We start from the raw sequence: 144,179 nt of genomic DNA, 5'->3' as shown, positions 1-144,179 counted from the left end.
CGGAGATTTGCCATTAGCCCGAACGCAGATCTATAGATGAGAAGTATCGCGCGCAATGAAGGCAGTCAAGTGCGTCGTCGATTCGTGGCAGCGGATATACGTCTTTGCGGGTTATCTTGTTCAAGGCGCGGTAGTCAACACAAAATCTCCAATTGCCATCCTTCTTTTTGACTAAAACAACAGGTGACGCCAATGAACAGGTGACGCCCATGATTCCTTTGTAGAGCATCTTCTCGACTTCTCGTTGTATTACCTGGCGTTCGGACTGGGAAACGCAATATGGTCACCATCTAACAGGACTAGCATCGCCGGTATGTATTTGATGACGCACGACGGACGTTTGACCTAAAGGATGGTCGTCGAAGTCGAAAATATCTCGGTAGGTGGTCAGAGCCTAGTGGAGTTGCGCAACCTTACAGGGCAGAATACCAGGGACAATCATCATCGTGATTTCATCGGTTTGGTGTTTGCTCGGCTGGCTGCAAAAGAAGACGCGCACTCTTCGGGGTCTGATGCCACGATGTTACATGCATCAAGTGGGGAAACATGGCCTAACGAAATGCCTTGCGGGAGAACTTGGTTTGAACTACTAAAGTTGAGAAGCGGAAGCTGAACGTAGTTCTCCACGATAGTCACGATGGTATGTGGCCCAGCAACACTTCGCGCCAAGAGCACATCCACTAATGAAGACATTATGTAGTCACCATCAGTAACAGCTAGAAATATTGTTAAGGCCATAAACGTGGTGGCTTGCTGTGAGATCCGAACGTAATCAACAGCGCACAAGCGGTGTGACGGTGAGGACAGCACAGCCCCAAGTCGAGGCTGTTCAAGTTGGAGAACGCCGGTTGCACAGTCGTTGAGAGCGGCATGAGTGGACAAGAAATCGAATCCAAGAATCAGGTCATTGGGGCACTGCTCAATAACTGCAAAGAGAACAGGTGTGAGGTGATCGGCGATTGTGATGTGTGCTGTGCACATTCCTGTGAAAGCATGACTTCTTCCGTAGGTGACACGAATAATGCTAGAATCAGCCAGTGTGAGAAATTTCGTCAAGCGGCGATGAAGTCGGGCACTCATCACAGAAATATGCGCCCTGGTGTCAATAAGTGCAGAAACAATCAGGCCGTCCACGTCTACGTCGATCAAATTTCGTCGTATCGGCAGTACAAGGAGAGGACCCAGCACCTCAACCAATTTGTTACGGAGATCACAAATACACGGAAGAGAGAAACGAGTGTATTTGACTATTTCCAGATAGTTGTGATACCCCAGGACTTCTAGGATCTCGCACGCCGAATCCGCTTCTTCTTCATCGATGCTTCTACGACGGCGAAGCCAGGCACACTGCCTCGTAACAATATTATGTTTATAGAAGTCGTTATCTTCCATTTACTTGTTCACACTGTGCAGAATGGCACGTTCTGCAAACTTGCGATACATGATGTCAAGGACATTGGCCTCATGTTGTCCAAGATTGGGGATTTCTTACTTAGATCGTGTTGGCCAGTTTCGACTGCTCTGGCACCCTGCCTTCTCTCCATGCTGCATTAGTGATATCCTTCAGGGAGTCAATTGAATCATCATCAAGGTTATGAATGGCCTTTTTTTGATATGCCATCCGGGCCTGGGGCCGACCTACAGTAGAGATCATGCAAGGCTCTTCGGATCTCCTGGATGTTAATGTTGCCTTCAAGATCGGGATCGGGCATGCCGTGGTACTGTCTACATGGTGGTGCTAATATTCGTTTGATTGGGAGGTACTTATGCGCGAGCCACTGGAGAATAGCTGTTGTCCAGAGAGCCCAATCTTTTTATGCAAATTCGAGCGATAACATGCGTTTGACAAGCTTTGGTGGTGTTTTTGCTGAAGAAATGTTTTAACATACTTCGTCTTGCCATCGCGCATCTGACAATCGACGGAGTTGCAGATTTCGTCCCATTGCTGCCTAGATAATGTGCGACAATGTTCTTCGACTGATCCGTTTACCTCAGCTATCTTCTTCCTCAGTCTTCGGTTCAGGCACTGACCCTTCCAGCGGTTCCGTAGTGCTTGTTTGCCTCAAGAAGATGAGCGAGTCGGCTATTCATTCAACCGGAAAAACCGTGGTATTGGTTGAGGAGACGCATTCGATGTCCTCTTTAATATGTTTGACCAACTGCTCCAAGCCTGGTCAGTGGCCATCTTGTTTCCTTTCCTCTCTTAACTTCACAAACTCATCCCAGTCTGTGAAGTTTAATTCTCTCTGCTTCCTACGATCCACGGAGAAGGTAGTGGAAAAATGCAGTGGTCACTTCTGAGGTCTAAAGCAAGGTTCATCCACTGGGCCTTCTTGATGTTTCTTACAAATGTAAGGTCTGGCGCAGAATCTCAGCAACAGGATGTACCAAGCCTTATTGGTAGGCTGGGGTCCATGATTAGGGTGAGATCAAGTTCACTGGCACTTTGTCAAAGTCAATTTCCTTTTCCATTGTTGTACTTGTAGCCCCATGATGGGGGCGTTGAAATCAACTGATATGACGAGCGGACGTTCCCGGGCGATAGTAACAGCTTTCTTGAGAACTGTCTTGAATCATTGTTTTTGTTCCTAGGAACTGCTATATGTGTTTAAAATAAAACCTATGATGGTTGCTGGTACCTGGCACGATCATTACCATGACGTGTTCCAACCGGCCTGCTTCTAACTTGAGGTCGTGGGTTACCTGCGTTGCTTTGTTGCAAACGAAGGTGCAGACTCCCCTCCCTTCGGTATTCCCTATTACAGGCCGGAATCCGGGCAGCATTGCTTGCGGTGAAAGGATTACTTGCAATGTATAATATGAGGCTTTTCTTGGCTGCTCCTGATATACTGCTGTAGAGTTGCCTTCTTTTTAGCGTAAGCTCTACAGTTCCATTGCCAGATACGAAATGCTTCACGTAGTGTTGCCATCATGGTTATTACATGGGCCACGAGAGCCAGATGCTGCACCTGTCGACAGGTTTCGTATCACAAGTATTGGTGGCCGAATGGGAGAGTTTGGTGTACGAAGAGGCACTGCTGTGTTGTGCAGATATGCTTGGACCTTTGTAATGCGCAGTCATATGCTCTTTCAGTGCCGCAACGCTTGATTGAAGCCTGCACATCTGCTCGCAGAGATTGACTACTAACTTGCGGAGCGTGTGAAAGATCGCTTTCATTTTTCGCATGGTCGCTTGGTTGGCTTCAACGTGTTCTGCCATGACCGCCCTCTGTTATGTGTTTCTCGAGTCGCCCACGTTTCAGCCACAGGGACATCAACTGACTGAGGCGTTGACTGTGAATACTGCGTGCTGGTTAGCTTAGTGAGAATATTCTTTATTTCTTTCATTTCAGCTGATAGCCTCTCATTCGATTTCGTAAGCATTGCGTTTTCTTGCTCTAGCTGTGCAATTATATCAAGCTCTGGCAGCTTCATCACTTCTGCCGCGCCGTTGAGCCCTCGCTCAGCCCAGCTGCCTTTCGGTGCAATTCAAGGCGTCTTTCCAGGTTTGGAAGCCGTGATTTAGAACTTAACGCCAGGCTGCTGGCCATTCGGGCGCTGTCCAGGCTGCTCCTGACCCAAATAGCGACCTTGAAAACTCTAGCGCTGTCATGATTTGGAGTGGGCCTTTGGTCCAGAACCTCTTCTGGAACGCAATCTTCCCCTGGAGTGGGGCCGCCTTTCCTATTCCTCTGTAGTCTGGATGCTTTGGGTCCCGTAGGCTGGAATAAGCTACTTGTCGTTGGTGTCTGGGCTCGATGTCACTTATGCGTCACGGTCTTCTGTGGCTGCTTGCGACCTTTCCCAACATCTGCGTCTGACGGCGCATGTCACTAAGAACCTGTTCTTGCACACTTTGTCTGCAGTGGGATGGTGACCATTGCAAGACCTGCATAATGAATTGCACTGGTGCAGCTTATTTGGGTTCTTGATCTCGCAGCTTCCGCAGGTGGATTCGGCTGGGTTCGGGCTGACGTCAGACCGATGTCCCAGCTTTCTACAGACGTAAGAAATGTCGATGTTTTTGCGGTAAATGGCGCACTGCAAAAGTGAAGGACCATGTGTCACGAATCTCGGCACTTTGTGTCCTTCCAGTGCTATGATGTTGGTCCCAGTCTCCGTGACTCTCTTAGCTTGCAGCGCGAGCGGGTTGTTCGCGTTCACAATCTTTCGGTTCACAATGTGCTTAGTATCGTTTACGGAGATCCCGCGAATGACTCTTTTAAAAGTATCGTGGGGGGCCGTGGCGTACGCGCTAACCTCGAAAACTTTGCCTCCAATGTCAATTTGCTTGACCTTAAGGTATCTTGAAGCTCTGTCCTGGACCAGAGTGCTTGTCACCATAATGTGCAGCTGCAAGTGGAAACAGAGGATGTCCTGCATGGCATCCTCCTTTTTCACGCTGGCCGCCAGTACTATTGGATCTGCCACGGTTCCAGCTCCAATTCTCAAGATATTTGATCCTACACGGGGTCGTGGCCAAATTTTGCTAAGTTCTTGGGTAATAGTAACATGCGTTCAACTCGCACAATTGTGTGCTAGGGGTTATGTCTACTACGGCTGGCTTGAGCGCCTCCCCCATCGCCAGCCATTGACGAGTCTTTGGCAGAGGGAGCGCTAACCGCGGCATGCTTATTCCATGAGCGTCTCACTACAGCTTCCTTCTAACCCATGTCTTCCATGCAATCCTCTAGAGTGACGTGCTTTCCACCTAATTGTTATTTCAATCTCAGGTGCAGCTCATAGAACGTGCAGAGCGTTGAGTCACGTTGGCGCTGGGCCGGCGCATCGACTGCAATTGCCTCCTTGGTTAGGCCTAAATCCTCCATTGGCATTTTCATGTAAAAATTTCCGAAAAATGGTTTAAACGTCCACTCACCGGCAAAAGGATAGTATCTACTGATTTATTGAGTAATTAGGCACACGTTGGGACTGAAAACTCGTCTTCAAATTCATGAATTTCACAGGAAAGCATTCTTGAAAGCAGGAGCCTATCTTCGCGCGTCCACACTGGTCAGCACCTCTCGCGCACATCGGCTCAGCTGAATGATGTTCCTGGTATACAGCATGCGTTGTATGCTGATGACGTCAACATCTGGGCTACGCAGGGTGCACTCGGAGATATTGAGGTGAACCTGCAGCAAGCTCTGAGCATAGTCGATCGCTATGCCCGCCAGTGTGGCCTTCAGCGCTTGCCATCGCAATCAGCATTTTCCCACATACGGCGCTCACCTAAGTGCACGGCCGAAATTGAACTCTCACTAGATACAGGCCCATACCTCAACAAAACGAAGTCTGGGTACTGGGGCTCTTCATTAATCGAAACAGACGGTCAGACACCACATTGGCCAAACTCCAGAAGGTAGGCCACCAGGTGGGCCACATGGTCCACCGGGTCTCTAATAAACGCGGGGGGCTACGGTGCAGATATGCTTTGCGGCTGACACATGATTTGTAACCAGAAGAACCTTATACTTTCACCTGCGGAAGCTAGACGAGAATGTACCTGATGCTATCCTTCGGAAAATTGTAAAGTGAGCTCTCGACCTTCCCGTGAACACCTCTAACCAGCGCGTTCTAGACCTGGGCGTGGTGAATACGTTTCCGGAGCTTCTAGAGGATCACCTCACAAATTAATACACTCAACTTTCTCAGTCGGTAGTGGGGCGCCACCTTTTAGCCCACCTACACATACAACTCATTCACATCACGGAAGATCGCGTTCAACTCTCATTCGAGTGAAGAAACGCCCTCCACGTGCGTCCTGTTCTAAACTATTTGACAAATGAAGACCACAATGACCAGCGCCTGGCACGGGCGGAAGCCCTGGCCCGCTACTATGGATCAAAACCCGGGTTATTCTACATGGACACCTCCGGCCCACCACATTGGGGCTGGTACACAGTAGCTGTCGTATGCGAGAACCAAGCAGTTATTGAACTCAGGTTTGAAGCCCGGGACATAATCCATGCGGAAGAAGTCACCATTGCATTGGTCGCTTGTCACGCCAGCTCACAAACCATCATCTCTGACTCTCGAGCAGCCTGTCGAAACATTGTGAACGGCTGTGTCACGTACCTGGCCTACCACCTATTAAACGTACGTACTATCTGAGAGTCTGTGCAACCCGCTGATAGTCTGGGCGCCTGCTCACATGGGACTCGATGGGAATGAGGCAGCCGATGCCACCGCCCGCGCGCTTTCTCATCGGGCACTTCCACTCACCTCTTTGATCAGGACGACCTAGCATTCAATCCGGTGTATTCGTACCACGAAACTTTGGACTATTACGAATTTTATCACAGCATTTATCCACACTCATGCAAATGCTTTTACTTCGACTCTTCACTAACACTATGCTGTGCCCTGCAGTTTTCAGACATCCCGATCCCGTTTTTTCCGGCATCTGCTCACACTGTGAGGAGAAGTCTTCGGACATCTACCACATGGTGTTTACCAGCCCGTGCAACTCTGCTGTACCCCCTATGCCCAATGCTGCCTAGGACGATTGGAAGGCGAGCCTGCTTGGCTGCTTTAATTTTCAGGCCCGAAAGGCCTTGGTTCGATGAGCCCAGGTAGCAGCCGACGCCTATGGCGTCCCGTACTAAGGACCCCGCCCTATTATTTACGAGTGCTGTCCTTTTATGAGGCGGTCACTGCATATCTCTTTTTTGCTGTTGTTACCTACAAGTTTTTGCCACCACCACCACCCACGCCGAAGTAGCACCGCAGCACAAGAAATTTTTGAGGCGGACCGGGAGAAAGAGACTAAAAAAGGAAGTGTCTGTAGTTTACTTCGTCATCATTTTTGTGTCGGGGCTGGCTGTGGCCGTGACGCTGACGAAGAAGAAAAACGTAGGCCGCAGAAGACTGACACCACTGACAGCAGTTACCCACAACTTAGGCGCGCAGTGCCGAGAGAAGAAGCACGTCCGTATCGCACGAGGCTTCTTCACCAACTCATTTATTTACAGATATATACATTTGGTAGAAAACAGTGCCACACAAATCCCCGCATGACATTTGAAACAGAAAGCGAGACTGAACGAAACAGCACGACACAAAAGTAGGGATCTACATGTTAGCTGCATCCTTTCCTCGGTAAGTCATTTTTGTGTATATGCATATAGGGGCGTGTTTACCCTAATTCACCCGCACGATCACACTACTGTTCACGATGAATTGGTTCAGAAAAAAATTATTTCATAGTTTTATGCAGTGCATTCTTATCGCCAGCATTGGCTTTGCGTTCTACTTCACAAGATTATTTCTATAAGTGTTTTATGGATGAGTGTTCTATAATCATAAGAATATTTTTTCACATACACGTATGCATGAGAAGCGATGAAGAATAGATGTTCAACCTATGATGCTGTTGTCGTTTTGGTACCTTCAATACATTCGATTAGGGCTGCAATCAATGTGTGAAATACTGAAGGTGGCATCGACAGTGATGAGTTTTGCTCAGACAGACTCAGAGTCGGCAATAACTAGCTCTTCTCCGTCATTGTATGAGCTGTTTCTAAGCCATTGGTCGAAGGTAGACACCTCGAGGCGTCTACGCCTACTTCATTCTAGGCTGCCATGGTTTGAAGTACAAGGATGGTGGTTAAAGGTGATGAAGTAGGCTATCGAGCTGGCATTACTAGCAATAATTACAGGACATACAAATTAAACCACTACAAAAAAGCCCTTTTCATGTAATGTGGCATGTTGCACATGTGCAAAGGGTTTTTGTTTGTTTTCAGGCAGTAAAGCACATTATTGTCTAGCGCCTGTCAAGTCTTGATGCTTTTGGGTTTATCTGTGTCTAATGTTTGCAGCGAAAGCTGTTATGAAATAACAAGGTTTGCCTGCGACGCTGTAGTTGTCCACCGCCGCCACCGCCTCTGCTGGCGCCGCTGGTGTCCTTAACAACTACTGGGCGAAATAAGAAAAGGAATTCAGTAAATGAAAATACCAAGGACACAGCGGGATTCGAACCCAGGTCCCGGGCATGCCTACCCAGTGTTCTAGCACAGAGACAAGCCTGTGCTTGAAACTTCGTCTTCAACTTGCCTGAGGCAGGCTTGATGTCGGGAAATCAATCGCATCAGTATGATCAATAAAGCCTTTTAGAACAGCAATTGAACAATCATGCATCAGAAAGTGCGAACTGCGTAGCGAGTGCGTCGTAAATTCTTAATCTCATTACAAAAGCTTGTCCTCGATTTCCCCTTAGCTGTGGCGCATATCAACTTCAAGCACAAATTCCTTCCTAGTGTATAGCGGATATCACGCTTATTTTAAGAATGACGGAAGATAGCATAGTGAATGCTGGTCTACTGTACAACAATTATAATTATTATGACTTAGTTGGTTGCCAGCAAACGTGCTTCTAGCAGTTACCTAAACAGTGTTTTAAAAGGCTCTTTAAGGTCACTGTTCAAGCTTTCGGTAAGACTGCTGGGCGTTTCGCGCACACGGGGCGGTTTTGTCCACTATCAAAATGAATTTCAGCCAAGATTCACGTACACTAAATAATACGGTGGCGTTAACAGTGTGTTTTATTGTCTTGAAAAGAATCAGAACATGCATTAGTGCGTTCGTGACTCGCAAAACTGAAGCACCACACACACCAAAGTAAGAATTTAATGCATAAATTATGACGCCTGTGAGGTGAATAAAGGAAATGTTAAAATAAGTGATTTGGCTGAGCACTTCTGAAGTGTTATGGCAATCTACTGGGTAGTTACTAGTGCTGGAGAAACAATGTCTAGTGCGACATTTTATCTTGAGCGGCTTTTGATACAGGCCACTCTGCACATTCTCAACACGAGCGGTTGCAATACTAAAGCAAATTTTGGGTTCGGGTTACTTGGCATTCCATTTGGGGAGTGATTGCGGCGCAAAAAACACGAGGATAACGAGACGAAAGGAGACCAGCACTGATATCCAGCTAAACTTTGTTGAGAACGAAAAGTTTTGAAAAAAAGCGACTGAGCGCGATAAGATAACGTGTGGTAAAAAAAGAGTAACCTAATTTGAGGTCCGGTATGCCGCCAATGTACCACAGGACAGGTATACCCCATGAAAAGTCGATGAACCAATTTTTATCTAGCACACGACCGCGTTTTTCTGCCGTCCACACCAGCGGTGAATGCTCAAATACTTTATTATGGGCGCGGTGGGTCAGGATACTTGAGGGGCCCTCACTGAGCTTTTTGGGGCTACCTTTGGAGACGAGTTTTCAGAGAAACACTTGGTTGTTTCCCGGAAACAACCAAGCACCAGGTCGGTGGGCTATCTTTGGTACGAAACAAAATTTTCAATTACTAAACTCATTGCGAAAAGTGGGTGAGTTCCCGGTCCGCGCTGGGAATTACGCCTAGTAGCTTCCCTATTGGCACTATTGGCAGTGAACGCTCCGAACTATATAGCGACGACTGCGGTTGACTGTCTTCTCCGATCAGCACCCGAACATCTTGGAACCTTCAAGACTACGTTAGAATCTCATCGCAAGCCCCAGCGCAAAACGAAACAGTATAGTGTACTGTCACGGGGTCATGATTTGGAAGAAGACAGCAGCCATTTGACCCAAGATTTGTTTATTTGGCCGAACTTGTGACCGATGAACTGAAAATCAGAATACAGTGATACAGACCACCACTGTAGCGGTGAAAGCACCCACTGCCGTAGATCAACTGATAAGCAGTAAAGCCTGTTGGAATTTGTGCACGTGCCGTGAATGACTGCAGCGTTATCGCTAGCGCCCGCGTAAGTTTAAAAGAACACTGTAATGTTCGCATTGGCCGCGTAATCACTTGGGAATGTTTTACGAGCATGTTCATTATTCTTGGTCATAAGGCGTGGTTTGCGCAAGGCAGAATTTACACTGTAACGAAGTGATGCTGGCCACCTTCGACGACAAAGGCTGTTCACCACCAACGACGCCAGCATATCCAATAACTTTGGAGTCCCAAAGAAAGTGTGGTACCTGGAGCGAAATAAAATGGGGAATCGGTCTTCTCGGTGTGCTTTTTTGACAGCATGTGTCGAGGCAATGCTTTTTTCTCTTGATAGAGCTATTTACTCAGACCATAGATCAATAATGACGCCGAGATGACTAAGGAAGCCTCTACCGATTGACGCAGTCTTGAAGCAATGTTCTAAAATTTCAAAGCTCGATGATATGTCCGGTTATGAAGAGTGACTCTCGCAGAGCAAGGTCCGACTGGCGTTGCCAGGTGGGGTCCAGCTGAGTAGATTCTGGGTCCATTTCAAGTGATCTCTACTTTCTTCAGCTTGGCAGGGACCAGCCGACTAATGACGCTCTAGTCGGCCCTAGTATCCACAATAACAACGCCATTCAAGCCGCCGATGTAGACGTCGACGTTGCTTGTTCGTTTTTTTGCGTTGCGGTTGGCTCGCGGCGTCGCGTCAGTGCTAAACGTCGGCTTGTTCTGGTAATTCCACGTAGCGACATCATGCCTTCTTCCGGCGGCGAAGTTTTGTAATACGGGCGCTGCCCTTCGGCTTGAGGCTTGCTCTTAAAAGGTCCCTGAAATGGTTTTTCCATATTCCATTTTTTATAAGACTACTACTGGAGCCAATCATTGGCACCATAGCTGAACTGGGCAGCCTCCTCACGCAGTCGTGGAGAAGCGCCACAACGCACTGCAGAGGCACCGCTTATAGCTTTCGGCTGAAGCAGCAGTGCTTTGAGAATTCAAAGCGATTGCCGAGCTTCCTCGCGGACAATGTCGGCGATTGAATCCACTTGAGGCGGCGCCGAAAGTAACAGCTTGCACAGCTCCTCCCGCAAATTCGCACGGATGGTCTCGCGCACGTCGTCGGAGTGAGGTGGTTAAACGTCTGCAATTCTCGGGCACGAGCGGTGAATGAATTATCGGGTGCACATCTCAAGCGTCTTTTCTATTGCCAAAGTTTAGAACATGATTTATTCGACACTGATCGGTGGGATCCTCATCAGACCCGTGAAGAGCCTCTGCTCTGCCCTAGCATGAGAAGTAAATTTTAAATGCCAAACGTATCTTAGCGAACTTCGGCGAATTCGAGCCTATCTATCTATCTATCTATCTATCTATCTATCTATCTATCTATCTATCTATCTATCTATCTATCTATCAGTCTATCAGTCTATCTATCTATCTATCTATCTATCTATCTATCTATCTATCTATCTATCTATCTATCTATCTATCTATCTATCTATCTATCTATCTATCTATTTATCTATCTATTTATCTATCTAGCTGTCTATCTACATATCTATCTATCTATCTATCTATCTATCTATTTATCTATCTATCTATCTATCTACCTATCTATCTATCTATCTATCTGTCTTTCTATCTATCTTTCTATCTATCTATCTATCTATCTGTCTATCTACCCATCTATCTATCTAGCCGCCTAGGACTTTTAGCTCTCCTGGCTGTTTTGCCAATAGTATCGATATCAAAATTGACCTGACCTATCTGCAGGACAAGCATAAATGTCTAGTCATAACATGAAACTCATGACATATATGTTATGACTGTCATGATTTACTATTATTGGTCTTGCTGCTCTTGTGGTAGTTTTGTTCAGATGCTGAAAACTCGCATGGTATGACAAGACTGCATCGCAAACACAAACGACAGGCCTTAACATAAAAATCATAACATGCGTGTCATGTAACAACATGACTACATGCAACAATCATGATGCGCTCGCAGCCGTTTCACTGGCTTCGCATATATCAAATTTGGTATTACTGGACGTGAATCGACGACGAAGGTATGTGACTGGTTCAAACTTGATAATCATGAGATGCGTGTCATGTAACAATGTGACAACATGCCACGCTCATGATGCGCTCGAGACCACTTCGATGGCTTTGCAGGTACCAAATTTGGTATTATCTGACATGAGTGAATGGCATAGGTAAATGACGCGTCCAAACATGATAATCATGAAATGCGCATCTTTAACTACATGTCTACATGCCACACTCTTGATGGACCCACGGCCGTTTCGCTAGCTTCACATATGCCAAGTTTGGTATTACGTGAATGGATAATGAATGGATAATAAAGGTATGTGACTGGTGCTAACATGATAGTAATCAGATGCATGCCATGTACAAGCATGACTACATGCCACACACAAAGCGCAAATACACATTGACGCGACCTGGCGGCACGCGTGCGCGCCGTCGTTCGTTTCGTCACGTCACGCCGGCAATTCCATGCCAGGTGCCGATATGTCTGCCATATACTCGCAGGTGCACGCCACGTGGCGTTCCTTTCACGCATGCGCATTTGGGCGTGACTGGCATTCCTCCGTCCCAAAGAGAGGCAGGTGCGAAATGGGACGTGCTGCATTTCGCGCCGGCTGCTGCCAGGCCTCGCCGATGTACGCTGGTCGTGCCGGTCGCGCTTGGCGTCACACTAGAGTTCTGGGCACCTTGCTAGCTTAGCATCGCTGCGCCCACTGTGCGCGTGCGTCAACGTTTCGTAGGAGTATATTGGGCCATTCATGATGCTCTCGCCACTGTTTCGCTAGCTTCACATATGCCAAATTTCGTATTGCGTGACGCGAATGGACGACGAAGGTAAATCACTCGTCCAAACATGACAACCATGATTACTTGACATGTAAGAACATGACAACATACCACGCTCTTGATGCACTCGAAGCCGTTTGGCTAGCTCCGCATATACCAAATTTGGTATCACCTGTTGTGATTAGACGACGAAGGTAAATGACACGCCCAAACAAAATAATGATGATATGTGTGTCATGTGAGACATCACTACATCCTACATCTATAGCGTGCTCGGGACCGTTTGAATAGATCCACATATACCAAATTTGGCAATACGTCACGTGAATGAATGACAAACGTAAATGACACGTCGAAACATGGTGATCATGATAGGTGTGTCATGAAAAACTTGGCTACATGCAACGCTCATACTGTGCTCAATGGCGTTGTTTAGCTCGGCATATAACTAACTTTTGTATTACGTGGTGCCAACAAATGACGAAAAAAAATGACACGTCCAAACATAATAACCATGACATGTAAGTCATGTATGGCATAATTTACCTTCGCCTTGTAACGTAGTGCCGATTTTACTGTGACAATGCAACCTTCCTCGTTCGTGCTTCGCATAACATCGAATCTCACTCTGTGTGGAATCTGCCAGTTTTCTTGTCTTCTGTCATCTCGGGGTTTGCGTGGTGGAAAGGTCTAGTCATCTATTCTGCTAAGGGCGGCAAGTTTACGTTTGGAAGCTGCAAACGGGTTCCATGCAGCACTTCGGCTCTGGCTTTGTGGACGACACTCGTAAATAGAGTGTGGAGCCTGTTGCGGAATCTGTCCTATTTCGTTAGATTTCGCTCTTGGTTCTCAAATGAGGTACGATGGTGTCTTGTAAGCCGAAGTACACATGACAAAGCTTGTTTTCGCTGCACCAAGTATTGAAAGCGGCGACTTGGATGTTTAGTTTCAACCAACTATATGGGTCTCCAAGTTCTGAACAGCGAAAGGTCGGTGGCTACTTCGGTGTCCAGAACACAATAGATGCCGGTGGCTCAGCGGCTGTCTTCGTCGCGGTGGTCGAGGTCAGGGTCTTCAATTTCTGAGTCGGCCCATACTCTGGCGGGAGCCTTTCTTCCACTCGCTGGCTCGCTGCTCAGCGTTGGCGTCTATGCCTCTTTAGGGTGTGGGCTTTATCAGGCTGGAATGGGGCGTTCGCTGCATGAGCCAACAAGCGCCTCCACCATATGCCACGGAGTCGTGACGTTTATGAAAAGAGCAGAGCGTAGCTCCAAGATGAAACTGCTCATGATGTGGCAGTTGTGAAAGGTCTATGAAAAATCAGACTACAGCGATACACACTGGCACCAATAGCAGTAAATAGAGCGTCGACCGTCGATCATCTGACAAGCAGTAAAGAACGTTTGCATTTATACATGTGGCGTCAAATACTCCAATGTTATTGCTTGCGCCCACTATGCTTTAAAAGGAAATGTAATGCTCGGCGTGACCTGCGCTAGGCAGCCTTTACACTGAGAGGGGGCAATAAATAAGCTCGAAAAAGAAATTTGATAATATAATGAAACAAACGTAGCCTCAGTTGATAACAATGGAACCTCGAATGCACAGACATAAAACACGGTGCGCTTTACTACTGACTAAATTACTCAATTAGCGACAATTGTTCGCGGTGCTATCTGAGTACAGTGCAAATACCTTGTCCCTCATTTTACACTTCCGGGCAAAAGTTCCACCGCAGAAACAGCATTCATTTTTAAGCGTTGCTGCAGCTTTCTCAATTGCTAAACCTTGTCACATTATACCACTGCCGGCCGCTTACAGCAGCTTGTGGTTACTTGTAGATCTACGCGGAATCCCTGTCGCGGTCATGATGCTGAAAAACGCGAGTGATCACGTGGTTTCTTTAAAAATGATGCGTGTTATATATAACTTATTTGCAATACCTACTGCTATAAACTGAGAAAACGTTGAGTGCATGCTTGATATATAGACTGAGTAATGACTTCTTCTTTATTTATGTTCCCTATTGTTTCCTAAAAGGTATTTTATACATTTTTAAGGAGGTATATAGATACATATTTACACTATAACGAGCGGGAGAACGATAAGCGTCTTTCAGCCGAAAATTTCAGTGTCTGCGTGGCTATGATTTTTCGTGGTGATGAATTCTAAGTATAATAAACAGTATGTCAAAAGTGTCGGTGAAATCGCAATTACACACACACCTGATGAATGATTGCTCACCCACGGTGTTAGCCGACGAGTTGTTTCCCTTGTTCATGGAATGTATGGTCTAATTGCAGCCTTACCTCGAGCCACGGACCTCGGCAATAAATCCAAGCAAGGAATGGTCGCCTAGCCCAGCTCCTCTGGCCAAGCAGGTTACATGACTGAAATAACCGTGCAAGTGCAGCTTTTCAGTGTTTCCTTATATCTAGGTGCTCTGGACTGTGGTGTTTGAGTTTAGAAAGTAGAGCATGTTGATAGATAAAATAAGAATGTTCTTTAGGGACCTGGTATTCAAGATAAACTGCGCCTAGAAAACGCTCAAAGAGCTCAATCGAAGAGCTGTGGTAACCTTGAAGCAGCGTAAATCAAGGTTGTACACTTGTACTCAAAAAAAAAACTCCACGCTCTGAGCACACAGTAGTATAGAAATGATGTGATGAGGTTCTTCAAAATAGACAAAGATAAAAGAGCACTTTGCTTAGAGAACAGCAACGCTCTTAATAAATGGCGAGTCTGTTTCCTAGTTCCCTCATTTTATAAAAAAAAAACACACCAACATAAGCCATACAACATGCAGTGATTGTGAAATAACGTCTTAAAACAGATGTAGAGAGCTCTGAGCAGACACAAAAAGAAGTCTGGTCTAAACGAAACCAAAACAGATTCACCTGTGAATACTATTTACTGAAGTGTCGGAGACGTCCACGGCGAGAAGACATGAGCATGGGGATGTGGTTGTCGGAGGAATCAAGCGCAGAGCAAGGCAACGCTCAGATGTAGGCACGATGGAGGAGGTTGGTGCCGAATACAGGGCTCACGAAGTCAGGCAGTCTTCTTCTCGCACACGGGGACGAGGTTCCGCAGCCAAGTACTCGGGGCTAGCCACCACCATGACTTGGTGGCAGTGGTATGATCGTGCTGGCTCCATCGACCATTGAAGCTCGAGGTCGATCGAAACAGATCGCTCCCATTCTTTGACTCTGCCGGGCAATCGGGGCAAACCACGATCATGATGCTGGCCAACCACCTTCCTCTTGCTTTCGCCCGCACGAACATGACCTTTCAAGTGAGGTGTGCTCCTCGGGTCGACTACTCATGATCTCTTTGGAGCTTTCTGCGTGGCCGCGTCTACAAGTGATTTGCTCTGCAAACCTCCGTGGTAACTGCTTATTGGGCCAATTCGCTCTTTTGCTGTAGACGTAGCGCCCTAGTGTTTCTGTTCATCGTTGTCGTCTTCGCTAAATTTTCTCTTTGCGCGATACTGCTTGTCTCCCTTTGCCTTCTTTTCCGCCCCTCACCATGTTCGCACTGCTTTGCACCAGCACCACCGACATCGCTTTCTTCTCTTCCCGCCTCACGCAGGAGCATTGCCGATCCTTCATGTGCCCATAACATCACAGATGATAAAAATTGTCTTCAGTTCATAAGAAACGCTATTCTGCACTCGCCCACATATAGATTCTGCAACATTCATGTGTTATAATGGAGTGCCGCCTCCTAATAAACGTAACTGTGTCGCCAGGGCTGTGGCTTCAGTTCCATCCGACTTCAGTCTGGCGATTGCGGAGACGATGCGTGGAAAGCTCGTGTAAAGTGACACGAGTTTTCTCAGCAGCCAAGAACTCTGGGAGTCATCATGGTTGTGAAACCACTGGGGCTTCAACCAGGATCACGTCCGTATAGGACCACGAATTCACGCCTCGCGAAAAATTACCATGGCAAACCAAGGGGATGCTGCCAATTTAGCGCTTGCGCGACTCATACGCGGAATAATCGTCCTCAATTTTTCTTACTTCTTTACTATCTGAATAGCGAGACAATCATGAAGTATTGTAAGCCGCATGATTTCAACGAACTCCGCCAATAGCCAAACAGCTTTCAATGCATCGTCTGTAAGTAGTAAGTGGTTTATGAATAACAATTTCTAACGGATCACCAGAGTGATTTTTTTCTGTACTGCGGGCGTCATCAGTTCTAGCCACAGTTTTGTAGAACACAGCTGATTGACTTTATACTTACGTGTTTTGAGCAAGCTCTTTTTTTAATGTGAAGCATTTTTAGCGAGCTTCTTCGGCAACTTCGAGCGTATCTATCTATCTATCTATCTATCTATCTATCTATCTCTCTATCTATCTATCTATCTATCTATCTATCTATCTATCTATCTATCTATTTATCTATCTATCTATCTATCTATCTATCTATCTATCTATCTGTCTATCTATCTATCGATCTATCTATCCAGCCTCTTACGTTTGGGTGCTCTAGTGATCACCTTATCACCTTGGCGTGAACCAAAATTAGGAAGGAAGGGAAAGATGATTTGACGAATATGACGTGCTTGTCAAGACATGAATAATGTCAGAATCCCGTCACGTACGTCGTCAAACACTTCCTGCCAGACAGTGGCACATACTCACGGGCAGGTATGTGCCATTGGTATGCGGGTATGTGCCACAGGTGGTTTCAGTATCTACCCACGAACGACGAGAACGCACACAGGCTACTTTAACGCATGAGCGTTAAGCAATACTCGGCATCGGTAACATTGACCAAACAAAGGCATAGAATGAATCTTAGAGTTATGAAAAATCTGACTTAAGCAGCGTTGAAGCGCCCCTCCCCGATTAATGCAATAAATAAATTTCAGAGTCCCAACAAGAATCAAACCCAAGCACTCCACGGGGCAGTCACGTATTCTACCACAGAGCTACGCCAGCTCTCAAAACTACATTTCAAATAGACGCTAATATTCGTGAAATGTCAATAGTAGTTTCAGTGCTGCCTACCCAACTTTATAAGCACTGCCTATGTACTCTTTCGATACGGCCGTCACGTCGGGTTAACGTCAATTGTGGTTATTTGCCATGCGCTGAAGTTGATATATGTAGCAGTGTCCAGGGCCAGATCCTCGCAAGCATAAGCGCTTCATATCTGCCTTTGTTGTTGCAAATACGCATGTTTCAGTTAGCATCGTTGCGCAAGTGCAAACAACTCGTTATATAAACATCCGCCATACTTCTCTATATTTCAGTGTGTGCTACGTTTGTACATAAATTTAACGTTCCTTCATGGTGCGTCACTCAATAAAAATAATTGCAACACGGTCACTTTCTATCTGCATGCTTCGCAAACGTCGATTCCCAGGTACGTGGGATCTGCCAAATTTTTTAAACAAAAAAAGCGTCAATTCGATCAATGAGATGCGCTAGTAATCGAAAATCTCCTGTGCAAAAGGGCTGCCCGTGGGACTACTACCTCTGTAGGCTACTGTAGCTAGCAGTTAAATAGCCGAAACTTGAACGCAACGAAGAAGTTTTTGTGTCTTGTTTCTTGCATCCGATATTTTATTACAATGTTTGCCAGCCTAAACACTGATTGTCCTACACATCCTTCATTTTATCTCTTCCTTCTCCTCTCTCTTTTCCTTCTCCCTTGCTAATACTGCACACCCTTTGAGTACAAACATGTGCAATCGGATAAAAAATTATGTGCACAGTCGATCGCGACTTCTTGTTAGTCAGCCGAAGTTCATATTTCCTTCAGAACACACTTGTTTTGACCCCAGTGATTCAACAAAAGTGGACATACATGAATGTGAAGTTGGCGTGAGCGTGCTTTGCGTTTAGCGTAATCATGGCGTCGAATATCCCATTGCTTATGGCAGCTGCCCTAGCAGCGATGCTGAAAAAAGCTACATAAGCAATAACAAAGTGTACTGGACTCAGCTTTTTGCGTCTTATAGGCTGGAGAGATATTGTCGCCGACTCGACGGAATCATCTGTACCGATCGTCGGCGTATGCATGAGGAGTGGTCTGAGCGGCAGCCACCCCGCTATGGCAATAACACGGGGAAAGGAACGAATCCGGCCGCGTACATTTGATCAGGTGGACATGTCCCGCTATTTTTTAAAATGCAAAGTTCTGGCCAGGTCATTTTTGATTACAATGACTGGTGAGACACACTGATTTTGCAAGTTGAGATGTGTTTACTTCTGATTATTACATACAAATCACCACAGACAAGGGGCCGTTGTGAAAAGCATGTCACGGTTTCTGTTTTTCTTTTTGTATCCTATGCGTAGCTATTTTTTAAGCTCGAAAAGGGGAGGATTACGGAGGCACTGCTGTTAAATTTTGCCTGCATTCAGGATTTTCCCACTCCGCACTCCTATATAAACAATCACCGTTGCTAAGCCAGTTTGTTCATCTCGGTGACTCAGCAGGCCATCTCACTCGATGGTATACGACATGCATGCTAGAGACCAAGACTTTGCATTCATTTACAAGAGAGTGACCACCATCATGCGGAAGCCAACTCCCTTGCGCGGCTTGACGAACAGCTGTAGGATGCGCTACAAGATTTCTCAACGCTATCGATTGGTCATCTACCCGCATCCCACCTTCCGGAAAGAGTAGTGGAATAAATACAGAACAAATACCTTTGTTGTAAATTGTTTTGAACCTTCCACGCGAATAACGCGCGCGTCGAAGGACTGAGAACGGCGAGTGGAAAGGGAACCTCAGGAAATAGAACACGCTTTCATAGATAAATACACAAATAAGCGTATCTTTTATTTCGCGCCTTTAAACAGCGAAGTGTGGTTTTCCCACAGATTTTAATGCCGGCGACCCGGGAAGAAAGCCACCAAAGACGCAAACCTTTTATTCCTTGTGTGGGTGATCTTCACTTCGAGCTAGACTGGCATCGACTGAGCAGAGAACAAGTGGGCCTCGTGGCGAACGACGAACACGAAAATCATAAACGAGGTCAACCAGGTGCTCCAGTCCAACCAGCCCGAGCTTTCTAGTCTTCAAATTTTGCATGGCCTCCTACGTGCCAGCAACGTAGCACTTATAGCCTTCAACACCGAGTTTGAAGCCCTGACGGCGGATGACCTGGCGAAAGACAAATTTGAGGTGGCCATGCAATACGATGACGCCAGGAACAGTACTCTGGCGTTTCTCGAGCACCACATTGACGTTCTGAAGACTTCTGTTACTTATAGGGTGAAGCTCCTTAGGGCATTAGTCTGTCCATCCTTTGTTGTTGTCTCCATACGAATGAACGCATGGACGGATGGACAGACAGACTAACAGACGGGCGGACGAATGGATGGACGCGTGGAACAGGTGTGTGCCACAGGGGATGTGAGATGGCGGTGCTCGGAACGTTCACTAGATGGATGCATAGACGGGCGGACAGACAGACTTGAAGACGGACGGACAGATGGATAGGCGCGCAGATGTACGGATGAATGGACGCACGGGTGGTCGCGTGGACGGACGAAAGCAAAAACGAACAGTCGGACAGAAGCACGGACACGCTGACAGACGCTTCGACCCTCTCTTCATCATTCACTCCATGGATATGCTGTGATTTTTTGTTAAAGGAAGCAGTCCTATAAAAGTCCATATCATTATTTGTTCGTGTGTCATCGTTCGGGCGATCCACTTGAACAGTGCACATGATGTGACAACGGTGCCATTTTTAATGGCTTTCCGTCAGTTTCTATCGCGATGTGGCCTACTTAGTCTTGTTTATTGGGACAATGGTCTAGCTGTTGAGAAAAGAAACTAGCCACCGTGCACGCCAATGGTGAAGCCCACCCATGGACATCTTTATTCGGAACAGTGATCTGATTTCACGACAATGATAACGTCGCTCATCGCTTTCTACACAATTTGTAACATCCTCCACGCCTCCACAGTGGCGCCTGACGACAAAGAAAACTGAACGTCCACATAAGTCCCGGATACAAAATGTTTGTCAGTATTAGCAAGAGTTCCACGTCAGTCCTAGCAGTGTCATCCGGGTCTTCTCCTGCAATCGATCTTCCAGCGATGTTTCTTCGGCTTGTGCCACGTCCGTGCTATTGAGGTCGCTGACATCGATGCACCTGTGTTGTCGCTGAGCAGGTTTCCTCGGTTTCTAAATTTCTAATGAAATCTGTTACAAGAAGATCGTAGGTTGCCTTTCTTGGGGGACCTCTTCCATGGCCTTCTCGTCTTGGCTAAATTTACCTTGTGAGCGCCTGCCGTCTTCCTCCGCCTCAGCTTGGGTTGCATTATTTGCTTCTGTGATTCGGTTTTGACTTTTGGCATTGGCAGTGATACAGTTCGCACACTCGCACACTCCACGTTCTTCTCTTCCTCAGTGTCGGCAGTTTTCTCGAAGAGCTACACTCATGAGCTTTACAGAAAGTAGGCTTCTGTTTCCTCACGGCTTTTCCATTTCGTTTTCTATTTTCTCCACTTGGTGCTGTGGCTGTGATTTGATTTCTCCGGTAACATGCAAGCGCTGCATAGAGGAATGCGCCACAGTGGATATTGCCAATATCAGTGATTGCTTATTTTTGGTATCTTCTGCAATGTCTCCTGAATTCGCAAAGGCATCGTGCCATTCAATCGTAGAGGTCTCTTCATCCACACACACCCGGGCAGCCACTCTCTTGTTGAGTTGTCGGGCATTGAAAGTTGACGAGGACTCTGAAGGCATAAAATGGGTCTCTAGAAGTTCGGATTGTTCTTCAATGGCGGTCTTCCGTGCTGTATTCTCTGTAGTAAAAAGGTTGGTTTCTCTTCTTCCAACACATTGTTCTATATATTGTGGGGTTGAGTGATTAACCTTCTGTGGGGCAATAAAGCAATCGATAAAGCTTTGGCTAGACGGTTGCACTGTAGGCGAAGAGAGCACTTCCGTTTGCAACTTTGTTCTGATCCTTTGCTTTATCATCTCCAAGTGAGCCTCCCTACTGAAACGTTGCGTATGAAATCTTACGGAAAATATATGGGCTCCATAACATTTCCTTATGCCACATACGGAAAAAATATGGAGTTCTATGGAAATACACGGAAGTTGTATGGCATCTACGGAAAGCTTCTTATGGAGTATATGGAAGGATATGGAAATTGTATAGCGTATGCGGAAAGCTTTTTATGGAGTATACAGAAAGATAAGGAAAATGTACGGCATATATGGAAAGCTTTTTATGGAGTATATGGAAGGATAAGGAAGTTTTATGGCGTGGATGGAGTGAGCTTTATGGAAAATATGGAAGGATGAGGAAACTTATGGAGCATACGGAGAGTTCATTATGGAAGATATGGGAGGATAAGGAAAGTGTATGGAGTGTACAGAAGCTTCCATAAGGAAAATGCAGAATGTAAGGTCTTTCGGAAATAAACAGATTTTGTAAGGTGCTTACGAAAATGTGCAATAGTGTATGAAAGACTTGTGGATTGTTGCAAAAATGTGGAAACTCTACAGTTGTCACATTTTCTGCAGGAAATCCGAGCTCTATAAAGTTATAAATGAATGCACAGTGACATATATAGTACAAAAGAATAACGCAGGCTAGTCTGTGTTGTCAGTCACCGCTGTTCGTCCTTTTCCAGAATGATTACAACTTCTGCAGATGACCAGGTGCTAAAGTCTGTCACACAGAAAATGTGTCATTCACAAGGAATGACAATAACTGTCATTTTACTTGCATGCTGTCACACGAAAACAAATCAAGCAAGAAAAGCATAACTTCAAGGGCTCGTTTTTTGGTAGAAACAATAATAATGAGAACTAAATTCAATGTGAATGAACTTGTCAGTATTAATGAAACTGTTCTCATTAACATTGGCAAAGAGAAATGTCATTTTAAAATATCGACCATGAGCTTAGCTCTCCTGAGCACCGACAAAAGAAATGAAAATCTATGAAAACTAATTGCATGTAGCCTAAAAATATCTTTTATTGATAGTATATGTGCTCCTACAATATAAATACAGCTATACACAACTTGCCACAGCTTCACGACAGAAACGAGGTAGGCGCAGAGGGAGTGGTCAGAAAAATAATTAAGTATGAGAGCACAACTGATATGTACGGACACATAATGGTGCTTATCATTGATGCACGGATGGTCGTGTATAGAGCTGGGTCGTTTTGAGATTTTCAAAAGCATTGTTGCAGACCACCATGCAGATTGCGCTTCAATTGTAGTGCTACATAAGACACAACTTATGGGCCAGCTTTAATTAATAAGAAGATTATAGGTTAAAGAAATGCTTTAAAATATACTTTATCATGGCTGCACGGACGCATACAAGCTATTTAAAGCGCAATAAAGTGAGGACGCATGAGCTTCTCTTGATGCTTCAGTTCTACATAGATGCTTCAACTGTGCTGCAAAGAAATTTAACCAATGTCTGTGTGTGCAACATTGTCCATTTTAAACTATCTATATGTATATATAAAATTCCTACTGTGAGTTAAGCTACGTAGCACTCCATAACTCTTCCTTTTATTAAGGGCAATTTTTCAAACAATCAACATTATTCATTATCTGTCTCATGACTTCGTGCCCGCAATTCTTGGTTTGGCTCGATCACAATTGTGCAGCCCTTAATTTGGAGGAATCAAAAAACATCAACCAAAATATATTTTGGAACTGCTTCTCGGTGATATTGCCTTCCCTCAACTGCCACTTGAGATGAGTCATATAGCAAGTCTCGCGCATACCTAGGGCCTACCCTTGAAGAAACTGGTCCGGCTGTGAAATGCTCAGTTTTTTCTCAAATAAATTTTTTGGTTTGAGTTTTCTCAGTTCTCGAGACCCTTCACAATCAAGCAGACCCAATGTTCTCCTTAGTCCTTAATTTTGTTATATTATGAAATAAATAAAAAATTAATAATGAAAATAAAAATACTAATAACTGTTGTGCAAAAACACAGTCCCACATACGTACTTCAACGCAATATTGCTTTTATTTTGTTTTAGAACCTAAGGCATTAGAAAAAATAACAGTACAATAAAAACGTTGAAAAAAAATTTAGACTTGGCGGGACTCGAACCTGCATTACTTAGTTGTGCTCGCGTACGTGAACTAAGCGCGTTAACTTGCTAAGCTATTCGCGCTGAACAGTGCACGTGAGTTTAACCTATGTAAATAAATTTGCTTTTTACACGCTATGTGTTGGCATATTTATGTACGATATGCGATCGTATCTATTGTTGTGTGCATATGTTTTGTGATTGTATATACGTCACATGCTTTTCACATGTCTTTCAACTATAGATTGCTGCCCCGCCGCGGATGAAAACAAGTATTTTTACACCCACACACAAGCTTGAGCAGTTGAAGGTTGTTTCCCGGGGCTCTCTTGCGATTGAGTCGGCCACCACAGGAAATTAGAGTGATACGCCATTAATCCCTGCATATACCTGTATTCCACTTAGTAGCTCTATCGCTTGATGACAAACCGAGCGTGGGGCACGACGCTATTGCGCACGACCATGTCTCATGTAGCGCTGACATCAGCTGATTGCGCCGGCCCGCTTGCTTCGATTTGCTTCAGAGCAAAGAAATGTCATACCTTGAAGGTTGCGTACTGCACTATGTCAAAATGTTACTGCTTTGTAGCCATCCTATGATTCATTGAGAATTGATAACTCTGATATCACTACTGTAGAGGTTTGCGTCGGCGACACGCACCGAACGTGAAACCGCACTACGTCTGTCGTAGAAGCAGTAGGAGGCTGTCATCTGCTAGAACAAAAACAAAACAAAGACCTGCGAAAATATTCATAAGTTGTAACTTGCTTTTTGAATAACCGTTTATCACTTTTAAAGTTATTTTGCCGGATAACGTACATTTTTTTTCAGTTTATAGCAGCGACAGATGTTTTTTTTTATTTTCCTCACACAGATATCCAAGCCAAATCCATTCACAGCTAAAGCCACATGTTGTTTGTCTTTGTCTCCGTGGGCATGGCGTTTCGGCGCGTCTCTCATGTGTCGGCGCTGCTACACACGAGAGCACGAAATGTTAAATTTACGCAAGGAAGCGCCATTCCTCGTTCGTGTGATGTGCTAAGATTGCGCCCTATTCCCGCGGTTGTTCGAGTGCGGATCAAGTGCGAGTCGCCCAAGGAATCGGCGGGTTGGGCGGGCGCTCGAAGGACTCCGAGGTGACGGCTGACGCCTGTGGTTGCTTCCCTCAGGACAGTGTGAAAGAAACTAAAGGTAAGGGGGACACTTTTTTATGTAGACCAAGTATGCCACTCAGTGCAAGTGTGTGTTGCTGCACTCGAAAGAGGCGTCGTAAAACAGCAACCTTACGCGCCTTTGCGAGTGCGGTTGCCGATTCGCTTTGACAACGCTGACGCCAGCAGAGCCATGGCGCATCGGAGCGGCCTTACTGGAGCTAATTCGAGACAACTGCGGCAACATGCAAGTGTATGGTGATCGATTTTTTTCATATGTGCAATGTAGTGAGGAAGACGCACACGGCGCTTGCTACGTTGTTGATTAAACGAAGCCTGCAGTGCCATTTGATACAAAGCAGCATTTTGTTTACGTTGGCGGGCGATACAATTTGTAACTTGGCTCGATTCACCTAGCCAACCGCCTAAGTGGGTTGATTAGCATACGTTCACGGTAGAGCGTTATTATGCCCCTAAACAATGGCGTGTGCTTGTTGAAAGATATAATGTGTGTGCCTAGTGTAGAGAGAGAGAGAGAGGTGTTCGTGCAATCTGCATATGTACCTGCAAGACGCTTTTGCTTGTAACTAATAATGTACCGGCCAGCACATACATTGTATGCCTGACTTTGAAGAAAACTTGCATGCACAATGTGAGATTTTGTAATCTGCCAGAGTTGCTTTTTATAAAATAATACACTGCCAGCATGTTCAAAATAAGTTTCGCTGCTGTGTGGCAGGGGTGCGGTTATCACGCTGTTGTGTAGTTGCTGATGCAAGCACCTATAGATTTGATGCGTTATTATTTCTGATCTAACTCCTCAGGTTTTGATGCTTTATTATTTCTGATCTAACTCATCATCAGGCTGTTTCAGCACAAACAAGGCAAAGAGAGAAGGAAGACAGGCAATGACAGGACCAGTGCCGACTTTTGTTTTCAGGAGAATACCCATGTTGGTGTATTTATTGTGACAGCCTTTCTGTGTTGCTTTTTTGCCCAATTTATGCAACAACACAGTTGTCAGCAATATGAGAGAGAACACTGAAATTAGCTTTTAAAGATCATGGTGACTAAATGCCTAGTAATTCACAGCACAAAGTAACATCAGTATGATCAATGTGGACGAGTACAGTCTTGCATCTAAAAAATATATTGTGCAAAATGTTGCCTAAGGAAGAAACCTCTCTATGTTTGCAAATAGTGTGACGTCACGTAGAGCACCGTGCTAGCCATTCCCTCCCTCTGTGAAAGGGCTGGTTGGCAAGGAAGTTGTTTGTGACGTTCCTGATAGACCACTGAGATTATGCGATTCTGAACCTGTAGCCTAATATATACGTAATCTTTTGCGCAGTTACATCGCTGCATCTGACACCTACAACTTATTTGCATATTTACATTGCTCCCTTAGGACCTAACACACAAACTTGTTGTTTGCATTGTCACTTCATGAATATCGAGCGGTAAAGGTACTGAGTATATGTGAAACAAGAATCTCTGCTTATTACATGAAGATATATGAGGCCTTCGATAAAACGAGTTATACCTTTATTAGGCTTGAGTACTCGTCGGGGCGATTCATACATGCAGCTTCAGAAAATGGTATCTTCTAACCCGGTGACCATGCAATTTTTTTCTGCACACAGCGCAAACACCGAGATGTACCCACTCGCAGATGGTCGCGTCATGTGCATATTTACTTTGACTAAAATGTCGAAGTTTTTTCATCGACCGGTCCCTGCCATGAGTGCTAACGTCTTCGCAAACAAGACACATTGTTGTTGACACTGCACACACCACACACAATATTCTCAGTTGAACCGATATTCTCAATACCTTTCAATGCACACTACATGCCGCAATCAACAGTGCACATTTTTGAAGACTATGGCACTGTTCCTCGCACAGGCCACCACGTGTGTTCACTTCTTCAAGATAAACAGACAGCGTGGCAAATATTTTACCACACAGTTTACCACACAGCTAGATGTTTGCTGACACATACTACAGCTAATGTCGACCTTGTAACGTGAAGTGTAAGCTTTGAAAAGTTAAAACTTATCCCAAACACCGCACGACTGTACCAGGCTGAGCCACCAGCGGGAGTGTTTTTCCAGCCACACCTTTTACATGTGCCAGTGACATCATGCTGTGATGTACCTTGGTAGGGGCCTATCGCTGCATACTTTATGTGAATGAGGGTCCTGTTAGCGAAAGCAGGCATTGTTGATTTCGTAACTTGTTCATTCCCAACTGGACCTTCATTCGCACGAGTTGTCTGACTGATATTCAGGCGAACTTTTGTGCAATAAATTATACAGTTGGCAGTATGTGCTTGCTCCATACTGTTGTTACTGGTGTTTCTTGTTGTTACTTTGCACTGCTCATTACTGCTCACCTACAGAAACTAGCCTATCTTGCTGCTGTTTTTGAGAAGATGCAGCTGGCAAGTGCGATAGTGTTCGTAACTCTAAAATCTCAAGCAAAAGTTATCGTTTCATATTTAGTTAGTTGCATTCATATCTGTACATTATAAGAAGTCATTGATTAAACATTAATCCGTGTTCCTTCATATAATGCTCACAACTTTTATATCAAGTTGAATGGTGTTTATAAAAACATGGGTTTTAGCTAAACGTCATGCTCTTTTCTTGAACAGCTGGCAAAACGCTATTGGATGCTTACTTGCCATGAATTGGACTGTGTTTGAAATACATTGCAAATCTTCACCGGACTGCCAGTACACTTCACATTGGGGGAACACTTATTAACCATGGAATGATTAATTAAGAACGGAAAGAAAGAAGCGGCAGGCCGGGATACTTGATATTGGCATCCGTTTTGCTACCCAGCGCATTATCATGCAAACTTCCTATAGAGTGGTTATGAGTCTTGCATGTGTGTCTGTAAACCGAGAACTTTGGGTAGAACTATATTTATCTTACAAATGGTTGCAGGACTGTGGAGGCTGTAGGGCTGCTTAGGAATGGTGGAATCCCTGGACATGTGTTCAACCTTGCTGCATCAGCTCCTTGGTGTTTTCACGGCATCTTTACAGATGTGTTGGGTGAGTAAAGCAAGCAGGTTTCAACACAAGGAAAAGTATAATATGGCAGCACCTCTTGTGCGTGCCTTACATCCCAAGTATATCAAATATTTATCTTGCACCTTGTGGCCTGTAATTTTTAAAGAGACACTTCTTTTTGCTTTATACTTGACTCTTGATGCTTCGACAGCAATGTATTTGTGTTTGACAGCAAGTGTTCTTGAACAAATAACTGATCTCAATAATGACAAAACACCCTTCATACTTGGTCCTTAGCATATGTTAGCACATATCTGTAGCAGATTCAATTATTCATTTTTTGCTGGGATGATAATGGGCAAGTAGCAAAGGCAAGTTCAGATTGGAGTGGTCGGTGACGTCTGTTTAGGCTCTGCCATATTGCTTTGCAACCAGAGTTACTTGTGGCCACATATACAATGAAGCCACATGACGTGCATTCTAAATGAGATTACCATATCACATTTCGCTGCATCTCAATGAGTGCCAAACAAATGCAGATATCATTAGCTTGCCACTATAAAGGGATACTAGACCAACACAAGGTTGAAATTTAGTCGTGGTGTTGCAGCTGTGTATGACTCTACAATGAATGCATAGCCGTGATAATTTGTCTATATGTTGTCACAATAGTAATGTTACACACATTGTACGATACAAAAGAGGTCCTCGCTTATTTCGCTTTTTTTCGCTATGCTTCTTTCTTGTCTCTTCTTGCCATGTGCTCCTCCTCACTGTACAAGGAGCAAGAGTATTGGGCACACCAACATGTATTTTAAAAAAAGTTGTAAGGTGAGCACCGAGAAGCTAAACACTTCCAAATGGCTCAAAGAGGTAAAGGTATTGTTTCTAGCTACTTTTTGGGCACCCATAGCTAGTTGTGCTGCTGCAGTTAAGAAATGAGTTAAATGTTAAAAATTATTTGGAGGTGGTTTGGCACCCATAATTGCAGTTACATACAGAACTAGGTTTCAATGCGTAAGCAAAATCTGTTTATTCTAAATCAATCCTAATGATATCTGAATTCAGGAAATATTCACAGAAAAGCTCAGGAAAAGGCTTAGTGGTTGCCCCTTGAACGTGAAGGAGATACCCTTCTTCTAAAAGGTCGATAGACAGTCTAGTAGTCTCGATATTACATGCACTATAAACTATTCTGGTGTGGTGCTTTTCATGCATGTTATAATGAGAGGGGTTTTTATTAGAACTGTTGTCACTTTGCCCTGCATTGCTTAAATTGTTCACATAGTTATAATACATGAATCACTTTATGCCTTTTGATTTTATGCAATTGGTTTGCTTACCCAGTCGGTTTAACTTGATTTGGATAAAAACATAAATGCTCTAAACTTTTTTTTTATTATACAGCAGGTTTATTTTTAAAATACGCGACCATTGATGTGAACGCAGTTGGTGGCGTACTTGATTAATCCTTCACTATCACCACTCTAACTACACCTGCTACAGTGCATAGTGTGACAAAAGTAATGGTACTTAACATTACGGGCAGCATACACTTTTATGTCTCAAAATGTGTTAAAAAGCCTGGTAAAAATGTGTGTTTTTTTCACTCCAACTAAATATTCTGGTCTACTCAAAAAAGCTCCCGCTCTTTTAAGGTCCTCAAACTATTAGGTGTTCAAAAGAAGTATCAATGCCATATGCTTTCTTTGTCAGCCTACTCACCACTCTAATAATGAGAATTATCCGACAACATTACCCAGTAAAATAAAGGGATGTTATAAAAAGTAATGTCAATTCAATTGTCAAAAAACGTTGCCAAGGTACGTTTTTTTCACTTTTCTTTTCACAATTTTGTTAAAGTTACTTTTAACAACATCCCCTATAGTTTGTTTGGCATCATTTTCTGCTAGTTCTTATTATAATGTGTTCAACAAAGACAACAAACCCTTAAATTTATAGTTCTTTCCTTTACTCATGAATCTGAAACAGTGAATCTCAGTAATCTTAGCGGTGTGTAACTTGTTGTTTTTTTTTTGATTAGTTGTGCATGTGTTCACGTACATGCATTTAGGTGGGAGGGCGAACCATTGCCACCTCCTGTGACTAGCAGATTTTCTGAGAACTGACAGATGCATAATGCTGCCAAAGAAGTATAGGAATATTGGAAGTAATCGTAACGTAATTGCAATCGTAATGTAATTGCCAGTAGCCAAAAAAAAGGTGTCCCACACTCGCCATAATGGTAACAGGCAGCGCTGACTGACTCTTCCATGTATAAATGCACGTATATACCGTACAAAATGGAAGAGGGATAGCTGCTATGGTAGCTCAGTTGATAGAGCATCGGACATGTTATTCGAAGTTCGCAGGCTCGGTCCCTGTACAGGGCAGGTTATTTTTTTTCCTTCTACTTTTCTTTCTTCACAATTACAACACTTCTATTCTTTTTGAAGACTTTCTGGTGTAAAAAAGGTACCTTATAATCTGAAGAGGCAAACAGAATGTGCCAGTGTACGAGTTAGCTCTTGTAGTGGTTACAAGTAAGATATGTTTTAAAGAATAAATCATTCTGCCACTTGCCTGAAGAATGGCTACAGGACATGGCACTGGATGCACTTTGTTATTTTTGAATCAAGCTATCTTGTATTCTATTTTTAAAAATTACATGGGATCACATGACGGTATCACACACTTTAATGCCACAAAGAATATGCAGCGAACAATGTTATAAATGCGAAATTGCATAAGGATAAGGTGAAAACTGCACCCTCAACGAGAATGTACAAGGAGCACAGGGTGCAGGCATTATTCCTTTTGCCCGTGCTTTTCAAGTGCGAGCTGTTTTCACCTCGTTCTGACAAACTAACTAAATTGAGATGTGTTGTTATAGTGCAAGAGGATGCTCCACGGGAAACTAGGTTTGTCTCAAACTCTGTGTGTGTCTTTCAATCTATATGGTGCCCGGTTCAAGAGTTCATGCAGACCAGATCGTGTAAAACAGGACCGTGTAAAATGGACCGTGTAAATAAAATAAAATGGACCATGTAAATAAACCGGATTGTGTAAAATGTCGTTTTCGTGTGCAACTGTAGTTGTGGTTGTGCTGAATGACCTTTCTTTATATACACTACATAACAAACTTGCTTCTTTAGAGTCGAGTGCATCTTCGGATCGATTTTAAATGTTTGCATATGCGAGGCCTTAAGTTTTATAAGAAATTCCTCAGTGTGCCACGAGGAAATGTGTGTTCAGCGAAAATTTGCATATCATTATATACAACTCTTAAAGCCTCGTCTACAACTTTGTGCAAGTTGACCTTGAGCAGAAAACGAGGAGCGGCAGCAGCCCCCAGAAAAGAGCAAGCACCCTCCAAGCTCCCGAAGCTCTCTTCGACAGGAACAGCAAGGTCACTGTGTGGCATTGAAAACCATTGCAAGGAGTGCCTTATCAGTACACTGTGCTGCTCTTTCATCGCAGAAGACGAAGTTGACCACTCCAGAGAAACTTCACGCTGTGTATTGTGAGTGCTTCACTGGTTTTGTTTTTGTCCAGCCAGCAGTTAAGAAATCATGTGTCAGAATCAGCCGGGATGGCTAGAGGGAGTCGGGCAGGCATGTTTGGACATTTGTCTAGCCAAGTAGTGCCAATTTTCGCACTGGTCCTGTTGGAGTTACTGCCACAATCACAGAAGCTACGTCACCTCTCTAAATGTACAGATGTGTCGGGGAAGATTAGCTGCATTAGGTTTTTCTATAACTGATAGCTGCCAACATTCTTCATTACACAGGAGTTTTGTTCCTCACTTATGGGTGTAAAGCCCTCCACAGAAAAAATGCAACACGTCTACTTCCAGAAGGCTCCAAGACCCTACTTGTAGGTTTTTTCGGCTTGTATCATAAGCACCTCGTTTGGGTGTACATGAACATTTTATAAACATGTACAGCGAAAACTTTGGGTGGCCGGTCGTTTTGTCGTTATCATGTTCCTCGCAGTATTCTTAAGCATGTTGTGCATTACGTTGTCAATCTGGTTCATGTGCATAGAAGACATTACGAAGTTTCAGGCTACAGTATAAGAAGCCTCGAAGCAAGCTATCAATAATTTATGAACACAGTTGCTTAATCTCATACATGATACATCACTAAACTTTCGTGCGTATTCATCAATGTAAGCTCGTCTTAGTGTTATCCAAAAAGAAGATGTGAGTCGACAGATGGAAATATTTAGTGGGGTAATCAAGGTGAACAGTGGAAGTGCCTCAGACAGGCTGGCCGATGTTGCGATAGGAGGACCTATTTTCTAGAAGTCACCTTGTCATCTTTGGCGTGTTAGTTTAAATGGGGTCAGTAATGACATCATCTTTTGGTGTAGGCGTGTGTGCCTGTTGGAAATGTTTGTCTGAAAAGAAAAACCTATAATGCAGAAGAGTGCAGCCCTTCCTTCTTTTGAAGTTAGGTTGCGCTGATGCAAAGTGTTCTCCTGTCGGAGGTTGGGGGTAAGGGAAGCAAAAAAAAGATAAATGATAGAAAAGAAGAAAGAAAAGGGGGATGCAAAGTAAAAGTAATGCTACACTGCTCCTACTTTGCATCCCCCCTTTTCTTCTTTTTTTCCCTTGTTTTATTTTTTCACCTTTTTTGTTACATTTGCATTGTCCCATCTAGTGCATGAATCAATGACACATGGCTTTGCTATAGCAAAGATGCCTATGTGGTGTTGGGTTGAACAGTGCATTGTACTTCATTTAGTTAATTACAGACTGATCAGTCTTGCAATAAGTGCTTCCTGTCTATCACCACACATGTTCAAATCAAAAGTTTGTGCTTGGCTCTTGGTATGCTGGTATATAGCTTGTGTCTTGGACTACTCAAAATGAATGTTATTTTGCTGCTGTTTATGGTAATGAATTTATCCAACATGAAAATATCTTGCCTTGCGAACTTTGTCGGACCTGCCTTTCTTTTTCTTTCCTATTCAGGCATTGTATGTGAGGGAGGCAGTAACAGAGAGGTGATAGCTTGAGCTTCGAAAGAATAAATGCTGGCAGTGAAGCAACTACACATCAAACATCCCGGCCATTTTGCCAACCGTCCTAAATGTGTTTTGAAAAAAAAAATATTGTGCTCGTTTACTGTATTGAAAATTGCAAAATGCTAAAATAAATCGCAGAGAACAAAACATTAGGCCACGTTGGTGCCTTCTGGACTTCCCAGGATGTCGTCTGGGTGTTGTTTGTAAAAAGTTAAATGTGTTTCAAAAATACTGCCTCTTCTACACCAAATTCCGTCTAGGTATTAAGTAAAGGTAATTGTGTGTAGTGCATGAAGCTCAGTAATATTAGTGCAATTTTTTGCCACATCAAAAGCAAGGAAGCAGTTCTCTTTATATGGCAAGTTATATGATTACACTTTGTCTTAAAGTAGAAATGAATTTTTGAAGTTTTCTTATGATGGCTGTTTTCTGCATTTGATATACGACAGCTTCCGTTCCGAAGTTCCCCATGGCCCTCAATAGGAGACTTCAAAAATCATTTTCCTCATTTAAACAAAAATTATAATGATAACACTTGCCATATAACAAGAACTGTTTATTTGCTTTCAACTTACACATAAAAGTAATTTTCAATTAAAAAAACACACAGCTCAAGTTGCATCTCAATGTGGACAAAAACGATTATATAGTGATATTTTTAATCTGGACCTAACATTTTTTTTTCGTGAAATATAACTTCTGTGCAGTGAGTATTTCTGGCTCAAATATTCATACAAAGTGCAGTATTGCCATACAAGAAATGCAAACGATAAACAGTTTGGCTGAATTCTTCAAAGCCTATGTAGCGGAAAAATTGCACTAATGTTACTCGGCTTCAAATACTTTAAGAAGCAGCTTTACTTAATATGTAGATCAAATTTGATATGGCAAGAAAAAGCGGTACTTTGAAATTTTTCTCACAAATAACACCCGCACAACATTCTGCGAAATTCTGAAGGTACCCACGTGACCACTACTTTTTTCTCTTCAAAACATTTCTGCAAATAACTATTTTCAGAAGAGTAAACTACCATCATTTTTTAAACTATACATCTGTGATGGTCGCCAGGCAGTATGGTTTGTATGTTTGATGTAGAATAGCCCAGTGCGAAAAACAACAAATGTCTGAGCATCCTTTGACGCTCGGGCAATTTCGAAAGCATTTGTTTGTTAGCAGCAATTCAGTTAAGCCCTTGTCTTTATGCTTAGGCCCAGAAACAAAACACAAGTAACCAAAGTAGTCCTAAGAGTCATGTAGTCTCGCTGTTCCAAGGCTTGTGGAGCCTAATTTAGTGCAAGCTTCACCATTTTTAAAAATTATGATTTAACCAACAGGTTTTGGAGGCACAGTGCATTTTCAGCTAACTTGTTTCACACCAGTTACTTAATAAAAACCGGAAAGTAGAGGAAAAAATACCATTTTAAAGGCATTGTAGGTAATAACAAAAAGGACTGCTTTCTTTTTTGTGTTGTGCTTTGCCTGAACGCTGTGCTTTTTGTGGTATAGTTCATTGTCTAGTGAACATAGGCCTTAAAAACTAACATTAGCCATGTTGAGGTCGATTTCTTGGTTATAGTCATAGTAGCCATATTAAAAATATATGACTTCAAACTTGATTGTTATTTTGAAGATTTTTTCTTGCATATTGATATTTCAGAGTCTTAGTCAATTTTGTTATAAGAAAACGTGATGTCATAATAGGGTCACTTTTTGTAGAGTCGTTCAGTTCTACCTTTCCTTTTACATTCCTAATAGAGCAGTTATTTTCAATATCGGTATTTAAAATTGAATGAGCACGCTGTATGTAGTAAGGTGTAAGCACTTACAGATAGCACATGCACACAACTTTTCTGTTGGCAGTTTATTTCTGTTATTCATGATTTATATGTGTGGTTTCACGTCCGAAAACCACGATATGATTATGAGAGACGCCGTAGTGGAGGGCACTGGAAACTTCGACCACTTGGGGTTCTTTAACGTACACCCAAATCTGAGCACACGTGCCTGCAGCAATTCTGCCTCCATCGGAAATGGAGCCGGTATTGGATACTGCGACCTGCGGGTCAGCAGCCGAATTTCTGGTACTCTTGCTCCCCTATATGTGTGCAGTTCGGTTATAGCTATCTGGCTTGCACAGATTTTTAATGGCACCTGCCTGGTCCTGCTTGCTTTCATGGTGATTTTAACCTTCATAAGTTGCATAGGTTTAACTCTCAAAATTGTTCAAGATGCCAATTTTGTGCACAAACTGTATAGTATAAAGGTAGCAGATGTACATGCACACACTATTAAATGTACATTGAGAGCTTTCACTTGCAGTTTCTAAAGTTTTACTGTGCAGGAAGCATTCAAATCATAATTTCATAAGGGCATATTAATCGATTATCTCTACCATTGAAAATCGTGACAACCTAGTTATTTTCACTGTGATAAGCATGCTGTTTTCTTTGATGTGACAGAACTAATTTATACACTCATTCCTTCTATCATTCACATATGCATAACATGAAGGATTGTGTGTCTTACATTTTCAGTTTCATTCTGTGTGTTATAATTCTTGTGCATGTGAACTCATGTGCTAACATGTGTCTCTGACATTATTTGTGCCAATTATTTTCATTTCCAGGTGCCTATGAAGGACACATAAGTTCTATGGCAGTGACCTTCCAAATTTACAGTGGTGCCGGAGCCTCAAGCAGCATTTCGCCGATCTCTACAAGGCATTCATGAGACACACAGCGCCACACTTTCACAGTGCTATGATTATTATTTATGTTTAAACATTTCGTTCTAAAATTGCTGTTACATTGTGTTTTGTGCCATCATCCTGTAGATGGAGCTCATGAAATTACGGTGTAGTCACGTCATTGGTGTACCATCATCACTGAAATGTCACTATTCACAGCTGGAGCCTACAGACAAATAAAAAAATATATTGATTGTAGCAGGGCTGGTGTGTATAATAATGCTTCTCTATTGATAATAACTTTATTAGTTCTTTAGGTCTTGCATAGAACACTGCATTAATGTGTTGCAATGTAACCACCATTTATGATCGCTAGCATAATAATTTAGTATTTTTGTAATGTATTTTATTTGAAAGGTAAATGTGCTTCCGCATCACGACAATTAGAAAGATGCCGATGATTCAATCCCTCATGAAGTAGCTTCTTAACACATTTGTTTCTTTCAAGCCTTTGTTTACTCATCAAGGCTGTTTGAGATAACAAACATATTTCACCTTCATGCAACATATTAAGAATGAAATATTCATATATATTTCTACACAGTACTTGCTTTTGCAAACAACGTGAATGGCCAATAGCTTTTACTCGAGATCTAGGATGTCCATTTGATCTTTGCAAGATGCAGCAGATAGCTGCATGGTTTCTGCATTATGCTGATTTCCGTAAGCTGCTTATCGGCTAATTTAGCATGATATGGCACTTTCCGTAAGCTGCGGCTGTCCGCATCTTTTCGCACGATATGGCGCTTTCCGTAAGCAGCGAAAGTCCGCATCTTTTCGCATGATATGGCGCTTTCCGTAAGCTGCGGATGTTCGCATCTTTCCGCATGATGCGGCTTTCCGTAGTCCAATAATTGCGTATGTACGGATCCGTATATGCGGAACGTTTCAGTAGGGCTGTCAAGCCTTTACCGCATCTTCAATCTTATATTCAGCTATGAGTTTTGCCAGAATAATCTTATGCACACAAACATCGGCTTCCTCTATTTCGGCTTCTAAGTGGTCGATGTCCACCATGTCTTCTACCTGTTTATCAATTCCTTTGAGAAGCTAGAACTGGTCGGTTAAAACGTTGTGAATATTCCGCAACTCACTTATTTGCGGGCGTTCTAGATGCAGGAGACTTTCGATGCTGGCAATGGCTTCCATGACGGTCTTTCGGACTTGACTACGCCTTTCGATTAGGGCCTCCATGATTCGGCCAAGTGTCGGGAAACGTCGAAAACCACTGGCCGGCCGCGCACCGAGGCGAAGTAGGCACTTCCGTTCTACACATCACAAAGCATTGCATGATGAATCTCCGGGCATTATCGACATGTCACGCTCCACTGTCTGGGTAAAGAACAGGGTTAGGCCTCCCACATAAGCTTCAACCAACGGCGGCTTCACAAAAGTCTTCGAGACTGCCACTGCGGTCGAAATTCGTGAAGGCCGCTTCGTCTCTCCTCCAAAGGTCCTTACTCCCGGGTTTCACGGCACCAAAATGTTGAGGAAAGGAACTGGCCTCCATGCACGCCCATGGTGAAGCCCACCCGTCGACATCTTTATTCCGAACAGTGATCTAGTTCACCGATATCGATAACGTCATTCCTCGTCTTCTACACAATTTGTAACACTAGCACTTTGTGCAGCCAGTCGTGACTTAAGTGATGAACTGAATTTCAAGCGTTCCAGGACCAGGAATTTCACTCGACTAATCACATAACTTGGAAGTTTAAAGCAGAACGTGGTTCGTTGTGGGATGGATTTTGGGAAAAGATGATCTGCACTGTTACAAGCTGTTTACGGAAAATTCTAGAGAAAGGAACTTCGATCGAGCAGTTCGTGACCATCATTGTCGAAGTAGAAAATTTGAATTCTGGGCCGCTAACGTATCTCTCCACTGACGCTACTGATTCAGCTCCACTTGCGCCTCCGCACTTTCTAACCGGTAGGAAATATACTAAACTGCCTAGTGCGAATACTGCTGGAACATCGGAAAGTTGCTCCGCATTTTTAAGCATTGGAAGTACAAGCAGCAAATAGTAAATGATGTTAGGAAGCGTTTATATAAACAAAACCTTTTGTGCCGGAGAACCCTATTGCAAAAAACAGCGTCCCCAGTGCGATCCCAGTACGTTTTTCGGCACTGGTGCACGCTTGTATTCACTGGCACTTCGCTGGCCGCACTGTAAAAACGATGTGTCGCACTGGTAGGGGCGCTGGCTGAATCGCTGTGATGCTGGCGCACATTGCGACGCGCTGAAAGCACTGGAATTTTCACTGGTAAGCGCTGGTGAATACTGGAGCACGCGCACTTTATAGCAGCGCAGCGTGCAAATTATTTTAGTATGTGCCGAGGTACATTTCGGTGTCATGGAATATAAAGCGCTTAAATCAACGGAACAGAGATATGCTACCATAAGAGATACCGAGCATACATAACTTTTGCAGCACACGCACATAACACAGCAAATATATTGCACCTTTTTCGCATATGCCCCCGGGTATACCGGCCATATTCGCATCAGCCGTGTATTGCTGTAACGATTCTAAGTTGCAGTGTTTGTAATCCTTGAGACGTCCCCCGCTACGCCACTGATTACCAAAGAGAGGGAAGACAACTCAACCCCTTGTCTATCCAGTTTTCTTTTGGCTATGTGCCTCAATCACTTCCCACATACAGAGATTCGTGCTGGGGCCGGGAAGTAAGAGACGCTACGATCTGTTCCTGTTTACTGATGCATTTTATTTATTTCCAATTGCAAATGGCGTACGAACATGCTGCCCGCTTGCAACAACCGCTACACAAAATTATAACACATGCCTTAGAGACTCGCGACGTGCGACACAGGATACATAAGGGAAATAACTTTAACAATACAATGGTGCGACGATACAAAGTACACGCATGACGACACACACACGATGAAGTTATCGGTTACCAAAAACCGCAATGTCTCAACACAACACCTCCCTTCCCGCAAAGCCAATCTAAATAAAGTGCATAAAGTCCATCTCATGAAAGGTCCATGTAGTCGCGGGCCTAAGAGCTGGCTGTTCGAGTCGGGGCTCAGCGCTTCTTTCTGGGGTCACTGTCCGATTCGTCAGGGTCTTCATCGTCTTCGTCATCGCCGCCTTCGTCGTGCCTCTAGTGATTTCGATCTTAGCGCTCTTTCGTAACGTTCCATTTACTCGCTTCCTCGTCTCCTATCCCTAACTTTCATTCCTCATCGTACCGTCCCTGCCCCAGTCATCATCTCATCGACTCTCATCGCTATCTCTTCGCACCGTTATCTTCCTTTTCCATTCCGTCTCTCTACCATCAAGATCTCAACGCTCCATCTTTCTGACTCTCTTCGCATCGTCTCGTAGTCCCTTTTCGCAGGACCCAACTCCGCCCCTCCGTGGCACCTAACCAATTGCCTCTGTTGACACGACACATTTCTCTGTCAGTCAGTGTGTGTCATCTTCGACGGCCAGCCCCGCGGCCCACACCAGTGGAAAACCCTCTCCCAAGCATAGCCGAGCAAGTAGCAGTGTACAAACTCAAGCCTCGGAGAGAGAGATGGGCGAGCTGTCCGAAGACACGTGAATTACGGGCGAACATTGGTCCCAATGCAACGACAAAGCGCGTTGTCTGTAATAGCCAACGTCTGGAGTTTGCAGTGTTGTGCCGAAATGTTTTCGGCCAAACCAGTTGCCCCGGTTTCTGGTACCCGATTACCCAATGTCCAGATCGAGTCTCAACACCTCAAGGAAACTCGGTGTCTCCCACGAAGTTCCCCGCAGCTGCCGCTTCTTCGACATTCAACGCCGCGGGTGGCCACCCGCGCAGAACGCAGTAATGAGCCCTGGAGCCACGGAGGCTGACGCAAACTCAGGCTGGGCCCGGCACGGGCGCTGCATCAGGGTCGCATTCACCGAACCAACAAACGGTGCTCTGCTGCTCCCCCATGCTACAAATCTGAAGGGTGCGCGCGGAGCATTGCCACCATACACTATCACACTGTCCGTAGACAACAAGGCCCCACCTGGTCCTAGTGTTTGCGCGGCGGGGGGGGGGGGGGGGCGAGAACAGTCGACAGAATCCTTCCAGCTACTCCACTCCGGAATGAACATTCGTTACCCCGAAGGTTTCTTTTCCTTTTATAATGCGTGGGATTAAGAGATGAACGTAGACATTTTGAAAGGGCTGGGGTTCAGTCCGTGTTTGCGGGGACGTCACAGCCTGCAACACTAATTTTTAGGAACACTAATACTTAGGAACATGCAATTTCCAGTTGGTAATTTGGTACGACTTCGTGAACTGACTCCCTGGCATACGTTCAGCGGATTGCATTAGTATTTCTATGGATGTTTCCTTTTTGTTGGTATTGATATAACTGCATATATCAGTACACTGGCACGCCCGCTGTATAGTACCAGCGAAGACCAGAAAAACTGCTGTAGCTCGGTATCATCACTCGGTAAATGCATTTCTCGCTATGATTGACCTTCCACTTACTTCAGGTACAGTTTAGGTAACAGTCAGAAATGTTGCAAAGCTCGAATGCAGAAACGTCATGCATCGCAACTCACCTGCTTCAAGAGCGGCCTTACCCAGTGCCCCGTTCCAGTGAGGCTTATCGTGCCGCCCGCGTTGATATACATGCTGCCGGCGCTTTTTACAGTTCTAAAGCGCAAGAATGACTGTGAAGTACGGCTTAGACATCCCTGGGCCTAAATCAACCATTTTTCTGCATGTGCGGTGTCCACACAAGGAGCGGCGACAATTCATGTTTCGTGTTTTCAGCAACACAAACTGTCACCGAAAGCCTCCTTCTGAGCGCCGGAGCTGGTACATCTCTGACTCGTATGTAAAAACACGCAATTTTGAGTTGGTAATTTGGTACACCTTAATGAACTAATACACTAGCATACTTTTTCAGTGGATTGCATTAATAATTGCTGCGGCGGTATCTAAGCTGCAGTTATGGAGATAACTGCAAATATGTTCTCTGGCACGCCTGATGTGTACTGCTACATCGTTGCTTGCGCGAAAAAAAAATACTGAATATTAACTCACGTGCGTGGATATCTACCAAACAAGACATGTAAATCATCAGTACTAGTTGACCAGTAGCAAGTGCTAGAAACGACTATCAAAGGAAGAAAAAAGACTCTCTGCCGCAACAGCTCACAATCTGTGGCTGCTCCTCGAGTCAATTTGACATTTTTTAGAGTTAAGAGCTAGATGCTTCAAAAAACTTTGCGCTCTTGCTAATATCTGCACGTCATTCGGTGCCCGGAAGCCGGTCTTCACTGTCGAATCAAGATGCAATTGTTATTTGGAAAGGAATATCGTGTCAGTCTTCACTGTGCGACTTCTAAACGTGACGTTAGCGGCGTGTTTTACCGATAAATAATCTTTTTACAACGCACCATGCGTGTTTTGGCATGGCAAAGTAGGTAGTGTACTCAGTCCGTATTCAAAAGGTGGCGAGTTTGAATCCCGTCAAGAAACGTTTTATTTTTTTCCAGTTTTTATGTTTTAAATGTGAATGCGCGCTGTCTTGCTTATTTATTTATTTATTTATTTATGGCGAATGGGCACTGCTGGTTCAACCACGTGAAGCGATTTTGCACAGAGTACTGGGACGCTGTCGCTCCAGTGTCGCAGTACCTGTGCTGGAAGGTGCTGATACCAGTGTCATACTGGGCCCATAATAAGGCATGGCGCTGGACGCTGGTACCCAGTAGCGCTGGTTTTTGCAATAGTGCGCATTAGAGGAGCACAGCCTAGCAACCAGCTTAAGGTTAACAATGTTGTCATCAATAAGGAAGACAAGGTGCCCAATTTTTTTTGGAAAGTTGGTAGAGTGATTGCTGTGTACTTATAAAGTGATATACACGTAGAGCCTGCAAGATCGTTTTGGCAGGAGGCACGGAAGTTAGGAAGCCAGTACAGCATTTTTGGCTATTGGAGTTGGGCGATTTATATTTGTTGGGCGCGGAGAATGTTGTAACTTGTTTTGAACCTCTCGCGAGTATCGGAAGACTGGGAACGACGAGGAGGAATAGAACGTCAGGAAATAGAACCTGCTCTTATACGTGGATGCTCTGGTTGGCATCTCTTTCATTCGGCGCCTTCAAACGCCGAAACATGGTTTTCCCCCAGTTTTTATTCCTTGAGCAGACTGGTAAAAATGACTTTGCTGTCCAACATTATCTGCTCTGAATAAAGGAGTACGCAGATGGTGGTGCCTTGTTAAAGGTCCATATTTTTCTACCTTCTGACTTTTGCCACCACACATACTCAATGATTTGAAGAATTACACTATTGACGGTCATATAGGTTTCTCCAGACCACGTTTTGCAAGCAAACGGTGAACTTGATTGAGTGCGGTATTGTTTCTTTCAAGCATCACCAGTCAATGCAGTGTGCTTTTCTTGATTTCTCTTGATACACTAATGCTGTCAAGAGATGGTTGTGCCTTGCTCCACATTTTTCTACCTCGTGACTGTGAATTTGCGAAAACACGTCCTCTATGATCTGAAGAATGACGCGTCCGACGGTCACCTAGGTTTCTCCATAACACGTTTTGCAAGCGAACGGTTAACTTGATTCAGTGTGATAGCACTGAATAACTTGATTCAGTTATTCAGTACGAGAGCAATATTATGTGATCGGGTTTTAAACGTAAGTTACTTCTTATTGAGCGAAAGGCATACTGATCTATCTATCTATCTATCTATCTATCTATCTATCTATCTATCTATCTATCTATCTATCTATCTATCTATCTATCTATTTATTTATTTATTTATCTATCTATCTATCCATCTTTCTATCTATCTTTTATCCATCTATTTATCAATCTATTTATCTATATATCTATCTATATTTTTATCTTTCTATCTAGCCACATACTACCTTTAGCTTTTCTGGTCGTTTCAATAATGGTATCAATACCGAAATTGGTACGCAATAACAACACTGTGTCACGACCATTAGCAGCTAGTCATAAAATGAAAGTCATGACGTGTATATCAAGTCCATTCAAGTTTATTACATATTTCACATTCCGTTACATGATTGGGATAGTATACGAGGAGATTCGAAAGCTTGGAAGAAACTGAAGGGTAAGCTTCAATGTCGGCATGAATGGGGTAATAGCAAAAAAAGTACAAAGATAGTGCGAATTTTTTATCATTGACTACTGAGTTCAAATAACAGTAACACTACAAATATTACATCACACTATGGTAAAACTACTGATAAAGTTAGACATGAAAATTATCGATAGCATGAAATAAGGTTAAAACAAAGCAAAATAAAGTACATGACAAAATCAACTAGTTTCACATCGATTGCGTAAGTTGCACAAAGGCTAAAAGTTAATATAAAACGAACACAGAACTGTTGAAAGATAATACCAGTTAATTACACAAATCATGTTATTTCATCATTTCCCGAGAAATATGTCATTAATGTTATGATTTACATTGCATGGTTCTGCTGTTCTTGCGGTGGTTTCATTCACAAGACGTATTCATTAACTGGTATGGTATGACATGACTCCATGGTGAACATACGTGACAAAACCTAACGTGAAATTCTTGACATGCATTTCATGCAAGAAGAAGACTAAATGCCAGGCGCATGCTGCTCTTGTGGCCGCTTCGGTAGCTTCACGTATACCAAACTTTGTATTACTTCATGCGAATGGAAGATGGAGTTAAATAACGCGTCAAATATGATAATAATGATATTCGTGGCATGTAAAACATGACCACACAATATGCTCATATGCCTTCGCGGTCGCTTTGCTTGCTTCACATTAACCAAATCGGTGTTACGGGACTTCAATGGATGACGAAAATATAAGACTGGTGCTAACATGATAATCATGACATGCGTGTCTTTGATTGATTTTATATGTGGGGTTTAACGTCCCAAAACCACCATAAGATTATGAGAGAGGGCGTAGTGGAGAGCTCCAGAAATTTTGACCACCTGGGGTTCTATAACGTGCAGCCAAATGTGAGCACACGGGCCTAACACATTTCCGCCTCTATCGGAAATGCCGCCGCCACAGCTGGGATTCAAACCCGGGACCTGCGGGTCAGCAGCCGAGTACCTTAGCCACTATATCACCGCTGCGGGGCTACATGCGTGTCTTGTAACACATGACTTTATGCTACGCTTATTGAGTGCTCGCTGGAGACAGGAATGGACGACGAAAGTAAACGACACGTCTAAACATGGTAATCATCATATACATGTCACGCGGAACATGTCTACACGCTACGCTCATAGCAGGCTCGCGACCACTTTGCGAGCTCCACAAATACCAAATTTAGTATCGTTTGATGTCATCGAACGTCGAAAGAAAATAATTTCAAACATGATAATCATGACATAGAAGTGATATATGGCATAATTTACGTCCGTCTTGGAACGTTGCGCTAATTCTAAAGTGACATATCAAACTTCCTCATTCATGCTTCGCATATCATCGAATGCCACTGTACGTGGGATGTGCCAATTTTTTTTATTTGTTGCTATAGCAGTTACAGACACCAATGGCGGCAGCGGACCACTTACCTTACCGCCACTGCCCTTGTTACCTGATTACAGCGATCGCCGTAAAAAGCACGAAAATTCCGTCAAGCATCTGCCTAAGACAACGTGATTGCAAAAGCCATCACGTCTGGCTAAATGGCTATCATCGCCGTTATCACTACGAACCAGTTCGGAGCTTGGGCTAGAAAATGGACACGGCGTGTTAAAGCAAGTGTTTCAAGTAAGATAGGTTTTTTTAAGTGGCATTTCTAAGTGTGAAGTTAGACACAGTACGGGTATTTTGGTTTCTAAAAAGAAACACAGTTGAACGAAGAACGAAATGCCACTGGCCTTGCCAGCTGATATCGTTAACACTATGATTAGTATTTCCACAATTTATGTAAAAGATAGCCATAGACTTCAAAATATTTATAAAACAGAGTTTTATTTTTCTGATCAGACTATCTGCTGGCACTCAGGAGTGTAGACAGTGAAAGATGGTTGCAGTCCTGCGAGGCGGTTAAAATGATAGGGGCAGTTTGGGCGAGGTCTTAAATTTATCGAAGAGTTTGTTACTCGAAGATCGTAATATACAACGGCCCCTAGAATGAAAAAAATGCTAATTGCAAGAACTGCAAACAAAACAAATGCCCATCACATCCACGAAAAGTGAGCACCACATTTGTTTACCTCGACTTCTAATGCACTGTTTTATCTAAAACGATATCAATCTACGCTTCGAACTTACGATTTCGGGTAAATAATATCCTTACAGTTGGCACGAGTGTACAAAACATTCACATGAGCTGACAGAAAAAAAGAACGACAATAATTATTCACGTACATCGTGATAATTTAAAGACTTGAGCATACGAAACGCACGACAAATATATGAGGGAAGCTGGGCTGAAGTGCACCTTCAATTTCGAGAACCTGCCTGGAATTATTTAACGTGCACTTAACTGCGGGGCTCAAACGACGGGGTTCAAGCAGTTTTGTGTCCATAAAAAGTACGGCCACCAAAACTATGGCTCCATCTCGTGAACTTTGCGTCAGTACACACAAAGTTCACGGTCATATGGTATGGTATGGAAAAGTTTATTGAAGTCGTGAGGGTCAGTCTAAGACTGATGCTGGCTACTTCCACGTCGAGACAGAGAGGGCAAGCCCCTCTGCTGCCACACGGGCCCTCTGAACAGCCCTGATTTGGTCCGACAGCGCGTCACTGTGCAGCATTCGCTGCCACCACTGTTCACCGTGAGAAGCCGCATCGGCCTTTGCTAAGCAGTGCCAGAGCATGTGTTCAAAACTGAGAAAGCCCCCACACCTACTACAATAAATGAAACCCCGCAGTCCGGGTTATTTTATTCATGACGAGCGGGTATACCTCAACATCTGCAGAAGCCCAAATGTAACCGCCTGTGGCTTAACTGAATGCATTCAGTCATGTCCTACCATATTGCCCAAGTTTCTACGCTTCATAACTTCACTTAAAGTACAACGGGCTCCTTTTCTTCTTCTTTTGTTCCTCCCAGTGTTTTAATAAAAAACAGCGCTCTTTTCTGTGCTTGTTTTTTAGCTTCCGTAGTTACGAAGTGACCTGTTCTGGGTTACGCTGTTCCTGCATTCAGTTATGTCCTCCCAACTTGCACAAGTTTCCACGCTTCATAACTTCCTTTCTAGTAAAACGGGCTCTTTTTCTTGTTCTTTTGTTCCTCCCAGTGTTTTAATAAAAACAGCGCTCTTTTCTGTCATTGTTTTTTTTTGCTTCCGTAGTTACGAAGTGACTACATCTAGGTTGTGCTGTTCCTGCATTTAGTTATGTCCTACCAACTTGCCCAAGTTTCAACGCTTCGCCTGTGGCTTGTTAAATCTAGAATGTGGCTAGGGGAATTCCCTGCGCTCTAAGTAATAGTCTTTGGTTATATCATTGTACGTTAACAACTGGTCCCTAAACTCTTAAGTGAGAGACTCAGCCACCTCAGGGATTGCACGGCACACTAATTCTTGTGCCTCCCTGTGCACCACCTGATTGAGGTTACGTGGGACTCCCTCCACTGACCCCATGTGCGCCGGAAACCAAGTAATGGTATGCGGAGTGATGTCCGTACCCTGCAGCAGTCTGTAAGCCAGTTCGCTAATAACTCCCCTAGAGAAGGCTTTAATTCCAATGCGAGAGTCACTGAACACTAAAACTCTTTCCGAATAAATGAGCGCTAGGGCAATCGCCACCTGCTCAGCAACCCTCGTATTTTTCCTCTAAACGGAAACGGCATTTTTAACGCTCCCTTTCCATCTACCACCACCACCGAGTAGGCATCTTTTCCGTTATCCATGCTGCGTCAACAAACGCGGGCTCTTCCAGCTGATACTTTGCCTAGCGCAACAAAGCCCTAGCTCTCGCCACTCGCCTACCTACGTTATAAACACGGTGCACGCTTCGCGGGAACGGACGAGCCAAGACATTAGCCCCGATGTTCACGCTTAACTCGTATAGGCGCGCACCATCACGAGTCACCACCGATTCTCTGATTGGCTGTAAGATATACCTACCAGCTGGTGTTTCCAGCAACCCCTACACTGAGCTTCAGTGAATTCATCAAGAGTATTATGCAAACCGAGCCGCAACAACATATCATTTGACGTACTCATAGAAAAACCGAGCGCCGCCTTCACAACTTTTCTAATTGAAGCTTCCAATTTGTCTTTCTCCTCTTTTTACCAATTCAGCATAGAAGCTACGTATGAAAATGGCAAAAAAAATGCGTGAACCAAGTGCATCGCACCTTCTTCTCCTAATCCTCTATGCCCGTTAGAAATCGTTCAGATAAGTCTTATGGCCTCCAGTGTCTTCTTGGTAATACGCTGAAGAGTTATATTATTCGATCCGTTTGCTTCAACTACAATACCAAGGACCCTCATGGCATCTACTTGTGTTACCAATGAACCATTGCTAGCACGATCTGTGATGCAAGTGAAAATTTCCGGTACCCAATTATACGAACTACGACCTAACTTTTTAGATTTGAAGATTAACAACTCCGACTTTTCAAAGGAGCACTTAAGTTCCTTACGAGCCAAACAGTTTTTCCGTAAGCGTTAGCACCTCCTGCAGCCTAGCCTTAAGCTTTCCGTCACTACCACCGACACTCTATACTGTGACGTCGTCCGCGTAGATAGTATAGCCAATACACTCGACAGTGTCCAGTACGTTAGCTAGCTTTGACATCGCCAGAATGAACAACATTGGCGATAATACAGATGATTGTGGTGTACCACGACAACCCAGTTTGAAGACTGAATACTTGATCTTCCTCAACCTTAGGCATAGCCTTCTATCCTCAAGGAAAGCCTTAACAAGAAAAAAAAGCCGTTGCCCCAGATTCAAGTTAGAGAGCACCTGTAAAGTGAGGGAGTGTCGGAGATTGTCGAAAGCTTTTTCCACATCAAGTTCAAGTAGTTCCTTAGTATCCCGTGCCCGCCGATCAAGTAGGTGATGCCTAATACTAAGCATGGCATCTTGAGTCGAGAGGCCGGGATGAAAACCTATCATCGAGTGCAAAAAGACGCCATTTTTCCTCAACAGAACGAGTTAGCCTATTTTAAATGACATGGTCAGCGACTTTTCCAAAACACGATGTTAGCGAAATCGGTCTGAGATTTTCCGGCCCTACGCTCTTGCCCAGTTTCGGTGTGAGAACGGTAGTCACAACTTTCCACTCTTCCGGAAAAAAACCTTCCTTCCATCGGCTATCTATCTCCCACATGAGAAACTCAATAGACCCCTCGTCTAAATTCCTTGACATTTTTTCAGAACTGCATCTGGCCCTGATGCCAACTGACTATTAAGATCTTGCAATGCCATTTTTATATCACTAGTAAATTCCTTATCCATAACTATAGTCTCATCCCCGTTATATTCCAAACGGGCGTCAGATGTATTCTGGCAAGTGTGCAGTGGAAGGTATCCCTCAGCCAAATTCTTCAGCACCTCTTCCTCTGATGAGTTTTGGAATGCCTCATGGACGAGCTTACCTATCATCGTCCTTTTATTAGACTTGAAACTTGTCTCATCCGGTAAATGTATGAGTAAAATATAGGTGCCCACCCTTCTAGTACGACCATCCACACAATTGCATACTTTATCCCATTGCTGCTTGCACAATACCCGACAGTGGTCTTCAATTTCTTTATTAACCATTGCCATACGCTTTCTAAGCCTTCTGTTTACCAGCTGACCCTTCCATCTCGCCAACAGTGATTGCTTCACTACCAACAATTGTGCCAGACGACTATCGATCTGATTTGTGCCTAGAGTTGTTTTAGGTTCCTTGTAGGTTGCCTCAACGCAATTCTTAAGCTGATCAGTCCACTGTTCTAAGGTCAACTAATTCCCCTGATTTTCGTTTCTCTGTCCTCTTCTTTTCATGAATGCATCCCAGTCAACAGGCTTAAATGTTTGCTTTTTTTGGAGCCACCTGTAAAGTAATCATAGGTAGGTTATGGTCGCTGCCGAAATCTATATTTGAATTTGACCATGACAAATCCGCCACCCAACGAACAAAGGTAAGATCTGGTGTCAAATCTCTACATGTCAACGTGCCGCAAAGAGTGGGATACAAAGGGTCTGTACTGAGAGATAAATTTAAGTATAGGGCCTGTTGCCATAGTATCTCTCCTTTGGTTGTGCTATAGACATACTTCCACACAAGATAGGGCGCATTAGAGTCCCCTCCAATAAGCGACGGTGCATCTTTAGCGAAATTGGCTGCCATGCTCAAGAGAGCTTTGAAACACTTTTTCGTGTCGCTGGGCTGCTATACAAGCTACGCCGGTAAATGCTTCTCTGACTTGCTCCTTGCCGACCTAAAACTACTTCGACCATAATGTACCCAATCCTGCAATTCGCCATGTAAAAATCATGCCTAACATACGCCAACCCTCTGCTGATGAGTGTTGCGAGCCCTCTGCCCTTTTCATTATCGTTAACCTGCACTTTGAAACCAGTTATGGTTAGGCTGGATGTCAGTTTCCTTAACATGATAAGCTGAGGTTTCACAATGCCTGTTCTTACAAACTGCTGCAGGGACGCCTTTTTATGGTTGAACCCCCTACAATTCCACTGCCAAATACTAAACGAACTATTTATAGAGGCCGACATCTTGGCTATGTAAATTTGGCTTACTGATGTTGAGTTTAATTCCACCAGGGGACTTGTCCTGCTGGGCCCGCGGCAGAGAGCACTCCCGCTTCATAAGAGCAACCACTGTCTCGCTAAGGTATACTTCACATTTACCTAATATCTGATTCGTAATATTTTGTCTCTTTCTATGCGCCCGAACCTAATAACGGTCAATTTCATACTTTCCTGCAATTTCGCCATAATTTCTTTAGGTGCAGAACCAACCTTGGCCTGGGCCCGCGCAATCGAGAGCGCCCTCTTTTTCGGAGTCAGTGTCTCCTCATCAGCCACGTTCTCTTTAGGAACCTCCACAAACCTTGATACCTCAACCAGGCTATCAGGTTTGCCACCCTCACTATTGCTCTTACCGAACTGTGAACTTTTCTTAGATTCAGCTATCTAATACAAGCCCCTCAATTGCTGTTTTTAAGCTATGATTTTCTTTCTTTAATTGTGCAATCCTGTCCTTATCCCAATTACAACCCACATGCTCTTGGCTTTGTTCACGAGTACGGTCAGTTGGGTCCATACTTGACCTTGTCAGTCCAGCTGGTCCACCTTCCAGCTGTACTCCCGCCTCCACTAACAGGCGCAGAGCGGTTCCTTGAGGCTGGACTCCCATACGATGACCGTCGTCCCGACTTCGAGGGTTCCCAGAGCGTGAGCGTCTCTCAGGGCGTTTAGAGACGCTTACCAGCTTCGTCGCCTCGACTGCTTTTTATTCCGCTGCTAGTTCCGCCCTGGCTCGCTTCTGTAGGCGAACACGCACGACGTAGGGAACCTGGTACCGTTGTCTGCATTGTTCATCTGCCGTCAGGTGTCAACCTACACAAAGCTTGCAAGAAGGCTCACAGTTACGGTCCTCTGCAGGATTCCGAGCACCACCTTGCCGGCATTTAAGGCAAATGGGCACAGGACAGACATCTGCCCCGTGTTCAAACTTCCAACACACGTAGCATACGTCGACTTGCTTGCGGTACAAGTAACAACGAACCAAAGTTGGCCCACACCTTGCAAACTTGGGAACTCTTGAGCCGTCGAACACAATAATTACCGAGCGGGTATTCTTGATTATTTTGATGGCTAGAGCCAGTGGATTGCAATAATTAACGATGTTCCGCCTGAGTGCAGCAGGTCCGTTCATAATGTCCAAATGGCAAATGACCCTTTTGCACGTAGAGTGTGGGGCAGTCTTGTATGCACTGACTTCAATATCTTTGTCCACCACTCTCACCGACCTGACTCTGACATAGCAATTGGTGTTGGTCCTTTCTGGTGTACTAGCCACCAAGATAGTCTGTGTGAAGTTAGGGCAAATAACTTCTTTATTCTGCTCAGTAGTGAGGCCTACCACCTCGATGATTGCCTTGCCCACAGTTGTTAGAACCGACTTTCTCCGAATTCAATCCACCCCATGGGCAAATTACTATCTTGATGTGCTCTTCCGGCATCGGTGGCATTCACGACGCCTTCAGAATGCGTTGCCTGATTTTGAAGCCTCTGGGCCATCCATCTCTGCCCCGTCGTTCAGCCAGCTCACGTTGTCAAGAACAATCATCACCTTATGCAGGCTTCATCGGAGGTCTTGATTTTTGGTTGGACACCGTCCGCCATCCTAGATCTTCAGTTAATTTTTCTGCCACCAGCACTTTTTCCCCTTCTGCTTGCATAGCTGCCATGCCGCACGAGCCCGTCCCGCCACGTAGGATTGCCAGACGCTGTGCCTAGTGCTTGGCCAACGCGGCCGCAGCACAATAGTTGAGATAATGTCCAGAAAAGCAATGAACCCCGTCAAAGTTCAATATCTGCCGAAATCTGTCTTCTTCACGGATCGAATGATCTCAAATATGCACCACACAGCGACAAAAACGCTGCGGAAACATTCGCAAAAGACGAAGCCGAAGTTGTCACGTCCACTCACCTTGGCGACCTCAGCGTCTCCTCCAGTTCACGGTCACACTTTCACGGTCATACTTTCCGTAAGCAATAATTTGGCAGGCCCTTAAGGAATCGAACACTCTGCTGGGTTTGCACTATTTATTTTTATAAGGAGCTTTTAAGCGTGATGTGTTCATTTAGAGTTTGCCAGCGCTCGATTTGCGCTTTTTTTAGATGTCACGTTATATTTGGGCACAACCGAAACTATCGAGTCTGGCAGCAATTGTGTTTGTCTTTCTGATCGCTAGAGTGGACAAGTACATGAAATATTTTGAGAATTTTACACTGTTTTAAACTGTAGCTGTTATTTTTAAGTCTACATTTTGTGTAGGCCATCGCGTTGTTGCAATTGACGACTCAGTTTCACATAGTGCGTCGAGTTCGCCACACCGGAGAATAACTCGTGAGCTTGAGCCCAAGCGAGTCCGCTCGAGATCAATTTTGGTGAGTCTGCGCCCGAGTTAGTCATAGGGAAGTCTCATTTCTCGCTGTCGCAGAAGCGGTGCAGTACAGGCTGTAAAAAAGCCAATTTCACGCACAGCGTTCTGTTGATACTCAGTCAGACCATGAATTGAAGTATGTCGCCGGTTAATGCTGTTTCACGAGTGTCATAAGCAGAGACTCAAAAACGCAGAAGCCAGAATTTACGGGTTCTTTCCTCACCAGAAGTTATACGCCATACCCAATGACAGTGTCTTTCACTCAGCCAAAGCAGAAAGTCCATCATTTAGCGAGTACGCTAATGCACGCCTTCAATGTTCTTTACAACCTGTATCAGAAGTTGAAAATACGTAAACGGCTTCACACTTGCTTGCATACTCAGTAACAGGGGCTTAGCCAGAAGGTGGCACAGCGGGCCCGTGCAATTCCTTTAGCCCGTATATTTCGAATGCAAAGCATTTCTTATTGAATTTCACCGACTTCGAGCGTATCTATCTATCTATCTATCTATCTATCTATCTATCTATCTATCTATCTATCTATCTATCTATCTATCTATCTATCTATCTATCTATCTATCTATTTATCTATCTTTCTATCTATCTATCTATCTATCTATCTATCTATATATATATATCTACCTACCTATCTATCTATCTATCTATCTATCTATCTATCTATCTGTCTATCTAGCTGCTAGCGACTGTCAGCTCTCCTGGCCGTTTCGATAATGGTATAGATACCAAACTTAGTATAGACAGACAGGCAAAGAACTTTATTGGGTTCTGAGAACCGCTGCTCCTTTAGCGCAACGTCGCAGGCCACTCCCACGTAGGAACGGGGAGGCCTAGCCTCACCGCCGCATCGTGGGCTCTCTGGACATACCGTAGTTGTGGTAGCGACACTGAACTTCGTCAGGCAGGCCATAACATGAATGTATTATGAACATAAGTGGCTGGTCTTAACATGAAAATCATGACATGTAGGTCATAAATATCAAAATTTAGATTTCATGGTCTTGCTCCTCTAGTGGTGGTTTTGTTCACTTGACAAGTTGCAAAACTGGTATGATATAGCATGACTGCATGGCAAACACAATTGACAGGCCCTAACGTGCAAATCATGACATGTGTTTCATGTAACAACATGACATGGCAACATGCAATGCTCATGATGTGCTCACAGGCATCTTGCTAGCTTCACATATACCAAATTTGGTATTACGGGACATGAATTGATGATGAAGGTATATGACTGGTGCAAACATGGTAATCATGAGATGCATGTCATGTAACAACATGACTACATGCCACGCTAATGATGCGCTTGCGGCCGTTTCACTAGCTTCATATTTTGTTAGCGTCCGGTAATACCAACTTCGGTATTACCGGACGCCAACGAATGAAGAAGGAATGTGAATGGTGCAAACATGATAATCATCAGATGTGTTCATGTTAGTACATGACTACTTGCCACGCTTATGATGCACTCGCGGCCAATTCGCTAGCTTCACATATACCAAGTTTGGTATTACAGGACGTGAATGTATGACGAATGTTTGTGACTGCTGCAAACATGACAATCATGAGATACGTGTCATGTAACAGCATAAATACATGCTACACTCATAATGCGCTCACAGCCGTTTTGTTATCTTCACATGTGCCAAATTTGGTAACACGTGACGCAAACGGATTGCATATGTGAATGACACGCCCAAACACGATAATCAGGACATGTGTGCCATGTAACAACATGAATACATGCGACACTCATGATTTGTTCATGGCCGTTACGCTAACTTCACATATGCCAAATTTGGTAATACGTCACGTCAATAGATGACGATGCTAAGTGACTGGCGTATACATGACAGTGTTGAGATATGTGTCACGTAAGAACATAGGAACATGCTACACTTGAGCCGGCAATACACTTCGACGTGACCCGGTGCGCGTGCGCGCCGGCATTCGTTTCGTCGCGTCGAGCCGGCGATGCCACGCAAGGTGCGATCTGCCTGCTATCTACTCGCAGGCGCGAGCCATGCTGCGTTGCTTCGACGCATGCGCGTTTTAGTGCGCCCGGTGTGCCTCCATCACGAAGAGAGGCAGACGCAGTGCTGTCTGGGTAGAGTTGCGTAATGTCATCGGCTTGAATGTAGCATATTGCATTCCGTGCCGGTTGCCGCTGGGCCATGCCGACGGATGCTGGTCACGCCGGTCATGCCTGCTGTCAGACTATAGTGCGCTCGCTTTTTCTAGCGTAGCGTCATTGCGCCAAGCCTGACCGCTCATCAACGTTACGTCACAGTATATTGGGCCCTTCACGACACGCTCGCAGCCGTTTCGCTAACTCCACATGTACCGAATTCGGTGTTACGGGGCATCAATGAATGGCGAAGGTATAATACTGGTTCAAATATAATAATCAAGATATGTATGTCAAGTCAAACATGCCTGCTTGCTACACTCATAGCTCGATCGCGGCCTTTGTGCTAGCTCCACATATACAAAATTTATTATGATGTGACATGAGTAAATGACGGTGAATTACGCGTCCAATTATAATAATCATGACGTGGAAGGCATATTACAACAATGTAACTCCACCTCGTAACGCTGTGCTGATTTTAGAGTGACATATCAGCCTTCCTCATTCGTGTTTCGCATATCATAAATTCCCACTTTACGTGGGATCTGACAACTTTTTTCGGCATGACATGGAGAGCGGAAAATGACCACTTCAAAGAGATGCTCTCCATGAAAACAAGAAGGCACTCCCCCCCCCCCCTCTTTAAAAAAAACGTTGGCTACGCAGCTGCTAATGTATGGAGTTTTAAAGACAACAGTGTTCCTTCGTTACCTTCAGCGCAAAAATGTTTTATCTGTCGGTCTGTCTGTCTGTCTGTCTGTCTCTCCGTCTGTCTGTCTGCACATTTGTCTGTTTGTCTGTCCTTAACGGCACTCTAAACGGCACCAAAGTGGCCAAAGCATACTCCAAACGGCGGACCCCATCTGCAGCGCCCACATTATAGATCAAGATTCAGCGTTCATACTTATGTGATTGTCAATTAAAAATCAATATTCGCCCATATCTAAGGCACCATAACAACACGTCAATATTCTGTGTGGGTGTCTCGCACTAATAAGGGCATACATGAGTGATTATAAGGATTGTAGCGTTTATCACGCTGCGCAGACCAGGCAGCCCATGCACGAAAAGGCAAGTGTTTCTACCGCTTTGTTAAGACGGCACGGTGGTGGCACCTACCCATCGCCTCGCGTTCTGTACCTTATCACCTTCGAGGGGGGCGCGCAGGTACAGTGGCTAGAATAGGAAAGTGTGAATAACGCGCAGTCTAGCGCGTAACGCCTTGAGAGGAAACCGCCCGGTCGCGCTGGCACACGTTTGCACTTCCTGTGGCGGAATGAACAAGTGTGGGAAAAACTAAAGTGTCAGTGTAGTAAACACATGTGGATCCGTGGAACAATCTTAGGGATTCCTACAATAGCATGTGTACTCTATCTCACGGTCACGAGTGGACAACATGACGGTAACGTCCGAACTATGCAGTGCATCAGTGATGACATCCAGCGGTGGGGGACGGGGAGTGAAGTGCTGATTCTGAGGGACTTCATTGGCCACATCCAAGAAATTGATGGATTCCTAGACTTCAATGGTAACCTCATGCAGCAGTGTACAAGAAGGCACAACCTAGAAGTGGCCAACCTCCGGCCAGATTGCGAAGGAGAATGGACATGTTGTGCCAGAAACAGTCGAACATGTATTGACTATCTACTTGTCTTATGCCTACTGGCACATCAGTTGAACTAGGTCAACATTGATGAGGAGGGGACGTCAGCATTGGGAGTGACCTTAACAGGATCAGCCTAACAATCTGCTCCTCCGTGTGGTCTAAAAAAAGCGAGAATGCCGGAAGTCTGCGCAACGATTCCTGCCTGAAGCGGCCTATGAAGACATTGCCCAGGAGTTCGAGAACAGCCTACAGACCTCTAAACCTCTCAATTAAAAGGATTTTGTGGGGAAACTGCGACGCTTAATGCGGATACACGAAGTCAACTTCAATTCACGAGGAGGGGTGCGACGAAAAGGATGGTGGAATCAAGAAGTGCGGCAAGCCTTGGACGAGCGCAAAGAGGCAAACCGTACACGTAAGCAGTGAAAACCCTTTCCGCAAGTGATGCTCTCCAAGCATGGCAGGAATACCAAACAGCAAACAGGCGATGCAGAAAATAGTCCAAAGCAAAATCGCTGAGCACAACAGCCGACAACTCCAACCTTCCAAAGCGGACGGACGCAATGGGGCTAGGAAGTTTTGGACCTACGTGTCGTCCCTGAGTGGGAAAGCCAAGGTACCCCAATTTCGGAATGAGGATACAGGACTGCCAGTATCGGACATGGACAAGTACATAGCAGACCATATGAGTAAACTGTACGATTTCAGCAATGGCGATTCAGAGATCATAATAACTGGTGATAACCCCATCAATGATTACGGCCTGAGCAACACGATGAAATGGCAAGTGACCTGTCCAGAGCATGACAGAGCGATTAAACGCATAGGAGCACACACCGCCCGAGGGTTGGACGGCATACCTGCGAGGCTGCTCAAATGCTTAGGTGACGAGGCCAGGCAGAGGCTGGCAGATATTTTCTCAGGCTTCATGGCAGGATAACCAATACCAGAGGATTGGCGATGTGGCCGAGTGATCCGAGTGCCGAACAGAGGAGGAGATGCAGGGTTGCTACGTGAGTACGGACCCTTCACAGTAACCAGCATGCTATACGGAACTTTCGCATAAATCCTAAAGACGTGAATGGGCGGCTGGGCAGAACATGACAACAAATTTACGGAGCTGCAGAATAGTTTCCGCAGCGGACGGTGCCTCGAGGACAATGTATTTGTGCTCACCCAGGCCATCGACATAACACTAAAGGAGAACAGTGGACTGTACACTTGTTTTCTCGACGTCGCCAATGCATATGGTAGCGTACCACATGGACCTTTGTTTCACTGCATGACGCAGATTGGCATGCTGAGGACATGGGTTAGTCTGCTGCGACGGCTGTACACGGACAATACGGTGGTGGCGTGTTTTGCCGAAATCCAAGTCGAACTAGTGACGGTAAAACGGGGTCTCAAACAGGAATGTTCATTGCCGCCGCTGCTGTATATGCTGTATACGGCCAGCCTCGAGAGGGCGCTGCTCACGGATGGAGGTGGATTCTTTCTTGCCCACTCATATGGTGGAGCACCAGTTTCCTGGAGGCTTCCGGGCCTGGTATACGTGGATGATATTGTCCTGATGGCTGACAGTCTGGGTGACCTGCAGCACCTCGTTTCATTATCGACAAATCACCTAAGCACACTTGGACTCTGCTTCAATGCCAAGAAATCAGCGATGCTGGTGTTTGCAGGCACAGATATAACTGCGGCAGTGTTGCTGTCGGAGGGTGGGCAGGTTTCATGGAAGGAAGAGTAAAGATACGTCGGTGTCCAACTCAGTACGTCAGGGCAAGTTCTACACATTCACGAGAAAAACATCCGCCAAACATCACGCAAAGCGGCGAACGTTATGCACAAATGAAGTCTTTGGAGCTGTAACCAATTCCTGCTGGTTCGAGAAATGTGGAAGCGTGTGCATGTCCCATGCTTGTCGTTTGCCAATGCTGTACGAGCCTTCCAACCAGGAACCAGACAGTGGCTGGAACGAGGGCAGCGGGAGGTTGGTCGACTGGCCTTAGGATGCCACGGACGAGTTGCTATAGAGGCCATTCAAGGAGACGTTGGATGGTCTTTGTATGAGGCCCTAGAAGCCGGGAGCAAGATAGCCTACAAGGGCCGCCTGCGTCTCATAAATGACACCAGGTGGGCAAGACGCTTGTTCCGATAGACCAGCCTGACTGGAATAACGACCCAGTGGACTGCGCGGGTGTACACCCTGCGCCGAAAGTTTGGTTTCTATGCGAAACCCGTGAAGGCAAGCACAGAGTGCGGATGGGCTCATGCTGTCCAAGAACAGGTATGAGGGGAAGAGAATGAGCAGTGGCGGAGGGCGATGGGTTCCAAGGCAACCTTGACGGTATAACGAAGTTGCAAGAATAAAATAGAAAAGGAGCGCACATACGACAACAATGACGGTAGTGGCCTTCTTTTCGAAGCGCAGGCTGCGGCAACAAACCCTGGTGTACCGTTGCTGCTTTGACGAGAATACCGATGACACGAGTGCGATGTGCCGGCTGTGTGGGCAGCAAGAAGAAACCATACCCCATCTAGTGCTACCCTGTAGGTGTTTGGGCCCACACCATCAAAAGGGCACCACACTGCCCGAGGCTCTGGGGTTTGTTCAGAAAGATGAGCCGGTGCCACCCACAGGCGATGGAGCGGCTGGTACAGTGAACTACGCGGCAGTACGCACCACCAAAACAATGCTGGTGCAGTGGTGGCGCACGACGCAGCGATAATGTTTTATGTGGACAAAATTGAAGGTGTGCAGATGCGAGTGTGTATTCCTCAGGAGTGTTTTGTTTATTTACTTTTTAAGTGCTTTTTTACTCTAGCTAGGGCAGATTAATCTGGACCGCCCGATACAAAAAGATCAGCCTCCAATCATCATCAATATCATCATCATCATGTCACCCAAGGCGGCGATGCACTGCACAGAGACGGGAATCAACTGCGTGTGCGGGCCATTTGAAACATTTAAAATATATTTTGTGTCTCGTGTAAGGCCTCAAATGGCGACCAAGAAAGTATCTTAATTAGTTTCTGGAATAACACGATGCCTACGAGGGTGCACGACCGAACTGAAATAATGACAAGTTGCCGAAAGTGAGTGCGTGGCAGCACTGAGACATTTATACGATGTTGAGTGGTACAGGAGTGAAACGATGAGATAAGTTGCGAGCAATTGCTTGCAACACGATCAATGGCAAACCATCTTTTATTATTAGCACTAATTTGTAAACCAAGCCCCATTATTCGTAACGCCAAAGTGAGAGACGAGAATCACGAGCTTTATCTGGATGAAAACCTTTTATTTTCTGCACACAGGTCATACAACACATTTCGGATTAGTGACTCACTATCTGTTTACAATAATGCATTCCTAATAATTGGTCGCGCGTCTTTTTTATCCCCAAGTAAAAAGATTTATACTTCACAAGTGCTCCACATATCAATGGGTTGCAAGCCTAGGTGACGTGCCTGAGCTTCAGGTAGTTCCTCTTTTCACGGAAAGATGGTCGTATCTTTGTGGAGTGCCTTTGTGTAAAAAGGCAAATGGGCGTGCAGAAAAAACTTAGTCACTTCATTGGTGAGGCTCGAACCATGTGGTTTGCAGCCCAGAATGACATCTTTTTTTTTTTTCAAGCAGGAAACGAGCTCTTCCAAGCTGTCACTGTGAAGCTCGTCGTAGCTAAACCCCTTTGAAAAAGTGATTTCAGAGCGTCTAGAAATGCAAAGAGCTTCTCCGAAAGGCCTACGCGTAAGCAACTGCACAAGAGGGGCGAAGCCGGCGGGCGCCCCCCCCCCCCCCTCTCCTTTAGTCACCTTGGAGGGGGGCGCGAAATCTGCTCTATACATTTATTAGGAAGCGGGACACATTTTGAGCCAACTAAAATGGTGGCGTAAAATCTGCCTCATAAACTGATTTAGTAGGGAAGAGGCGCCTTGCAATCAACTTTCGCCCACCCCTTCCTTGAACGGCAAGCATGCCTATGTGCCTACCCCTTTCCATGCGGACGATTTCGCTATTCACAGTGTGCTCAAAGTGCCGGAATATGTACCTCTCGTTGAAGTGCAGCTCGCACACAGCCGAGCTTTCTTGAAGCAGCTTTTCAGCACGCGGCATCACTCTCCGCCACTGCGCAAACGGAGCTTCGTCCTCTAGAACGCCGAACAACGCATGCTTTTTTTTTAGCTGACTTGTAGCCTGTAGTGCACCCTGGACGAAGGAGTGATTCGCGTAATACCGACTTTGGTACATGTGAAGCTAGCGAAACGGCCGCGAGCGCATCATGATCGTATCATGTAGTCATGTTGTTGCATGACACGCATCTCATGATTTTCATGTTAGGGTCTGTCGCTTGTGTTCGCCACGCAATCATGGCATACCATACCAGTTTTGCAATGTGCCATGTGAACAAAACTACCACAACAGCTGCAGGACCATGAAATGTAAATCATGACATTCATGTCATTATTTTCATGTTTTCACTACTTAAATATATTCTTCGTACAGTAATGCCATATCAATTTGGTATCGATACAATTATCGAAACGGCTAGAAGAGCTAAAGGTTGTAGGCGGCTAGATAGATAGATAAATAGATAGATAGATAGATAGATGATGGATAGATAGATAGATAGATAGATAGATAAATAGATAGATAGATAGATAGATAGATAGATAGATAGATAGATAGATAGATAGATAGATAGATAGATAGATAGATAGATAGATAGATAGATAGATAGATAGATAGATAGATAGATAGATAGATAGATAGATAGATAGATAGATACGCTCAAAGTCGCCGAACTTCGCTAAGAAATGCTTCGCGTTCGAAACCGGTGGTGGGTGTGACCGTCCCTTCGCTCGCCAAAGTTCACCGGCCATTGCAAGCCTCCTACCTCCCGAGCTGCGCTGAGCCCACGAGATGTATTTCCGAGAGTGGCACGTATTCAAAAACGGTCTTTGAAATTAACTTCTCTTACCACAGCCTACAATGCAGCACAAACGCATATCGAACGCGGTGTATTTAGTCGGTGCCAGGGCATGAAGCACAAACGCATTCCACTCGCGCTGCATTGAAGGTGGCGACAAGTCAAGTTAAAAAAAAACGATTCTGAATACGGAGAAACGTACGGCACAATGCACTTTTTCTTTATTCTGACGGTGTTTAGCGTTTTGCGAATTCCGCCACGTGAATTCGACACTTTGTGCAATTTCCTGAATCCCGCAGTCTTGAAGCTAAGTTTTCAGTGGTTGTCGAGGGGCCACAGACCCACAGGAACGCACTCGTTTGTATCTGGCGGCAGAATGCACGCAATGAAAAAAAAACTGGGCATCACTGATTGGTTCCAGCAGCTTTGCAAAAGCAGTCGCGCGACTGAAAAATCTGTCAGGAAGTGACTATCCAAAGCAGTCGCTTTGCAACCATTGACGACCATTTGCCACTATTTGCGACCATTCGCAGATGATAGCGCGACCACTGCTAGTCACGGGTGTGCATCAACTTGTAGTCTGCACACGTCCTGTGAACTTCTTCTACTTGTGTTTGTTCTCTCCACAGCTTCAATTTAATTTAGGGAATAACGAAATACAGTTTTACTATGTAAGTGCGAAAAGCATGAATACGTACAGTCTACTAGTGACTCGACCTTGAAGACGGCACAGGTTCTGTCTGGATCCATGTAAATGACACTTTCAGTGCATAAGAAGGTGTCTGAAAAACGAAAAATAGTTCTACTATTACGAAAACTAATAGATTAATAATAATACTAATAATAGTAATATAATAATAATAATAATAGTAATAACAATAATAATAATAAAAAGACCAGCGCTTACACTTTTATAAAGCACAAGCGCGAAATAACGAAATTAATTATAACTTGCTCTGTGAGCCCCATTATTGAACTATTATTGTTTCTATTGACATGACCACAAATTGCAATATTTAAAACCTTAGTCAACTGGACGTTTAACCACTGCTGTTTTGATACATCTAGTCATAATAACATGTGTACAGCCATGAAAATACAAATAAAAAGTAGCAAACAGTTTTACGTTTCCCTTGTTTTTTATCACTTTTAAAATAATTTGTCTTGCACCCTGCAAAAGTAATGTGCACATATGTACGACAAGTTAATGACTAAACTGAACTATATAACCTTACTAATGCTAATAATATTGTTACGTCTACGAGAGGGGTTTATTCAGAGCCGACGTAACGGTCGACTGGACGGTATACAGCAGTGAACGCGCAGCAGCGAGCTCTTGCCACCAACCGAACATCCTCTTTTTCTGCCACCACCATGTTCCCTGCTACACAGGTGCACATACATAAATTACACATGTGGTAACATTTCTCTCGGCGCAGACGAAGCCCACTGGGCGAGTCAAACAGTCTCTCGAGGAATAAAGTTCTTCAAGCGTGCAACATGGAGAAGTTCAGTTTTCGCAGACTGTCGGCCGTTTGAATGGAGATGCGCTATGCGGTAAACTAAATCACTGATACGGTCTGCAACAAGATAAGGTCCTGCATAGTGCGCTAGCAGTTTCTCGCTCAATCCGCGTTTTCTAGTTGGCGTCCACAGCAACACTAGGTCGCCGCGATTGTACGACACGTGTCGGCGTCGGCGGTCAAAATGTGCCTTCGAGCGATCTTGCGAAGCAACAGTGCGCAAATAAGCAAGGCGTCTAGCTTCCTCGGCCCGACAGATGATCTCGGATATGCAGGGTTCATGGTGGTCCAAACACGGGAAGATGGTATTCATGGTATGACGAGGTGGTCGAGCATATAGAGGAAAAAAAGGACTACAGCCAGTAGTTTCATGCTGAGCGGTGTTGAATGCATATGTGATAAAAGGTAGAATACTGTCCCAGTCCTTGTGATCTGATGCAACATATATAGACAGCATGTTCGAGAGAGTTCTGTTCATTTGTTCAGTTAGACCGTTTGTTTGGGGACGATATGGTGTAGAGCGCCGAAACCTTGAAGTACAGACACCAAGCATCTCTTCCATCACGTCTGCTGTGAATTGTCGGCCACGGTCACTGACTACAATTTTGGGAGGTTCATGTGGAAGAATTACAAAACGTAGCATGAAGGAAGACACTTCGGCTGCAGTTGCCGATGGTATGGCAGCTGTCTCGCAGTACCGTGTTAAATGGTCGGTGCAAACGACTATCCAACCATTTACATCAGAAGACCAGGGAAAGGGTCCAAGGAGGTCAATCCCGACTTGCTCGAATGGAGTTCTAGGCGGCGGCACCGGATGTAATCACCTTAAAGGAGCACTTGTTGGGCGCTTATGACGTTGGCACTCGTTACAGCTAGACACGTATTGTTCCGTCGTCTGGCGCATTTCGGGCCAGTAGAATCTTTCTTGAAGACGCCCAAGAGTTTTCGCTGTGCCTAGATGACCGGATGTTGGGTCATCATGCATAGCCTGCAAGACATAAACGCGAAGACTCTTCGGAACCACCAGAAGATATCGTGAGCCGGTGTTGGTGTAGTTCTTTTTGTAAACTAGCCCGTCTCGGATGCAGAAGCGCATAGGCGATGATTTTGGTTTGGTAGCAAGAAGCTGTTGTATGGTGCTGTCCCTTTGTTGCTCATCCTTAAAGGTCTTGTTATCGTGAAATGGTTGGTCGAGTGATGCAATGTAGATATCGAAGGTGTCCGTGTCACATTCCGTCGTTGGAAGCGGTAGTCGCGAAAGACAATCTGCGTCTGCGTGACGTCGGCCGCTTTTATAAAAACCGTGAAGTCATATTCTTGTACACGAAGTGCCCAGCGCGCCAGCCGACCAGATGGGTCACGCAGATTGACCAACCAGCAGAGAGAATGATGGTCTGTCAAGACGGTAAAGGGGCGTCCGTACAGGTAGGACCAGAAGCACTGCACTTCAAAGATTACTGCAAGGCATTCTTGCTCTGTGACAGTGTAGTTACGCTCGGACTTGCTGAGCGAGCGACTTGCATACGCTACGACGTGTTCTTGATTATCCAAGCGTTGAACCAGGACAGCACCTACACCAATACCGCTGGCGTCTGTGTGAATCTCAGTGGGCACCAGAGGATGGAAGCGTCGAAGAATCGGATGAGACGTCAAAAGAAACTTCTCCGAAAAAGCAGACTCACATTCCTGGGTCCAGTCAAACTGCGCACCTTTCTGAAGCAGACACGTGAGCGGGTATGCGATATTGGCAAAGCCAGAAGTGAATCGGCGAAAGTATGAACAAAGCCCCAAAAAGCTGCGCAGTTCTTTCACCGAGTTTGGTTGCTTAAATGCCTCCACTGCGGCCGTCTTGGCGAGATCCGGTCGTATGCCTTTTTTGTTTACTAAATGTCCAAGGACGAGTGTTTGGCGCTCTCCAAAACGACATTTTTTGAATTGAGCACCAAGCGTGCTTTGCTGAGGCAGTCCAGTACCAGGCCAAGGCGTGTGTTGTGCTCACAAAAGGTGCGCCCAAAAATTACAACGTCATCAAAGTAACACATACACACTTCCCACTTCAATCCACGCAGAATGTTGTCCATAAATCGCTCAAAAGTTGTGGGCGCGTTGCAGAGTCTGAACGGCATCACATTGAATTCAAATAGTCCATCTGTTGTAACAAATGCCGTTTTCTTTTTGTCTTCCTCGTGCATTGGAATCTGCTGGTACCCTGACCTCAGATCCACAGACGAAAAGTAAGAGGCCGATGATAGACAGTCGAGCGCATCATCAATCCGCGGGAGTGGGTATACGTCTTTTTTAGTGATGGCGTTGAGATGGCGGTGGTCAACACAAAAACGCCATGTCCCATTTTCTTCTTCACTAGATTTACTGGAGTGGCCCACGGACTACATGATTCTTGAATTACATTTTGCTTGAGCATCTTGCAAACCTGTCGCGCAGTGAAGGCGATACACGATATGGTTTCTGTCGGACAGGTCTGTGAGTTGTCGTGTCGATTCGGTGCTTTATACGAGAAGCAGGGAATGACGGTGAATGCTGCTGAGCGAAATCAAAAATACTGGCATGTCTGCGCAGAATACTTGCCAGTTCATTACGTTCCTTGGTGCTGAGTGACTTATCAATCATAGCCATAGTGGTGGTGTCCCTGGCATCCAGATTATCGCAACGGGTCTTATCCAGAGAATCATTGCTTTCTGCAAGAGTGGCAAGCGAGAATACTTGGTGTTCACGAATCTCTGCAAGTTTCCGACCCTCCGGCAGCACTGTAGGTTCATTAGAGCAGTCAATCACCCATAAACCAGTATGCCTTTGCGCAACCGATAGCGTGCAGTAGGGTATTAAGACTGTCTTCTTTATGCAACTGAGATGCACGGGCTTCACAGTTGCGTCAAATGTTTTCTCGCTTGCAGGTGAACAGACAACAGGGACACGTTTTGCAGACAACGGCCGCACAGTTGTGTCCACAGACACGCAAAGAGCACTTCTTGAGAGGGCGAGTTTTCCATAAAATCAACTGGGATATCGTAATCTACTGTACTTTGTCCTGTGCGGCAATCGACAGTAGCATCACAAAGCTTCAAGAAATCGAGTCCCAGAATGACGTAATGCATAGTATGAGGGAGAACAGCACACTCTGCCACAAAGTTCTGGCACGCCAAACTAACAGTCACAGAACAGACACCAACAGGTTGTAACACCTCTCCGCTCACTCCACGAAACGTATCAGGACGGTCCCAACGAAACATAACTTTTCATCCAAGGAGGCGGGTGAAAACTAAACTCATTACTGACACGGTGTCACCTGTGTCCACCAACGCCATTGTTGGTACACCACCGATAAGCACTCGAACCTTATTTCTAAACATGGAAGCTAACGGAGGTATATCTGTTGAAATCGAAGACTGTCCGGCGACCTTACCTCCAACGGCCGCTCCGGCTAGTTTTCCGTAGGAGGCGAGGAGTGGCGGCGCCGAGGAGACGGTGATCGGTTGGCGCGAGGGGCAGGTGGTGGTGTCACACTGCGGTCAGAGGCCGGAGATTGGTTTCGTAGCGGTCCTGGGATCTCGTAAGACGCGCTTCCCGGGAATGTCGGTGCTCGGATAACGCCAGAACGGTTAAATCTCGGTGATCGGTCGTACCTTGGTGGCTGCCGGTAGTTGCAATACCTGGCAACGTGTCCTTGGAAGCCACAGTTGTAGCAGACTGGTAGAGAACGCTCGCCGAACCAATGCTGAGACCGCTCAGCTGTGAAGGGTCGGTGACGAGCTTGCTGAGTGGGGACTGCCCACCTCTGTGTGGAAGGGGCCGTGACAAAGGCGTTGGCCATATCGTCGGTCACGAATGAGTCACGACGTGGCCGCGGATTTCCAGTTTCGCTGATGTCTGCCACACATACCGATGAAGGCAAAGGAGCTAATGGCGCCGCCGTGTAGTAGGGTGGATTGGTAGGTGGATGCGGATTGGTTTCGTCAACCCTAACACCTTGTCGCTGCAGCTCTTCACGCACAATTGCCCGAATAGTAGCGGCAAGGTTGGTGGGCGGACTCACGTCGACAATGGCGACCGTTGTCACATTTGCCAGCCTACCAAATTTTGGGGCGATGCGACGAATCTTCAATTTTTCAAACGTGCGGCAGTGATGTTGGACGTCGCAGACAGAGGTGAGGTCATCCCGGCCTATCAGAAAATTGTAGACGTCTTCCGCTATGCCTTTCAAGAGGTGTCCGACCCTGTCTTCTTCAAACATCTGCGGGTTTATAATGTTGCAAAGCTTAAGAACGTCCTCTATATAAGCAGTGCAGGTTTCTCCAGGAGTCTGAACTCTTCCAGCAAGAGTCCGCTCCGCGCTTTTCTTTTTTGAGTCGGAGTCACCAAAACATTTCTTCAGTTTTTGAGCAAAAAGAGCCCATGTAGTCAAAGAATCTTCGTGGTTTTCATGCCACATCAGGGCAGTGTTCGTGAGAAACACGCCCGTGAGAAACACGCGACGTTTTCCAGCTGATCGATAGAGTTCCAGTGGTTGTACCGGCTCACCCTTTTGTAGTGCGTTAGCCACGCGTCCACATCTTCTCCTGCCATTCCCGCGAACGGGCGGGGTTCCATGTAGTGATGCCTAGGTGTAGCCAGCGTAGACCTGCGCGAAGTCGAGGCGGTTGATTCCAGACCTTCGCTCTGGGCCATGACGACTGTTTTCGGCGGCAGACAGGCAAGACGATGGCTCCGGCGAACTCTGAACAGCTGTGGCTCCGTGGTACGTTGACGTGCCGTACCCAGCACCTCCACTACTCTGTTACATCTACGAGAGGGGTTTATTCGGAGCCGAAGTGACGGTCGACTCGACCGTATACAGCAGTGAACGCGCAGCAGCGAGCTCTTGCCACTAACCGAACGTCCTCTTCTTCTGCAACCACCATGTTCCCCGCTACGCAGGTGCACATACCTAAATTATACATGTGGTAACAATATGCTTGGCAATAATTTAAATGATCATAGTAATTGGTAATATTACATTATTTCATTTCAAAAACTCTCGATGTGATTGCAGCTGAAAGCCCCTTCAGACACGAACAACAATATGCATCAATACGTTCATTGCAGTCAGTGAAATCCCACATATTGAGGAATATAATGAGAATTCATACAGACTACACATTCATAATTAGTGTTCGCTGAAGAGTTCCGCAAGTAACCAATATGGGAAAAAAGCTCCCTCTGCTCTACATTCTTTGATTGTTCCGTATGTTTTAAGAAATCACCTCACATTAAAAATTACATCATAAGATTTCTACAGAAGCAGCTAAACCGCTGAACAAAAAGCACAAAATTATGCGGCGGAAATTGCAAACCAGGGTGCTTCCAATCCCTCACCCTAGCAGTGAATGGCACCCGGAAGTGTTTAACTCTAGATGTGTGCACTGCAACAGCAATGCAGGCTTAGTGCACGTGCTATGAACCTGCCCATTTTACAATGACCCAAGTAGAAACGTAGAAAACGGGAGGCCTTATTACACAGCCACGACGCCGAAGAACAGCGAGACGTCATTGGTCTCGCCCTGACCGCCGCCGAGTCCGAAGGGATTCCAGCCAATGGCTGGGTGATGATCGGGTGCAGAGGCCGAAGCCTCCTCACCCGACATTTTAGACAGGTGCGAATAAATGTTATTTCTTTCTTTCTCTCTTCTCTGCTCCTCAACAAGATTTTATTTTACCACTACTTTGTCATGTTTAACACAAAGCCCCAACTACAACGACTACGATGTTACGGCGGTAGAAACGCGCCAGCACGCGTACTGTTGTAACAACTGAAATAAAGACGCCCTACTTCACGTGCTTACGTGGTGCGAGAAAATAGAGAGAAGAAAATACCACGTACGTGATCAGACTTTGCCATAAGCTGGAGTAGAGAAGATGTTTTGACCTGGGTGCACCATAGAGTTTTTTTAAAATGAAGTAGAGGGGACTCTGGCTCTGCGATCGTTCAGCGACCTTGGGAATGATGGGTAGTGCACCTATTTGCCTAGTCTTCGTACTTGCGGACGGTGAATCGTACTTGCAGCTTCGTTTATTGCTGTGTTTCGGTTTTGTTTTGAAAGAAAGACTCAACCCTTTTGAACTTTATGACCCGATTTGGAAACGTAAGTCTCAAAGAAGAAGATGTTGGAGAGCAACCGCTGACCATTTGCTAATATGCGTTTCTTAAAAAAACATCTCCAAGCCACACAAACACACACAGAGCTAAACGCAGACCAGAAGTACGAATATTAGACAAATGTTTGTACTACCTATCATTCCCATGCTCGCTGACGCGCCGTGCGTTGCAGCTCCCGTAGACACTAGCGCCAGAGTTCCCTGCAGTGTATATTGGGAAACTCTATGGGGCACACGTTAATGTTCTGGAGACCACCTTTGTCGCAGCTACCTAGGCTGACATGAATATTCCTAGGACTTCGCAAACGACATGACAACTCGCCTAATCCTTATTGTCCAGGACCGGTGGCTCAGCCGCAACAATCAAGTTAATCTCGAACACTAGTCAGCTTGACGTTTTTAATTGCGAAGCATTCCTAAGTGAACTTCGCCGACTTCGAGCGTATCTATCTATCTATCTATCTATCTATCTATCTATCCTATCTATCCTATCTATCTATCTATCTATCTATCTATCTGTTTAGTCGTCTACCGCATTTAGCTCTCCTGGCCGTTTACATTACTTATTTACTTATTTATTTATTTACAGAGTACCTATATTGCCATATGGGCAAGGTACTGATACTGAATTTCGTATGGCATAACATGACTATATGACGAGCCTAATTGATTAGTCGTAAGATAAAATCGTCATATAAGTCATAAATATCAAGACTTGTGTTTCATGATCTTGCTGCTCTTGTGGTGGTTTCGTTCACAAGACATGTTGAAAAACTGATTTGCTATGACATGACTGCATAGCGATAATAAGCGACAGACTATACCATGGTCTGTCGCTTGACATGACGTGTGGGTGTACATGAATGTGTGTTATGTACCAACATGGCTACATGCCACACGCATGATCTGCTCGTGGCCATTTGATTAGCGTCACATGTACCAAGTTTGGTTTAACGGAACGTGACAGGATGACAAAGGTATGTTACTGGTGCAAAAATGATAATCATGAGATGTGTATCATGTAACAACTTGACTGCATGTACGCTCATGATGCACTCGTGTCTGTTTCGCTAGCTTCACAAGTACCCAATTCAGTATCACGTGACAGGAACAGACGACATAGGTAAATGACACACCCAAACATGATAATGATGAGCTGCGTGTCATGTGACCGCATGACTACGTGCCACACTCTTGATGTGCTCACGCCCGTTGCTTTAGATTCACATATGTCAATTTAGGTGTTACGTCACACGAAAGGACAAAAAAGTGTTTGACTTGTGCAAACATGGTATTAATGAGTGTGTGTCATGTAAGAGCATGACTACACGCCACACAAAGGCACCAAAACACTTCGGGGTAACCCGGCACGCGTGCGCGCTGGCTTTTGTTTTGTCACGTCACGCCGGCAATGCCACACCAGGCACCGATCTGTGCCTCACTATGTTGCTTGACGCATGCACGTTCGAGCGCATGCGGCGTCCCTCCGTCACGAAGAGAAGCAGACGTGGTGCTTTCTGGGTAAATCGTCGGCGCGAAATGCAGCGTATCGCATTTCGCGCCGGTTGTCGCTGGGCCATGCCGACGAATGCTGGTCGTGCATGGCGTCAGATTATTGCTGTCGCACTTTGCTAGGATTTATAGCGTCGTTGCGCCCAGTGTGCACGCGCGTCAGTGTTACGTCGGAATATACTGGGTCTTTCATGCTGCGCACGCCGCCCTTTCGCTACCTACACATATACCATATTTAGTATTACGGGACGTCAATAGACAACAAAGGTATGGCTGGTGCAAACATAATCATTGGATGCATGTCATGTAACAAGATGACTACATGCAACGCTTATGATGCGCTCGCGACGGATTCGCTAGCTCCACACATACAAAATTCCGTATTTTATGACGCGAAAGAACGACAAAGGTAGATGACACGTCCAAACATAATTAGCACGACATGCGTGTCATAAAACGTACATGCTACGTTCATAGTGCGCTCGCGGTTGTTTGGCTGGCTTCACTTATACCAATTTTGGTGCTGCGTGTTGTCAATGGATGACGAAGGTATATGACTGGTGCCGAAATGATAATTATGACACGCATGTAGTGTAAGAACATGACAACATTCGACGCTCCTGACATGCTGGCGGCCGTTTCAATAGCTTTCGATAAACTAAATTTGGTGTTACGTGACGTGAATGAACGACGAATGTAAATTACACGTCCGAGCATGATAATCATGGCACGCGTGTCAAGTAAAACTTCACTACATTCTACGCTCATAGCACATTCGCGGCCCTTTCACTAGCACCACGTATACCAAATTTGGTATCGGGAGACGTGAGTAAATGACAAAGGTAATGGACAACTCCAAACATAATAATGTTGACAAGAAAGTCATTTACTTACTGCACACTTACCTGCCCCTCGCAATGCTGTGCTGATTTAGAAGCGATATACCAATCTTCCTTATCGGTGCTTCGCATATCATCGATTCGAAATGTACATAGAATCTGCCACTTTTTTCATAAATGGCTTCTAGAGATGCTTCGGTTCTTCATTCTCTTGCTGTACTTTTGTATTTGTCTCGTCTGATTGTTTCGCTTTAATATATGGTTACGTGGTGTGTGTGCCGGACTAGCAAGAGGAAGAAAACCTCTCGGCACCTTTTAACTTGCACGTCCACGAAGATAGTCTGGCAATCTCACCCTTGTGCCAATTCTTTGAAAATTTAGAATTTATCACGCACTACTTCCAGTCACGTTGTCGTTATTCCAATGTTGGACCTTGATTTCTTATTAGTACCCTATAAAAATAGGATTAGCCCAACCTAAAGAAACTGTATTCAGCTTCGGCGCCTCTGGTTTGAGATACTGCCACAGGAATGCGTTTCATGTCATGTGTAATTTTATTCAAGATACCGCAAGGGTACCATTTAAGTGTTGCTTTTGGATATTTTCGCTATCGAAATGCTGTAAAACTTGACTAATCACATCAAAATTGTTCTGATCACGTCCTTACGGCGGTCTGATACATGAACTCAAAAGCACAATACATGTAGTTTTAATTCATTGCCGCACGTATCAATACCAGTTTAATTTTTTTATATTTCTTAACACTTTTGAATCACCAGTCAAATTTTCAACTAACCATTCTTGGCCGATCCCGAAGAGTGGGTACGTGCTACTGATTTCGAAGGACGCACAAACAAACAAACTTTGTCCTGTGCTGTCTTGCCATCCGAGCCGTCTGTTCAATAAGCCTCAAACACCTACTTTGAACGCAACGGAGGGGTGGAGGTGCTGGGTATGACAACCAACGAAGGAACATCTATCTTCGGTTTTTCGCCGAAGTCGTCATCTCGCCGGCGTGCATCCTTCTCTGTCAACATGTCCCCTAACGGAGATGCCCCGGAACGTGCGGCCAACACTGCTAGGTCACACCTCAAGGAGCCGCGGCTCTTCTTAGGCAAAGCGAGAAAGATCTTAATGAATGGCTCAAGCATTACAAGCGTGTAAGCAACTACAACAATTGAGAAGCTGCGTCCCAACTATCTCGCGTGGGTGCGTCCCAACTATCTCGTGTGGGTTTCTACCCCACTGATTTTGCCTCGTCTCGTACGAGAAGCAAGAAGGTATACTGACGACATGATGGATTTCTTTAGGAGATCAAGAAGTGTTTCTGTAACTCACCCGCCAAAAAAAGCGAGCTGAGGAGACTATTCAACAGAGAGTCCAGCTACCTGGTGGGACTTGCACTGTGTATAGAGAAGAAAGTTTGGGGCTGTGCAGTTAGGTCGATGCTAGCATCTCTGAAGAAAGCGAGGTGGTGCATTTGCTGAAAGAAACTGCTGATGTGTTCATATTTCTTATCAGCAGAGAATGCAAGACTTCCGTGTCTGACGTTGCATCGCACTGCCGTACGTTCGACACCTTGAAGCTATGAAGCATATACCCGTAGGTAGGTGATCTGGCAAATGTCACCTCACCGGCCAGTACTGAAGTGGCATGAACTGTTGACATTGCGATAACCAACCATTCAATTATTCAGATAAAGTGGTTCAGGCATGGAAAAATTACACTTGAAATGGCTGCCGCCACGTCTCCGTCATATTTTTCACAAGGTGCTTCTTCTTTACAACTTGAAGATTTCGACGATCCATCCGTCAGCGCAGTGGCTGTTGCAGGATCCCGGCTCATTCAGCTGTCAAGCCCGGCTCTTTATGAGTGATCACAGTACCATCAGCATATTCGTTCGGAACGCTCATACCACCGGTCAACAAGTGAATTTATTGAGTGTCGCACTAACACAAATGCATGTGTACTTGCCAGCGTGCCCGAACACTTCGATAAACGGTGACGCCTTCGTCTTGCCCCTAAGTGCTACAGCTGCGGTCGGACTGGTCATATATCGATATATTGCGATCGCTCGCGCACACTACGCTAAACAGTACCACCCTTGACTCATAATTGTGGTGTTCCCACTGTTCAATGACACTGGCCCACCCACTCATGACCTGGTAGCAGCTTTTGGCAAGAACACTGGAGCGCACATTTTTGCTTCCGATCAACGTGTTGCACCACCTCCAGCGCCTCAACCGCACTGGTCTCTGTCACCACTTCACTGCGCACCGCCACCACGCCAGGGGCACAAGACTGCGCGGCGGATGTGGGTGACGTAGCCGTTGACTTGCCGAAAACGACATAGCTACACCTGTGTTTACGCTTCAGAACAAGGTGCAAGTTCTTGTTGATGGTGGGCGTACAATGACATTGGTGGGCACTGGTGCTAAAGTTTTGATTACGAGTGCTGGGTTTAAACACCGTTTAGGACGCCGTGTGATATTTTTGTGGAAAAAGGCGGCAACATTCTGTATTGTTGGTGGTAACGGAGTAACGTAACGGAGGGGTGGAGGTGCTGGGTATGACAACCAGCGAAGGAACATCTATCTTCGGTTTTCACCGAAGTCGTCATCTCGCCGGCGTGCATCCTTCTCTGTCAACATGTCCCCTAACGAAGATGCCCCGGAACGTGCGCCCAACACTACTAGGTCGCACTCGCTGTGTGCTATTGGTATTTCGACTGCGGAAGCGTCCCTGAATGACCAAGCCCTGGCTACTAAAGTAGAAATCATCCAAGAACCACAAACGACCGAAATCATGGGAATTGTTATCCTTCAAACGTGTGGTGCCACATTCGATTGTACTAATGACGAGGTGTACACATGCAACACTGTCTCTGGAGAACTGTTGAAAACTTCGGCCAGAGAGCGCGGTGCACTGCGGGTCAGTGAAGATAGCGTTGTCCTGGCGTTCTTCGCAGCACGTGTTCCCGTATCTTCTTCACGTAACGAAGATAATGGAAGCGTGTGGGCGTTGATGGAGCCTTTCCATTTCAGTTGCACTACCACATTTGTGCCCAATTACATAGTGTCAGTTGTTCAAGGGTGAACAGGACTATGTACGATAAACTGTTCGGCTGAGTTTGTCTGCCGCGCCAGCTGCGCGCTCTCTCTTGCGAGCTTTAGCAGCCTAGTTTGCATCACCCAATAAGCATGCTTCCCGAAACTCACTGTGTAACCCCCTCGCTATATTGGGTACAAGGCTATGACATGCTCTTCTACGATGCTAGGATATCCCAGAGGTAAGGACGCTCGCCATCGTGCCGTAGGCAATAATGCTTGAATGTCTCCTCATCAAAAGTTTTGTTCGCCTAAAATTTTCTTTATTTTTTCTTTTCTCTCTTTCCCTCTTACTTCATATCTTTCCATACTTATGTACTTATTATCTTCCCATTAGATTATTTCTAACTGATGCTTGAAAAAGCAGTGCTTTATTTTGAAGTGAAGCAGAAAACTAATAATAATAAGGAGAAAAAACGAAGAAGAAGGGGGAGCAAGGTGGTTCCTGATGACGATAACCTTCTATACTATCACGATGTCATGATATGGATGAAGGGGGGAGACTGCAGGTCGAATAATAAGCTGTTTATTCGGACCGAACTTGTGGCCACGTTAAAGGAAAAGTAGATTACAGCGAGACACTACACTGCTATAGCTGTGACCAGAGCGTCGGCCGTCGATCAACTCACAAGCGGCAAAACGTGCCGGTATCTACACCGTTACCATCGAATCTGCAAGCGTTTTCGCTAGCAGCCACCTTGGTTCTAGAGATATCTGTATTTTGCTCGAATTGGGCGTCATATTAACCAAACAATCTACTAGAGCCTAGAAGCTTCTTGAACATAGTAGGAGAGGTTCGCGCTGTACGTAATGTAACGGGGCGATAACAAAGCTTGAGAAAAGAATGTGGCATTGTCCCCCTCTGAAAAAGGCATCGTTTTAATTATGTAACAGAAGATGAAAGTACAACACTAATGCAAGAAAGTACAAACGAGAAATACAATATTGCAATATTACAACAAAAAATAAACTTTTTCAGTTTATTAACGAGCATTAAACGGCTTGAGACGCGTAACATGGATGACTTGTAGTCGCGATTGGCGTCGCTGAGAGTTCATGATGCCGTCGGGAAAAACCTCGTAATGGAGTAGCCCGAGACGATGGACCACCCTGTATGGTGCGAAGTACCGTCGCAGAACCTTTCACTGAGTCTCCGTCGGCGTATTGGCGTCCACACCCAAACGCGTTCTCCGGGCTGGTATTCCACGAAGCGTCGTCGAAGATCGTAACGGCAGCTGTTGGTCGTCTGTTGGTCCTTGATACGGAGACGCGAGAGTTGTCAAGCTTGTTCGGCGCACTGAAATCACTCACTCACATCGAGGTTTTCTTTGGCGGTGACGGAGGGTAACTAGGCGTCGAGCTCCGTTGTCGGGATCCTTCCGCCAACGCAGAAACATAGGGTTCAATTCTTTTTCTTTACTAACACCATAAGGGACGCCTATGGATTCTTGGACGGCTAGATGATGTCATCCCGTAGCATTTAATGAACCTTCTCTCTTTTCGCCCTCGCGTTCTCGCGTCGAAACTCTGTACGGACTCTGACAAAGTGATCTGGGATGTTCTTTGTTTATGATGGGATTTTTTGCGATTGGGGTCTGCCGAACTTTTTAAGGCGACAAAATGCAATCTTCGTATTGCAGGAAAAAGGTCTTGAGCTGCTCTTGCTTATGATTTGAGAGGCTGGGTTTGACATTGAAAGCTGAGGAAGGTACTTAGTTCCTCTTAGAAGATTCCGCAGAATCAGCGAGTGCGAAAGCAGTGGTGGATTCCTCAATTTTGTCGATGTATGTGATCGTCGTTCCTTTGTTTACGTGTTTTTACTCATTGCTGAAATGTTTCGCAGGCCTGGGAGGGCTGTGAAAAATTTACTCCTTTGGTCGCCTAAACAGACATTCTACAGCACTACAGAGTAGACCATCTCCGCTATCCTCCAGCTCCTAAAAACCTCCCTAGACGTGATGCCGTCCTGTGGCGCAAGCTTCAGCCAGGTGTCTTTCCCAACCCCAGGCTTTATAGCAAGGTATATCTACACCTCGTGACACCAAATGTAAATACTGCTCACAATCGGCCACCCTCATAGACATGGCATGAATGTGCCCGCAGTACGCTGACGCTTCTCACACAAAAGATACTAGGGAGTCCCTTCTGCATATCACTGACTCGACAGAGCAAAGCCGGGTATTTTCACGCGCATTGGAGGCCGCGGTATCCCAAGAAATCCCCCCTGACCACCTCTAAGCAGCGTAACCGACCTCTCGGCCAGTGCCCTCTTTTGGTAGTAATGAAGTTTTGGTGATCAACATCACTGTTGCAATTCGTGAGCATAACCAATGCTTTGCCTCCCCGCAGCTTGGTAATTCCTCTTGCGAGGCAAATATTGCGGGGGACAAACAGATGCTGATTGCCTTGAACGATGCCTTTCAAGTCAAGTGATTTTGCAGCACTGACTAAAATATTAACACTAGAGCGAGGCGGAACGGGGGCTTTTTCTTCAAGTACATTCAAGGCGTGGTTCTCTGCCGGCGTGCGCGGTGGTAGTGCTTCTGTGGACAACGTTATCGACTTTGTTCTCAGGTTGATGGCTGCACCATGGATGCATAATACATCCATTCTAAGGATGACATCTTTTGAGCAACGCTGTAGGACTATGAAATCTGCGAAATGAATACGACCGTTAATGGTGACAGATTCTTGCCGGCGTTACTGGATGACCTCTGGCTGTGCGGATTTCAGGGCCTTCCCAAGCTGTCCCGTCTTTCTTCAACTTCGGAATAGTCAGCTACAGTATCGACGAGTGTGGTCACACTGTGGCCGTCGATAAGAACGCTGAGATCACTAACCTCCATATCGCGTTGCAGTTAGGCCGTGGCGTCGGGTCACGACTGCGTCGGCTTGTCCCACTGCTGCCATGTTGCGTCGTCAGGTCACCGGCAGTACGTGGGGTTTCGTCCCCAGAGCTTTGCTTGGTTCGCGTGGTGTTCGGAGAAGACCGTCGCGGCGTCGTCATTGGAGTATCTGCGGTAGTTCGTCACACAGCAACCATACCTCCTGCGGTTGCTGCCTTTAGTTTCCCGGATAAGGGCTAGGAGACCGGCCCAGGGTCAGGCGAGTGTACGGCTGGTGGTGAGGCTACTCGTAGCGGCCGGGTGACGGCGCACGGAAAGTTCCTCGGGGTGCCAAATGCACTGCTGCGAGGTAGTCGGTGATGTCGCGGGGTCTTTGACACGGCGCATCTATGGCGAAACCACGCAGTCTCATCTGACGGTACAGGCAGTGGTCGTAGGTGTGGCGTACTTCTCCGCTGTGGTAGCAGAGAGGTCAGTGGTCAGGGGGACGTCACACGTCAGTTTTCCTCGGAGCGTTGCAATGGCCGGGAAGTCGACAGTGATGGTGGCTGGCGGAACTATGACGGTGCGGAGTTTTGACGTGGATGTGGAGGGGGAGTGTAGCGTTGGGTAGCAGCCACGAATATATTGCTTGCGACTGAGGCCACGGAGCTTCGGAAACTGCAAGTGATTGCCGAATTGTTTCGCAAAAAGTGTTGTCAATCCATTCCACTTGGGGCTGCGATAAGGCAACAGGCTCCTCTGCTCCTCCCGCACCATCTGTAGGACCATCTCACGCAGGTCATCAGTGCTGAGGGCATAGACTTCAGCGTAGTTGGCTGTTGAAGAGTGACAATCATACTGCCCTGTGCGCATCTGAAGCGCCTTCTTTATTGCCATGGCCTCAGTGAGGAATTATTCAACAGTATTGGGCGGGTTGCGAACAAGTCCCACAAACACCTCTTCCTTCACACCCCGCATGAGGAAGCGCAGCTTCTTGTCCTTAGCCGTGGCACGATCGGCGTGCAGAAACAGTTTCGTCATCTCTTCCGTGAAGACGCTGATATTTTCGTTTGGCAGCTGTACTAGAATTTCCAGAAAAACAGCAGCCCTTTCTTAGTGGGTGATGGTCGTGAGTTGCCAGGAATGCGCCGCGAAAAAGATCCGAAGAGCGAAGTGCACACTGTCAATTCCCGAACCAGGTCCTCGCCGCGTCTTCCAGGTAGAACTAGACGCAGCGCAGCTTTTCTTCCGGGTCCCACTGTTCAAGGCTGCTACTTGGTTCTACGTCTCGAGCCAGATCGCGCGCTTGTTCGCAGGACGAGGTTGGTGGGCATGCTTGGTTCAAGGTTGTGGCAATGCTCTCGGCTGGAAGAGGGCTTCGGTAAATGGACGAGAAGCACCTCTCCTATATGTAACGGGGTCGTGACGTGGATGAAAGGAGCAGACTGCAGGTCGGATAATAAGCTGTTTATTCGGACCGAACTTGTGGCCACTTAAAATTAAAGTTAGATTATAGCGAGACACCGCACTGGTAGCGGTGAGCCATCAATAAACTGACAACTGACTCGTCCACTTGACTGATCAACTGACTGGTCCGACGTCTATCAACTGACTAGCGGCGAATATTCAATGTTGCCATTGAATATTTCAGCGTTATCGCTAGCGGCGACCAAGGTTCCAAAAAAATACGTAATTTGCTTGAAATAGGCGTAACCTTAACAAAACAATCTACTATTGCCTAAACACTTCTCAAACATCGTAGGCATAGCTTGCGCTGTACTTAGTGTAACGGGGCGTTAGCAAAGCTTGACACAAAAACGAGGCAATATATGAATCTCGATGCACTTAGAGGCAGCTAAACGTACACGTGCTATCTTCGCTGTAAAGTAACACCATCATCGTATTTGTATATGCTCTTCGCGCAATGCAAACGACAGCATAAAAATTGGCCCCGTATCTGCATTTTCACTGCAAATCTTGTTGAAAGACGATAGTCTTGTGTCTGGAGAGAGTGAACAAAACGATTATTTGATGTTCTGCGCAAGAAAAGTGGTGAATAGTATTCTGAAGGCGCTGAGCTAGAATGCCTTGAGCGTGCAGCGGAGGTGAACGAGCGCATCAAGTCATGTCACACGTAAGACAAGTCACGTCACACGTAAACAACGCGCGTAGCTCCGAGAGAGGCGTGCGCGCCTGCCTCAGAGGTGAACAGGTGTAGAACGCAGTGCGACTGGTAGATGCCAACCCCAAGTCGTCTTAGCAAAGCGTTGAAAACTGTTGCCTTTCCGTGCAAGGGTAGCAGATTCAGTGCAGCGTGATAAACGCTACGGTCCTTAGAAGTACTTATGTATGCCTTTTCTAGTAAAAGACGCACATACAGAATATCTTATGGTGCCTCAGATATGCGCTATAATTGCTTTTCATTGACAACTGCACAAGTATGAATGCTGAATCTTGAGCAGTATTGGGGGGGGGGAGCTGCGGATGAAGTCGGCCGTTTGGGGTATTGTCTGGTGCCGTTTAGGATACCCTGTACCGTTAAGGATGAACAAACGGACAAATGTACAAACAGACAGACAGACAAACTAAAATTTTTTCGTCGAAGGTTCCCAAGAAAGACTATCGTCTTTAAAATTTCGTGGAATACTGGTCCTTGGTGCACTAAGTTTCATGGTGAGTTACTGAGTTGAACGGAAAATGAAAAAAAAATCTTTTATCAAGTTGTCTTTACCAGCAGCCTTCCCGTAGAGTCAGCAAAATTTTTCATGAGCGCACTTGAACGATTGTGCAAGATTTCTAGCCACAAAAGCATTCAACTCTACCACGTAAAACGGCTGTGGCTTCCCATCATGAGAAATATATTGACCAGAATATTTATTTTGTGTACTAATATTAACACAGCGTCTTCATAAGTTTACAGCGGGGGTATTACATGCAATATATTGTACAAAGTACAGTCACGTGAAATGAAAGCCATAATGTGATCATAGCCATCAATTTGCATCCAACACCGTCTTACCAAAACAATAGCATCATTAATGTTGTCAGCAACGAGCACGCTGAGGTAGGTATAGCGGACCACCAGCGTAACCCTACCACACAGAATCATCGCCAGATTCGCAGAGCGATATTTTCGGGTTCTCATACTGGACTTTTGTATTCAATTTATTTTGCCGATTTTTCAGTCTCCCGAAGCTGTCACTCACCGTTGAGCGCTCTCAGTAAGTGTTGTCTTGTGTTTAGCAGCAGTTTTATAAGTTGTTTACTGTTCCTTTAGCTGATGTGCTGATGCTGGCTAGAGCTAACTATCGCTGCCTGGTGACAAATATTTGTTCGCTAGTAGAGGTATAAATAGTTTAATGCATCCTAACTTCTGAAGTAGTGACTGTGTTTGGCTAGCGCAAGTGTATGCTTCTACACGGCAGCTAATCGTCAGGTCGCGTTGCCTGTTACTGTTGTCTTGTGCTTCATATATCTTTATGCCTTCTGGAATAAAATAATTTATGTGTTTTAGTAAGCACTCTACTAAATGCAAAATAAGTGATGAGGACTAACTACTATGATGTAAACGTGAGCCATTAGGCATGTTGGTAACGCGTGATACGAGGTACAAGGCATGAAAACGGCGGCGAAGAAGCACATACATACATACATACATACATACATACATACATACATACATACATACATACATACATACATACATACATACATACATACATACATACATACATACACGTATGGGAGTATGAGTACAGAAAATTTTCCCGATTAAAATAATTTGATGTTTGTACGCCTCCATCCGAACACTAACAACACGTTCTTTGATCAAATAAATGAGTTCCTGTGCCGATAATGAAAGAATACATGCAATTTGCTTTAAGCCGGCGACTTTGCTACTATCAAATATTGCAGAGGCGTTGAACTACTACTTCATCTCGGTGTTCACAAATGATTACGAAATCGCCCCGTCCTTCCCATCACTAGACCATATACCCCCATAGACGAGGTTAGCGTTTCTGAAAAGAACATGCGGTCGTTAGTGCTGAAAATTAACAAACAAAAAAATCACCAGGAACTGATGCTATATCCAATGAGTTTCTTGTTCGATATGCGGAACAATGCAGCAAATATTTAACACCAGTATTTTCAAATAAATGTCTAGCGGCGAAGTCCCTAGTGAATGGAAATATGCAAAAGGTATTCGAATCCCTAAGTTAGAAAATAGGTCACTAGCATCATCGTACACGCCTATTTCGTTGTGTGCATGTGCAAAATCACTTGTACACACAATGTTTTAGCACATCTCGGCGTTCCCTGAGGCTAATAACATCATGGACTAGCTGCAGCACTGTTTCCGGAAAGCATTCTCTACAACGACACAACTGTTCGAGTCAATTCACAATCTCGTTGTCGCCTTAGATAACCATAGTGAAATTCATTTGATATTTCTTGATTTTGAAAAAGCATTCGATTGAATTTCCCATTAGGAGTTGCTTATGAAATTAAAACCAATCCTCGAAAATGATTCTTTACTATAATAAATTCGGGCATACCTTCCCCATGGGTACCAAAGTGTCTGTAGAAGACGTAAGCTCCACTCTAACACCATTCAACTTCGAGATTCCACAAGGCTCCATTCATGGCCCACTTATGTTTTTCGGTGTGTATTATCGATATACTCTGTGACATACCTGCTAAAATAAAACTTTTTGCAGATGACTGCATCCTTTATTAGGGCATCAATAACCCTAACGAGCAGACAAACCTAAATGAATCCTGGATGTGATACACTCATGTTGTTTCACGTGGCAGATGAACATCAATAAAAAAACTATCGCAATGACAATGGCACGTGAAAATATCTCTTTTCTTTCACCTATTGCTAAAACAATAACAATATATGTCTCGTTCGCAGCTCTAAATCTCTAGGTGATATGATTACTTCTGATTTAATGTGGAATGAACACATAGGTGCAACAAACACACGCGAAAAAAGGCAGTCAAAACACTCGGGTACTTGCGAAGAACCACTAACAAGACTGCTAAGAAAATTTAATTGTGGGCGAGCAAAACTTACGTGCGACCCATTCTTGAATGCGCGTCTGCTGTATGGGGCCCTCACACTTTAACAAATGATAAAAAACTGTGATATGTACAAAGGAAATCTTCAAGGTTTATTCACAACGCGTATACTGTAGAGGAACGTTCGCTTCAGCCCTCCTGGGAAGTGACAACTTCGAAACCTTCGAGCACAGGCGGGACTGTGAAAGACTAACGGTATTTTATCAGATCTATCAGAATAACCTAAAATTGATTGAAGCAAATATATTCAGCCATCTAAATCACGAGCGACATGGTCGCACCATAGCAAGAAAGTTCAAGAATTTTCACGTAAAACAACCACTTTTCAAGCATCATTCGTTTTCGAACAGTGCGTCGTTGGAACGCACTGCTTGATGAAGCTTCATCATCCACAATCGTTTCGTTATTCATGAATGCAATAGCGAATCTGCCTTCTATCCTTCGATTGATTTGTTGTCATTATTAATAATAATAATAATAATAATAATAATAATAATAATAATAATAATAATAATAATAATAATAATAATAATAATAATAATAATAATAATAATAATAATAATAATAATAATAATAATAATAATAATAATAATAATAATAATGTTTACTATATTATTATTATTATTATTATTATAATATTATTATTATTATTATTATTATTATTATTATTATTATTATTATTATTCAATTGTGGGGTTTAACGTCCCAAAACCACCATATGATTATGAGCGACACCGTAGTGGAGGGCTCCAGAAATTTGGACCACCTGGTGTTCTTTAACGTGCACCCAAATCTGAGCACACGGGCATACAACATTTCCGCCTTCATCGGAAATGCAGCCGCCGCAGCCAGGATTCAATCCCACGACCTGCGGGTCAGCAGCCGAGTACCTTAGCCACTATACCACCATGGTGAAGCATTATTATTATTATTATTATTATTATTATTATTATTATTATTATTATTATTATTATTATTATTATTGGCACTGCATCTGAATTCTTCTGTGTATGAGATGTATTGTTTTGCTATATTGAGTGCTAGGTCGATTTTATGGACTTTGTTCACACTGGTCACTTTTTGCTCACGAACAAAATGTCAATTAGACATTTTGTTCGTTTCCGCTCATTGTTTCGCTGTATCAGTAGTTAGTGGCTTTTTTTAGGCAAAGCTTGCTTATTCTGTCCAAAAGGGGCAAGACGTGTTACATTGATTTATGTTTTTCATGATTCTGACTTAGAATTCTAGGTTTTTTCCCTCGACGCAATGCTTTTGGTAAAGGTCATTCCTGCCTTTTTTCGCCATTGTAAAACGCAATATCAAGTGCATATATATGTAAGCTCTCCTGCCTACGACTTCTCATAGAAGTCGGCAGTATTTACTAAACAAATAAGTAATACATACATACATACATACATACATACATACATACATACATACATACATACATACATACATACATACATACATACATACATACATACATACATACATACATACATACATACATACATACATACATACATACATACAGTAATGAAATTAGACAAATAGACAACGCCAGTACTGCAGGCCAGCTGTTCTTTATCTCATTTATTTACAATGGCCTTTTTGACAGGATTGCGCCAGACGAACTTCTACGTCTACGAGTCCTCATTCAAAGCGCTCGGCACCATGCAGCTGCAGTATGTGCAGCTTAATGACGGCGTCCATCGCTCTGCGAAACTTTCTCACCTGCCGCCACTGCCACCACTGATCGGGAACGGCATCTAGTACTCCTCGTCGGCTCATCAGCAGCGCAACAACTTTCAATACCTGTTCAAAACAAGGGACGCCATCCACGCTTTTTTGGAAATTTACCCAGCTGCTGTATGCACAGAGCCCACCATGCATTCTGCAACTGCCACCCAGGGCTCCTCAAGTGCCTTGGTCAACAACTGTGCGGAATTTTCGCGCGTGCTGGCAGAACTACCAGGTCAACTCTATAAATTGTCGTCCCTTAACTCCGTTTCCTTGCCTGACACTTTACCATCGTCGGCTGTTAAGGCAGTCCCGTTGTTTGACGGCATTCCTGAGGGTTAGACCATTAGGTCTGTTGGCACCCGCCTCGCCTGGCCGGAATATCACAAGTGAATATTTCCCATCAACCATCTTCACAATGCTGCCAGGGCATGGCATTCCTACAAGGGCATCTGGGAGCATTCGTGGCCTGAATGGTGCACTAAGTTAAAAAATATATTTCGCCCTCTTTCACACTCCTGTGACGCTATCTCCTAGGCAAGCCTTAATAATGGCACAGTTGTACCCCGCAACCTTTGCACAGAAGGAATCGGAGATGGCCTCATGGCAGCCACCCACAACGACCACAAGAAGGATTCCATCGAACACAAGAGAACATCCATCGAACACAAGAGAACATGCATCGAACACAAGAGACCATCGAACACGTCCTGTGCAGCTTCGCTTGATACGACACACAGCGATGTCAGCTCCAGATGGTTTTGAACCAACTCGACTCTAGACCGTTCTCTGCGCAGAAGATTCTTGGACCTTGGGCGTCTGCCTCAACTGCCCAGAAAACGACTAAAGCACTCCTACAGTAATTGAAGACAAGAAATCTGAACGACTGCCTGTGAATTATGTTTGCTCCCCCGAGTGTGCTCGTGATTCTGTGTACATTTCTTATCTCTCTGCAGCCTCTTTTTTCCCCTTCATCTCTTTCCCAGTGCCGGGTAGCAAATCGACTGTGTGTCTGCTTTGCCTCCCTGCCTTTCCTTGCATCTTTCTCTCTCTCTCTCTCTTTTTCTCTCTCTGAGAGTTGTGAAAGTGTCTGGCAAGGCTACGCATTGCATCTGCAAAATGGTGCATATAATCTTTCATCTCTTCCTCGCAACGCTTCTCTCTCAACCGAGAAATTGGCAGATCCCACGTACTGTGAGAACTAATGATTTGCGAAGCAGGAATGTGGAAGGTTGATATGTCACTTTCAAATCACTACAACGTAACGAGGTGGAGGTAAATTATGCCATACACGACATCCGTGTCATGATTATCGTGTTTGGACGTGTCGTTCACCTTCGTCATCTATTCACGTCTGGCCATGCCAAATTTAGTATATATGAAGCTAGCAAAACGGCTGCGAGCATGCTGTCAGCGTGGTATGCTGTCATGTTCTTACATGACACGCGTCTCATGATTATCATGTTTGCACCACTTATATACCTTCGTCATCGTTGACGTCTCGTAACAGCAAGTTTAGTATACGTAGAGGTGGCGAAATGGCCTCGGGTGCTACATGAAGGGCCCAACTCCAACGTAAAGTTTACACGCGCACACGCAGGGAACAGCGGCGCTACGTTAAAAACGCGACGCTAGGCGCGACCAGCGTGACCAGCGTCTGTCGACGCGGCCTGACGGCAACCGTCGCAAAGTGCGTTCTGCTGCATTTGGCGCCGATGCGTTACCATGACAGCACTGCGTCTGCCTCTTTTCGAAAGGGAGGGACGCTGAACTCGCTGAAACGCGCATGCGTGAAAGCAATGCAGCGCGGCGCACGCCTGCAAGTACATGGAAGGACTGGCGCCTAACGTGGCAACGCCTATGTGACCCGACAATACGAACACCGGCGCGCACGCGCGTGGGTTACGTCGAAGTGTATTGGCGACTTGACTGTGGAATGTAGTCATGTTCTCACATGATACGCTTACTAGGATTATCATTTTTTATCATTTTTTTCGGCAGCAGTGACAGTGGTGTACGCTCGTCTTTTCACAAGCATCTACTGCTTTTTCCAGGTTGGTGCACAGGTTCTTGCATTGATCTCTGTTAGGTTTGTGCAATACTTCTAGCCGCTGTCACTGCTACCCTGTGATTTATTTTTCTTTGTGTTTGCTGTGAGTCTCTGTACTTATCATGTCAAAAGAAATCGCCAAACTATTGCAAGATGTTAAAGAGGAAACCAGAACCGAGTAGAAAAGCACGAAAGAGGCTTTTGAACGAGGCATGCGCCCAGACGAGCGCAAGATGCGTGCGAAATTTGAGTAAATTAAATCCAGCTTAAGTCATGTTAGCAACAGTCTCGATAATGTGAATCGCCGACTTGACTTTGTTCTGAATGAGAACAAACAAATCAAGAAAAAAATGACGCTCAAACTCACGATCATCACTCTAGAAAAGGGTCTTGCTACCTGTGAAACGAGCATGCTAAAATCAGAGCAATACTCGCGAAATCGAAACATTGAAATGAAGGCAGTTGTAAAGGCAGCCGATGAGAACATTGCACAGCTTTTGATAAAAGTTGGACAGGCTATAGGAGAAGCAATATCAGCCTGTGACGTCGATGTGTATCACCGGGTGCCGAGTCAAGATAAAGAAAAACCAAATATCATTGTTCAGTTCCAACGCCGTGAAAAGAGTGACAGGGTTCTCAATGTCGCTCGAAAAAAGAAGATAACGAACGCTACCACCGGCTTGCAAAGTGACGCCCCCTATCTATATCAATGACCACTTGTGTCCGGAAATAAAGAGACTACTGGACAAGGCGATTTCCCGAAAGCGTGAACATGGTTGGAAGTTTGTTTGGACAAGAAACTGAAACATTTTTGCCCGTCGCACGGAGACGTCACCTAGTGTGGCAATCTGTCGAGAAAGTGATCTTGAAAAAATTAGCGCCACTTAATTAGTGAAGCATTTGAAGTATAGGGTGATGTATCCTTTTACCATGTTGTCGGGTAGTTATATCTTCGCTGAGGACATTCAGCGCATTTTGAAATCTAGAAAAAACGTCTGTAGTCTGTTCAAAGTGATTCATTTGTACGCCCGATCACTGCAACCAAAAAAAGGATGACGTCACTTCGCTGTTGGAATCGTGTGGCACAAACTTTGACTTTTTAATGTTCACAGAGACGTGGTATACTGATGAGTCAGAACATTTCATGCCACCAGGGTACAATCACTCCTTTTTAAATCGCATGGAGAGTGGAGGGGGAGGCGTTGCCATTCTAACAACACTTCAGTCTTGTGAAGTATTTGAAGGATATAGTCTTATCACAAAAAACCACAAATCACTATGTCTAAAGAACGGCACAAATGAATTTGCTGTTGTCTATCGCCCGCCTAGTGGTTCTACGGCTGATTTCCTAACATTTATTGATCGTCTTTTGTCACGTGCAAATGTCATGGATTATATGCTTACCGTAGGTGGTGATTTCAACATAGATGTCTCGAAGAACTCAGCCACAAGTACTGAATTTTTATCCGTGCTTGAGTGCAACTCTTTTAAAAATGTCATTATTATACCAACGCGTATTACTGAATCTACAGTGTCATTGCTAGACATGTTTGTTACAAATTCTACTGCAGAAGAAACAATTTCCGGGGTGATCAGTTCTGACATGAGTGATCACTTGCCTATATTCATTTTCTTAAAAATGCATACAAATTTTGCTTATTTAAGACCGGAAAAATTCATGTACCGTTCAATAACACCAAATACATTGGAGCACTTTAGGGGCCGCTTCACGCAGACACATTGCGATGATATAATGGCTGATGAAGATGCAAACAACGCACATAACAACTTTATTGCAACATTCAATGAACTTTAGTTCGAATCATTTCCTCTCAGGTCGAGCAAATTGCGGAAGCTCTGGATAACAAACTATCTTAAGCGTCAGATAAACCACAAAAATAAACTTTACCAGCAGTTCGTCAAATTACGTAATGCGGACCTATGGGTTGAATACAAGGCTCTTAGAAATCGATTAAATAAAACAAAAAGAAAGGGCGAAAAAAGACTACTACTGTCGTATTTTTGACCTGGAACGTCCAGAGCAACGTAAATCGATGTGGAAAAAGTTAAATGAAGTACTGAACAGAGGAGCTTCTGCCACAAAATTTTATAATCTTGAAATATATGGAGGGATATTAAATGGCCTCGACCTTGCTGAAACATTTAATGACTTGTTTGTGAAAATAAGAAATGCCAGGCAGAGCGTGCAAACAACTGACATTACTCACTTATCAAACACACTTTTTCTTAAACCGACTTTCACATCTGAAGTAATTACGCTTTTCGGTAAAATAAAAAGTAGTCGGAGCTGTGACCTTAACGGCATACAAATGCGACCAATAAAGTATGTATTAGACCTCATAGCGGAAGTGCTAGCACAAATGTACGACTTAGTGTTATAAACAGATATTTTCCCAACCAACAAGCAAGTAGCGAAAGTTACTGCAATATTTAAGTCTGGATATAGAAACAACTTAAACAATTATCGCCCAATATATATACAACCAGTTTTCTCAAAATGCCTTGAAAAAATAATAAATTATAGAATTGACAGTTTCTCGAGGAAGCACAATTTAATAACCGAATGCCAATATGGTTTCAGAAAAAAACTTTCAACGGAAAGTGCCTTATTAGCACAAAAAGGAATCATACTTTACATTATCAAAAAGAGACTTCTGACACTTGCATTGTACTTGGACTTTAGTAAAGCCTTTGATCGTGTATCTCATGAACTGTTACTACATAAATTAGAATGCTATGGATTTAGGGGAATACCACTCAAACGTATTCAGTCATATCTGAGTGCGCGGTCTCAGTATGTGGAAATAAATGGCTTCGAATCGCGCACACAACCAATTAAAACCAGAGTACCAGAAGCTAGTATCCTGGGGCCTGAATTGTTTTTATAATAAATAAATGACATAGTCAGAATTTGTGAAAATTCTAACTTCATAATATATGCTGATGACTGCACATTATATTTTACTAGAAAATATTTCAGTACTCGCGAGGCTTTAGCGGCCAACACTTGTTATAAACTTCGTGAATGGTCTACTAAGAACAATTCAATGTTAAATGAATCAAAAACAAAATGTGTCCTTTTCCGAGCTCTCGGCATATCTCTGCATGTACCAAAGTATGTTACCCTCAGCCCCTACACAACTGCAGTGACCAAATCCATTAAGACGCTTGGAGTAGTTTTTAATGAACATATGTCCTTGAATGAGCATACAGACTGCATTAGTTTAAAATTGAGACGCGTGGTTGGCACTCTAAACCGTTGTCGACCTCTTTTCCCCGTTACTGTAAAGCGGCTGTTATATGAGGCTCTTTTCCATGCCCACTTGAACTACTGTGCTCTAGTATGGGCAAACACTCTGTAAACAAATTTAAATAGGCTAAAACCACTTTAGAAAAGAGCAATCAGGGCAATTGAAAACATATCATACCTTGAACACACAGGACAACTCTTTGCTAAACATAAAATTGTTAAAGCAAATGACATATACAAATTCTGGTTGTTACAATCCTATATTAGTGCAAACAGAGGGAAACTCGACGCATTCCTGACACTTGCAAATCTCGAACATACAAAAACCATTTACTTCCATCCATATAAATCCCCGTGGAAAATACCGTTATCTCGCACCAATTACGGCACCCAAAGACTTAGCCACATGCTACCTACTATATTGAACTCATACGTGCAGCAAGACATAAAAATTGACACATTAAACAATATGGATGTGCAAACACTATTCTTGTAGATTTTTATTGTTTACATAGGTCACTCTGTATTGATTTGCATCATATATTGTGTACCTTTGTATATATGTTTTCTTTAATATTTCCTTTGTGTAACCTAATTGTGTACCTGTACCAAAGCGATGATACATACTCTGCCAATTACTGGGCCCATGTGTTTATGAAATATTCCTTTTTGTTTGTACACCTCGACCTGTCATTTATTTGTCTTCTGCTTGCATTGTTTCCTGCTTTATAATATTTGCTTTTTTTCATTTTATTGTATTTCGTTTTCACCATGTCATTGCTGACGTAGGGTGGACGGTGCTTAGTCAAGCTGCAATAACTGCAGCTTTTTTGCCGTCTCCCTATTTTCGCTATTGCATCTGGTTTGGTGAAAATAAATAAATAAATAAATAAATAAAATAAAATGTATGCACCAGTCACACACTTTAGTCATTCATTGACGTCACGCTATACCAAACTTGGCATATGTGCAGCTAGCGAAACGGCTGCAAGTGCGGCATGAGCGTGGCATGTAGTCATGTTGTTACATGACACGCATCTGAAGATTATCATGATTTCACCAGTCAGATACCTTCGTCATTCATTTGCGTCTCGTTATACCAGATTCGCTATATTTGACACTTGCGAAATGGCCGAGAGGGCATCATGAGCATGGCATGTAGTCACGTTGCTACTTGACACGCATGTCATGATTTTCATGTTAGGTTTTGTCGCTTGTGTTCGCCATGCCATCATGTCATACCGTACCAGTTAAGCAACATGTCATGTGAGCGAAACCACCGAAAGAGCAGCAAGACCATGAAATGTAAGTCATGATCTTCATGACATACATTACATTATGTTCATGTTATGACTAGTGAAATATTCTCATCATACAGTCAAGTTATTCCATACCGTTTCATATTGATACGATTATCCGAAAGGGCAGAAGAGCTAAAAGTCGTAAGCGGCTAGATAGATAGATAGATAGATAGATTGATATATTGATTGATAGATAGATAGATAGATAGATAGATAGATAGATAGATAGATAGATAGATAGATAGATAGATAGATAGATAGATAGATAGATAGATAGATAGATAGATGTGCTCAAAGTCACCGGAGCTCACCAAGAAATGCTTCATGTTTTATAATTATAATGTGGTTCATCCAACATATTTTTTATTTTCTCAGTTGAGCATGATTCTCTTGGCAATTTAAAAAATGGCCTCCTATGCCTTGCAGTTCATGTAAATATCCGTAGTTATGTACTGGGTGCAATCAGGGACCTTTTGATACTACATGATGAACCTTTTGATTAACCTTTTGATACTACGGTTGCAGTGTTTGTCTGTTTCCTTTTGCATATGTGATTCTCGAGGTTCCTCTACATGCCAGTGTTCTTGAGCACAGCTCATAAAAAGCATGCTCGTGTGTGGTCTATACGTTTGGACCCATTAGCATGTGTTTTAATTCATATGCTGGTTTTTAGCATTTGTTGCATGTAATTGCATGCTCTAATGCTAATGGCTGAATAAAATTCTCGAACGCCAAAGAGAGTGATACTGGCTGAAGGTTACATGAGTCAGTATGATTGGAATGAATCCAAGAAATATAATAAACTCGCTGGTGTGAGGGATTGACCTTTATATGTCTATATACATAGTCAGGGGTATCCTTAAGTGTGAATTTGATGGATTGTTATTTCATTACACCTGCATGAGGGCATCTTTCTTTGCGAGTACCTCAGACCAAGAGAACAAAACATGAAGGTTCATAAACTGCTGGGTGGAGGCGACATTGGATCGTTGTAGTATTGTCATTACAGAGAATGGCTGCGCACTGGTTTGTCACATTGCTCTTAGGTGCGAAATTTAGTGTCTCTTGCTACATCCTTGCAGCACTTGCAAGGCGATCTGGCCGAGACAGAGGTGATGTTTGAAGTATGTGCTGACTGCATGTAAACAGTAACACTGAGGCAAGGGGGAATGATATGGTGCCAAAACTGTTATAAACTGCGTAATTTAAAACCGGTAATTGTTGTGATCAGTCAATAATATCAAAGAGTAACTCATTGTGCAGAATTTAAAAAAACACTGATCAATGAGAGCGCTCAATCAATCGATCACTATAAAGATTGCATAATTAAGCCCTACCTCCGTAAAAGACAGTCATCCTGCGCTTGCGACGATTATCAAACACTCCCCGTATCCGTAATACACGCCTGCGGAGGAGAAAAATGCGCATCTAACAGAGGAAGTGCTGCGGTATTGCAGGAACTTACCTGTGACTCCTGGTTAAATAAGATCTATTAAAAATGATGGACAGTGCTCCAATGGATACTCGTTGATCAACCTGACATCTGATATGCGCTGTATTAGTTGTCTTGACGGTCCATATTTTGTCAGGTGTCCCCACGAACTAGAACAGTGCAATAATAGAAAACAACTTACCTAAGTACTGATTCAAAGCAGGCTACAATGCTTGGGTGTCTTTTCTGAAAGCCGGTGCATAATTTTTTATACTATGCACACGCAATGCATTGATGAAGTCGCTCTTATCGTTGTTACAACACAGCATGCACATTTCGGCACATGTCAATTCTGTAGGTCTATGGCCGGTGCTTTAATAAAGCAGTGAATAAATAAACTGAACACAATCATATTATGTTAATACACGTGGTTCATTCTCGTCAAAATGTTCTGAATTTGTAGTATGGAAATTAACTAATGTAATACAGGAAACGTTGTTTTATACTCTGGAAAGTGCGCTTTTAAATTTTTAACCTGGGCACGTCCCCTTTATGTTGGGTGGACAGTATAATGTGTGGCAGTGCTCTAGAAAACCTTTTTTTAATTGTTATCTGCATCCTTTAAATTCGACGGTTAAACGTTTAGTTCTTGCAGCAGACAATCGATCTATTCGTTCACTTTAGTGTCTATGGGCACACATAATAACTATTACAAATAACATGGTGTGTACTTCTGTTGAGAGTAATGTCTGATAATTATCTTAAAAATTAGGCCTAACAAAGGAGAAGGAAACATTGAAAAATCACTTCGTTTCATCAGGAATACCACAAAGCAGACAACACCACTATTCTTCTTTACACGTAGGCACCACAAGTCCGCAAATAAATTTGGAGTTTATTCTACATTGTTCTGTGGCTCCAAACACGAACAAAGAGTACCTTCTCATTGTCTCAGCTCGAAAGAGGGACTGCTAATGTTAATGCCCAGAAACACAAGATGTCTTTTAAGAAATTGTGAAAGTCTTTTTTCGGCATAAAACTCTTAGAAAACACAGGAGAAAGAGGATGTAACAGAATACAATATGACAAGCAGGCAAAGGAAATACTTATTTTGTTTGCATTAGAACGAAGATAAAAAAGAAAGTGTTCAGAGAACATGTTGGCTTTCGGAGAAAAACATTTAGGCAGGTGGTGCGCTGTACCCGATGTTTTGCCAAGCTTATTTGTGTTTAAGGAACAGTTGCATTCCTTAGCGCTTTTATCTGTATGTTTTGTACCCTCTCTTCCTATCTAAAGAAAAATTGATGAGGGTGTAAAGGGGAGGGGGAGAGCGGAAGAGCAGCCGGGACGAATTAAGGGAGTCAAGCAGAATATTCAGGGAAAATGAAATAAAATGGGCGCTGTACTCTAGATATCTTGTATTATTAACATAATAATAATAACATACTATGTTGCTGAATTCTCGTGGTTGCTTCTCTTGTAGAAAGAATCACTAGTATAGGTAGTGACGACTTAACGGAGAGAAGCATGATTAGAAATTCCTAGAAGTAGTGCTCAATTTTTGTTGGCTTTCAATTTGTACGCACAATATCGGGTGAATACAACATCCCCCTTTGAAACGTTCTATCAGCCGGGTTCAGTGTAATTGGGTTAATAAATAGGTAATATTTGTTTATAAGCCTTGGTGGCCTCAAGTATGACTGAAACATGTATAGTTTGTGATCGTCGAAGTTGTGAACCATGATAGTCAAATGTGCCACAGCTTTAGTCACTTCCTTCGCCATGTGCATGTAATGACCGTTTAGTGTTACAATCACAGAATGCCCTACTTTGCCTATATGCTATTTGGGTAAATATTAACCTTCGTTCATGCAGTGAATGTTGATACTAGCGCATATAATTCTAAATTTCAGCATAAACGTGAATGACGCCGGGATTCACCATAACTTTGAAAGGGCAATTGCAAAGAAACAAAAGTTCTCTCAATGCGAATATAGCCAATGACTTTTTAGTACAGGATAGCAAAAACCAAGCACGCTATCGACTGCGCCATGATCACTTTTTTTATTTAGTGCAAAGTAATGAGGCCGTGAAATATTGTCGTCAATTCGGATAAAATTCATGGCTTTGGATTCACGCTCACATGCATAAAACACACAACTTCACACATTCCAATGAATGTTCAAGCCTATGGTACAAAAATACAACCATCCACAATTCTAAAACACTCCGGAACATGCTCATTTGTCTCGGCCACACTATGCACATTGCCAGCTGCTTCTCAAAAGACAAACCTTGTCAAGCAAAGTGGCTCAGCATGCCTGGCCATCAAGGGCTTTCTACATAACGAATAAATCTTCAGCAGCGTTGTTACTTGCTATTCTGACGTATTGTTGAAAATCTTGTCGAACTGGAGAAACTGAACACCATCAGATAATGTGTGATTATATTTTATTGGTTCTCCTAAAACTCTTCCCGAAATGAAGGCAATCACGGCAAAGAACTTAACAATGCCTCCTTTTTCGAGGCTCGTTGCACAGCCTGCAGTTTACAGGTCTCAGCACATAATCACTTGCTCAGAAAGCCCTGATTTTAGGTGTAAAGTAGAGGTGTAGAGAGCAAATAAACATGATTTCGCTTCTGTGGATATGCGCAGTTTGCGTATTTTGAAGACACATGCTGATGAAAACTCAATAAAACTTGCTGCATGTAAAGAAGATTAGAGGAAAGGGTATGTGTTGCCCAGTGCAGCTGTTAGCCCCGTTTCGTCGACTTGGTATGAAGAGTCGAATGTGAATTTGTCTTTCAGTATGTTAACAGGCTCACAACCTCTTTTAAAAACCAATATTTCAATTCTTGAGCAACTTCAATTGTGACCAAAAGAAAAATTGAAGATTGTAAGTAAGGCCGATCCGGAAAATATCGAGAAATAGCGGGTGAGGGAAAATATCAGGTAAAAAAATTTACTCTGCCAGCTCCGAAGGGCGACGATAGTTACAGCGCGAGAACAGAACGACGACACAGAGACAAGAAGGACACAAAGGACACGAGCACTAACTTGGTAAGCGTGGAGCTAGCGAAACGGCCGTGAGCGCATCATGAAGGATCCAATATACTTCAAGGTTACGTTGACACGGGCGCACTCTGCGCACTGTGACGCTACGTTAGCAAAACGTGAGCATTTTATAGTATGACGCCAGGCGCGACCGGCGTGACCAGCGTCTGTCAATGCGGCATCACTACAGCGTGGCATTGCGGCAACCGGCGCGAAAGGCAACATGCGTTATTTCGCGCCGATGCGTTACCTAGACAGCAATGCGTCTGCCTTTTGTTCGTGATGGAGGGAGCCGGTTGTGCTGAAATGCGCGTGCATCAAAGCAACAAGTATATGGCAGGACCATATACTCGTTGGTTGACAAAATAGCTCAACATACACTAAATTTGGTATTGCGTGACGAGAATAAAGGACGAAGGTAAACGAAACATCCAAAATTGATAATCATGACACGGAAGTCATGCACGGCGTAATTTACCTCCAACTCGTAACGTTGTGCTGATTTCAAAGTGACTTATTAACCTTCCTCATTCGTGCTTCGCATATCATGGACTCCCACAATACATGAGATCTGCCATTTTTTTCTTACGCTTTATGTCTATATGTCCTTTATTACCGGAATTCAACAGTACACCTTAAAAAAGCAGTTTCATTTGTAATATAAAAAGCAGAGGCGAGAGCTTATACTTCTCAGTACTGATGTATTCATTCATATTTTACACGAAAGCGTGCGATTTACATTTAACCAAGAGACACACCCTTGTAACAAAGATATTTGCTGTTTTGCGGTACTGTTCTACGATTGTGGAAGCTCTCTGATGTCACTGTACAAGAATCGTTGAACTAATTCTGTATACACGAATTTTATTTTTTGTTGTACTAATTCCATCAAGCAGGGCTGAACCCTTTTATATAGAATAGAATAGACGTTTATTCCATGAGCAATACAGATCATGAGGAGTGAGAGAAAAAAGCTGCTTTTAGGCAGCTTGACAAAGTTCTCACCCAATGTATCTTTGTCTTCGGTTGGTATATTGTCACAGGCACTATTATACATTAGTAGAATACAAACTAGTGATTAAAATAACATGTTTGCACACTAATATTGTGAAAAGTAGTACAGAAAGAAAACGATACAGTCAACAAATAGTACAAGATGCTGCACACATCTTTTTAAAATAACAAGTTGTGAAACGTTTCAGTTTATTACAGAATAAAAGGAGAAAAAGAAACTGTCACGAAAATGAGGATAAAAATAAAGTAATGCATATATATAATGTCATATTGTTACGTGGAAAATAACAGTTGTCAGTCCGCAGCCACAACGCAGCTCACCGACAACGTCCACTTCTTCACTCTCAGTCTGAGGCACCTTACTCGGGTTTGTCCCACTATGCCCCCTTTCAGTCAGACGAAATCACGTAACACGACCACCGGCGGCAAAAGCGCCGACCCGGCGAGTTTACGGGGCCACAGCAGGAGCAGTGTGGTAACGCTTGAGCCTTGATACGTGGACGATGTCCCTTGACAGCAGAGCGGAAGAGGTTGATGGATTATCAGGAACAATTTCATATGTAGTGTCGGTCACTCGTCTAAGCACGCGGTATGGGCCCGTGAAACGAGAGAGAAGTTTTTCTGAAAGGCCTGCATGTCGCGTAGGGGACCAAAGAAGAACGAGGGAACCTGTTGGAAAGTGTTCGTCGCGATGCCGCTCGTCGTAACGATGCTTCTGTGAGTCTTCGGACGCCATTATTCTTCTGCGGGCATGCTGACGAGCGTGGTCAGCTCGGGTAATAGCGTCGCGTGCATATTCAGAAGTAGACTGCGCAGCGGCTGGCAGGAAGGTATCCAACGGCAATGTTGGTTCGCGTCCAAACAGAAGGTAAAATGGTGAGTACCCGGCAGTGTCATACCGGGAGGAATTGTATGCGAACGTCACGTAGGGCAGTGCAAGGTCCCAATCACGATGGTCGGCCGAGACGTATTTCGATAGCATGTCTGTCAGGGTGCGGTTTAAACGTTCTGTAAGCCCGTTTGTCTGGGGGTGGTACGATGTCGTGAGCTTATGTTGGGTAGAGCAGGAACGCAGGATATCGTCAACCACTTTCGAAAGGAACGTACGGCCTCGGTCTGTCAGCAGTTAACGAGGGGCTCCATGCACTAAAATGAAATCGCGTAGTAGAAAATCAGCGACGTCTGTAGCGCAGATTGTTGGCATGGCTCGCGTAACTGCATATCGGGTCGCGTAATCCGTAGCCACCGCGACCCACTTGTTTCCGGAGGCGGATGTTGGGAAGGGACCGAGAAGGTCCAAACCAACACGGAAGAATGGCTACGATGGGATGTTGATGGGCTGAAGATATCCGGAAGGGGGTCCCGACGGCTTTTTGCGACGCTGGCAAATTTCACAAGCGTTGACATAGCGACGTACAGAGCGTGAAAGGCGAGGCCAGTAGAAGCGGCGGCGGACACGGTCATATGTGCGAGAGACACCAAGGTGACCCGCGGTTGGCGCGTCATGGGGCTCGCGTAGGACTGTGGAACGCAGGTGCTTTGGTATGGCGAGAAGTAGGTCGTGATCATTGGGCGATAAATTACGCCGATATAAGGTGTGGTCCTTTAAGGTAAACATGCGAACAGAAGCGTCTTGCGGTGAAGATTCGAGCTGTTGTATTAGGCGGCTGATATCCGGATCGCGACGCTGCTCGTCCGCGGGATGAAGCAGCTGGGAGATGGAAAGGACGCAGCCCACAGAATCAGTGCTCGTAGGATCGCAGTCGGCCACAGGGTAGCGTGACAGAGAATCCACATCTTTGTGCAGTTTTCCTGATTTGTACACTACGGTGTAAGAATACTCCTGGAGGCGGAGTGCGCAGCGGGCGAGACGACCTGTGGGATCTTTGAGGGAGGCGAGCCAGCAGACAGCGCGGTGGTCGGTGAGAACTATAAATGGTCGGCCGTATAAGTAAGGGCGAAATTTCGCGACTGCCCACACCAGCGCTAGGCATTCGCGCTCTGTGATGGAATAATTATGCTCCGAGGTGGACAGCAGCCTGCTGGCATACGCTATCACGCGATGCTGCCCACGTTGTCGCTGAGCCAACACAGCGCCTATTCCGTAACCGCTGGCATCGGTGCGCACTTCGGTCGGTGCCGTAGCGTCGAAGTGAGCCAGCACAGGACAAGAAGTGAGCAAAGTGGTCAGGTCGGAAAATGCTGCTGCTTGCGAGGGACCCCAGGTAAACGTCTCGTCTGGTTTGAGTAAATTTGTTAGGGGCCAAGCGATTTCCGCGAAGCTCTTGATGAACCGCCGAAAATAGGAGCAGAGCCCCACAAAGCTGCGGACATCTTTGGCGGTTTTTGGCACAGGAAAGTCCTTCACAGCTCGAACTTTTTCTGGGTCAGGCTGTACGCCGTAAGCGTCAACAATATATCCAAGTATTGTAATGCGACGGCGACCGAACCGGCACTTGGATGAATTCAGCTGAAGGCCGGCGAGATGGAATACATCAAGAATTTTCGACAGTCTCTCAAGGTGCGCTTCAAAAGTGGGAGCAAACACAATCACGTCACCAGATAACAAAGACACGTAGACCACTTGAATCCATAGAGAAGGGAGTCCATCATTCGTTCAAAGGTGGCGGGGGCATTGCATAGGCCGAAAGGCATGACTTTGAATTGGTAGAGGCCATCGGGTGTTACAAAAGCCGTCTTCTCTCGGTCCATGGGGTCCACGGCAATCTGCCAATAACCAGAACGAAGATCGATAGAAGAAAAGTAGGCGGCACCATGGAGGCAATCAAGGGCGTCGTCAATGCGTGGCAGAGGGCATGCGTCTTTCTTGGTGATGTTGTTAAGGGGGCGATAGTCCACACAAAATCGCCACGATCCGTCCTTCTTTTCAACTAATACCACCGGGGATGCCCAGGGACTGGAGGATGGTTCAATAATGTCCTTCGCTAGCATCTTGTTCACTTCCTTCTGAATTATGCTCCGCTCAAAAGCAGACACTCTGTAGGGACGGCGGTGAACAGGGTTGGCATCACCTGTGTGTATGCGATGCTGGACAAAGGACGTCTGCCCAAGAGGTCGGTCACCAAAATCGAAACTATCCTGGTAGGCCTCGAGAAGATGTTGTAGGGCTTCAACTTGCGGAGGCGGAAGATCAGTGGCGATCTTGTCTACAATTTGACGGCTGCCCGAATGTGTTGCGAGTGATGTGCGCTGCGGTGAAAGAAGTGTGTCTAAGGCATGCACTTCAATTTGTGAATCGAGCAACGGACACAGGTGGGCCACAGAAATGCCTTGTGGAAGCACATGATTCATGTAGCCGAAATTGACAAGAGGTAGACAAGTTTTGTTATCTGTGATGCTGAGCACCGTATAGGGCACTGCAACATTGTGCGCAAGGAGTACGTCGGTGAGAGGCGTAGCGTAATAGTCACCGTCGGGCACAGCTGGTGAGCACAGAAAATTAACGTACGTCACAGTTTTGGAGGGCAGGCGAACAAAGTCACTGCATTGTAATTGGCATGTAGGTTGGTACGGGCCGGCACTGATTTGTGGCAGTTCAAGGCGGAGAACACCAGCGGAGCAATCAATCAGAGCAGAATTGGCGGCAAGAAAATCGAGGCCTAGTATGAGGTCGTGGGAACATGTTGCAAGCACGGTAAAAAGGACGAACACTTGATGACCGGCTACGGTAAGTTGAGCTGTGCACATACCGACGACAGGGACTGTTGCGCCATCTGCAACTTGGACGACACTGGTCAAGGGGGGCGTGAGGACCTTCTTCATGCGACGACGAAAACGCGAACTCATGATACAGACGTGAGCGCCCGTATCTATCAAAGCTTCGACAGGTATGCCATCAACATATACTTCTAGGGTGTTCCGGTTCAAACGTAAAGGCAACAGAGGATTTTTGGGTAAGGTCGACAGGGCAGCTTCACCTCCAGAAGCTGCGCAGCCTAGTTTTCCGGGGACATGCGGCGGTTGAACGATGGCGAGGGAGAGCGGCGACGCGTATTTGAACGAGAAGGGCGGCTTTGAGGCGGTGGCGACGGCGGGACAGGGTGGCCGTAGTCCGCAGAGGCAGTAAATGCTGCCGACTCAGTGCGGGTCGGATAACGGTGGTTTGGTGGACGGAATGAGTTACTGTAAGCGGGGTACGAGCCAGAAGACATAGATGGCCATTGGCTGCGGTAGTAACGAGCGATGTGTCCTGCGCGACCACAGCGGAAGCAGATCGGCTTATCATCAGCTGTTCGCCATTCAGACGGGTTCCTGGTTCGAATGGAGTACGGACGGCGACGTCTCATGTTCACAGAACATATCGAGGGACCAGTATTATCCAGTGTGGGTGCAGTGGACAGGATACCAAGGTTAGCGAATTCCTGGCGGACAACAGCATGGATCAAGGCGACAGCTGGCGTTGAGGCGTCGGGCAACGTCGGTTTGTTGGCAGCCGGGTAAGCGGCCTCGAGTTCACGTCGGACGATGCGCGTCACGTCTTCGGTTGCAGACGGATGACAAGGAGTGGCTTCGCAAGACGACGTTGCCGCGGTGTTGGGTAGGCGCTGAAATTGCTGCAAAATGCGTCGACTCCTCGCCTGCTCGAGACGGCGGCACTCTTTGATCACGGCGTCGATGGTCATTACGTTGGTAAATACAAGCAGGCTGAACGCATCGTCAGCGATTCCTTTTAAAACGTGCGAAATCTTGTCGGCCTCAGTCATGTTGGGATCGGCCCTTTGACACAAAACTAAGACGTCTTGAATATAAGTCAAGTAGGGCTCAGTGGACGTCTGTGTACGTACAGCCAATTGCTTTCGGGCATCAAGCTGTTGACCAAACGGGTTGCCAAAAAGGTCGCGGAGCTGTTGTTTAAACATTTCCCAGCTTGTGATTTCGTGCTCGTGGTTCTCAAACCAGATGCGAGCGGTCTTGTCAAGATAGAAAATGACATTCGCAAGCATAACGGTTGGGTCCCAGCCATATTGCTTGCTGACGCGCTCGTACATGCTAAGCCACTTGTCACTATTCGCGTTGTCCTCTCCAGTAAAGGTACCGGGATCACGGGGTTGCGTTAGGGCGACGTACCGGGTTGCTGTCGTTGCTGAGGTAGGTGGCGAAGCCGTATCCTCACCCGGAGCCATGGTAGCAGACTTAAGGAGGCGTCCACTGCGTAGCTCCGTTGTCAGAAGAGCACCCAGCACTTCCACCAAAATGTTACGTGGAAAATAACAGTTGTCAGTCCGCAGCCACAACGCAGCTCACCGACAACGTCCACTTCCTCACTCTCAGTCTGATGCACCTTACTTGGGTATGCCCCACTATGCCCCCTTTCAGTCAGACGAAATCACGTAACAATATGTAATAATGCTTAAGCTGGTAGAATGTGAAGTACTCTTTATGCAATTTCTATGCATAAAAATCATTTACCACTCTAGGAATGAGACAAAGTAGCCTATCTTCACTGTAGTTCATTCTGCTGAGAGACACATCCCTATATTCAAGAGTCCCAGTGATATAGCTACGCACGTTTGCTTTCATATCAGCCAGTGTGCGAAGACTATGTGTGTCTTTTTTAATTTCCTTCCACAATTCCAAACTTAGTTTTAAGTTATAGAGGTACTCCTAACTAAGTAAGCCGTACTTCTTAAGTAACGATTCAGCTGAATAATCAGGGGCAGTGTTGCCCTTGTTATATTGTTTTAGATTCTTTCAAGTTTAAAATTGTTTCTAGGAATGGCTGTTCTACAAACAAGATAAACTATTCGATGTAAGAACTAAATAAAACATTGTTGGTTAAAATTTAGGTATTCATTGGCAACGAGTCGCGATAAAGGTAGAGTACTATTAACGCATGAGAAACTTTCTTAGCAACACGCACAGTATGCGAGTACAATGACATAAGTTGAATAAATACTACGCTAAGAGTTTTAAAACCATTAATGACGTCAAAGCGGCTTTCGCTAAGAAAAACTACATTGCAAGGTACAATATTTTTGGATTTTGCCCGAAATACAACAGCTCGCGTTTCGAAAACATTTAAAGCTAGGCCATCACACGACGCCCATTCCGCCAGCTTAAGCAAAACCTGATTAGCACATTGAAATAAGTGGTCAATCTTATCGTCAGTCAACAAAGCTGATGAACCTTATTCTTTGCATTGCTTCAAACATTGAAGCCGTCTTGAAGGTTCCCGTAGGTCCTCTATCCTGGACGAGAACAGGGAAGCACGCAAGTAGTGAAATTGGAATTCACTTTTGCCTGCACTAGCATGCCTTGTAGGTTCATGTTGTGGTAATAGAGGATCTTTGATGTTTATAGTAAATGCTTATCCTAGGGCTCGTATCTTTGGTTACACTGGAATATACAAATGTTGCATTAGGTTTTCTAGCACAATACAATATTTGGTTATAAAACTAGTGGCTCATTGGGTTCTGTAAGGGGAATACGCGTGGCCAGTGTTGAATTTGCTAATATATAGGCTGGCTGCAGACATTGCTCTGAGTATCGTGGGGTCAATTTAATTCAACTGATGTTCCCTTTGGGTTTCTGAGGTGATGAACGCATTCACTACGTAAGCAACATTGTCATACTCTTGACTTTCACGTAAATTTTTCTTCAACGCCGTGCCTACCAAAAGAATATTCTTTTTTGGCACTGTCCTGCATGATAACTATTGAAATCTATGTAATCTAAGTATTGTTAGCTATCTGCAGGTTTTCTGTAAAGCAATGTCTTTATATTTCTGATTCAGTAGTTAGTGCGACGTCTCCGTAGTTTATTTCACGAAGTAAATGGTACGTGCTAAATTTATTTCTAAACTTAAACTTGACTTTGCGATCAATAAACGCATTTTGTGCCCTTTTGCAGGCTTCCGTGTAAATAATATGTTGTGTACGTAGCAGAGACTTTTTGATAAAAGTTATAGTGTAAGCACACAGTCGGTTCACCTATCAGTGCCAACAATTTGCCAGTGGTAGAACGGATACAATTCTAAACTATTAGGCGCACTGATTAATTTTCTAAATGTGGTAAGCGTCGCTATTATGTCCTAGCTCGATAGGAGTGACATACACATCACTTCAATCTCTTCAGTGATGAGTATAATATTGTACACAGCACAAATATCTAGTGTAACGGGCGTTGCCTAATCGGAGATCATTAGTCTTTTGTAAATAAAAGCTATCATTCAATGGAATTGAGGGGTACGTGTCTTGTACTGTTCTTGAAAGGATATCAGGTATAGTAGATAAATGCTGGTTATGACATTTCGATGCCAGCTAATACCCTTGGCACAAATTCGCTAGCTTGATTACTGCACGATCAGTTGTTCATCTATGAAAGGCCTGTGTATGTTCGGAAGGAAAAAAAGAAGAAGCCTTAGTGCTTGTTATTAGGCGCCAAGAAGCAGGACTTCAAAGGTGTGATCGATTCCAAGACCATAAATCTCATTATCATGTGCTGTATTCTCTTGCTATATATTTTCAGCCGGGTCGGACTGTAAGCTTTGTACGGTATGTTTTGCTTAGCTGCCTGATAGCTATATTTTTAATATTTTTATAACCCAGGTCAATACACCACCACCATTGATCACGGTTTTTGAATGTCGATGTTGTGGTGAATGTTAAGGCCACAGTGAATTTTCTTGTCGGGGATGATATAAACCTCTCTCTGCCCGTAATATTGCCGGGAAGACCTTGTTAACGCTAGCAGATCCTCGTACGTGAGCCAGGAATGTTCGAGATTACGCAACCAGCGATAAGCGTTTTTTTTTGCGATCCTAGACAAAACAGTTGTCAGGTGAGTATTGTACCCAGAGTTGTGTTCTGGAAATTTTTAAACAGTGTCTTCAGGGCCTCCAGATTAACGCCGCCATCGTTGTGAACAGTTAATGGCGCTGCTATTATTGATAAAACGCCTGATGTAACGTGGTGCAAAGATGAAAGCTCGAGTACCAGGTATCGTGGTACCAGTACATAACACGATAACATTGAACATATATTCGGAACACTAACTTAACGCGGAAAGACTATACCCCAATTTTCTAAAGCCCATGACAGCGACAGTAGGCACAATGCTACCGTGTGGAGCATGTCGAATGGGCAGATCCGACGTCCTGTTATTATTATATTCACGAATTCAAAGCAATTGCTAATGAATTGTAGAATGCATCATTACTCTGAGTAAGTTCCCCTTTAGGTACATGCTGCTCGCAATATTCAATGTAATCATACACATTCGCAGGCCACAATGTTTTTTTCAAACACCCATAACTTTGCTCACTCCCCACATGCGTACCCATAAAAAACGGTCAGATTGACCCACTGTATTGACGTCCGCGCGGCACGTCTGCCAGGTATACCTTTTCATGATTTCGACGATTCCTAGTAATCGTGTTCATGTGTCAAGGCCTATGAATATCCAGCAATCAAAGCCCACATCGATTTGTAAAAGGTAAAAAAAACGCAGATCCCTCGTACCTGAGAATCAACGTTACGCGAAGCATGCGGAGGGAAGGTTACCGTGTTACAATTTTATTATTGACCAACACGTCATGATGTAACGCTGCATATATGTACAAACGTTGCACGCACAGACACATTTTGAAGATTTGCAGATATTTAGAAAACCAGTCGTTTCACTTGCGCAACTATGCCAACTGAAACATGCGTATTAGCAACACAAGAAGCTGATATGAAGCACTGATGCTCGCGAGGATGCTGGCCCTAGGCCCTACTACATAAATCAACTTCAGCGCATAGCAACTAACCACAATTGACGTTAAACCGACGTGATGGCTGTATCAAAGGAGGGCATATGTAATGTTTATAAAATTTGAGAGGCAGCACTGCAAACACGATTGACGTTTCACGAAGATGAGTGTTTATTTGGAAAAAGTTTCGATACATACGTGATGTAGCTCTGTGGCAAAACGCTTTATTGCAACGCAGAATGATTGGGTTTGATTCTAACTGGGACCCTAACATTTATTCTTTGCATTCATCGGGTTAACGCTACCGATGTCGGGTGTTTCTTAATGCTCGCGTGTTAAAATTGGCCATATCTAATCTCGTCGTTTCTGGGTAGATACTAAGTAGTCATTTATCTGTGGCACATACCCGCATACCAGCGGCACATACCCTCCCAAGTTGTATGCGCCAGTGTCTAGCGGGAAGTGTTCGACGACGTACGCGACGAGATTGTGCCATTATTGATGTCTTTACCAGCACGTCATATTCGTCAAACCATCTTACCCTCCCATACTAATTTTTGTTTACGCCAAGTTAAGGGGGTGACCCTGAGAGCACGCAAACACAAGCAGCCAGATAGATAGGTAGATAGAGAGATAGATAGATAGATAGATAGATAGATAGATAGATAGATAGATAGATAGACAGATAGATAGATAGATAGATAGATACGGTTAAAGTCGCTGAAGTTTGCTAAGGAAAGCTTCGCATTTAAAAAGCATGATTCATGAAGCGCGTACTCAAAAAGTGATCATGACATTTTGTGCATCGGTAATTCAGAAAGCTTTGAAATGTCACTTAATATTAACTGACCTGTTTGACATCTGTACCAGATGTAAAAATCGTGGAAATAAGCACGAGTATGGCTGTGAGTTCCTTTGCTTCCATGGAGGCTTAGTTCTCTGTTCGTAATGCTACCGGGCGCCTAACGTTAAGCTATCCCGAGCGACAGTTTTATGGGTACAAAATAAGGTCGCGTTACTTTTCTGCCTTTTATTTTAGACTGTGACGAAGAGTTCTCACAACGTTACGCTAAAAGTGTTCTCTGTATTCATTGTCATCTATTACGTAATACATGACAGGCCTAATGAGTTTAATATAGACTCGACTACAGAACAATTGGCATATCGCCAAAGTTTCGACATAAATACTGTATAGAGAACATGTGGCAAAGCCTGCTCCTAGCCCAATGCCACGAAAATCTGCAATTTTCCGGAAACGAGAAATGTTGAGCTACTGCCCCGTAGAGTTATAGGTTCTCTCTTCGATCTGCCAACAAGAGCGAATTTCGTTGATTTCGAAAGATTTCGCTTCTTCGGGATACACGTGGATGCTAACTGAAGTTAGTCATCAAAACCAGTAGGTCGGAATTTCATCAGTCATAACCCTGCCAATACGGCATTCCTGACATCACGGAAAAAATAGAAATAACCTTTTGCGCTGACGCACTGAATGTCGAAACAACCTCATATTATGGACACGCGTTTGACTTTTGGAATATAAAACACGTGAACTTATGCAAGCTCGAGATGTTCAAGGCATGCTATATCTGTGCGTACATGCATTGAGAATGGTGATGAGGAGTTACTTCCACCAAATACATCATTAAAGCTATATAATATAAAACAAAACAAAAAATGGCCTGTCCTATATAAAGCTTCAAAATCCTTAAAATTGACAAACTGTATGACTATGAAGACTAATATGGTCGCTTAAAAACATATCTAAGCAGTATATAGGTGATGATGATTAGTGGTGTTTTTTTTTGGTGCTAGGGCCATAGGTGTGCAAAAGAGCGCCACATCTTTTATTTGATCTAAGCGATGACCAATCATTGTGATGACAAGGTGTATCTTGGCTGTAAAAATACTTAAAATTACGTGCTTTGTGAGAGGGTAAAAGTTGTGTAAATGTATAAAATTATGACAGTGACGTGCGATGGGATGCATGGGTGTAAAATAAATGACAAATAATCATGGTATCTACTAGTGAGAGATAGGAAAAAAGCAGAGTGCATCCTTACGGCCTTTGACACGAAAGGCTTGGTAGCAGGCGGTTCTGTGAGTAGCTGCCACAACAACAACCTCGGTTGAGAGGCCGTCCTACGGATATCCTTGATATATGATGTGAAAGCTACGAATGTCCTTAAAATGTTAACAAGGACTCAAATATAAATAATGGTTTATTCCTTTGAACATTTCAGGGTGAAGATAACTTTGTTGACGGTAAGCTAGCGAGAAATGCCTTTTTACTAGATTCCAATTCACTTCGCTGAAATAGGATGTGAATGACAGTGAGTGGTTCAGTACACTTTTCACAAAAATTTGAATAACCATCTGACAGAATGAATGTGTGTGTACTTTATGCGTGTCTTATTCCTAGTCTCGTAAGTGTTACTTCTGCGTGGCATGATTTTAATGCTGGCGGCTAATCCGCGAGATGTGGTTATATGAGATGAAGTTCATTCTGTGTTTGTCTGTCTCAATAGATCGCTTCAATGGTCCCTGAGCTTTCATTTGAGGTATGCTTTCAAGTCTGGTGCAGGGACAGAAAATTTTGCGTTGGCTGTACTTCCGTGGGCGGATGCAGCCAGCCTGTCCGCCAACACGTTTCCGCAGATCTCACGATTGATTGATATGTGGGGTTCGACGTCCCAAAACCACCATATGATTATGAGAGACGCTGTAGTGGAGGGCTCCGGAAATTTCGACCACCTGGGGTTCTTTAACGTGCACCCAAAATCTGAGCACACGGGCCTACAACATTTCCGCCTCCACGCAGATCTCATGATGCCCGGGCACCCCGCACGCTGTGACTTGCTGTCTGAGCGTGTACATTTCGCATACGATTGTGTATAGTGAGATTATAACAGTATTTTTGTATTTTTTTGTCGTTTTCAGAGCCTTTACTACACTCAGGGAATCGGTGTATATTACTGCCTTCTGTATATTTGGTACTTAATGCGTTTCATGGCCCGAGTATCACATAGGGTTCTGCTGTGAAAATGCTTGTGTAAGTGTGAAGAATACTGACGTCTGAGAAAAATGAACTGACTGCTGCATATGACACAAAAGTTTGAGACCTAGAAGCATTAGTAAAAAATTGACGACTGCTGCACTTGTGCTGGAGCTTAAGGAAGTACGTATGAATATGTGCAAGAGGGGCGTATTTCGGAACTTCCACAAGGGACACATCACAGTCTACGAGCTGCCAATGCCACGGTGGTAGATTTTCAGCGGGGGCCACCAAAGAGTATTTTAGAAGACGATCCCCGATTTCCTCAGCTAGGACTCTCACTCGTAGTGCGTAAAGCTCTCGTAGTGAAAGATGGTTAGAGAAAAAGATAAAAGTGGACAATTCATTAAAAGTAGGGTGTGAAGGGTGTTCTTTTTTGTGTTAACCTTCATAAAATACGCAAATGGCAAGTAGGACCTGTGCAGGTGGAGTGACCACGCGTTTGATTCAACCGACTAGCTTTCTACGAGGCTAGTTCGAAAGGTGCCCTTAGATAAGGGAATGCTTAGATGATACACTGGATCAAGCATCGGTAAGGCGCTTGGTGTGGCGAATCGATAAATTATTGCCCCGTTGTCTAAGTGGGTACGTAAGAGGCTTTTGTCCAAATCTACCAGATACTTCTTGTCACTGCCCCACATAGTGCGTGATAAAACGTTTAGGACATTCATTTAATCAATACATTTACTTCTCAAATGTTTAAAGTACGTGTAATATGAACGTCAGTTTAGTGTGCAAGAATAGGTCTCAGAATTCGCGCTCCATTTTTATGAAAAAAACTTGACCATGCAGGTGAATATTTGGGTCAGGATGAAGGCCTCGAGTCCGGGAGAACAGGACACTAGTATTCTTTTAAATAAAGCCAAAATCTTTTTCTTCTGCCCGTTTTCATACTTTGTTCAGACCTAGCTGGACCAGCCGCTCATATATAGAAACAATGCATAACCTAAAACCGGCTCTCACATCATCGACGTATGGGCAATAGAATATAATTCGTGGATTGCAAAGACGCACAAAATGCGCCCTGACAATAGAAAGAGTACAGCTAAACACTCCACCTTGTAGCCCTCATGTTTCTTGGACAAATGTGGACAAAACATTGCCTATTCAAACACGGAATGTGTGGTTGCATAAACAACTTTCAACTATGGCAAACATTCTACCATGCACGCCAACGTTGCAAAGGTCTCTTATATTCCAAAGCGCCATTTTGTGTCGTAGGCCTTCGCATTACCGAGAAACGTCGAAAGAAAATATTGATATTAAACGAGAGCGTCTCGAATTTGTGCTTCGATACGTACGAGGTGGTTAGTGGTAGGATCTACCTTTTCGAAAACCACACTGGTATTCATCGAGGGGATGTTTGATTCAAGGCAGTGTATCAGGCACCTATTTACTAGCTTTTCATAGAGCTTACGAAGGCGACTTTTTAAGATGATGGGCCTGTAACTCGCTACGGAGGACAGATCATTGCCCTGTTTAAAAATAGGTATTACAATAGCTTCTTTCCAAGAAGTAGGCATCTCGCCTGACATCCACATAGCATTGTACAGTGAAAGTAGGGTGTTCTGTGTTTGGAGAGGTAAGTTTTGATCATTTCGTTTACTACACAATGAGAGCCTGGGGCAGATTTATTACATCAGTTTAGAAATACCTGTAGCTCTGGTAAACAAAAAAGATCACTGTATGCCTCGTATTGTGTACATTTGCGCTCTAGTTTCTGTTTTTCTAGTCTTGTTCTGTACCGCTGGAAGGCCTTGTAAAATGCAACAAGCTGGACACCTGTTGGAAACGTTCGCTCAGAGAATTCGCCTGGTCTTCCTGACTGTCACCTTGGGTGTTTACTAGAGAGAGTAAGTATGCCTGCCTTCCAATTTTCATACTGACCCTCTTCCAGACTTCACCCTCTCGTGTATAGGAAGTATTCTGTCACACATTGCCTGATAGAAATATTTGTCAACTATCCCGTCTGGCTAGTCGGCGCGTTCTTCTGGATTGCGACTAGATATGCTTAATGTTTTTGAGGTTCCCACATGTCGAAGAGTCTCGCAGCAACCTCCAAGCTTGTTGTTTGTTTTGTTTCTTGCGAGCGTTCTGACAGTCAATATTCAACCATGGCACGCATCGTTTACCAGGTTGTTTTGTTGTTTGCGGAATGTTTTTAGATGCAGCTTCACTGCAAAAAAGCCGTAAAATAATCAACAGAGGCATGACCATCAATCCCCAGGCAGCACGCCGCCGTTGGACCAATCTTGGACCAACATCGGCTAACATCGGCACCGACGTCGGGCCGACGTCGGTTCTTCCAATGTCGGGCCGACGTTCAAGCCAATGATGGGCCGATGTTTTGCCGATGTTTTAGCCACTATGCAACTAACATTGGGCCGACGAAGGCCCATCGTATTGCCGACAAAGCTGCCAATGTTCGGCCAACATTGGGCCATATTTCAGCCAATCACATGCCATTTTTACGCCGATGTTTGCTGCACGACGAATATTGGCTACGGATGTACGACCGACATTGGACCAATCCAGGGCCACATTGCAGCCAATTAAATGCCGTTATTACACCGATGTTTCCTGCACGACGAATATTGGCTACTGATTGGCTTGCCATTATGTAACCATTATTAGTAGGGAATTTTTCTTACCGGAAGATTTAAACAATATGCCTCGATGACCCGCTCTTGTAGCTTTGCAGCCCTGTATACTTGGGGCAACAGAAAATTGAATGCCGAGAACTGAAAGCAGTTACTCGATCTATTTCATCTTTTATACCTCATTCCCTTTGCTGACACTAGAAGCGTAGTTTATTTCTTTACCAATTTATCTTTTGCAATAGCGAGTGCTTTATTTGGTACTGGTATTTGATACAGCAGATTGAAAAAAGTCGTTAGGAAGTAAATGTTGAAAGCGTATGTCCCCCACTTGCAATCCCCACATATGTCCCCCACATGGTAATCGAGAATATTCATAGTTTAGAGCATTTTTTGGTAACTAAAACATGGTGATGGTGCTTCCGAATCAGCATAAGCTAGCCGAACAGTGCACCACCGACAGTCTGCAGACTATTTATTCTTTGTTTTTTTTATTTATTTGGTACAACAAAAAATGTATACATTGAAAAATATATATACACAATTAAAAAAGGCCCACTCTACTGCAGGTAAGGTTGCGTTGGGGGCACAGTGACAGTGGTGCTGTGAAGGCCCTGGCTGCTGTGGCTGGGCAGGAAGCCAGCTGCCGCGAGCAGCCGATAATCTGCACTCTGAGAGTGGGGATCATCGGGCTGCTCCACAACAAATGCTTCTCTGAAGCGCCGCTTCCTGCCCCCACAGCGATCACCAGACCCTGGCAGCCACCTCTTAATAAAGTTGAGGGCCTCCGCCTGGTCGCACCCTGCTTTTTGGCAGATGACATCTGCATACAAGAACAGAAATACCATAGTACACATGAAGCACTGCAGTACAGAGAATACACAAGGGTACACACACATAAAACAATGAACAAGTCTAACCTGTCACTAATCTACAGAGCCTCAGGTTCACAAAGGCCCTTTTCCCTTTTCTGCCATGAAGGCTGTACAGCACTTGCACGTCATGTGCCAATACAGTCTTCATGGCATTCACACCAATTTCTCGGAGGCCACGTCCCCCAATCTGCAGGAGGTGCTTGCACTGTAAAAAAATGCAAGAAGCATAGATGGGGTGAACGCAACAGCACATCAAAATGTTTTCGTGATAAAAATCTGCAAGAAGAGGACACTGAAAACAACAACTTGAATTTTTGGGCATCACAACATTTCATTGTTTTTTTACGCTAACTTCAACTCACTTGACCTAAAATGGTTTCCACATCAGCTCTTTCACACTCAGTGTGAGAACCTTTCAGAGTCCTTCTCTGAATGTAGTTTCGCTGTTATGAAATCAAATACAACACTGTTATAACCCTTAATAAATATTGATTCTAGCTATGAAATAGTATAATTACTTTGTACAGTGCTCAAATTCCAATACACGTTTCTTCGAGGTTACAATGTCTTTGCCTGAATGTTGACCAGGAGTAGCTTCTACAGGTGAAAAACGATAAAATATGTGGAATTCAAAAAGAAGCTTGGGCATGTTATTAAACAATGCATTGTAAGCAGAGCACATCAAGATAAATGAACATGATCAAGGCATACTAAGAGGCAACCTTAGAGCGACCAAATCTTGGTCATGGATGAAACTGATAGAAAAATAAAGGTCGCACTAGATGGTCGCACCATTTGCTGTTTATATTTTTTTGTGATAGCCAACAAAGAGGCATGTCGCTATAGAAATCTCATCACAATAAACAAAGGTGCATTTTTCTTCACACTGCGAAATTGGGTGCATGTTAGATTTTTAAAAAAGTAAGAAATCGGCTAACACAAGGCAGGGTGAACTGCAGCTCAAAGTAGAGAGAGCCGCAGCGGACACGATATAGGGTGATAAATGAACAAAATTACTGAATGTCTGTTTTAAGCAGGATATTGCTAGTCACTGCCCATCAAACACACGATGCTGCCTACATCGTTTGCTAGCTTAGGACAGTTCACTCGGACTTCACAGACTATAGTAAATACAGTCGAATCTCATTAATTCCAACACACTTAATTCGAACTGACGCTGTGGTCCTATCAAAGCTATACCGCGCTCCGAAAATGCTCTCAGCACCCCGCCCAATCCTGCGGTGGCACTTCAGACACCTCATCGCTGTGCTTGAAGAAGAAAATGAAGAAAAGGAAAGAAAAGACTGCGGTGGAATGTTTGCCAAATGCCAATCTGCGACATTCCTGTGCCCCGCTTCTTAACACTGCGCATGAAGAGAAAGAGGGAAAAAAAAAGCTGTCGCAGAGAGTTGGCTCTCTCATGCCGATCTGCAACGCGCCGGTGTCACGCTTCCCTGTTTTTCGTTCCTGCTATGTAGAGACTCTTCTCCTTTCAACACCGCGCATGAAGAGAGAAAAAAAAAAGCTGCCGCGGAGTGTTTCTCTCTCGAATGCCGATCTGCTTTTCTCAAGGTGGAGACGCTGCTCCATTCTCATCATGTGCTGGCCACGCTACGGCTGCAGCGCAGATGGTAACAGTGGAAACACAGTTGTCTTCGAAGAGTGTCAGCACTGGACATTGCCGCGCGCAACTTCTTTTGCCAGGAGAATACTGAAGCCGAAGTACAAATGCTTTGCAAACTGCACGCAAAACTTGTTGACTCGTTGCAAGGCCAACTTGTAGAGACATGTATTGACTACTTTAATTAATGACGGATGTTCTGTAATTTGTGAATAAAACTTCTCCATGCACATGCATCACTGCATGGTGAGCCCTCCGCTCGTTTACCGTATTTACTCTATTCTACCGCGCCCTCGATTGTAACGCGCGCCCGGTTTCCACGACAAAAAAAAAACTAAGACATCGGTTGCAACGCGCACCCTTTTTTCTCGTTGGCCCGCTTGATCACACCACTCGCGAAAACGACTCTTTTTGAGAGCGTCTTCCGTTTAAATATGAAGTACGGGGGAAGCTTATGCCTGTCTGACGTGCAACAGAGCATTGCTGTCACTCTAGTTTTACCGTGGCCCGATGTCAGTACACAAACTTGCTTCGCCCCCTTCTCCTAGACGGTTGTGGTGCCAGGCAAGTCGAAGTAAAGAGGCGTGTGATCGGCATTCCCGATTTGCCCAAGCAGGTAGCCGTTGTTGTGCCGCAAGTTTAGGAGGAACCTCTGAAGACTCTGAAGCTTTTCTTCGTACTCCTCCGGCAACTTCCGGCATATGCCCGTTCGCCTTCGGAGGGAAAAGCCTTTTTTCTTCAAAAAGTTCGTTAGCCAGCACCTGCTCGCTTCAAAATGGCTCTGCATTAGCCCTTTTTCTAAGGCTAAATGCATAGCCTGCACTTGGAGCAGTTCTGTCACGGGCCGCTGTGCCGCTCACTGCTTAATCACATACTCGCCGAGCAGCTCTTCAATTTGTGGAAACCAACCCTGCTGTGGTCCACTGAAGCCTTTGGGTGAATCTTTGCTGTCGATAATATTCTGCTTTTGTTTCCGCCAGTCCCGCATGCACGTTTCGGGAACTCCGAATGACCACGATGCGGTCCGATTTCTGTCCGTTCCGGCACACGCGACGACTTTTCTTTTAGAAGCAGCATTGTGGTGCACTCGTCGAGTTTTTGGAGTCAGCCCTACCATGCCGTCGATGCTAATGTACTACAAGATGACGAACTCCTCAGCACACGTATGAAGTGCCGCGCATGGGAAACACATAGGCAGAAATGACCGAAGCGCCATGCCGACGCTTGAGGGGGCGGCCATTTTGTAAGTGGCTATGGCAATAGAATGACCATATTCATTTTTTTTCGTACTCGATTCTAACGCACATGTGATTTATGAACACTCTTAACCGGAAAAAAGGTGCGTGTTAGATTCAAGTAATTACGGTAACTTTCATTATTTTGAACTTCTTTTAATTTGAACAAATTTTCTGGCCTCTTTGAGTACGAATTATTCATATTCGACTGTAGTACAGTGGCTCATGAGATAACCTGACTAGTTTGTTTCCCGAAACACAGTATCTTAAAGCAGTACTAAGTTTCTGCATGTTACATGGGCATATTAAAAATCAAGAAATATACACCAAAGCCGCAGCCACAGCTTTACTCTGCACAGCTGCCTCTGCTGCCTCCACTTCTCCAATTGTACCAGCAGGCAGCCGGGGAAGGTCAGAGGGGCGCTGTGCTGGCTGGGCGTGCTGAGGCACGGACAAGAGCCGTACCTTGTGCTTCAGCTGTCGCACCTCTTGCAGAACCTGTCTTTGTTGCTGCCGGATGCCAAGTTGGATCCGCAGGATCCGTAGCAATAGAGCTGAAACATACAAGGGTACATACCATGTTTACTCACACAATTTGCATCCTCACATAATTTGCTCACCAGTATAATTAGCCAGCCTGCTGTACTACAAGAAACTTTTTGCTCGCATACTTTGCCCTCCCCAACCAGCCCGAGCCACCTTGCCAGCACACACACAGACACATTTGACTTCATGATGCTCTGGTCAGGCACATCTCTTGTCGAGCAGGCGAGTGCAGTCTTACACAAAATGGACTGAGTGCAAGGTCCCTTCTTCCATGAACCTTTATGCTTTCCCTAGAATATCGAACTTGAAAACTGAAACCTGTTTATGTGTAGTCCGAAATGCCTAAAGGTTTGCCTCCTATCTTCCCACCTCTTTCACGGCAAGATTGTATTCCCGAGACACAGCACAGAAGTTGAACGCGTGCAAGGACCTGTCACATCAACTAGATGAGGCAGGTTTTCGCACTCATTTTTTTTTCGGTTTCGCCATCTGGCCATTGCGTTTTTACCGTTCCTTGTGATATGCTACAATAATTATATACGAGGCAGATTGCTGTTATAAAGCTTACCGAAGAAAACTGAAACCGTGCTACCGCTAAGCACATCAGCGTGGAGTTCTTGGACATGCAATATTCAGTATGGGAGCCAGCAGAAGAGTGCGTTGAATAAGACTTAGCATAGAAGCTTGGGTGTGTTGGATAGATATCGGAGGGAACACAACGCAATAGAAGACTGGGACAAGGAATGGACACACACACACATGAAGGGCGACACACACAGCACTGTGTTGGCATCGCGCTTCCTTGTCTTCATCTTACTTTACGTTGGGTTCCCGACAATTATTGGAGAGTACTTATGTTCTCTGGTATAACCCTGTCGTGGGAACTGGTTTTTGTGAGCACTGTTCGGAAGAACTTCAAGAAAATGGGGGCACTTGAACAGGCTTAGCAAACAAATGACAATCCGCTTTGAGACAGCTGTGACAGCGCCTGCAACATATATTCCCAGTTGAGCTTTTAGGCCAGCGATTCCTACTAGCTTCACACATGACCGAATTGACAAAAAAAGTACACATAATACGCGAGTATATACCGCATTTGACTCTGTAGCTTTGATGAACCAGGCAGATACACAAATTTATCCAAAACTCCATTGATTCTGTTGCAAAATTATTCAACAAACAAATTGCGATGTTATCCATGTTACTATACGATTGTGGCACTTTACCATTGCAGCTTTCCAGGAGGCACACATAGTGCAGCGTTAGTTCACCACTCGCAGGTAATTGTATGCAGTAGGTTGCTCACAGCAACTGACTGCATGCAATGGTGAACATCTTGCATGCTTGCACCGCTGTTTCAGCATGCTGGCTGCTTCCCATACGCCTATCAATTGATGTTCACAAAATTGGGAAGATGAAGAAAGACTACACAGTGCCCTCTGGCCACCCTATACTCCAAACCTCCAGCCAACAAACAAACAAAAGAAACAGAAGTATGCCAATGAATATTATTCCTAATGCAGCTGGAATGGAGTGTAGTTTTCACCAATTCTGTGTGTTAAGTCAATATGGAGTGAGTTAACTCCATAAAGTAGCTTTTCTCATAGCAGTGTTCACTCTATTGTAACACAAGGAGTGACTTCATAGCATCTAGAAGGAAAAATAGAATCTTCAGTATTTGATAGAAATGTGAGGCTCTACCTTAAAACAACAATAATCTGCAAAAAGAACTCATTACATTCGAAAAGAAAGGTAGCACAGTTGATCCCCTTTACAAGAGACACTGATGTAACAGACAAACGGGGATAAGAGGCACCAGTGTGCAGGCTGACATTTGGCCCATCATGCATCAGGCACTCCGTAGATGCGCCTGTGCAGCCGGGAGCCCTGCAGTCAAGCATGCTGAGCAAGACTGTTGACCACTGTACAATGACACATTGCCACAAAATTTCAAAACTTCATTTCACAGACTTCTGCAAAAGCTTCTTACACTCTTGCATAATTTTTGCACAAGCTTGTCTCATTCTTGCGTGATTTTCGTCAGAACATATAAGTGTTGGAAGTTTTATGTCCCCAAAAACTTGCACAATACAAATAGCATACATTAAAGTCTATCACTTAATACGTGCATAGTGTAACAATGAAAGGAAACTCACGCATGGTTTGCTCCGAGCCTTCCCCGTGCGGTGCCTCCTTGAGCCTTGGAGAGCACTGTACAGCTAGAGCAAAGTAGCATCAATCCAGTGTTAATGGCAGGTTAACAAGACAACAAAACTAACCCCCATATTCATAAACGCTCCCCGACTCGACTTTCCCTCTTCACTTGACAGAGTTGAGCACTGTGCCGCTGCTCGTTTGAAAGCGACGCTGCGCTACTCGAGAATCACAGCAGATTATTGCTGACATGCAGCAATTTTCTCTGCTTAGAGACGGCGCTCCCATCAGCCATCTCAAGTGAAGGTGAAGCGTAGAGTGGAGGGACGTTCTAGAATACGGGGGTAAGATTGGTTGCAAGAACACTACAATAGACACACTTAATTTTTACACTTCATCTATACTGTACAGCTACACACATTCTGCATCCTTATAATGCAACATATACATACAGGCTTATAAAGTAAACACTGTAGGCTGCTCAAATAACACCTACACAAAAAAATTACCCAAAAGTGGCCATGCGCAAAGTACTTTTATTTGAAACTCACAAAACTTTTGCGGTGATGGAGAATAAATAAGACAGGTCACGCTTGGAGGCACATGAGACCTTCGCAGCTTTCATAAAGTACAAAAAACAATATGGTATGTGTGTGTGTATGTACGCATGAAGCTTCAGCCTTTACATACGGTTTCTTGAAAGAATCGACTATGAATTTTATGGCACCTGTGTCCTTCAGCGCAATTGAAAGCCTGCTGATCAGTGTGTGCAATTGTGGAATAGTTACATGGAAAATGGCGTGAAACACCTAAAATGAAACTTTTCTAGCTAGGAAATATGCAGCTGTGTATACACAACACATGCTGCAAACAGTGGGAGGTGACCACAAGAGTGATTTGAGTGTAAGCGGCCGTATTCCGCATTCATGCACCCCGCCAGTTTCAACTGTTGCCCAAAAGCAGCACCACTTCAGCGTGCTACTTTTTTTTTACATCATAAACAGCACGGAATACAGCGAGGATGAAAACAACATATGCAATTAAATTTTGAGCACTATTTATGGTGCGCATGATTGATTGATTGATATGTGGGGTTTAACGTCCCAAAACCACTATATGTTTATGATAGACGCCGTAGTGGAGGGCTCCGGAAATTTAGACCACCTGGGGTTCTTTAACGTGCACCTAAATCTGAGCACACGGGCCTACAACATTCCCGCCTCCATCGGAAATGCAGCCGCCGCAGCCGGGATTCGAACTCGCGCCCTGCGGGTCAGCAGCCGAGTACCTTAGCCACTAGACCACCGCGGCGGGGATGGTGCGCATGAAAAAAAAAAGGCCTTTGTACAACGACGAATTCATGATTTGCCTTCACGGACCTTCTCTTAGGCTGCACCACATACAGATTTTTTGTGGCTTTCAAAAGAGATTTGAAAAAAAAAATAATAACCGTGTTTACTCTCGTCATGAGCGCACTCACTAAGTCACCCTCATTTCAGTCGTCAAAATTTTGAATTTTTTTTCTTCCACATATTAAACACACACCTTACGTTCATCCGCAGAAGTCCCACGGGCTCCCCTCCCCTTGCCGCCTTCGCTCGCTGCCACGTGCCATTTTATTTTTGTTTCTATTTGTTCACGGAACGTCCCCTGTCTTTTTTAATTATCTCTTGTAACATATGTGGCATTATCTTGTTCCCGAGGTGCCACAGGTGCTTTGCTATGTAGATGCACCATTAAACTAGTATTTTTGATCAACTGTGCATTTCTGATGTTTACCTTGCAAGTACGTAAAACTGGCATGCTTCTTGATCTACGATACACATGTGGCTTGTCTCACTTTGAAGGAAAAGTTAGCATACAATGGTGTAAATGCTTAGAATTTGAAATATTGAGGCAGCAGCACACCGGAGATGATCATATGGTAAAGAAACAAGTGCTGCCTTATTACTGGCAAGTTGTCACTTATATGTACAAATAAAATTTGCGAGCTAAAAAAAGTACAAAAGCACAGCGAGGCTATGATGTGGTTCAACCTGTGGATTCGCTTCATTTATCACGCCATATGAGTAAGCTTCCTTTGGTAAAACTGCTCAGATAAGAAAAAAAGTTTGCTGTCCAATACAGCAACTATACAAAGTGTGCACGTGCATCTCGCAGCGCCTTTTCGTCACTTCCGAAATGCGCCACCAACATGCCCGGGCACCAACCGAATCTATCGCCTACAACTGCAATGTTGTCTCCTTGTGCTTGCACCCGTTTAGTTTTGCCTCACGATGCAAGTTTGAGAAATTATGAGCTGCTAGTGAGGCAAGTTGAATTAGTAGTCCACGCAGAGGGAGCACAGCTTAGGGTGTTTCTTCGCTGAAAGTTATAACCTGAAATTGAGAACGCACATTCTGATTTTCCTAAAAGTACCAGCGTATTTGGCTGGTGCAGATTAACAAAAATACTTGAAGAAACTTTGCAATATTTGCATCTTCAGGTGCAACTTCATTACGGGTAAGTGCCATAGCCAAGTATTTACCTGCAAACAGATATAGCTTACCAAGATACTGTACATACAAACTTGTCCGCAATTAAAATCATGATGGCGAGGAAGGCGGTTAAAATGGTGATGGCGATCGCGGAGATTTGGTATTGCATTGAAACAAACTCTAAAGAATGGGAAACAATATTAGTTCACTTTGAAGTATAGCCGATCGGTTCAAGTTGGGCGTCAGGATTTTTTTAATTAGTCAATTAATTCTATACATTGTCTCTATCATCTTCAGTGACTCCACTGTACATTAGCGTACAACAAAAGCAAAATACAAAGTGAAAAGTGTGTTAAAGCATACGCGAAAAATAAAGTGATGTCTGGCATTACCGCGACACACACCATGCAAAGTCGCTATCTGCCTTGTATGATATTTTCCTCGACTATTTCCACAAATTGCAATCAAAGAGGCTCAAGCTCAACATCAGCACTGTTTAAAACACTTGGGGGGGGGGGGGGGCATTGCTACTTTGGTGACGTAGGCCGTGACAATATATTCATAATATTATATCTCTTGTAAACTTGCCTAGCTCTGCACGACTAGTTTTCGATGGGAGCGGCTGCGCTTCGCACATCCACTCTTAAAATTGCGGCTCAAGAGATTTTGAGCTTTCACTTGTTTTTGGGCCAGGCAATTTGTAGTGAAAGCAAGATAATAGGCCCTCATAGGTTGTGGCGGGCAGCCGGTGTACGCCGTGGCTGGTATATGTGTCGCACATCTTGATTACCTGGTCTTGTATCGAGTGAACGAGCGAGGCCTTCCTAATCCAATGAGCTCGTTAAAGTACGACAACAAAAAACCACAATGCTTCCACATCGTTCACAGCAACAGATGACGAGCCCCCAACAAACCGCACTGCAGCACGTGAACTGCAATAGGTACCCAGGGAGTTACCCGGGCATGGCGGGAGAGGGCGACAACGGCAGAAGTGACATCACAAGAACACTATGTATAAAGGGGACATTTAAAGACTTTTTTCCTATTTATAAACTTCGTGCACTGTTCTGTCACAATATATAGCTCAGAATAGTTGTATTTTGAAAAGGGCACTAATTCATAAGCCCAATGGTTCAAGGATGGGTGCATTTAGGGGGCCCATTCTACGTTTTACTTATGCCCTTCAAGAACTTGCTTACAGGGCCAAAGTCCTGTTTCAGAAAGAACACGCTAGTGCGTGGCCAGCAGTCCGTCAAGCATTAGTGCTGGTGAGATTTGGAAATGCAGCGCATGAGCATCCTCATCTGCTACTTCTCTGCTCATGCTCTCGGGGCTTACTTGCGAGGCACGGTCCTTCGCACTTTTCATTTTCACACTGTAAATCAACTGATACCAACTCTGCCTTCCATTATTTAATAAACCAATATTTCTTGGTCGCGAGGACGAGCTTAAAATGTTTGCTACATCAGACCTGAACAGCATTTTGAGTCATCGAAACTTGCTAGTTGCAGCGAGCATTATGCGAAAAATATGATGTGCTTTACGGTGACAACTTGCAAAACCCTGCAGCAACGATTAAAATCATGCATTTTTTGTGCTCACAGGAAATCCCTGAAGTAGGAGGCACTGGGCTAGATAAATTGCACAGCTAAAATACGGATGCGCTTTCCAATGCTGTCATGAGTACAGGCGGAGAAATGGCAGACAAAACTGGGCGCACCCCGATTCTATGCGCATGCGTCCCATTCACAAGCCTCGCTGCCAGTTAGCACCACATGGCTCACTGTCCATGAGCTCGCTTGTTTCCTGTAACAGTGGACCATACGGTACACCTATTTAAAAACGAGGATAGAATGTATATAATGCAGCATCTGATGAAGCCATGACGATGTGTTGCTGATGAAATCTGGAACTCTAGTTAGTACCCTTATTGTTAACCAGCCGACCGACTAGCAAAAAGATTTGCGACTGAAATGATGGCATCTACACCTGCCCTTAAAGGGACACTGAACAAAGTTTTTGCCGCCGAGATTTTCAGCCAAAGCAAAAGATTGGGCCATGAAATTCATAGACAATAATAATTTCCAGCAGAAACTACGAAAACATACTGAATTTAATTAGCCTTTTACAAAATGCCGCGTCTATCTCTTAGACACGGCGTTTTCTAAAAGGTCGCGACATTTATTTTTCAAGTTTTTTTTTGTTATTCAAGACAAATCTACGGTGAATTGTTCACAGAAAACAAAATTGCCTCGGTAAGATTTCTTTGCGAGCAGCTTACTAATTTTAAGGCAGGCGCGTTGATTCGTGAACTGAAGAATGCGAATAATCGATCTTGCCTGCTAGTGGCTAGGCGACAAAGGCTTTACCTTATGTCCTGGTGTAGCTAAGTCACGCAAATGGAGCAGAAAATGTGCATTATCATTTATTTCACCTAAATATCACACGTATGTGACTTATTGCCGGTGACAGGTGATCAGGATGAAGTCGACAAGTTGCAAATCTGAACAAGAATTCACTCGAATGAAAAACCAACCTATACTCACGTGCACGGTGAAGTCGAACACGTCGTCCCTCAATGTTGTCGCTGATGCCCGAAGGAAAAGAGAAGAGGACAAGCGACGGGGTCGTCTCTTTCTATAAAGTCGGCGGAACTGCCAGAACGGCCAACACAAAAGGCATCGGGTTGACATTCCTCCATCTGGGCATCAGTCGCTCCACCCGGGCATGCAGCTGCTACTGGTTCTACTACTATCCTCTTCCCCTTGCCTCTTCCCGACATTGCAGTGTTTCTGCCATACTCGCGAACCTTTTTAAATTAAAGCACGCAATCATGTATTATCGTGCGCCATACTAAACTTAAAAACAGTGCGCCGATACATGAGATCACGAAGCGCGGTCCACGCCATCATAAGAGCAATTAGAGAAATGAAACAAAGAAAACAAAAATGTATAAAATATTTTGTCTCAATACGATCCGCAATCCAGTTTCCTGCAGCGGCTTTTGGCTCTGTATGAACGGCCAAGCCAGTGCCAAGCCAAGCTTGCGTCCCTGATCAGGTGTTTGTTTCCATCGAGAATTCAACAGTGAACTGGCAATTTGTTTAGATGATATTGCTAAAGGGCTTGAAATTAAATATTTCTCTACGTACTACTGCTGTACGTTTCCTCTCTGTTTCCTGATCACAGTGATGAGATTGAGGAGGTTACAATTTAGAAAACAGCAAGTGCAGCTCAAGCATTGCTAGTATCGCTGTTTCGGTAATAAAATGTTACAAAGATTTTGCCCCGCGACCTGCTTGCCGTGTTCGAGCACCCAGTAGAAATTTACGGTGCCGCGTTTGAAAGAGTTGAATAAATTGCAATATTACGAAAGAAAGGCTCTGAAGCAACATCGCATTTTATCAGGCCTACACCTCCCACACCTAGACGAGTAAAACTCGTCGATATTTATTTATTTATTTATTTATTTATTTATTTATTTATTTATTTGTACCCTCAAGGCCTACAGGCATTTCAGAGGGGAGTGGGTTACAAGGTTATACAGAAAACTAAAAAGCAGCAACAGAAGTAGTAAGCAGATAAGTACAAACATACATGGGCCCTAAGCATACAATGTTAGCTAGCGCTGCACGAAACTGATGGTTGTCTTCGATTGCGGCGGTCAGTCCGGGAAGGCGGTTCCAATCTTGTGACGTCCGAGGAATAAATGACTGAAAGAAGGCATTGGTGTTGCATGGTATTGTTCCTACTTTGTGTCGGTGATCCATACGAGAAGAAATATATGAAGGAGGAGTAATTAACTCACTGAATAGGGGCGAATTATGGTAGTAAATTTTGTGAGACACAGGCGAGAGTGTTTGCGGCGCGAAGTTAGAGTGGGTAATTGAAGCAAGTTTTTCATGGACGTGACACTTGCCGCACGAGTGAAATTACCGAGAATGAAACGTGCTGCGTTGTTCTGCACGAGCTCAAGTGATGTCACCAGATAGTCATGGCTCGGGTCCCAAATGGATGATGCATATTCGAGTTTAGAACGAACCAATGATTTATACAAAAGTGTTTTTAAAGAGGTAGGTGCAGAAAAGAAGTTGCGGCAAAGGTAGCCAAGCAGGCGATTAGCATTATTATTAACGGTATTAATATGAAGCGACCAGGTAAGATCAGTTGTTATGTGAATTCCCAGGTATCGGTACGACGTCACAGGTTCAAGAAGTGTATTGTTAAGGTAATAGGAACCCGTCGAAAGGGCTCTTCTTGAAATGCGAAAGACTTTGCAATTAGTTGTTTTAAGTTCCATTAACCATTGCTCACACCAGTTAGAAATTGCGTTAATGTCCGATTGCAGTGCCGTAACGTCGTTATCGTTGTTAATTTCTCGAAAAATAACACAGTCATCTGCAAACAAGTGAATATTAGAGAGAACACAGCTAGGTAGGTCATTAATGTATATCAAAAACAAAAGTGGTCCCAAGACAGAGCCCTGGGGAACGCCGGAATGAACAGAACTGGGTGAAGAGTCATAGTTATTGGCTGTGACGAACTGGAAACGATTAAAAAGGAAATACTCAATCCATGCAAACAACTTAGGATCTAGATTTAACTTGCTTAGTTTGTAAAGGAGTAGTTTGTGAGACACTTTGTCAAAAGCCTTGGAGAAGTCGAGGAAGATACAATCAGCGGATGAACGGCGATCTAAAATTAAGTGTAGCTTGTGGGTTAATGAAAGCATTTGGGTCTCGCACGAGAACTTCTTTCGAAAACCATGTTGCGCGGGTGAGAAGAAAGAGTTAAATTCAAGAAATTTGACCAGATGGGAAAAAATTACATGTTCGAGAATTTTGCATGGAATGCTTGTTAGTGATATGGGTCGGAAATTGTTAGGCGTATGTTTGTTACTGGACTTATGGAGTGGCACCACCTTCCCGACTTCCCAATCCGCCGGCAGGATGCTCGTGTCGAGGGTCTGCTGGAATATTTTGCACAAAATAATAGAGGAATACACAACAGTACTTTTTAAGAACTTCGTATTAATAAGGTCAACACCGGGGCTCGATGAGGGTTTCAGTGACTGGATTATTTTACTTACACCACCTGGGTCAGGAACAATGGGGTCCATGGAGAGATAATTACAGTTCTGAAGTTCACGTATTGAGGGGTTAGAAGAAACAACAAAGTTCTGGCAAAAAACTGCATTGAGTAGGGAAGAACATTCGCTACTGGGTATAATGGAACCATCTGGCCCAGTTAATGTAATACTATTCGTTTTAGAAGGAGTGATCACACGCCAAAATTTTTTAGGGTCGTTAATAAGCATAGAAGGAAGGGTGCGCTGAAGAAAGTGTGATTTGGCAAGTTTTACTGCTGCAATGTATGCTTTGTTGGCGGTTGTGTATGCGTTCCATCGGTAATCACTCGGGGATTTTTTAGCCAGACGATAGCAGCGCTTTTTTCGATTAGACAGCCTGTTTAACTGCTTGTTGTACCAAGGCGCCTCCGGGTTAGAATTTATTGTGCGCAGAGAGATGTATTTATCAGTTAGTTCGTGAACTTTATTTTTAAATAGGTTCCAGTTTTCTTGAACGGTACGCGTATCAAAATGCAGCAAGAAAATGTCCAGAAAGCAAGCTAGTTCGTTGTTAAAAGTTTCAAAGTCTGCTCTTGAGTAGTCGCGAATTTGCTTAGTTGAGGTCGTAGCCTTGCTTAATGGAACGTTTATATTAAATGAAAGGAGCGAGTGGTCGCTCAGACCGGGTAAGTATGAAATCGGGGAAGCAAAATTAGCGTGCGTAGTTAATATCAAATCTAGTATGTTCGGGGTCTCTTGAGTGGTTCTAGTCGGTTCAGAAACGAGCTGGGAAAAAGAAAATAATGAACAAAGATTGAGAAATTCTGTTGTTTGAGATGAAGGTGGTTTGGATACGGGGGTTTCCGAGGACCAAGAAATATGTGGGAAGTTAAAATCACCCATAAAGAATATAGGAGCAGTGGGGTGTCGTGTAGAAACAATATTCAGCGCATCGTGTAGTTCAGACACAAACGTTGGGGGATATGAAGGTGGACGGTAACAAACGCCCATAACAAATTTCCGGTGCCCAATGTCAACGCAAGACCATACAGATTCTAAATCAGTGTGAACGTGATTGATTGATTGATATGTGGGGTTTAACGTCCCAAAACCACTATATGATTATGAGAGACGCCGTAGTGGAGGGCTCCGGAAATTTAGACCACCTGGGGTTCTTTAACGTGCACCCAAATCTGAGCACACGGGCCTACAACATTTCCGCCTCCATCGGAAATGCAGCCGCCGCAGCCGGGATTCGAACCCGCGCCCTGCGGGTCAGCAGCCGAGTACCTTAGCCACTAGACCACCGCGGCGGGGCAGTGTGAACGTGAATTAAGTGAGATGGATAAGACTTTTTGACAGCAAGTAATACGCCACCGCCTTGACGCAAGGTGCGATCGCAGCGATAAATGTTAAAACAGGACACGTCGAAGATTTCACTATCATGAATGTGTGTGTGCAACCATGTTTCAGTGAGTGCTACGATGTCTGCGCTAACGGTGTTAAAGACAGAGTTAAGGGATTCCCGTTTGCTTGTTACACTGCGAGTATTTGCTAGAATTACGGAGACACATGGCATCGGTGCTCTAGCTCCCCTCGTTTGTTCCTAGCTGGTAGGCCTGCCGGACAACGCAGACGCACTCGCCAAAAGCGGTGCGGCGGACGTGGCATTGGGAAGTGGCGCAGTCGGTGGCGCCCGTTTTATTTCTTTTACGCTGTCAGACACGGTATCGTACATGAAGCACCGGTCATCTATTATTAGTTTGTTATAGCGCAATTGGAATTTGGGAGAGTGGGGTTGGCCTTTGCCGAATTCTACAAGTTTCTTTCTAGCCTGTCTAGTTGCGACTGAGTAATCTTCCGATACCGCAATGTCTTTAGTTTTTAAAACAGCGCGGTCGGAAAGAATCGCTTCCTTCATCTTGAAGCTGTGAAATTTAATGATGACCGGACGAGTTTTGGAGCTGGAAAAGGTGCCTATGCGGTGAACGCGATCGACATCGTTTCCAGTAATGGCTTTTCCTGTCGCACTTGATAGTGCAGCTAGCGTCTTCTCCTCTGTGTCTTGCCACGATTCCCGCGAGTCCGGGATGCCATGAACGAGCAGGTTACTTCTCCGTGACCTGTCCTCTAGGTCGTCCAGGCGAGATTGCAAGACGCCCTGCTGCGACATCAAGCGTTCTGCAGTGTCGCTGACAGCCGCCAGGTCACCACTCATCTGCTCTATCACATCCGACTTTGATTCTAAGCATTCAAGACGGCCGAAAATATCAACCAGCTTTGTTTCTATTGCCCGCTGGCCGGACTTGATTTCTCTGATATCTGTTTGAAGATCCGCTTGCCCCTTAGTTAATGCGATTGTCCATTCGTTGATGTCGTTGAGTATCTGAAGCATTGTGTTCATTTGCTCCGAGTTCGCATCCTGAGGTTCGTCGGGAGCTGTGGATTGGTTTCGGGGTTTAGAAGGACCAGGGTTAGTCTCTATGTCACCTGACAGAAGCAGCAACAGCGCGACATCAACGCAATCGAGCAATGTTTCACAAAGCACTTGTGGGCATGGAAGCAGTATCAAAAAGCGATTGTTAGATCACTGTGCGAAAAGTGAGAATTGATTACGCACCTGCGGGGCGTAGAGAAGAATTTTCGGCATGGTTTCACGAACGCTGCTCCCATGCCCACTAAAGGCAAGTGTGCTGCGTGGCTTGTTTATATCCGTGCGCCACAGTGCTGCCGCCGTCACTTTGGCCGTGTTCCGGGTGAACGTCGAGTTGCTTAGTCGAAGGTTGATACCGTCGCAGCCACGATTCTAGATATCCAGCACGTCATCGCCAGTTGAAGCTTGAAAGGCCTGCCCAGGATCGATGCGCGTAGGACGAAATGGCCAGACGAAAAAGACAGTCAGCAAAACCTGCGGGGCGTAGAGAAGAATTTTCGGCATGGTTTCACGAACGCTGCTCCCATGTCCACATATTATCTTGCAAAGCTGTGTATAATTACATATTATCTTGCAAAGCTGTGTATAATATTTAAAACACATTCTTTAGCCCACGATGAATTGTTCTCTCGTGTGGCTTCTCCATTTGGTACTGTCATGTTAACTTACAAAGGCAACTTTCCATATTTAGTTTCTTTAGATGTTGCAAAAGCTTGACACGTGGTGTGTATGCCATACTGATTATTCTCCTCGTAACCTGGGTCTGCCTCTTTAAACAGCGTCGCATTTTATTGTTCGCAATTGTGTTTGTTTTATACTGTAAGCGAGCTGTGTGATTTCATCAATATTCACGAGTGTTCCCTGACTATACAAACACGTGCGTCTTATTTGGTGCGGTGCACGTTTGTATGTAGCAAAAATGTCATTTCGTCAGCGTGTGTCTGCATACACTTGCATGCCCTGCAGTACGTGTACATAATTAATGCAGTAAGGACTGCAATGCATAGGCTTGCATGGGACATATATTCCATGCACCCTAAGAGAAATGTTGTTTGTTATGAGCCTACTGTTTATCATTACATTTTTTTTTTTCGTTAAAGTTTCATCTCCATATAAAGCAGCTGTATACAGGCACGAGCTTCAGCAGCTTCCTCGTTGTTCCATTTTAAATAAAAACACCAAGCGTACCCTAATCAATGATCTGTTTGCTATCATTACTGTTATGTGTTCTACGATGTACACAAGGACAGTAGTATACAAAAAATAGGGAGGGAATTGAATGCCCTGCCTGCATGGCTGCGCCGTTTCACAAGATCAGGCGCTGCGCTGTGAAGCTTCCTACCGGCCTGCAGAAATTCAAGGGAGCGTACAATAGCGTAGTTCAAGAGGACTTGTGGGGAATACTAGACACACTGGGTGTAAAAGATGGAGTCACTAATCTTTTAAAGGGTATCTATAAAACTAACAAGGTAGTTAAAAAGGGGGAAAAACAGGTATCCAAGCCCACAGTGGTGAAACGTGGACTTAGGCAGGCGTGCCCACTGTCACCCTTCTTATTCATGATGTACCTACAAGGATTAGAGGCCAAATTAGAGGCAAGGGGACTTGGCTTCAACCTCTCTTTAGTCAAACAAGGAAAACTCATTGATCAGGCACTACCAGCATTAATCTACGCAGATGATATAGTGCTAATGGCCGACAACAAGGAAGATTTGCAGAGGTTGATGGACATCTGCGGTAATGAGGGAGATAGGTTAGATTTTAGATTCAGTTAGGAAAAATCAGTAGTCATGATTTTTAATGATAACAAAGGTAGTGAGCTTAGAATACAGGAAGTCACGCTAGAGATAACAGATAAATACAAATAACTGGGCGTATGGATAAGCAATGGGACCGAGTACCTGAGGGAACACAAAATATGCGTGACGACTAAAGATAACAGGAATGCAGCAGTGATGAAAAATAGGGCACTGTGGAATTACAATAGGTGTAATGTTGTGAGAGGAATATGGAAAGGGGTCATGGTTCCTGGGCTGACGTTCGGCAACGCGGTCTTGTGCATGAGGTCAGAAGTTCAAGCAAGATTAGAAATTAGGCAACGTGAAATATGTAGGCTTGCTTTAGGAGCTCACGGGAATACACCAAACCAGAGAGTACAAGGTGATATGGGATGGACATCATTTGATGGCAGGGAAGCTAGCAGCAAGATAAAATTTGAGAAGCGATTGAGAGAAATGGGGGAGGAGCGTTGCGCTATGAAGTTTTTCAGCTACTTGTACATTAAGAATGTCCATACAAGATGGAGGAAGCGAACCAGGAAATTGACTGGTAAATACTTAGAAAACAGCAGGTGGCCAAACCAGAAAGAACTATCGGTTAAAAAGGAACTACAGGAAACGCAGACTGACATTTGGAGAATTGGCATGATTAAGAAGTCCGCACTAGAGATCTATCGAACTTTTAAGCAGGAAATTGCCAAAGAAAGAATCTATGATAATATTCAGGGTAGTTCTCTACTGTATGAGGCCAGGACGGGAGTATTGCGAACCAAGACATATCGGGCCAAATATGAAGAGGTAGACACAATATGCAGTGCGTGCGAAGAGAAAGAAAAAACTGCCGAACACTTGACAATGCTCTGTAAAGGGAACCTTATAGTTCAAGATGATGGCGCAGAGTTTTTCAAAGCACTGGTGTTTAGGGACAGGGAGGACAAAATAGACTTTAAGCGGGTAGACTTAACTAGAAGGAGGTTATCTGATTGGTGGCTAAAGTCACGGCACGATTGAAAATTAAACCCTTCACTTCAAAGTACCCGTCTAACTTAACTATTTAAAGGGGAAAAAAATCTAGTGGTTAGTTCACTAAGCATTACGGCTAGGTGACGTTAGCCGCCGCCCGATCTAAAGGGTACGGCCACATCCATCCATCTATCCAGCCAAGAATATGCTCTCTGGCTTGTTGCTGCAGGCCTAGTCAGGTAGATTTTCTGGCGTCACCGTTGAATTGTTTGCTCGGGTTGTGGCTTGCAAACATTGCGGTTTTGGGCTTCGTATCATCTTGTACCGTCATCATGTCCTCCAAGTGGAGGACATGTCGCAGTGTGAGGAGGGAGTACGACAAGGCGCTGATTGAATGAGCTATCAGTGTTACCAGGCAGGCGGTTGAGAGCGCACCGAGGCAGCTGACGCACACCAGCACTATCCGCTTCCTGTATAATACAGGCTAGGGAATTATAGGAACACAGAGCAGAAATCAACTCTTGTGCCTCTCTCATGCACTCACAAGGCGGAACCTGCTTCGAACACTGAGGACCGAGCTAAGCTACACCATGCGTGACGATAAATCATGGTCTCCTATTGCAATAATGATTAAGACACGCATGCAACTTAAACCATTGTCACGCAAGATGAATTCACAACACCATCGAAGTGAACCCAAGGCACGTGCTGATTATTATGTACGGTACTAGAGCTAAATTCATGCAGACGTTTAGTTGGCGCTGCAGTAGGCCTAGTTGAAGGAATGGCCACAGCTACTGCTGTGATGGAGAACGGGCTCATTAGCATCTTCATGTAGATTAAAACGGCTTACCCCGAAATGGCTGGGATTGTCACGCTATCCCTAGCAGTGGCACATGCAGTTGCATATTTAACGATTACAGAAATGGCGTACCGACTTCCAAAGCACCTATCAATACTTCCGTCAAGGCGTAGCACCAAACACTTTATCGCACATTTCGGGAAACATTCCTTTTTCTCCCAATCTGGTGGCTAGGCATGACTACGCCCAAGAATAAGCATGTTATTATGTATGTCGGAGGTATTTGCCTCTGATCCCTGAAAAATTATTTCCCTAAATCTATGGAAAAAAAAGAAAATGGAATTCGCACCTGTCATCACATTGCACCCCATCACAGGAATGGGATCAGATTGGCCTGGCGCTCAATACTCCATTACGCTTAATCAGAGCTCGGTCTGGCACCAGCTCCAGACAAAACCATTTATAATCTCCTGTCTGGCACATCTGTTTTACTCTGCTCTCTCTCAACCAGAGTGCACCATGTACCTGTGGTTCACCCCTGGTAGATCTTTTTCACTGTTTGTGAATTGCACACAAAGCCCTTACTGGTAGATCCTATTCCCAATTCTTCACTATTCTCACGGGAGGTCACTCTTTGGGCAGCTTACATCACGACATGTGCGTGTCATGATGTCAGTGCCGTCTTTTTCAGAGTCGGTGCCGTCTTTTCTTTCTCTTTTGCTCCTTCCCTGTCCTGTGTTTCTGGTGTTGCGCTGCAAACATGTGAAGATGTTAAAGAACACCAGATGTTCAAAATTTGCTTCTCATTTTTATATCGTGGTTTTGGGAATTAAAACCCCAGATATATTGAAAGAAGCTGCATGAAAAGGGAAGGATGATATTGGAAACTGGCAAAAAAGGGATGACACACTTCTCAAGCTATGCTGCCATTGAGATTTTCAGCTGTTCACGCAATTCTCACACCTGGCTTTGATGCAGCTATGCACATATCACACAAGCATGCTGACTGTACAGTTAGTATAACTGCAACCTTCATGTACCCAGCCTTCATGTACCCTCTATGACATTTCAGAACATCTGAGTCAGTGTTAGCATCAAGTTATGTTCTTCATGCTGGGGAACCAGTGTGATGAGTTACCATTTCTACAGAATGAAGCCCTGTCTACCTGGAACAAGCTGCAAGATATATAACTAAACGGCCCTTTTCAGGGCCAGTCAATCTCTGTCCGGCTTGGATGCACCAACTGATTCCCTTTATCATCAACCCTCAATAAAACTAGCAAATGTTTGTACATGTGCAATAAGTGTCATTCAATATCTTAGGAAATGTTTGTGAAGCAATTTCAAGGAGAATCGTTTTTTTGATCTCATAGTGAGGCATTAGGAACACCTTAGTCACACCAAATGCCATTATTCACTGAGAAGAACAAGAGAAATATTTCACTGGGAACTATGAAGTAAACAAAAAAACAAATGTTTTCAGATACTGCGAGATCATTTCATAAAAAAGCTCAGAAGTTGCTATGTGTGGCCACATTTATTCTGTGCAAGCATCGTGTGGTTACAAAATTCTGTACCAAACATAGATTCAGCTTTCTGGAATGGACCGCGCTGCACAAGCTAGCTCAGTGCATGCACTTCTGTACCCTGCCAGAGAATATTTTTACCACCAGTATGTTGTAACGTGAAGTGAAATGGTGATTGCATACTAGGGCGCGTCCTGCTGGACCCCAATAAAGTTGTTTCACTTGATCGGTTGGTGTGCTGTAAGCAAAACATTTCCAAGAAAAATCGTATAGTTCGGAGGAGGACTTAAGCAAGGAAAGGTGTAGATAAAACACTGGATTCACTGGCATTATCCTCACCAAGTATAACATTGTTTTTCTGGTGAAGCTTTGTGTCTGAACAGCGAGCAGGATAAGCTGGTAAAAACATGCAAAATGGGAAGTCTAGCACAGCAATCTGTGCAGTACTGCTCAATTCATGGAGCATTAATTTCACAGGCTTTGCTCATTGTTAGCGTTAAGCCTATATTATGTCCACTGCAGGGTGGAAGCCCAATCAATGTTCCCTGTCCTGTATGAGCCAATTTCATATTATGGCTGATAATTTCTCGATCTCATTGGAACTAATCACCTGCCACCCTCTGCTACATTTCATGTGTGCTAATATAAATTAATTGACATTACTGACCTGTCATCCATCTTTTTTTCTCATTCCCAACTAATGCATTCATTTTTGATAAACTCTGCTTTCTTCCCATGTCTTAATATTAGGCTAGCCTTTTTTCATTTTTCTGAAACATTATCTTTGCTCAGAAGCTAGAAGTTATCAGAAAGAACATAACGACATTCTACCTCCTGAGCATATGGCATCATCAATACAAAAATGTAATAAAAGTGAGAAAACATCCTATCTATATAAGAGGCCCTAAAATACTGCAGGAGGCAACAAATAAACTGGTATTTGTATAAAGGCAGTGACAAAAACTTTGACTACTGTCCCTTATTCTGATTCTTGGGACATCTTTTTTAGTACATCATAACACATAATTACACATTTACACAATTTACACAGAGGAATTGCCACCACGTGCATTGAGGCCACCCTTCAGAAGTCATGTGAGCACAAGGATGAGGTAAGCCTTAAAAACCAGATTAAAAGACTAAAGGATGCTGGATATCCCAACAGCACCATCACACCCGTGTGCTAAACCCTCCTGCAGAAAGTCAAGTTAAACAAAACAGGACCAAAATAAAAACAGAATGACCAAAGATCTTTGCATGCTATACCGTACGTACATAAGGTGTTTCACAATATAAAGAAAATAGCTAGCCGATATGATTTTATCTTGTTATTTGCCATCCCTTGCCAGTTTTAAAAAGTGTGTGTACTAAAAAGCAACAGTAATAGCCATTATTTCACCATTCGTCACAAGAATAGGTATACTGAATGCCAATATAATGTTGTGTATGAGATACTATTGACACGTGGAAACGTAAACATAAGACAAACTGGGCAATGCCCCAATGTTTGAGCAAGACAGCATGCTTAAAATGCTAAGAATGGCTATGGTAGTCACATGGCCATACGCTATAAAGAATGTAAGTGCAGTTCTATGTTTCATAAAACACTGTTTTTGAAAAAAGCAAGAACAAGAAATGAAAGAGAGACTGTGAAAGCATTTTCTTGTCAGGAAGGCCATGGATCAGTGCATCAGTATACCTTCACTCATCCATTCGGAGAGAGAGTATTCTTTTCTCAGTTAAGATTATATTATCATGGTCTCACATGTGTCGTTGTGCATGAGCACTGTTCTTGTACTCTGTAAAAAAGTGGGCGTAGTACCTTCAATAAAATTTAGTTGGCAGTCAGCGCTCTTTCCTGTCCTTTTTGTCTCTTCCTGAACTTCTCTCACTGTTACTAGAACACAACCACGATGAACCAACTTGCCCAGATTAAGCTATTGCTGACGAAAAGTCAGAGCATGAAAATACTTCAGGGGCTCAGAACCTCCTCACTACCCGTCTAGTTACGGCCCTAGTCTATGTGTTCCGAGAGTGAAGCACTAGTGAAGCTATCTAACTACCTAACGGTGAGGAGGGTTTGTGTATACTCGAGCTTGTTTCATGACATGGTGAGAGGTGGCAGGTTGTTGAAATAATATGCTGTCTGGGAGGTCAAGATTTTGATTGAGAACGCTGAGTATGAGCCAGTGACATTAGGCGTTTAAGACTTTTTGCGATATTCACTCTAGCATATGACCTTGCTTGGTGGTTGACGTGTGCATTTGATCACATTGTAGTCTTCCATCATAATTTTTTTGCCACTTGGCGTCGACGCTCTTGAGTTGTACCAAAGTAATTAAGCATCCAGGTACAAGTATCTTCTGTCAGTGTTTCAATGAAGAGCTGAATATGAGTAATAGCTTCCATCGATACTTCTGGCATTGGTGTATGCACATTTCTTTTGAAGTTCTCTTGTAAAAAAGGCATTAAAGGTATGTTTTTGTGACTTTTCAGTGTTGGCCAGAACTGCTGGTGTGTCCGAACGGCTCTTCGATTGTTTGTGGTGTTGTCTTGTTCAGGGCCACAGAGCTTTCAGTCTTTTTTTTATATTTGCCTTCACAGGAATGATCTTTGCATGCTTCTTCAGTAGTTTGTATTATTCCTAAAGCATTGACTTCCAGATTTTGATTGTGGTGCTTTAATCTAGTGTTCAACTTCACGCTAGCTTCATTTGCACGCAAAGCAAGAACTCAGGAGTATGGTAACTTTTGCTATGGGTTTTCCCTTCTTCAGTCTACTGTATTTTTGCCTGTGTTGTCTAAGCGCTGACAGCCTCGTGCGACAGCTTTTTTTTGTGCACTTATTGTGTGCCAATGACTTATTTGCCTCCTCAGCTAAAGACGTTTTGTATTATAAGAGAAAGCTCTGTCTGTATTGCTTTTGTCATTTGCTGATGGTGTATCTTCAGTATCTTTTCTCAGTGTACACTATACTTGAATGGAAGAGCAGCATGACTACCTTCAGCTGTTAGCAGGCTTTTAGCTGCTGTAATACTGATTGATGCTCCTTTCTCGGGCGTTCTATTTTGGATGGTTGGCATGTCATTGCTTCTTTTAAACTTTAAAACTGCAGGTGCACCTTTTCTGGTTACACCTGGTATATTTTTCCAGTGGTTATATATATATATATATATATATATATATATATATATATATATATATATATATATATATATATATATATATATATATATATATATTGCTAACTTGAGATACAAGGCCTCTTTACGTTAGGTGCACATCAGGTGGGAAGAGTACTTCTCTTACTTGCCAAGATTGTGGCCCCTTATGGTGGGAATCATAATGCACTGTTGATGTGTCAAATTCACATAGCATAATTCCAAGGCACTCGATCAATATCCAAGGAAGAAAATTATGTTCTTTTGCGTGAGTTTCAGCAACTCATAGTAATTTGTATGTAAATCAATACTTCATCATTCTTGGCTGTCATGTTTTATGGAAGCACATGTGCTTCGTTAATAACAAAAAAACACGCACGCTCACGCCACTGCAGTGGCGTGAGCGTGCGTGTTTTTTTTTGTTATTAAAGATTTGCCCTATGCATTCATGTTCCTTCTTTTTTTGTGTCGTACTTCTCGCATTGCGCAGCCTACCGTTTTGGGCACACGTAAAAAAAGTGCATAAAAAAGATGCCTTCCACGCCGAAATTCGCGTTCGCAACGAGCTGGGCACCGACAGGGTGCCCTACGACGCCCACACACTCCGCAACACCTTACCAACCGTTCGCTGCGATGTTGTTGGGAATTCGTGTGGTCGTTGCATGAATATAGCGCGTGCGTGCGTGCGCACGCGCGTCTGTGTGTTAGATCACGGCAACTGCATATGTTGTATGATTCAGTCACCATAACGCAACTGACGACCCCCGCTCTTCCCACACGTCAAGCAGCAGCAAGTGCCGTTAACAGTACTGTGCTGTGAACGCAAAACAGATTCGAATAGGTCGCGTAGATAGCTAGCCCGACACATGATACGATAAGATTTGCGTCAGATATTCGACGTCTACATGCACGCGTAAGACAGCGGTATCCGCAGCAGCTTCGTCATACGTACGGATAGCACCGCATCGGACGTCACGTCTGACAGAGAAACTTGATCGGTAATTTTTTCTCACTTAAAAAGTCTACCTTTCACAACTTCAACCAACGATTATGCATTTCAACGAGCTGTGCATGGTTTAATGATTGATTGATTGATATGTGGGGTTTAACGTCCCAAAACCACCATATGATTATGAGACACGCCGTAGTGGAGGGCTCCGGAAATTTCGACCACCTGGGGTTCTTTAACGTGCACCCAAATCTGAGCACACGGGCCTCCAACATTTCCGCCTCCATCGGAAATGCAGCCACCGCAGCCGGGATTCGAACCCGCGACCTGCGGGTCAGCAGCCGAGTACCTTAGCCACTAGACCGCCGCGGCGGGGCATGGTTTAATGACGAAAAGATAGTTCTAATATTGTGCCCGGCACATATATTACTCTCTCTCTAACTTGAAAAATCGGCGCGTAAATTGGGGCCAGAACAGCGCCAAAAAGCAGCACACGCAGAAATTGGCTCATATTCTAATATTATGACATCGTGATGTTGACTTTTCAGCTGACGCCGGCAATAACGTTCAAACGGCGGGCCAATAATGCCGGTCTTATTGGATGGCTCCGCCCATATTGGCTGCTACTTGTACAACCTGGCCCGATGTGTCCGTTCCAATAGGCCGGCACAGCCTATATGGGCGAAAAGTTCTGAAAGCTGGCCCAATATAACCAATCTAATAGACTGGCACAGCCATCATTGGCGGAATGTTGTTAATGCTGGTCCAACATAGCCGTTCTATTCGGCTGGCAGAACCAATATTGGGGGTACGTTGTCAACGCTGGTCCAACGTCGCCGTTCTATTTGGCTGGCATAGCCAATCTTGGCGGTACGTTGTGCAAACTGGGCCGTTCATGGGCCAGGCAATGCCGATCTATCCCCAATATTGCGCAAACCTTCTGTGCTGCCTGGGTAAGAACTATGAGAAAAATGATCACTTCCAAAAAGATCATTGATCACTTTCCACTGAAGTAGAGGTAGAAGTGAAGGAGACAGAATTCTGAAATCTATAGATGAGTGTGTTTTGTTCGCGAGGCTATAGTATGTGGGTTCTTTCAAATTCAACAGACATGCACCGGAGGACAGCGTGAACTGATGATGATGATGATATATGGTGTTTTTTGGCGCAAGGGCCATTCGATGGCCAAAGAGCGCCAGTTCATGGGACAAAGAATGTGGAAAATTATTGTGATTAGCGGCTGTATAAGGGCCATAAAATTCCTCGTGGTAAGGCGGGTGAGAACATACAAGGAATAAAATCATGACCATGCCGTGAAAGGTTTGTGTGGTGCGAATAGATGACAAAAGCTGGTGATAATAAAAGACGATGGTGGATATGTATGGAATTAAAACAAGTGACTCACTCGTTCAGACCCTTGCGTCCAAGGGCCGTGAGGCAAGTGCTTTCTTGTGTAGCCACCGCAGCTAAAAACTCTGTGGAGAGGTCGCGCTACGGAATGCCCGGGTATATGATATGGAATTTATGAATCTCTTATAAAAACGCTAACAATAATTTATGACTAAAAAGCGGTTCCCTACCGACGAACATTGCAGGGTGTAAAGGTATATGTTGTTGGTAGGGTAATGGAAAGTGTTGTTTTCTTATAGTGTGCAATTGTTTGCACTGAATTAAAATGTGAAGAACTGTTAGTGCTTCACCACATCTGTCACACAATGGTGGACCGCCACCGGACAAAAGATATAAGTGTGTCGTGTATGTGTGTCCTATCCTGAGCCTCGTTATTGTTACCTGTGTATGACGCGATTTTGATACTGGTGGCCAATGGCCAAGGTGTGGCTTAATAACGTGTGGTTTGTTTTGTATGTGTCTATCCCACTTGCTCTGCCAGTAGTCCCTGAGCTTTCGTTTGAGAGACGGCTTAAGATCAAGGGCCGGGATTGATATGGGTGTAGTGGCGGTGCTTTTGTGGACAGATGCAGCGAGCTGATCCGCCCTCACGTTGCCTTGAATCTCACGGTGCCGTGGCACCCAGCACACTATAACATGTTGTTTGAGTGTGTAGAGTGTGCACAAAATGGAGTAAAGCGAGACGAGGACTGGGTTTTGTGTTTTTTAAGAGTGTGCAGAGCCGTTATCACACTGAGGGAGTCCGTATAAATTACTGCTTTCTGTATTTTTAATTTCTTGATGTGTTTAGCCGCCACAAGTATCGCATAAGCTTCCACTGTGAAGATACTTGTGCCTGGATGTAGAGGGCCAGCATCCGAAAAGGATGGGCCGACAGCAGCGAAGGACACAGAGGGGTTAGACTTGGAGGCATCTGTAAAGAACTCAGGACGTGTGTATTTGTGTTGAAGTTCCAGGAGTATGTTTGGATATGGGCAATAGGCGCATGTTTTGTAACTTCTAGAAAATACACATCGCAGTCTATAGTCTGCCATTTCCACGATGGCGGGTATGCTACAGGAGCCATTAAAGTGTGTTTAAGTGAGACTCCAGTTTCCTCAGTTAGACTCTTCAGCCGAACTGAGAAGGGCTGCCTCATCGAAGGCCTGTTTTGAAACAGAATTGAGCTCGACAAATCTATAATAGTAGAGTATGAGGGGTGCTTTTTGTCTGCTTTCACCTTAAGGAAATAAACAAAGGACATGTAAGTTCTCTGCAGATGAAGCGACCACTCATTTGACTCAACATAAAGGCTTTCTACGGGGCTGGTGCGAAAAGCACCCGTAGAAAGGCGGATGCCCAAATGGTGCACGGGGTCCAGCATCTTCAAAGCACTTTGAGTCGCAGACTGATAAACAACGGCCCCATAATCTAAGCGGGTGCGAATGAGGCTTCGATACAGGTTCATGAGACATTGCCCCAGGCAGCACGCCGCCGTTGGACCAATCTTGGACCAACATCGGCTAACATCGGCACCGACGTCGGGCCGACGTCGGAAGTGCAACTTCTTCCAATGTCGGGCCGACGTTCAAGCCAATGATGGGCCGACGTTTTGCCGATGTTTTAGCCAGTATGCAGCCAACATTGGGCCGACGAAGGCCCATCGTATTGCCGACAAAGCTGCCAATGTTCGGCCAACATTGGGCCATATTTCAGCCAATCACATGTCATTTTTACGCCGATGTTTGCTGCACGACGAATATTGGCTACGGATGTACGACCGACATTGGACCAATCCAGGGCCACATTGCAGCCAATCAAATGCCGTTATTACACCGATGTTTCCTGCACGACGAATATTGGCTACTGATTGGCTTGCCATTATGTAACCATTATTAGTAGGGAATTTTTCTTACCGGAAGATTTAAACAATATGCCTCGATGACCTGCTCTTGTAGCTTTGCAGCCCTGTATACTTGGGGCAACAGAAAATTGAATGCTGAGAACTGAAAGCAGTTACTCGATCTATTTCATCTTTTATACCTCATTCCCTTTGCTAACACTAGAAGTGTAGTTTATTTTTTTACCAATTTATCTTTTGCAATAGCGAGTGCTTTACTTGGTACTGGTATTTGGTACAGCAGATCGAAAAAAGTCGTTAGGAAGTAAATGTTGAAAGCGTATGTCCCCCACTTGCAATCCCCACATATGTCCCCCACATGGTAATCGAGAATATTCATAGTTTAGAGCATTTTTTTGTAACTAAAACATGGTGATGGTGCTTCCGAATCAGCATAAGCTAGTTGAACAGTGCACCACCGACAGTCTGCAGACTATTTATTCTTTGTTTTTTTTTTATTTATTTGGTACAACAAAAAATGTATACATTGAAAAATATATATACACAACTAAAAAAGGCCCGCTCTACTGCAGGCCAAGTTGCGTTGGGGGCACAGTGACAGTGGTGCTGTCAAGGCCCTGGCTGCTGTGGCTAGGCAGGAAGCCAGCTGCCGCGAGCAGCCGATAATCTGCACTCCGAGAGTGGGGATCATCAGGCTGCTCCACAACAAATAGTTCTCTGAAGCGCCACTTCCTGCCCCCACAGCGATCACCAGACCCTGGCAGCCACCTCTTAATAAAGTTGAGGGCCTCCGCCTGGTCGCACCCTGCTTTTTGGCAGATGACATCTGCATACAAGAACAGAAATACCATAGTACACATGAAGCACTGCAGTACAGAGAATACACAAGGGTACACACACATAAAACAATGAACAAGTCTAACCTGTCAGTAATCTACAGAGCCTCAGGTTCACAAAGGCCCTTTTCCCTTTTCTGCCATGAAGGCTGTACAGCACTTACACGTCATGTGCCAATACAGCCTTCATGGCATTCACACCAATTTCTCGGAGGCCACGTCCCCCCAATCTGCAGGAGGTGCTTGCGCTGTAAAAAAATGCAAGAAGCATAGATGGGGTAAACGCAACAGCACATCGAAATGTTTTCATGATAAAAATCTGCAAGAAGAGGACACTGAAAACAACAACTTGAATTTTTGGGCATCACAACATTTCATTGTTTTTTACGCTAACTTCAACTCACTTGACCTAAAATGGTTTCCACATCAGCCCTCTCACACTCAGTGTGAGAACCTTTTAGAGTCCTTCTCTGAATGCAGTTTCGCTGTTATGAAATCAAATACAACACTGTTATAACCCTTAATAAATATTGATTCTAGCTATGAAATAGTATAATTACTTTGTACAGTGCTCAAATTCCAATACACGTTTCTTCGAGGTTACAATGTCTTTGCCTGAATGTTTACCAGGAGTAGCTTCTACAGGTGAAAAACGATAAAATATGTGGAATTCAAAAAGAAGCTAGGACATGTTTTTAATCAATGCATTGTAAGCAGAGCACAACAAGATAAATGAACATGATCAAGGCGTACTAAGAGGCAACCTTAGAGCGACCAAATCTTGGTCATAGATGAAACTGATAGAAAAATAAAGGTCGCACTAGATGGTCGCACCATTTGCTGTTTATATTTTTCTGTGATAGCCAACAAAGAGGCATGTCGCTATATAAATTTCATCACAATAAACAAAGGTGCATTTTTCTTCACACTGCGAAATTGGGTGCATGTTAGATTTTTAAAAAAGTAAGAAATCGGCTAACACAAGGCAGGGTGAACTGTAGCTCAAAGTAGAGAGAGCCGCAGCGGACACGAAATAGGGTGATAAATGAACAAAATTACTGAATGTCTGTTTTAAGCAGGCTATTGCTAGTCACTGGCCATCAAACACACGATGCCGCCTACATCGTCTGCTAGCTTAGGACAGTTCCTCGGATTTCACAGACTATAGTGAATACAGTCGAATCTCATTAATTCCAACACACTTAATTCGAACTGACGCTGTGGTCCTATCAAAGCTATACCGCGCTCCGAAAATGCTCTCAGCACCCTGCCCAATCCTGCGGTGGCACTTCAGACACCTCATCGCTGTGCTTGAAGAAGAAAATGAAGAAAAGGAAAGAAAAGACTGCGGTGGAATGTTTGCCAAATGCCAATCTGCGACATTCCTGTGCCCCGCTTCTTAACACTGCGCATGAAGAGAAAGAGGGAAAAAAAAAGCTGTCGCAGAGAGTTGGCTCTCTCATGCCGATCTGCAACGCGCCGGTGTCACGCTTCCCTGTTTTTCGTTCCTGCTATGTAGAGACTCTTCTCCTTTCAACACCGCGCATGAAGAGAGAAAAAAAAAAGCTGCCGCGGAGTGTTTCTCTCTCGAATGCCGATCTGCTTTTCTCAAGGTGGAGACGCTGCTCCATTCTCATCATGTGCTGGCCACGCTACGGCTGCAGCGCAGATGGTAACAGTGGAAACACAGTTGTCTTCGAAGAGTGTCAGCACTGGACATTGCCGCGCGCAACTTCTTTTGCCAGGAGAATACTGAAGCCGAAGTACAAATGCTTTGCAAACTGCACGCAAAACTTGTTGACTCGTTGCAAGGCCAACTTGTAGAGACATGTATTGACTACTTTAATTAATGACGGATGTTCTGTAATTTGTGAATAAAACTTCTCCATGCACATGCATCACTGCATGGTGAGCCCTCCGCTCGTTTACCGTATTTACTCTATTCTACCGCGCCCTCGATTGTAACGCGCGCCCGGTTTCCACGACAAAAAAAAAAAAAAAACTAAGACATCGGTTGTAACGTGCACCCTTTTTTCTCATTGGCCCGCTTGATCACACCACTCGCGAAAACGACTCTTTTTGAGAGCGTCTTCCGTTTAAATATGAAGTACGGGGGAAGCTTATGCCTATCTGACGTGCAACAGAGCATTGCTGTCACTCTAGTTTTACCGTGGCCCGATGTCAGTACACAAACTTGCTTCGCCCCCTTCTCCTAGACGGTTGTGGTGCCAGGCATGTCGAAGTAAAGAGGCGTGTGATCGGCATTCCCGATTTGCCCAAGCAGGTAGCCGTTGTTGTGCCGCAAGTTTAGGAGGAACCTCTGAAGACTCTGAAGCTTTTCTTCGTACTCCTCCGGCAACTTCCGGCATATGCCCGTTCGCCTTCGGAGGGAAAAGCCTTTTCTCTTCATAAAGTTCGTTAGCCAGCACCTGCTCGCTTTAAAATGGCTCTGCATTAGTCCTTTTTCTAAGGCTAACTGCATAGCCTGCACTTGGAGCAGTTCTGTCGTCACGGGCCGCTGTGCCGCTCACTGCTTAATCACATACTCGCCGAGCAGCTCTTCAATTTGTGGAAACCGACCCTGCTGTGGTCCACTGAAGCCTTTGCGTGAATCTTTGCTGTCGACAATATTCTGCTTTTGTTTCCGCCAGTCCCGCACGCACGTTTCGGGAACTCCGAATGACCGCGATGCGGCCCGATTTCTGCCCGTTCCGGCACACGCGACGACTTTTCTTTTAGAAGCAGCATTGTGGTGCACTCGTCGAGTTTTTGGAGTCGGCCCTACCATGCCGTCGATGCTAATGTACTACAAGATGACGAACTCCTCAGCACACGTATGAAGTGCCGCGCATGGGAAACACATAGGCAGAAATGACCGACGCGCCATGCCGACGCACGTCGGGGGCGGCGATTTTGTAAGTGGCGATGGCAATAGAATGACCATATTCATTTTTTTTTTCGTACTCGATTCTAACGCACAAGCAATTTATGAACTCTCTTAACCGGAAAAAAGGTGCGTGTTAGATTCAAGTAATTACGGTAACTTTCATTATTTTGAACTTGTTTTAATTTGAACAAGTTTTCTGGCCTCTTTGACTACGAATTATTCATATTCGACTGTAGTACAGTGGCTCATGAGATAACCTGACTAGTTTGTTTCCCGAAACACAGTATCTTAGAGCAGTACTAAATTTCTGCATGTTACATAGGCATATTAAAAATCAAGAAATATACACCAAAGCCGCAGCCACAGCTTTACTCTGCACAGCGGCCTCTGCTGCCTCCACTTCTCCAATTGTACCAGCAGGCAGCCGGGGAAGGTCAGAGGGGCGCTGTGCTGGCTGGGCGTGCTGAGGCACGGACAAGAGCCGTACCTTGTGCTTCAGCTGTCGCACCTCCTGCAGAACCTCTCTTTGTTGCTGCCGGATGCCAAGTTGGATCCGCAGGATCTGTAGCAATAGAGCTGAAACATACAAGAGTACATACCATATTTACTCGCACAATTTGCATCCTCACATAATTTGCTCACCAGTATAATTAGCCAGCCTGCTTTACTACAAGAAACTTTTTGCTCGCATACTTTGCCCTCTCCAACCAGCCCGAGCCACCTTGCCAGCACACACACAGACACATTTGACTTCATGATGCTCTGGTCAGGCACATCTCTTGTCGAGCAGGCGAGTGCAGTCTTACACAAAATGGACTGAGTGCAAGGTCCCTTCTTCCATGAAATTTTATGCTTTCCCTAGAATATCGAACTTGAAAACTGAAACCTGTTTATGTGTAGTCCGAAATGCCTAAAGGTTTGCCTCCTATCTTCCCACCTCTTCCACGGCAAGAATGTATTCCCGAGACACAGCACAGATGTTGAACGCGTGCAAGGACCTGTCGCATCAACTAGATGAGGCAGGTTTTCGCACTCATTTTTTTTTTCGGTTTCGCCATCTGGCCATTGAGTTTTTACCGTTCCTTGTGATAGGCTACAATAATTATATACGAGGCAGATTGCTGTTATAAACCTTACCGAAGAAAACTGAAACCGTGCTACCGCTAAGCACATCAGCGTGGAGTTCTTCGACATGCAATATTCACTATGGGAGCCAGCAGAAGAGTGCGTTGAATAAGACTTAGCATAGAAGCTTGGGTGTGTTGGTTAGATATCGGAGGGAACACAACGCAATAGAAGACTGGGACAAGGAATGGACACACACACACATGAAGGGCGACACACACAGCACTGTGTTGGCATCGCGCTTCCTTGTCTGCATCTTACTTTACGTTGGGTTCCCGACAATTATTGGAGAGTGCTTATGTTCTCTGGTATAACCCTGTCGTGGGAACTGGTTTTTGTGAGCACTGTTCGGAAGAACTTCAAGAAAATGGGGGCATTTGAACAGGCTTAGCAAACAAAATGACAATCCGCTTTGAGACAGCTGTGACAGCGCCTGCAACATATATTCCCAGTTGAACTTTCAGGCCAGCGATTCCTACTAGCTTCGCACATGACCGGATTGACAAAAAAAGTACACATAACACGCGAGTATATACCGCATTTGACTCTGTAGCTTTGATGAACCAGGCAGATACACAAATTTATCCAAAACTCCATTGATTCTGTTGCAAAATTATTCAACAAACAAATTGCGATGTTATCCATGTTACTATACGATTGTGGCACTTTACCATTGCAGCTTTCCAGGAGGCACACATAGTGCAGCGTTAGTTCACCACTCGCAGTTAATTGTATGCAGTAGGTTGCTCACAGCAACTGACTGCATGCAATGGTGAACATCTTGCATGCTTGCACGCCCCGCCGCGGTGGTCTAGTGGCTAAGGTACTCGGCTGCTGACCCGCAGGGCGCGGGTTCGAATCCCGGCTGCGGCGGCTGCATTTCCGATGG

At 44.5% G+C, this 144,179-nt stretch overlaps 2 protein-coding genes and 1 long non-coding RNA gene across 5 annotated transcripts; 1 reads left to right on the top strand and 2 right to left on the bottom strand.

Moving 5' to 3' along the window:
* Positions 1 to 24,552: 24,552 nt before the first annotated feature.
* Positions 24,553 to 36,987, top strand: LOC142772005 (uncharacterized). Its single transcript, XR_012886233.1, has 3 exons — positions 24,553 to 24,799; positions 27,714 to 31,304; positions 35,440 to 36,987. It is a non-coding gene; the product is annotated as an uncharacterized LOC142772005 (long non-coding RNA).
* Positions 36,988 to 44,512: 7,525 nt separating this feature from the next.
* Positions 44,513 to 104,941, bottom strand: LOC142771396 (uncharacterized). 2 transcript variants are annotated; one of them, XM_075872874.1, is made up of 5 exons: positions 104,806 to 104,941; positions 91,207 to 91,343; positions 91,079 to 91,146; positions 61,034 to 61,117; positions 44,513 to 44,688 (listed from the first exon to the last, which is right to left on the bottom strand). In XM_075872874.1, exons 1-5 carry the CDS (start codon positions 104,878 to 104,880, stop codon positions 44,543 to 44,545), a joined length of 510 nt encoding a protein of 169 aa, XP_075728989.1. In that variant the 5' UTR covers positions 104,881 to 104,941; the 3' UTR covers positions 44,513 to 44,542. The 2 variants fall into 2 exon arrangements, with proteins under 2 accessions (XP_075728989.1, XP_075728990.1); XM_075872875.1 differs by lacking the exon at positions 44,513 to 44,688 and adding an exon at positions 48,264 to 48,564.
* Positions 104,942 to 109,571: 4,630 nt separating this feature from the next.
* LOC142772004 (uncharacterized) lies at positions 109,572 to 121,430 on the bottom strand. Of its 2 annotated transcripts, XM_075874073.1 has the most exons (5): positions 121,059 to 121,430; positions 116,038 to 116,100; positions 113,663 to 113,889; positions 110,525 to 110,684; positions 109,572 to 110,427 (listed from the first exon to the last, which is right to left on the bottom strand). In XM_075874073.1, exons 2-5 carry the CDS (start codon positions 116,039 to 116,041, stop codon positions 110,165 to 110,167), a joined length of 654 nt encoding a protein of 217 aa, XP_075730188.1. In that variant the 5' UTR covers positions 116,042 to 116,100; positions 121,059 to 121,430; the 3' UTR covers positions 109,572 to 110,164. The 2 variants fall into 2 exon arrangements, with proteins under 2 accessions (XP_075730188.1, XP_075730189.1); XM_075874074.1 differs by lacking the exon at positions 121,059 to 121,430 and having other exon boundaries at positions 116,038 to 116,241.
* Between the last annotated feature and the right edge of the window lie 22,749 nt (positions 121,431 to 144,179).

This window comes from Rhipicephalus microplus, chromosome 9, assembly GCF_043290135.1.
Source record: "Rhipicephalus microplus isolate Deutch F79 chromosome 9, USDA_Rmic, whole genome shotgun sequence".
NCBI lineage: Eukaryota > Metazoa > Arthropoda > Arachnida > Ixodida > Ixodidae > Rhipicephalus > Rhipicephalus microplus.
This window is presented reverse-complemented; position numbering and strand designations above follow the sequence as displayed.

Excerpts from the sequence above, each read along its gene's own strand:
- LOC142771396 (XM_075872874.1), bottom strand. The coding sequence starts at position 104,880 with ATGGAAGCAAAGGAACTCACAGCCATACTCGTGCTTATTTCCACGATT. Across the intron at positions 91,147-91,206 it reads TATTTAACCAGGAGTCACAG|GCGTGTATTACGGATACGGG; the intron begins GTAAGTTCCTGC and ends TCTCCTCCGCAG. Across the intron at positions 61,118-91,078 it reads GATGACTGTCTTTTACGGAG|ACACCTTCTTATGCACTGAA; the intron begins GTAGGGCTTAAT and ends TTCGTTTTTCAG.
- LOC142772004 (XM_075874073.1), bottom strand. Across the intron at positions 110,685-113,662 it reads AAGCTGTGGCTGCGGCTTTG|TGCAAGCACCTCCTGCAGAT; the intron begins GTGTATATTTCT and ends ATTTTTTTACAG. Across the intron at positions 110,428-110,524 it reads GCTCTGTAGATTAGTGACAG|ATGTCATCTGCCAAAAAGCA; the intron begins GTTAGACTTGTT and ends TCTTGTATGCAG.